This window comes from Seriola aureovittata, chromosome 4 (assembly GCF_021018895.1).
Source record: "Seriola aureovittata isolate HTS-2021-v1 ecotype China chromosome 4, ASM2101889v1, whole genome shotgun sequence".
In the NCBI taxonomy this organism is placed as follows: domain Eukaryota; kingdom Metazoa; phylum Chordata; class Actinopteri; order Carangiformes; family Carangidae; genus Seriola; species Seriola aureovittata.
Window position 1 is genome coordinate 30,236,220 of NC_079367.1, and position 144,179 is coordinate 30,380,398.

The 144,179-nt window shown below is 41.4% G+C and overlaps 5 protein-coding genes across 11 annotated transcripts in view; all 5 read right to left on the reverse strand.

The window, feature by feature from the left end:
• wdr62 (WD repeat domain 62) overlaps positions 1–14,191 on the reverse strand; it is a 32,782-nt gene extending 18,591 nt beyond the window's left edge. For 2 of the 3 annotated variants that reach the window (XM_056373557.1, XM_056373558.1), the window contains exons 1-16: positions 13,837–14,190; positions 12,963–13,054; positions 12,630–12,692; positions 11,472–11,529; positions 10,393–10,560; positions 9,642–9,779; positions 9,358–9,540; positions 8,573–8,733; positions 8,134–8,320; positions 7,436–7,567; positions 7,170–7,333; positions 6,994–7,085; positions 5,336–5,461; positions 4,996–5,066; positions 4,748–4,869; positions 4,562–4,637 (exon numbers count right to left, since the gene is read on the reverse strand). In XM_056373557.1, coding sequence (XP_056229532.1) covers positions 4,562–4,637; positions 4,748–4,869; positions 4,996–5,066; positions 5,336–5,461; positions 6,994–7,085; positions 7,170–7,333; positions 7,436–7,567; positions 8,134–8,320; positions 8,573–8,733; positions 9,358–9,540; positions 9,642–9,779; positions 10,393–10,560; positions 11,472–11,529; positions 12,630–12,692; positions 12,963–13,054; positions 13,837–13,941 — 1,938 coding nt within the window. In that variant the 5' untranslated portion in view covers positions 13,942–14,190. Of the gene's footprint in view, positions 1–4,561; positions 4,638–4,747; positions 4,870–4,995; positions 5,067–5,335; positions 5,462–6,993; positions 7,086–7,169; positions 7,334–7,435; positions 7,568–8,133; positions 8,321–8,572; positions 8,734–9,357; positions 9,541–9,641; positions 9,780–10,392; positions 10,561–11,471; positions 11,530–12,629; positions 12,693–12,962; positions 13,055–13,836 lie in introns of all 3 variants that reach the window. The other variant, XM_056373556.1, reaches the window with a different exon arrangement.
• An 8,481-nt stretch (positions 14,192–22,672) lies between these two features.
• On the reverse strand, positions 22,673–33,060 carry rffl (ring finger and FYVE-like domain containing E3 ubiquitin protein ligase). 2 transcript variants are annotated; one of them, XM_056373189.1, is made up of 8 exons: positions 32,840–33,060; positions 31,022–31,203; positions 27,265–27,462; positions 26,939–27,172; positions 26,522–26,726; positions 25,019–25,042; positions 24,227–24,433; positions 22,673–23,831 (listed from the first exon to the last, which is right to left on the reverse strand). In XM_056373189.1, the coding sequence occupies exons 2-7, from the start codon at positions 31,199–31,201 to the stop codon at positions 24,249–24,251; spliced, it is 1,026 nt and encodes a 341-aa protein (XP_056229164.1). In that variant the 5' UTR covers positions 31,202–31,203; positions 32,840–33,060; the 3' UTR covers positions 22,673–23,831; positions 24,227–24,248. The 2 variants fall into 2 exon arrangements, with proteins under 2 accessions (XP_056229164.1, XP_056229165.1); XM_056373190.1 differs by lacking the exon at positions 32,840–33,060 and adding an exon at positions 32,131–32,770.
• A 1,245-nt stretch (positions 33,061–34,305) lies between these two features.
• On the reverse strand, positions 34,306–46,793 carry eif4h (eukaryotic translation initiation factor 4h). Of its 3 annotated transcripts, XM_056374454.1 has the most exons (8): positions 46,645–46,792; positions 41,122–41,309; positions 40,916–40,980; positions 39,954–40,050; positions 38,804–38,896; positions 38,126–38,299; positions 37,274–37,389; positions 34,306–34,992 (listed from the first exon to the last, which is right to left on the reverse strand). In XM_056374454.1, the coding sequence occupies exons 1-8, from the start codon at positions 46,707–46,709 to the stop codon at positions 34,987–34,989; spliced, it is 804 nt and encodes a 267-aa protein (XP_056230429.1). In that variant the 5' UTR covers positions 46,710–46,792; the 3' UTR covers positions 34,306–34,986. The 3 variants fall into 3 exon arrangements, with proteins under 3 accessions (XP_056230429.1, XP_056230430.1, XP_056230428.1); XM_056374455.1 differs by lacking the exon at positions 38,804–38,896; XM_056374453.1 differs by lacking the exon at positions 34,306–34,992 and having other exon boundaries at positions 37,250–37,389; positions 46,645–46,793.
• Positions 46,794–47,931: 1,138 nt separating this feature from the next.
• ano7 (anoctamin 7) lies at positions 47,932–72,633 on the reverse strand. Of its 2 annotated transcripts, none has more exons than XM_056373527.1 (24): positions 70,686–72,633; positions 69,299–69,416; positions 66,366–66,423; positions 65,931–66,055; positions 64,118–64,225; positions 63,890–64,026; positions 62,470–62,527; positions 59,108–59,218; positions 58,737–58,902; positions 58,448–58,538; positions 58,258–58,354; positions 58,042–58,185; positions 57,644–57,781; positions 57,215–57,313; positions 56,298–56,400; positions 55,311–55,422; positions 54,712–54,766; positions 53,183–53,280; positions 52,901–53,085; positions 52,608–52,813; positions 52,381–52,520; positions 51,145–51,235; positions 50,775–50,894; positions 47,932–50,149 (listed from the first exon to the last, which is right to left on the reverse strand). In XM_056373527.1, exons 2-24 carry the CDS (start codon positions 69,386–69,388, stop codon positions 49,994–49,996), a joined length of 2,688 nt encoding a protein of 895 aa, XP_056229502.1. In that variant the 5' UTR covers positions 69,389–69,416; positions 70,686–72,633; the 3' UTR covers positions 47,932–49,993. The 2 variants fall into 2 exon arrangements, with proteins under 2 accessions (XP_056229502.1, XP_056229503.1); XM_056373528.1 differs by lacking the exon at positions 47,932–50,149 and adding an exon at positions 50,162–50,367.
• Positions 72,634–72,774: 141 nt separating this feature from the next.
• On the reverse strand, positions 72,775–103,077 carry ece2b (endothelin converting enzyme 2b). The gene is made up of 19 exons (XM_056373529.1): positions 102,776–103,077; positions 91,107–91,193; positions 89,996–90,131; positions 88,867–89,082; positions 88,042–88,166; positions 87,470–87,616; positions 86,647–86,712; positions 86,332–86,520; positions 81,935–82,077; positions 81,288–81,402; positions 80,101–80,211; positions 79,887–79,985; positions 79,731–79,808; positions 79,431–79,534; positions 78,688–78,798; positions 78,253–78,320; positions 77,571–77,761; positions 77,352–77,447; positions 72,775–76,304 (listed from the first exon to the last, which is right to left on the reverse strand). The coding sequence occupies exons 1-19, from the start codon at positions 102,806–102,808 to the stop codon at positions 76,128–76,130; spliced, it is 2,292 nt and encodes a 763-aa protein (XP_056229504.1). The 5' UTR covers positions 102,809–103,077; the 3' UTR covers positions 72,775–76,127.
• Between the last annotated feature and the right edge of the window lie 41,102 nt (positions 103,078–144,179).

Here is a 144,179-nt window from a genome sequence, read left to right on the forward strand (position 1 = left end):
ATAAAGACACACAGCACCAACACTACTGACATCAACAGACAGTATGGCATGATGGCCAGAGTAAGACTTCATTCATCAAGGTCAAAGTGCGAAAGTCACATACGTAGTTTGTGCAAATAAGGGATCTCTTGACAATAAAATACTATCTGCCAGCAGCGGGAACAAAGGAAACCTTGTATCTCTTGGTTCTCATAACGGGAACCTCTTAACTGACAACCAGCAAGTAAGAGTTCAAACTCTGTCCAAAGAGGGTGATCTTGGCTCTACAGAGGGGAGGCAGCTTTTCTTCCCTGCCTGTTATAGAGGTCTGTAAGCTGGACTTTACTCCTCCCTGAAATCTTTATGGCAACTTTGATGAGGCCACCAGCCTGTGTTTGTTGACCAGAGTCAGATTACCATACCAAGCAACAATGTAGAACTGATTCAATAAAACTTCCACAAAAGAGAGTCATCATCAGAGGAGACATTAAAAACATCTTCCTCAGGAAAAAAGTCTCTGTTGGACCTTTTTTTTTTGTTGCTGTGGAATAAATATGAGGTTCAAAATACAATTTGTTGTCAAGTACAAAATCCAGATATTGCACCAGCTCAATGTCAGCAGCTTTGATGCTGGCTAGTACAGGACTAGAGGGAGCCTTTGTAAAGCTGATAATCATGTCTTTAGTTTGAAACACATTTAAAAGAGAAAGGACTCATCACACCAAGATACAAGATTGTGACACATTTTACCTGCAGCTGCTGTGATTTGGATGTTGAAATTGACCGGCCGGAAAGTTCCTAGGCTCTGATGCTTTACCACAGAAAGGTACAAGTCTTTAAAACCACAATTATCCCCATTACTACTTAACACATTTAACTGGATCTTACAGAAAGGAGTCCCACCCTCTTGAAGGGAGGCAATTATCTCAGTCATTCCCAAGGAGGACAAACACAAACACAAATGTGGTAACTACCAACCTATTAGTGTTCTTAACTTAGACTACAAGTCATGTACTGTACATCCATCTTAGCTCACAGACTGGAAAAACTCTTACCTGACCTCATCCATTTAGTTCAAACTGGATTCATCCAACAAAGACAAACTTTAGATAGCATAAGAAGAACATTACATTTACTAAAACAGACAACTAAAGACAAAACTAAACAATGATAGTCGCATTAGACACGGAGAAAGCCTTTGATTCAGTTAGGTGGGTATTTTTGTATAAAGTGTTAGGGAAACGTGAATAAAGATTTAATGGGCATCTCTCTGATTCTTTTGTCCTGGAGAGGGGAACAAGACAGGGCCGTCCAATTCCCCCCTTCCTCTTTGCTTTATTTGTTGAGCCCCTCGGTCAATAAATAAGACAAAGTGAAGTTGTCAAAGGCATTACGGCGGCAGGGACCAAAATGAAGGTGGTGCTGCTCGCTCACGACGTTCTGGTCTTCCTGGAGGATCTGGAAATATCATTTATAGGATTGATGGTGCTGCTGGCTGACTTCGGGAAACTATCAGGCTATAAGATCAACATATCTAAATCACAGGTCTTGACTTTAGATTTTAATGCCCCAAGAAGCTTACAGGAAAAATATGACCTCAAATGGGAAATCAATCAAATATTTTGGAATAAATTTGAGAAAAGACATTTCAAAACTATCACAAGCATATAATGGACCATTATCTTCAAGAATAAAATCAGATATACATTATCCCCTTTCTAAACTTGAATTCAAGAATACGTGCCGTCAAGATGAATATTCTCCCTCGTTTATTATACATTTTTCTGACTCTACCAGTAGAAGTGAGTGACAAACAGTTTAGAGACCGAGACAAATTGATTTCCCAGTTCATCTGACAGGGAAAGAAACCAAGGATCAGATTTAATTTTTTACAATTAGGAAAAGAAAACAGAAGAATGGCACTTCCTTGTCTAATAAACTAATTCTTTGCTTCATAGTTAATTCCTTTACTCTACTGGTGCAATTGGGAACACAAAGCCAAATGGAAGGAATTAGAATTTGGAGTGACTCCTAATTTTCCCCTACAAGCCACAATTGCTGATAGAGGACTTGCAGCCAAATTGGAAGATATAAAAAAAACCCTGGATAAATCTCACTTTGAAAATATGGCAGAAGGTGGTTAAGTCTTGTGAAATCCAATATATGTTAAAACTTTTTAGGTGGTGTGCCTATGACACAGAATTTCTTCCCAGTAGAGGAAATAAAAGATTCAAATCCTGGATAGGTAAAGGACTTACAACCTACCTCTCATTTACACACAACGGTGCACTACAAAGTTTCCAGTCTTTGCAGGACAAACTTGGCCTAGAGCAAAAGGATTTTTTCAGATACCTCCGAATGCATGACTATTTAATCAGAAATGCAGACCTACAGACCTACAGACCAATCAACAGCAGAATCTGAGTTTTATAAAATCCTGAAACCAGCCTTCTGCTCATCTCTAAACAAAGCCATCCATAGATTGTACAATGCTCTGTTCTATGCTAAAAAAATGAAAACAGCCTCTCTACATTAAAGAAAAGTGGGAAAAAGAAGCAAGAATTAGGCTCTCTGAGGAGGTTGGAGGGAAATTTGCAGTTTTCAATGGTTTTCAATTAACTCCACGGACCGGAGAAAACACTACACAACACAACAGACTCCGCATCAGGGAAAATATAAGAATACAAATTGGGAATGTTGGGGACAATGCAGTGCAACCAAGGCAAATCACTTTCATATATTCTGGGGCTGCCCCAAACTAAACCTATATTGTAGCGGCATTCACGAAACATTAAGTACAGCGTTCAAGACTCAAATACTTCTAAACTTGGGAGAATCTGTACCTGGGCCACGTTTCGTGCATGAAACTGAGGAGGGATATAAAGCTGCTACAGGCCCTTTTGGCATCAAGTAAAAAATGTATTACTAGACAGTGGCTAAACCCAATACCTCCTACATTTGAAGATTGGCATGGAATAATTCTGGAAATATTCAAAATTGAAGAGTTGACATATTCTCTGAAAAAGACAAATTCTATCAAATTTGGAATAAATGGATCCAATGTATAACCCCAACCCGAGCAGACTTTGTATGACCCCAATGTTTCATGTCCTCTTCCTCTTCTTGATGGAAATAATATAAATGTGAGCTCCCTTGGTTTGAATATATATAGTTACTTCCTTAAGAATGCAAGACAGGTTGAAGTAGAAATTTGCACAGGTATGAAAGTTGTATACAAGTGGGTAGGTGGGAAAATATAGATGTGTTTGTGGGCAAATGTGTGGGCACTTATACTTTTACACAAAAAAATGGAAAAGGGCCTCATGTAAAATTATTTGAGCTTATTTTTTGTACATTGACAATACCTTTTTTCAAATAAATAAAAGAAAAAAAGGAGAGAGAGAAATTGACCATGTTGTGATTTCCATAATATGTCGATTTACTCAGCCCTAATAGTTGGTCCTTCAATGTGGCTCAGGACACGTTCACTCTGCTAAAAGAACGTGGACACATGTTGTCCAGATCAGATGGGATCTCAAATACGTCCTCAATGTGTTTTGTGATTTGGATCACCTAAGACTGATGTTAACAGGTCTGAACGAGTCTGAATGGGTATGAACAGGTAACTGGTCTGAACTGGTCATCGAATAGATGTCGCATGATTATTGAATATATATTCATGTGAGCACCGACCAGTGCGAGGACCCTATTGTAATTCCTTGGACAGAAATTTTTCTTTCCTAAAATAAATGGCCTTTTTGAGGGAAAATTGACATCTTTAATTCATGAGCTTTGCCCATGGGTGTGGCAAAATCACTGGATAGCGCCCCCTAGATAATTTCAGTGATGATACTCGCACTGTGTTTCACCTACATATACTAAATTCAGAAGGCAGATGGAACATGCCATGACCTACAACAAAGTCTGTCAGTACTCCAACCCTAAACAGGAAATTAGATATTTTGAATTTACTGTGCAATTCTGCCGTCGATTTTGCCATTTACAGGCATCGGAATTTAACAATCTCCTCCTGGAGAATGAATCATATCAACATCATATTTGGTCGATCTAATCATAAGATCTTTGTGATGCTAAATTGCGAAGCTTTTGAGTTTTCATTAGAGGATCCGCCCGGGGTGGCATGGTGAATTACGATGATTCATCATGGAAATTTAACACATTGTGAGAATGCTTAAGACCTTGCTGATGCTTTATAGTGAAAACAGTGACTTTTTGTTGAACAGCCTGACTATGGCGATTTACAATATTTCGCCATGACACAGGAAGTTGTCATAACTCCAGCACACCTTGTTCAAACTGCCCCACACTTTATACTGTATGTATGTTTGATAAGAATCCCAAAGGTTTGTTTCAACAGAGCTGGATCAACATGAAACTGAAACTAGCTGAAGCCTGGAACAGATTATAAAAACCTGATCAGAACTTTGTGGCACATTAAAAACTTTTCAACGAAATTTAATAATTTTGGAGGTTTTATGAGGCCAGCCTGTGGTTTACCAAGACTTTTAAATTACTGGTATCAGGGATGGATGGGATCCTGTAGATAGATTAAATTCCTCACCTTGAGCAGAGCTCCTTCATCACTGGAGGAGCCTTTCAAACACTTCTTCAGCTTCCCAGTTTCCACGTTGTAAACCCTGAACACACAGAGACACATGCACATCTGCTCCAGTTCATTCAGTGCAGAAACTATGTTTTCTACCATCAGTCTGGAGACGTCAGACGCAGGTGTTTATTGTTTCTTTACCTGACGTTTCGGTCCTGACAGGCGATGGCGACGTGCGTCCTTGAGGAGTCCAGGTCCATGTCATACAGCGTTGTCTTCTCTACCAAGTGGTGGCTCCTGGAGAATGACAGACCCTCCTCTGTCTGGACCATGACAGAGATGACCACACCGCGATCATGACCGAGGGAATCATGGGATTGTGTTTTTTTATTAGGTTCAAAGCTCAAACAGAACTGCAGATGTTTCTTTAGATATTAGTGTGTTCTGACCTTCTCAGCTGTCTGGAAGTAGATGCTCTTGTCAGCTCCACAGCTCACCATTCGAACCTCTGGACTCTCACCTGGAACACATGTAACAGGTAAAGAGTGGCAGGAAGCTTATCTATTATTTAACTATCCTCTTCCTCTGTCAACAACAGGTGGTTTACATGAAATGTTTTAATGAGGGTCGATATAATGTTTTGGATCAGGCACCCTGTAACATCTGAGAGGGTGTGGCCGATAACCTTCATATAATTTCAAACATCTTGAATGAGTGTGATCTGTTACTGAAGCATCTTCAGCAAGACCGACATGAACCCCTACTGTATTGACCTGTGAACATTGTTACCTGCGAACTTGACAGCAGTGATGGAGGCCGAGTGGTCGTTCAGAGTCTGTTCCAGACTGTAGTTCTTCTCCAGGTTGAAGATGTGGATTAGTCGATCCCTACTGGCCGACGCCAACAGCTTCACACCTGAAACAACAAGATCATCATTATTCAGATCTGCAGCTAGAGACACAATAATGCACCAAAACAAAGGAGAAAACAGCTGGAGGGAAGCTGTGAGAAAGATTTAAATAAGATCAGTACGAGCATGAACACAGGAACTAAACAGAACAGGCTTGGATCAGCTCTTCCTCAGGCTGCATCTTTTTGTGTCTTCAGTCTGACAGGAGATGGTGTCATGTAATCTCCGTCCAGACTATCACACCTGAAAGCCCCTATCACATGGCCATTCACCAAACTGGGCATGTGCATGTAAACAGGAAGCAGATTGTCTACTCTGCAGTTGGTTAGTTATAGTAAATACTCTGAACAAGGAACAGCAAAGCAGTTGTAGCATTAAAATAGAGAATGTAAGTGAACAACAGCCAATCAGGAGATACTGAAAACACAGAGTTTTCAGACTAAAACTAGTCCAGCAGAGTTTCTCAAAGCCTCCGTTTTAGGGAAGAATCTGGAGTCATGTGAACGTAGAAGAAGAGATGAGTTTTAAAGTAAAATGTAGTAGTGTGGAACGTAGCCTCAGTCTGAAGACAAATACACAACACATCACATAACTAACATCACTTTCCAGCCTCTGCCTGTGAACTTACAACCTTCTGCCCCTGTGATCCACCTCCTTATCTGACAGGGAAAAAGATGATTTACATAAATGTCAGTTTTACCTTGAAAGGTTAAATGACTGTTGCTGCTTCAGTCATATTCTGAGAATGTTAATGTTAATCAGTTTAGTCAGTCTGTTCCAAATGTAATTAATAGTTATGTGACTGCTGTCTGATTTATGAGCAACAGATATAGGTCTGAGAGCTCGGTCCTGAGACCTGCCTGAAGAAATCAGGTTTTATTCAGTTTCTAATCCACCTTCTAGAACCTCTTTTATCTCATCTGACTGGAACTGGTTTTAACCTTAATATTATGATTATGTTGTTGTTTACATTCAGCCACGAGCAGAGCCTGCAGTCGCATGTGACGTCATTCACGAGACTGTTGCGAGAGTACAGACCCAGCACCCTGATGCATTCATTGCAATGTCGGCGGATTTCAACCATGTCACTCTCACCTCTCACCTGACTGGCTTCATGTTGACTGTCCCACAAAAGAAAATAAGACACTTGATCTGTTTCATGCAAATGTCAAGGAGGCCTACACTGCTTCAGCTCGACCACCACTTGGCAGACCAGATCATAATCTGATGCCATATACCTGAAGGGGCAGAGCCGGCTCTTTTTCCTCAGGAAGCTCAGGTCCTTTTACCTCTGCAGTGAAATGCTGCACATGTTTTATCAGTCAGTGGTGGACAGTGTACCCTTTAATGCTGCAGTCTGCTGGGGCAGCAGCATGTCAGACATGAACACAAAGAGACTGGACAAGCTGGTAAAAAAGGCTGGGTCTGTGCTTGGCTGATCTATCTATCTATATATCTATCTATCTATCTATCTATCTATCTATGTATGTATGTTGAGAGGAGCTGTAACTGGATGACCTTTGACCTGAGATCTTACCTGTGGATGTGGGTGAGAACTCCAGACACAACACCTCAGAGTCATGCGCCTCTATCTTCACCAACTCATCCAGAAACTCCAGACCAAAGATCCTGAACAAGAGCGACATGTCAGCACACCTCATAACATATGTGTGTGTGTGTGTGTGAGTGTGTGTGTGTGTGTGTGTGTCACACCGCAGGTTTCCGCAGCGGTCTCCAGCTGCCAGGTGTTGTCCATCAGGGCTGATACCTAGCACTCTGATCCCAGCCTTCCCATCAGCCCCTGCTGCCTCCCCCCTCTCCCCCTCTGCCAGCAGGTGCTGTGTGTTCTCCCCAACATACAAAATCTTCAGCAGGTCCTGGAAGATAAAACAGACCTTCAGTAACCAGCTGTATGTGTATGTGTGTGTGTGTGTATGTGTGTGTGCGTGTGTGTGTGTGTGGGGGGGGGTTGGTCTCACGTTGCTGTAGAGGTTCCTGTGTATGGTGGGGGGGTCAGTGTGCCACAGTCTGATGGTGTTATCAGACGAGCAGGTGAGGAAGGAGGACGGAGGCAGACAGGCCTGAGACGCGTCTGACAGCTCTGGATACACCTGAAAAACCAGGACTGGTTCTTAGTCCAGACCAGAGACTCAGGAAATCCAGCATGAACAAAACCTGGTGAACACTGAGAATTGTTACTTCAGACTGGTCTGAGATCCAGGATCAGGATTCTACTGTGAAATCTAGTATTAAATAGTTCTGTTAGTATCTGTAATATTCCTGGTAGTACTGAGGGTTATTCTGGTATAAGAATAATAATAATAATAATAATGGAAAAAAGGTTTGCTATTACTGAAGACAGTATATCTATATTACAGTATATCTGTTACTGCTGGAAGTGTCTCCACCCATGTTGGAGGCATTTCTGGTAGTATTGGAAGTATTCCTGGTGGTGCTTGAACTACTGCTGGCAGTGTTGGAGGTATTTCTGATATTCTTCTGGGAGTACAGGAAGTTTTTCTCGTATTACTGGAGGTATTTCTGTATGATGTCTTAGAGTATATGTTGCATTTCTGGTAGCAGGTATTTATACTTATTGTGGAGGTATTCTCGCTATTACCGAAGTGTTCCTATTAGTCTTTCGAGTACTCCTGACGGTAGTATTTCTGTGACTGACCTCTGCGCTCCACACACAGCTGCTGTGGTACAGGGCCGAGTACAGTTTCCCCACGTTCCTCACGTCTTTAACATCCCACACATACAGACTGTGGTCGTTGTACACGCAGGTCAGGTGTTTGGCAGTGGGGTCAAAGGTCAGAGCCAGTGTGTCAGGGTACTGAGCACCTGGACTGGCAGGTAACAGGCTGTAAACAAACAGGGGGTCAGAGGAGTGGTCTGTGGTTCCAGTATCTGTTAGCAGTATATGTGTGCAGTATCTGTGAAGTATCTGTGTTCAGTATGTATTAGCAGTATCTGTTAGCAGTACCTGTGAGCAGTATCTGTTAGCAGTACCTGTGAGCAGTATCTGTTAGCAGTACCTGTTAGCAGTACCTGTGTTCAGTACCTGTTAGCAGTATCTGTGTTCAGTATGTATTAGCAGTATCTGTGTTCAGTACCCGTGCTGTGCACTCTGAGTGAGGTCGACGCCCAGCCGGTGAGGTCGGTGCAGGGTGGTGATGTACTGCAGGTTGGATGGACTGAACACTCTGATGAGACCGTCAGCACAACCACAGAAGATAAAGTCCTCGCTCACGGCGAGACAACTGGCCGACGACGTCTGTCAACAACAAATGCACAATTATTTGATTCGCTACTTTAACATCAAGTTACATTAAATAACCATGACCATAACCATTTCATAACACTCAATCACACTGTGATTTATATGGTTTTATTTAATCATATAGGTGCATTTGTAAATAGTACAGGTGTTTTTTTTTTTTTTTAAATGTACAGCTGCAGTTGCGTCTCATTTAGTACTTGTGGGCTTATGAATATATAAATTGGCCCCACCTCTATCTCCACCCACCCTTCAGCCACATGCCTGCAGCTCCTACTGTGTTCATCAAACATGCAAACCTCTGCTTGTTTTCTGTTTTGCTAGTTACTGTATGCTACACAGTGGCAAGAGTTAATATTGAGGCAGTCATGATCAAACCAGAAACCAACTCCTGGACTCCAGGAAGCCTATAAGTCAATGTATCACAGTCATAATGTATTTGAATCTCTGTACAACATTAAAAATGTAGCAGAAATGGAAAACACAACCACCACATTGTCAAACAGCTAATATGTTGTTTATTTTATTTATTTTTTAATTTCTTCACGTTTATTTTATTTTATTTGTCCAGGTGTTTTGTTTATATTTTATTTTTTATTGTATAGGTGTTCCCTCACTGACCTTGAGGTTGACCCAGGCCTCCAACTGTCGGCTGCTGTTGAAAAGACACAGCAGGCCAGAGCTGGTGATGCAATAGGTGCTGGACGCCATGAGGCCACGGCCACATGTCACCCCACTGAACACGCTGTTTTTATGGTCGCCTAGCAACCCTGACCGACCAATCAGAGGCACCGTACTGTTCACCTGGTTATGGGGAGAAAATAGAAATGTTAAAAGAAGGTCGTTACTTCAGACTACAGGTAAAGGCTGAGCTTTGAATGGCTGATCAGAGGTCAGGGCAGTACCCGTCGTTCTTTGGATGCGTCCAGGTACCAGAACTTGACGTGTCTGTTTCCTGCGGTGACAAAGTAGCTGTTGTCCTGAGAGAAGGAGACAGCGAAAACTCTGCTGGACACCTTGTTGGAAGCGATGATCGAACCTTTCTGCTCACACACACAAAGACAGGAAGACAAAACATCACATTAATGTTGGAACTGTTACAGCAAAGACTCTGTACCAGTATGTTTTCTAAAGTATTAAGTAATGCATTCATGATAGAAATGATCTATAATCAATCCCTGTTTTCTGACCCAGTCTCCATTATCAGGCTCAGTCATTGATATAACAGTGGTCAAAAACATGTAAAGAAAAATTGTTTAACTTATGGCTGAAAATAATTATTAGAATTATAATAATAATTATTATTATAAGATATAAATAATCTTATTTATGCAGATTCATTTTCCAGTAATCAATTAAACAATCAATCAGTTGTGTCTGCTCTAAAGCTTTACCAGATGACAAGTCCAGCGTTCTTTATTTAAACCCACTAACACTTTCTTCAGATCAAAAAGCTTTTATTGTGAAACATGTGCAGGAAGTGTTGTTCTCTTACTGTAGTAAATGAACTGTGTCACACCTGGAGACACGTGCATGTGGCTGTTTTACATGCTACCTGCCCACAGGACCAACAGCTGTTTCAACTGTCAATGACTCAGCTGTCAATGTGTGACGAAGCCTCTGGTGTGTCTGTTTTGTGTTAGTGTGTGTCCTCACCCTCCAGTCCCACACACTGACAGTCATGTCATGTTGGTATCCCACGGAGACGATGTAACAGCTGTTGGTGGAGAACGCCACACAGGAAACTCCGTATTTATGAGACTGAACCTCCGCCACCTGACCTCCACCCACCTCCCACACCCGCACAGAGGGTATGTGACCACTCTGAAACACACACACACACACACACACACACACACACACATCTGTTTGATTAGATCTTTTATTAATGTGAAAGATGATGTTTACATTACTCTGACTGATCCAGTAGGAGTTTATCTTATAGCGAGGAACAAACGCATCATTTCTGTTAGTCATTTAAAGGTTCTGTAAGCAATCGTTTCTGCCACTAGGTGTTGCACTAGACAACCAGCATCTCAGACCAAAATAAAGGCTTCATCAGCTACACATCCAGACCAGCATTGGCTCAGATGGACCATAAAAAGATTAGGTCACACAAGGAGGGGGTGTGGCTTCATTCTCTGCTGAGGATGCCATTACTCTATTTTTAGATACAGAATAGTTGTTTGCTGCTGAATTATTGTTTAAAATTTCCTTTACAGAATGTTAAAGTTCTCCATTTGGATTATATGTCTTGGTTTGTACCAGCCTCCGTGTGGTGAAAATACAGTGTGAATAACATGCTCCTCTTGTATATCAAAAGAAAGATTTATGGGTGTCGGTGTATTTATTTTAATTTAAATGATATTTAAAGGAGAAAAAACATGCAGTAAAATAGTGAAAATTTTTCTTATGAGACTTATCTATTAGCTTTATTTTATTAGCACTGGATTTAAAAACAAATACATTGCAGATATCTATATATATTTATTGTTACAGACTCATGTTCCCAGAACAGCAGTAAAACAAACTCTCAGCCTTGTTCAGCCTGAAAACTAATCTGATGAGGACCAGGTGAGTCAGTTTCCATGGTAACTGATCCTCCAGACTTACTTTAACCCCCTTTATGACAAGGAATTTGTTGAAAATAAAGCTGGTTTATTCAAACAGGCCTGGTTGCAGCCTGGATTCACATTGACACAGTAACAGACACAGGTGTGTGTTGCTGCTCTTACCTCACCAGTGACCAGGTATTTTCCATCATGGGAGAAAGCCAGAGCACTGAAGGGTTTTCTGAAACAAAAACATCAACAGGATCCATTAGATGATGTGATATGTGCAGCTGTAGTTTGTAATCATTACCGTCAGTAGAAAGCTACACAACAGGCACCATCTGATGTGACTGCACTTCTGTATGTAGTGATTACACTGGGGAGGCCGTTCTCAGTCTGAAGAGAAGCTACTGCTCTGATGAGCTCAACATAAAGGCTGATCATCTTAAGTTTTCATCCTTATAACTAAAAGTTCAAAATTCTCCTTTCTTGAAGCAGCTGCAATGTTTATTTTTCCAAAACCACTTTAAGAAACAACAGTGAACCCGCAGCTCCATCAGAGTTTTATAGAGACATAAATAATTAAGACAATAACAAATCTCACTCCATCACCCATATGTTCATACGTTCTTTTCTCTCGCTCTACCCTGGTTTAGAGGAGGGGGAGGTGACGAGACAGAGGACCAACATCATCATTGGGTAATAAGGGTAATAATAATAATAATGTTATTATTATTATCATTACTATTATTATTATTATTACTGAATACTGAAACAATAATGATGATGATTGACCATTTTAAATGTCAGTGTAGTTGATCACACACCTGGTTAATTCTGATTTCATTAGACAATGTTGTGATTATAAAATCCTGATTTTCTCAGCATCAGCAGCTTGTGGATCACTGCTGGTTTAACATGTCGGTTCAGTGTCTGACAACTAGGTTTGGTCCAATGTTTAATAATATTTCCCGCCATGTGCGATATTTTTCATAATATGGAAAAAAAACGTGGCAGCATCACTTATACCTGAAACATAAAATACAAACCCTGCAACAAAAAGAAACTGGCTTCACTGTATCAAGATATCATATTTTGGATATCACCCAAGAACAACTGTATCTTGAATTGAGCTGCGTTACAACACAGTGAGGTGACGACAGAGGAAGAGGAGACTAACCACACATGATTAAAATCTTTCCTGAGAAAGGGGAGCAGAGATTCCTGGTAAACACTCCCACTGTGATCCTCACACAACTGTGATCCTCTTGTCTGGATGACGTGCTCCTCACAGACTGCAGCTGAAAACTGAACAGGTAAAGGTGAAACAGACAGGTCTACCTGGACGAGTTGATGATGTGGCTCTGTGTGTTCCTCTTCGGGTGAAGCAGCACAATGACACACCTGAGGCACAAGATAAATCACATCAGCAGGGTTCAACTCTATGAAAAACTCTTCATGTTTGTACTAGAACTGACACAGAAATACCAATAGCACTGTCAGGTTAGAAAAAAAGTGTCTCCCACATTGACGCATGTTTCTGACCACTTTATTCTTCTATGGTTAAGAGATAAAGCCTTGGTTTAGTCAACACACCCAGCAGTGCCCCTGAACACTGTCACTCTGTTCTTTGGGGGCATCCAATACAAGTGAGTCAGAGGAGGCGGGGCTTACCCTGCAGGGTAGGCGATGAGCCCAGAGTTGGGGTCACAGGTCAAACCACTGCTGCTGCCCGTTGTGATACCCAGAACTTTCTCCAAGCTCACCTGAAATCTCACACACACACAAATTTTATTCAAAAATCTCATAATTTAACAAATGTCTCACTCTGCAGAACTAACAGAACAAAATTTGACAGGTTTATTGAAATTATTAGAAAATTCTATTCAGTTGGGTTTAAATCGAAACAGAATTTGCTCATTGACTCTTTAAACACCTTGAGTCTTCTTTGGAGATCTGGAGCCATATTAAATTCTTTCCAATTCCCTCATTTCATTCATTTGTGCCTATATGAATAAACAGTACTTTATGACTGTGTGTTTGTCCCCCTTGTCCTGCTGCAGGATGAATCTGGACAGACACCTCCTGATGATGATGATGATGAAGACACAGTTCCACAGGTGGTCACACCGTGTGACGTCACACATCTGACCAATCTGTAGTCTTTTTTTATTACCCCTACACTCTTGTCTGTTTGTCTTTTACTCTAAAACACTGTGACTTCTGATATAAAATGTGTAATTTAAGATCATTCTTATCGCAGTAGTGTTTTGTTGTTACTCCGGTGGCCTACTGCTTTTTTTGGTGTGAGTCTAAACATTAGCCTGTTGCTATAAAAACTTTTTAATCGTTGATTAAAAGTTGAAACAGTCAGAGTTGGCTGTTGGGTTTTAGTAGTGTGTTTAATCTCATCTGTTAACATATCAGCTCAGTTTGTTCTAACTCTTTAAAAGTTGCCTTCACTAAAACTCAAAGCAGCAGCGGGGCTAACGGACTGTAATGCTAAAAGTTAGCCATGTTAGTTAGCTCTGTTAGCATGGGATCATACCCGGCTGCTGGAGGTCTTCTTCTGCTGGCTCTGCCGGCTCTTCCTCCCCGCTAGTTGTTTCCTCTTCGCGGCGTTGACTGAGCCGCAGTCCGCTCCCTCTGCCATGACGCCGCCTCACTTCACCTCTAATCAAGTTCTCCACAAAGACGAACCGGCACGCTTACAAACCAAGCCCGGAACACCCGGGATGATAACCGCCTAAACACCGCGTTGAAGGTCGGTAAAAACCACCATAAGAACCAGAGGCGGCTCAGTTTATTAATACTCTCCGCTGGTTTCAATGATGGAGGACTAGCTTAGCTTAATGCTAACTGACTTGAAGAAACTTGATACCTTTCTCTGCGGCGCGACTCCGGTTCAAACTAAACCACGCCCACTTCCCCAACAACAAACAATATGCAACAAAGACCACGCCCCCAACCCCAAAACAACTAATGAACCACTGAAATCCCGCCCACTGCCTGCCAACCAACCAATCAACATAATTATTTTGGCAACCCCCAAACCGTTGGTTCTAAATAAATAGCCTAATTTAAAATGTGACTCAGAATACACAAACACAAAATTATTAATGGACACAATTTTCTATCACTGTCAGACTGTGTCATAGTACTAGATCTCTTTCTGTTGTCAGTACATTTTTTATTCATTGTAACATTTTGGCATTATACAAAAATAAAGAAAAACAAGACTTGTATTTTATTAGATACAGAAAAAAAAGAAAGATACATAAAGGAGAAATAAATAAATGTCAACAATTCATAACATTTGTTTCAACAATAATTTAGACAAAAACAAAAAACAACCAGAGCAGACTGTTGATAAAAAACAAATCAAAACATACTTTTTGTTTAGAGAATCAAGTTTTAAAATAAAGTTTGAGTTCCCTCAAAAAAACTGAAAATAAAGATTTTGTTTTGTTTTAAATTTGTGCAAACTGTGAAAACCAAAACCAAATAACACTTTGTGTAAAAACAGGCTGTAAACAGCCTGTTCTGATTTTATGTACAGGCTATAGTTCTGGCCTACTCTACAGAGATATGTTAGGAGACAGCTCCATCTACAGGCCACAGAGACACAGCACAGCTGAGTGTGCTGCTGTGGATCACTGAACTAGTGCTGAGCACGTCATCACTTCTTTAAATAATGAATATAGCACCACAGAAAACAAATGAGAAAAATACAAAGTAAAAATACAATATCAGGCAGGATGTAGGTCTGGTGGTGGACATGGAACACACTGTATAGCAAATAACAGATGAGGATTAAATGTATTGTGCTTTCTCTAATAATAGTTTTGTAACAAAAATAAAAAATAAAATCTTGTTTAATTTCTCAATAAAGACTTTAAATATAGCTGCTGTAACAAATACAGGAAATATAGTATTTATTGCCTTATTGAATCTGTAATTAATTTACTTTTTTCTTTTTAGTAGAATATTAGGTGTTTATTAAAAAAACTGAGGTGGAAGAAGTGTTTTTCAGCCCTGAGTGCTGTCTGCAGGTTTTCCCTCCATCCCACATACAGACATCTACTCAGAAGGTGGGACATTGTAGGCTCCAGTATGACGTATGTTACGGTTATCAGGATGTAAATTAAGTTCGCTTCCACCTCCCATTATTATTTATTAATTATTATTCTTTATTACATAACATACATTTAATCCAGTGGCGGCTGGTGAAAAATATTCTAGGTGGGGCTGTACGTGCCAGAAGCTTTCGGTAACTATCCCAATAAAAGAACCCAAACCAAAAGATACCATTGTTTTAGGGATAAACAATAATCATTTAATTGCCCTTTAGAAATCAACAGTTTGACAGATAATGACAATGATATGAGATGTACATTAGTGATTACTCTTAATACAAAATTAAAGTTCTTGAGAGACATTTACAGTTGGATGATGATTAAAAATAACTATATACAAAGAAAAACTGTGTCATAGGAACATAAAATGTAGCAATTGGATTAAATACATTAGTGAATACTCATAGTACAAAATTACAATATAATGGTATATTATAATGTTTACAGGTGGATGGTGATTAAAGTTAACTATACACAGAAAAAGTGTGTGTGTCTGTGTGAGTGTATGTGTGAGTGAGGGGGTGAGGGAGTGAGTGAGCGAATGAGTGAGTGAGTGAGTGAGTGAGTGAGTGAGTGAGTGAGTGCTCTTATTTGTACATGAACTTTGTCTCCTCTGTAGCACAAGCACCAGCTGACAATGAGTGGCAGTGTCTGTTGTTTCATCTGCCTGAATAGCCAGATAATCTGCCCTTTTTATATCCTCCAGAATGCAATCTGGAAGAACCGTCAGCAGACAGTCCAAAAGTTGGTTTTGAACTGTCTTTGAGGCCTTTAAACACAGTGGCGGTCTTCAGGTGCTCCTCTAATACACCGTCCAGCGAGGCCACAAGGTCGACTAATCCCCGAAAAATGCCGGGGTTGTCGGACGATGCTGTCTCATCGTGGCCTCGCAATGCCAACTCAAAAGCTCCACAGAATTTCACACACTCAATGATCCTCGATCCAGCTCTTCATTGTGTTTTCTGACCGCAATCCTGTGTCCTTCATCCAGCTGCGCAGCTATGCTAGTCCTGCCTAGCACGGCTAGCTTGACGGCGTTGTTCATGTGCACCTTCGAGCATTCATGTTTTTTAATCCGCTCTGATAAATGTTTTAGGTCTCTAACTCCTGTTACAGTCCATGTAATATCTGCCCCCGGCATTTTAAACAGTAAACACGGGAAGCAGAATACTGCATTTGCAAAACTACATCCAGTTAGCCAAGCCTTCCTGTCATACCAGTCAGAGAGAAGCTCCTCTGGTGAGTTTTACCTTTCTCCTGTGTCTGCTGTGTTAAATTCAGACCAGGCTTCTCAGGTCCAAGTTCTTTAACACAAAGTTTTTCCCTTAAAGTTTTCCTTTCGAAGTGGTTTAGCAAGAGCGATTTTACAGAACTTACGGGTAGCTGAAGCTCTGCGTGTTCTTGTTCTTGTCTACTTGACGACGCCATCTCGATTTCCCACACTTGTTTCTTGTTGCTAAGATACTCATAGGCTTGGGGCGATATTTATCGCCCCAAGCCTAAAATATCGCCCCAAGCTTAACAAATTTGATGACGCTAAATGGCTAAATTACCCGTTGCTATGTGTTTTTTTGTCTCAGCAACAGTCTCCCATTGGCTGAGCTGCTGCAGTGCTGGGGCAACTTTTCTAGCGCCCCAGGAGAGAGGGGAAATGACCGTGGACACAAATTACCCCATAAATAATGGTTTATATTATATATATGGCTCGTTCTTTATAATTCAAAACACATTTATTTGTAAAATAAGCATTAATCATTTATTTTAAACGATTATTTTGGAAAAAATAAAAATAAATAAAAACATTTAAAAATCACTTTCCATCAGGGAGGGCGGCGCCCTAGCGCCCCCTATTGGCCAGCTGCCACTGATTTAATCATTTATCAGACTCTTTTATCCAAAAAGAGACGTACAGTGAGGGACATCACTAAAGCTTCACAGCAGTAGGAGACCTTGACTAAGTACTACATCTATCTTCAACAGATTCTTGAAGATAGAAATATAATATATATATATATATATTGTCTACTGAGATGCCATGTGAGAGGGCCAGAACAAGGGTGTGGCCCTTGTTGTGTGTGGGGCCTGTTACAATCCAACTTAAGTTAAAAGGCTTTAAAATCTCCCATTATTAAAACACTGTCATTATGTGGCATTACAGTAGAGAAGAGTTCAGAGAATTGTTCTAGAAAGTCAGACACAGATTTAGGGGGTATGTCTCTATCAAGATACACAAAGTCTTAAGGTTCCCACTATAGTAAAACACAGTGACTCAAAAGAACTAAAATCACCCAAGGAGACAAGGAGCAATTAAAATTGTTGTTGTAAAGAACTGAGAGTCCACCCTCTCTACAAGATAACCTAGGGCTGTTAAAAAAAGGAGAAGTTGGGGGGGTGATGATTCTATCAGTGGCCAGGTTTAGCCAGGTTTCTGATATCATAAAAAAGTGAATTTTGTTGGTGATGATAAAATCCTGGCAAATTAAAGATTTGTTGGAGAGGGACCTTACATTAAGGAGACCAAAGTTAGTGGAAAAGCCAGAAATTGGATTTGTAATAGGCCTTGGTTGAATTTGGAGATGGTACAGTAATGATATTATTTGGGTTTCTGCGGTGCTTCTGTTTATGTTGTCTCGACATAAACTGTGGTCTCTGAGTAATGATTGGAATTATGGGCTTTCAGGGTGCCTGGACACAAGAGGGAGCCATTGAGTCTGTGCCTGGTTGAGGTGATGGCAGCGAGGTGGGGAAAGTGTCGGCTTGCCATTGGAGACCGGAAGTGACCAGTGTGGTGCACACCTGGCTGATTGGACATGTGGCTTGGGATAGTCAGACTGTAGGAGTATTAGAAACTGTGCAAAATATGTCATGTGTTAATAGGGTTGCAAAGGGGCGGACAATTTCCGGTAAATTTCCATGGGAAGTTAAGCTTGGGAATTTTGGGAATTAATGGGAATTTAGGGGAACTAACTGGGAATATATTATATATATATATATACATATATTATATATGTTTATTCCACAGGCACAAATGTGTGCCTTCAATAGTCTTTGTGCTTCAGGCTCAAAAGTGTGGTCCAGTCTTCTAGAAATCTTCTGTACATGTGATGGAGGCGTGCACGGTGCCAGTAGGGGGCGTGGTCTCGTTAGCCATGCAGTAAGCAGTGTGCTCTGTGCATGTGATTGAGGAATGGCATGGATATTCAAGTGTATTTGAATGGCATCTGTTTGTTTTAGTCAAGATTATGCTAAAATATACTTTCCTCAACTATATTTAAGTTCCCTATGAAGAGCCAACCTTCAATTTGGAAAATTCCCAGTTTATTCCCGTTTATTCCCATAAATTCCCATGGAAAGTTTCCATTTTTGCAACCCTATGTGTTAACAAATGTGTACCCAGTCTGCTTGGGCGTACACCAAGCTTTAGGTAAAAGGACGGTCGATTCCAAAAGAGGTTAAAATTGTCAATAGAAACTGCGCTCTGCACTGTACATGCAGACTGGAGCCATGTGTTAAAAGACGCAATCGGTAAGCGAGTGAAGGAGCCTGCGAAAGTTTGAGTTCATGGTGAAAGGGCAAATGAAGGTGGACAAGCAGAGGGGATGGTGGATGGTAAAATTCCGTTTGAGCAGCGAAGTGTGGGGCGGGAGGATCGCACAAGTGTGCTCGGTGGGGAGACCGGAGGTAATGGAGATCCACTGGACTCACTTGCGAACTGCGGATTCCCAGTCAGAGGAGGGAAGCCATGTAAGTCAAGTTTGTCATATCGATTCCCTAGCTGGATGTCATGGGCTGCTGGAGTACCAAAGGAGAGTCTCCCCCTCCTCCTGCAGTCACCAATCACAACCCAGGGTTGGGCGATCTTCTTGCTGAAGTGAATGCAGCTTTTGCAGCTGGGTGGTGGGGTAAATGGAGACATGGCTTCTGGAGCGAATGCAGTTTGTCTCCATTAATTTTACATCCTGACCTCCGAAGGCTAAAATCCTTGTTGAGTTAAAAGATTTGATTAAAATCGTCCAAATCTTAAAAGTGTACTGGAAAAATGTGGTGATGTGAATGGCTTAAATGAAACAGATTTCATCCAAAATTGTAACACTCATGTTTAAATTAAGAAACTGAACAGCTCTTCAGTTTTCCGCAGTGAGCTGTGTGAACATCCTGCTGCTGTGACACAGGTGAACTCGTGCTACAGTTGTTTGATAGTCACCGGCAGCTCACGTTGACTGTGAAGTCAGGCTTAGTCAGCTGAAGTCAAACTCGAAGGCACCCATCACTTTTATACAACAGTTCTACAGGCACCATATTAGTTAAATAAGGAACAACATATTATGATTTCTTTGATTATTTTATCATTTATTTGGCAATGCCAACAAAAATAGTTCCGCAACTGGACTGGTACTGGACTGTTGCTTAGCAAAAAAACATTTTCCTAGCTAGCTTGCTACTTTGTCTACACATTACCTCAGGTGTGCGCTGAAGTATCCAGGTGTCTTCTCGTCTTCTGACAATCATACATCATTTAACACCTGTGAAGCGGAGTGATACCTGTAGTTAAAAGTCCCAGTGCTGTTGTACTCTGTCAGCACTCATGGAATGCCTCTCATCCAATCAAATTAATTGGTCGAAATTGACTTTTGTATAAAAAATGGTCACACTGACCTTGACCTTTGAAGGTGTTACTTAGATATCGTGTCCACGAGAATGAGACGGACAGACAACCTGAAAACAATACTTCTCTGGCTTTGACTGTCACCAGCACAGAGGAGTACAAACCCGGTTACATTAATGTACAAGTGCTGAGGTCACAGACAAGATAAGAAAGTAGTGACATGCCAAAGAGTGCGCACACGCACGCACACACAAGATCAGTTTAATTACAAAATTATTCAGCAGACTTCACCCAGAAAAGTAAAGCTCCTTGTTTCTGAAAATATTTTATTTCTAACAGATCCCTCACAAAGTGTCTGAACTGTGGTGAAACTGAGGAGTTACAGCAGCTTTCAGCGAAACAGGGCTAGTGTTTCTGATTAAAAGGTCAGGACCCCTTTGGTGGGTCGCAAGTTGAATCTGATGGATCAAAGGAAAAAACTAAAACCCGCTGCACAAACTTGAATCTCTTTTAGTGAAACATTGGATTGTTTCACCTCTTTGATCCTCACACATTTATCCAAATGACATAATGTGAGATGTTTGGAGGTGGAAATCACAACTCAGGCATCTAAAATCTAATGTGTAAGAGCTGCAAGTAAGCTGCAAGTAAGCCTAAACACTTGGGAACACAGCTGGATGCTTGTCCGTTAGCTTCCACTTCTGTTCTCAATGGGGACAGCTAACGATGCTAACAGCTACCTGGATGGTGTGTTTCTGTCTTAGACAAGTTTGAACATATAAAACTCTCACAGTGCTGCAATTACGACGTTATTCACCCCTACTGTAAATCAAAGTGCATTGTAATTAATTAATCAATGTACCACAGCTCAGTTATCATGATCAAAAGGAAAACATTACAAATGAAATGTGTGATCCCAAAGTCAGAAAGGCTTTAAGTACCAGCCATCATTTCACACAAAAGAAAATCAAAAGTAGTCACAGCAAAAATCAAACTTATTAATCCCACAGGAACAAAATGAAACAGGGACAACACATGTCTTCTGCATCGTCTCTACACAACTTCAACCAAAACTAATCAATAAATGAAGATCATAATTTTCAGCATCAACAGATTAGTGCAATCAGTTATAATGAGACACAAAGGCTACTTCAAACCCAAGAGATTCACTGCTGAATGTTCTGTTCAGCGACATACAGAGACAAGTCTGCTGGTAAAGATGGAGGAATCCTGTTCCCTGTCTTTAATAAACACATGGGGTCCCTCAGGGAAGTATCCTGGGGCCTCTGTTGTTTCTATTAAACCTGATACACACTGAGAGTTACAGTCCAACCTTTAGCTAAGTCCTTTTGTTCTTTGTGATTCCCAGAGTCACATGAGAAGGCAGAGGTCCAGTACAGTGATAGGTCCATGTAAGTTTCAGGAATTAAGACATTTTCTTCAACTTTACAAGTTGCTCCACACACCCACATAAACTCTGTTTAAATGTCTCACAACTGTCCCAGTCCTTTTTATAACTTGTGCCTGATTACAGTCACTTCCAGGAAACTTCCAAGGAAATCTCAGATAAATGACCTATAAAAATAGCATTATTCTTTTGTATGTTTTATATTTTATATCAATCCTTTATGTAATTATTTACTTCTATTGCCCTAAAAGTCACAAATGTGACAAATGTAACTAAACCAGTGGAATCAGCCTAAAAAATACTATGTTTTAAATCACAGAATATAAAAATTACACAAGATCCCTAAAACCATCAGATCCTCAGAAGAAAATATTAAGGACAAGGCCTCAGATGAATCTACAGCCCTGTGTTTGTGGTTAGCCTAACACTGAGACTGGGAGCTCGGAGAATCACTCAATAATTTGACGTGTTGAGGCCACGTTGTTTTTATTCAAATAAAAACAGACTGACCAGAAGTAGAAAGAGTAGGAAAAGTTATTTATGTTGTTGAGTTAAAACAGTGATTTTCAGCTCAGCTCTGTCTTAGTGCAGATTAGTTTTTCAGAGGATCTGAAGGGCAACAGAACCATCAGATCTACCTAATATTAAAGGGATAGCTGGGGTTATTTGGGGGGTTGTGTTAGGTAGTCATGCAAAGTCAGTGTGTTACCTGCAGTAGATTCAGATCAGTGCGCTGCCAGTTAGGAGAGGCAGCATGAAACGGTAGCAGAGTGAGTGATGTGCTGCTGGGGGCAGGGCCAGCAGAAAAAACGTGTGTTAGACACTTTTAAAAGACACCCACCAAAACAATCCAATATCTGTTTAAATGTACACTTCATGTAAAATATTTTCAGCACTTTATCTTCACGTGAAAACAAAGTGAAGATTAGCTCTTTCTGATTCCCTCAGCTGTGGCGTAACGCAGTGAGCGCTATAGGTGCTTGTCCGTAGGAATACGGTAGTTCAGTGGTTGAGAAAAATGTAGTGCTAAAAGGAAAGTGCTGCTTTCATGTGAAGATGAAGCGCTAAAAATATTCTACATGAAGCGTTCATTTAAACGGATATTGGATTGTTTTGGTGGGCGTCTTTTAAGTGTCTAACACACGTTTTTTCTGCTGGCCCCGCCCCAAGTAGCATATCACTTTGCTAGAGTTTCCTGCTGTCTCCCCTAACTGGCAGCATGCTGATCTGAATCTACAGCAGGTAACACACTGACTTTGCATGTCTACCTCACCCCCCCCAAATAACCCCAACTATCCCGTTAACTGTGAACATGTTCACTTGTCTGCTGTAGGATGCTCACCTACACGTCAGAGGGTAAAGGTGTGATTGACCAGTCACCTGAGGCAGGGGGCGGGCCCAGTGTCAGGTCATGATCCTGCTGATAATCTGATCTGACGGCAGTTTAATCAACATGTTGTTTTTCTGCTCTGATTGGCTGCTGGAGTGACACTGCTTAGTTTGGATTTTACTACACAGAAGTCCATGAGTGAGTTAGCACAGAAAGATAAGGCTGATGTCTCAAAGTAGAAGAACTTTCGGCTTTGGTCTGGAAGCGGTCCCAGGTCTCTGTCAGTCCTGATACCAAACAGGACCAACAGTACTGTCATGAACTGTCCTCAGGATGCAGATAAATCAGGTCCTGAGGCTTCATGAAAGCGTGGAAAACCTCTTGTGAACAGTCTGCAGCTGAGTCCAGCCATGTTTATATTTATTCTTAGTCTTTCCTGTCTGTGTATCACCGCTACGAGCTGTTGATTTTATATAGTTCTATATTTGAGTGCCCAGTACCCTGCACACCTTCTGCTGTTTTACTTCACTTAGTTATGTTTTACAGTGTAAACTCACTGCAGACTGTAAACAAACTGAAGGCTGCGATAAGAACACTGTATGTGCATGTGTTCATTTAGAGGTCATGTGATCACTCGCTGACACTGTGCAGGTTTGGATGGACCCTCCTCACCTGTCCAGATAAAGCCACATTTCTCTTTGGTAGATTTCCACCTTCAGGTGTCACTGCTGGATCATGGTGTTGGTTAAGACCTTCTTCACACGGAGGAGGACTGACGGTTGTCAGGGCAGAGTGGGTGGGGGGCAGAGATGAGCTGGCGAAGGCACAGACAATTGTTGGTTTATAGATCAGATGTGATCCACCTCCTGTGGAGCTGCAGAGTCAGTCTGAGTGTTCAGCTTTGAAGATCACATAAGGTCACTTCTTATTCTTCAGCACAGTCCAACGTGGCGTCTTATTTACACTAGAAAAATAAAGCTACCAAAATAAAAGCATTCTGTTTCTGTAGAGGGTCCCTTCAGGAAGATGTGTTTGCAGTTTATTGCTCTGAAGACAGTTGGTCCTACAGAGAGGAGGAGGAAACAATCAGTCAGACGGAGCAGATTCTGGCATTAAACACTTTGAACACAAACGCAATTTAAAATCGAGCTCTGTGAGTTTGGACAAGATTATTTAGAGTTAATTTTAATCAACGAAAATTAAAACAAAATTTGAAAAAATAAAAATAAAAGATTTTTTGCAACAAATATCAAACTGAAACAACCAAAGGGCAGCCTTGCGTTCACTTTTCTACAACCAATTTTTTTTTTTTTAAACTCTTTCACAATGTTCAATAAGAAATAAAAACAGAGAAGGTTGTGACTGGGTAAACTGGGATTGGAGGCAGAGCAAAAACGCCTGTTGACAACATCTGTCCCAATGGTCAGACTGTGATCAGACTGATTGTGTGTGGTTTACCTGGGTCCAGGTCAGGGTTGGTTCAGGACCTGAAGACGTGCACGGCTCTGACGACGTACTGGCGGCAGATGGGACACTCGCTCATCCTCTTGCCGCACTTGGTGCAGGTGATCATGTGACCACACTCCAGCAGGACGCAGTCGATGGGAGAGTCCATGCAGATCTTACAGAGGTTCTCCTCCGGACCTGCAGCGCTGCAGCCGGACTCTAGAGGGAGACAGAGGGAGATGCATGCAGCGCTGTGAGGGACAATCTCATCTCCACAACTCACACATGATCACTAAAGATGCTCACAGGAATAAATGAGTAGAAATAAACATGACAGAAAGATGTACAGAGCACTGGGAGGGACAATAATATGGTCATAAAAATGTGAGTTCTCGCTTTCTTGATTAATTGATTAATCATTTGGTCAATAAAATATCAGATAATATGAAAACACATCAACTGAGCTTCTCCACGATGATGTCTTCAAACAGAAAACAAAGACTTTCTCTTTACAATGATGGAAACTTAAAAACCAGCAAATCCTCACATCTGAGAAGCTTAAGAAACAGTTTTCAATGATTAATTGATTTTGAAACCAGTTGGAGACGAATTTTCTTTCAATCAATCCACTGATTTATCGACTAATTGTTTCAGCTTTATAAAACATCATCAATATTTAAATAGACAATATAAATTAACCAATAAATTCTGAAATAAACTGATTGAAACAGAACTGACTACTCTGAACTGGTTTTTCAGTCAGTCACATGTACTACTGACTCTGGAGAGAAAACAGAAACTCACCTTCAGCGCTCACGGTGTTGGCAGCTGAAAGACACAAAACAAAGCATTTCGATTTTAGTTTTTGAACTGATAAATCTGAGTCCTCTACAGATGAACTGTAAAGTCTCTGATGATGATTTTATTTATTCTGGATCAGACACTGAAAATCAGACTTAAACCCGTCCTGTCCTCTGGAGGAGTCTGTCTCTATCTCGTCCCAGTTGTGGTTCAGATGTTTCAGCAGTCTGCTCTTAGCCCAGTTTACTGTTTAAGGTTTTGCAGAAAGATTCACAGAGAACACACAGAGCCCTGACACTCAGTCTTCAGTCGTTGCCCTTGGTGACCAGAACATGTGTTTAAAAAACCAGGGGCCAGTTGCACAAAGTATGACACTTAAGGTTTAATTGCTCCTTAGCCGAGGGAGTTACTTAAGAGTGTTGCTCAGAATCTCTTAAAAGGTTTCCTTAGTTAGGGAAAAAAAGTTCAGTAATTTACAGCTGTAAAATTCTACTGTTTCCATGGAGACTACTTGCTGGCGTTAGTGTTTCTGATACCTGTTAAAACTCTTGGGAAGCTGATAACATTAAAAGGAGTGCGTAATGTAGAATCAGTTCCCCATTGTTAATGGTCCATTGGATTCTCCCACTCTTCTTGGGATGTTTTCATTTTATTCATTTATCACATTAAACTTATACATGTTGCAGTTAAGACAGTCAGAGGTACCTTTAGTTTTTTCCTTACTAAGACTAAGGTCTTTGTGCAACAGTTTAACTGATTCTTTAAGATAAGGAGAAAACCTTAAATACTTAAATGAAGATTTTAAAGAAACTTTAAGGAGAAGACTTAAGGGTGTTTGTCCAACAGTTTTTATTTTAAGGAAACCTTAACGCAGACATTAAGGAAAATCTTAACTTAAAGTGTTTTGTGCAACCGGCCCCAGACTTTCAGATGTTTGGGGTTGATGTCCATCTTTGAACTGTCTCTGCTCTGTTCAAGGGGAGGGGCTAAGACACACAGTAAAACAGGAAGCAGAGGAGAGAAATGACGCAGTAAACGACAGCAAAACGCAGGTGAGACTGTCACACCGAGATGAAATAACAAATACATTTTTTGTTTTTTTTAATTTTTTTTACTTTTTGTTCCTTTGGGGCTGGCTGCCTGCTGGAGCAGTGGTAGGGGTAACCCTGTGGTTACAGATACTTCACTGGTTTTAATGGACCTGTGTTTTGTGAAGGAAACTGAGGCTGTTTCACAGAAATACAGGCAGAGACAGTAACAACCTCTTCATCTTCATTATCATTAAATACACGTTAAATACGTTCAGAGTCACCTGTGGCTGCTCCAACAGGAAGTAGACTCAGAGAGAAAAGACACAGATCCAACAGTCAGAAACACATCCAGAGAACAGGGGGGTTAATGACGACACATTTATTTAGTTTGATGTAAACACACACACACACACACACACACACACACACACACACACACACACACACACACACACAGTAGGACCAGTGGACTCACCCAGTAAGTTCTGCTGATCCTGGTACAGCCGGCTCACTCTCTCCATCAGCTCCCACTTCTCACAGCATCCTTTGTAGTCCACAAAGTTCCTGGAGAGGATTTCCTTCAGCTGTCGGACACTCAGCGCCTCGATGTCGTCCAGACAGCTCAGGTCCGACAGAGAGGCTCTGCGACCTGAGACCTGGGGCTCCTCGGGGTCCCAGGTCTGAACCAGAACGACAACAGACACTGAGTCAGTCACAAGACCCAGACTGAAAAACCAAGACCCAGACTCAAACCTGGGTCCTGACTGACTGAAACCTAAGACCCTGATTCAAACCCAAGACCCAGACTTTATGACTGTTCCATGACCACTTTCAAGGACTTTCCATGCTTGCAGAGGTATGATCAAAGTATCAAGTCCTTCTCAGGTTTTACCTGGTCTTCTTCCTGAACCTCGGGCTCAGCAGGGGCGGTCTCTGTGGGAGGGTTCGGGGCTTCAGGCTGTGCAGCAGGAGCGTCAGGGGTCAGGATCGGGGTGGGTGTGGGGGGATCAGGGGTCAAGGTGGAGATGGGGGGGTCAGAGCTCACAGAGGGGGGGTCAGGAGTCTCGGGGGCTGAGCCGCTGGATGGTGAAGACTGCTGCCCCAGGACCAGTTCCACCAGCTCCTCCTGTAGAACAGGAAACACTGCTTTACCAGAGGGAGTGGGGAGGGAGGGACTCACAGGTGCGTTTGTGGCTAATTGATACTGAATGGCCTCACCTTCTCTCTGCACAGGTGGGTGGAGACCTCATGCAGGTGCAGGTAGTCTCTGAGCTCCTTCACTTTGAGCTTCATAAGCTCAGCCCGCTCCAGCAGGTTCCCGTAGAAACGCTGACAGGTGTGACAGAGGCGGGGGCGGGGCTCCATCTGGGCAGAGCAACGACTGCAGTAGTTCTTCTTACAGTCCATACACACATGCTGAGAGACAGACAGGTGGAGAGACAGGTATATATATATATAGAGAGAGAGAGAGAGAGAGAGACGGTCAATGAGGTAGTGAGATGGAGAGAGAGTCAATGATTAAAGTAGATAGACATTAAGTGAGTCAGTCAGTGAGTCATAGTAGGACAGGTAGACATATATATAGAGAGAGACATAAAGAGACAGGTGGAGAGTAAGACATCTTAGAGAGACAGAGACAGCTGGAGGGTGAGACAGGCCACATGTCCCTCTACTATAAAAACAGCTAGACTGCTGTGGGTCAGAGCAGCTGGACTGAGCTGCTGCAATGTTTCGGAGGCTACTTCTTGTGTGTTTCAGTCAGATTCAGAGACAGGTGAGATGAGTCATGTAAAGATCTGGTGTGTTTGAAAACGCGCAGGAGGCTCTAACACACCTGGTTCTGAATCTCTACACCAGTTAGAGACACAACAGCTGCAGTCACGAAGAAACAAACAAGGGTGGATCATTGATCTGTGATGTCACAGTGGGACAGTCCACTGACAGTGAGAGTTCTTCAGTACACCGTTGCATCGTTACTCTGAGTATGTAGCTCATATCGATGAATCCCAGAGCGGCCTCAAAGTGACACTGCACCAGAAACAGATGTGGTCCTGAGACGTCTGTTCTCAGCACAAAGTCTGAGACACATTTTCACAGACAGCTTACTTTACCACATGTTAACTAGCAGCCCTGTACAGCCTGAACCTCTACCATTAAATAGGAGGCTGATCCTCATCTCATCAAACACATGTAAACAGACAAACATGAACATATTTCAATAAATGATAACATAATTTCTCTCTCTCTCACTCTGACGTCTATTATCTTGAGTTTAATCTCAGCCCAAGAGGAGGAGACACAACAGCAGAGCTGAGCTGTCACACTGAAATCCACATCACTATCTATTTTATCTGGTTATACAGGGTTGTTGTAATAAACTGTAGCTTTAGCCCACACCTTTTCAGCCAATACTGTCATGTTTTATTTCTATGTGTCTGTACTATGTATAAATATTAATGAGGACCAAAATAAATTGAACCATGAACTATGATAACTCAGGCAAGACTCAGGACTGTCCCACTGTAACATCAACAACTGTTATACAACCACTTTAAAACCTGTGTGACGACTTTCAGTCAGTCCGATCGTTTAGGAATTACCTGTGACTTGTGATGGTCCAGCATGAGGGCCGGAAATTCCCAATCAATGAAAACACAAATAGACAGACCAGTGTACGCTCTGATGATGTGACGTCATTTACAGTCTGTTGATCTCTGGACACTCATCTGAGCAGCAGCTTCTCTATCACTGACTGAGCTTCAACAGGATCAATCTAAAGTGATTTTCATTTAATGCACTCAGTGAAAATCTCCTCAACCTACTGTCTGTTCTGTGTGACCTGAGAAAAAAATTAAACACTATAATTACCACCTCCTCCATTCAGACAAGCTTCAGGTTACATTCCTGTTTATCCAGAGTCATATAAAATATGAACCATTTGTGTGAAATTTTGTCACAGTTGCTGTGTGAAGTCTGGAGTTATGACTCGGTGACTTTTGACCACCAAAATCTAATCAGTTTGTCCTTGAGTCCATGTGAATGTTTGTGCCAAATGTGAAGCGATTCCCTTAAGGTGTTCTGGAGATATTGCATTCACAAGTCCAAAATCATCTTTTGTAAGGTCACCGTGCCCTTGACCTTTGGCCACCAAAATCTACCAAATCTTGAGTCCAAGTGAATGTTTGTATCAAATTTGAAGACGTTCCGTCAAGCCGTTACTGCGATATCGAGTCCATGAGAATGGGACGGACAGACAGTTAACCTGAAAACAATATGTACTGTGAAAATATATAAAAATCGGAGGCTCTGTAAATATGAAATAAACAAAGTGGCTCGGACAAAGTACCACAACAATATTCAAGCCAATAAGCAACAGGGGGTGCTGCTGCGCAGGACAAGGGAAAGAAGAAGAGGGGAGGTGGAGGAGAGGGGGCAGTGGGAGACTGTAAATCTAGCACATCCTAACAGACAGCGCTAACTTAAGGGGGAGAAGGAGAAGTCTACTCTCCATCACTGTCACTGTGGAGCTCTGAATGGGGTTGACTGGACTCACATCAGAGACCAGCAGCGACATCAAGGTGACTGCATGGAGGAAATGTCTACTGACGGCAGCATGACGGCGGCACACTTCATCAGGAACATCTGCTTAATCATGCAAATATACAGTCAGCCAATCATGTAGCAGTAGTAGAGCCATGTGAGGAGCTCCAGTTCATGTTCACATCAAACACCCACTGACAGAAAGGCTTCAGTCACTCAGATAACCAGTCTTTACAACTGTGCAGAGCAGAAAAGCTTCAGAGTGAACAACACATCCAACCTACAAAAGCAGAGACCATGTCAGCTTCCACTTCCTGTCACCAAGAACAGAAACCTGAGGCTGCAGTGGACACAGACTCACTAACACTGGACAGTTGAAGACCGGGTCTGATAGATCTTGATTTGTGCTGAGGCAACAGATGGTAGGGTAAGAGTCTGAATCCACAGACCCAACCTGCCTTGTGTCAATAGTCCAGACTGGTGGGGGTGTGATGGTGTGGGGAATGTTTTCTTCTTAATATCACTCTATCATGGTGTGAATGTCTCTGTGTATCTGAGTATTGTTGCTGACCATGTTCATCCCTTCATGGCCCCAGTTCACCATCTTCTAATGGCTTCAGTGGGTCCTCACTGTTCACACCTGGTGACGATCCTCCTACCGAGAGCTCACTGACCAATCAGTATTGGTCAGTGTGTGTCATGTGACGCCCAAAGGTGTCACCAGACAAAAACAGATGTCCTTCTCTGTCCTTTCTCTTTTCTTTTTGGCTTGCTCAGGAGCAACAGCTCCTCGCCCCTCTCTGCTCTTCAAGGAGCAACAAGGCTCCAAGCCCAGGTCAGCCCTGCTACCTGAGACAACAGCTCTCTTGCCAGCCTGCTCACAGCAGACTGCATTTGTTCCGAGGACTAGGTAACATTAACTGACTGGGCCTATCCTCACGTAGCACAGCACAGCTCAACAGCAGAAGTTTAAACCTTTGTACATGTAGGTTAATGTTTTGCTGTTATGTTCGCTTAGGTTGTGGTTAGTCATACAGTTAATTGAGTACTTGTATGTTCACATACATACCTGTAGTACATCTCAGTTCAAGAACCTGCATGCAGCTAACCTCCTCCCTCTAACCTGGTACCTTTAGACTACATGAGTCAGGCTAACAAAGAAACTCACACCTTCCCTCTCCCATACACCAGGTGGTCTCAGCAGCCATTTTGAGTAGTTTCTTTGTTTATCACCATCTTGTTTAGTTTTCCTTGTTCAGGCCAAGCGGTCACAGTGACCATTTTCAACTGGACATCTTGCCTTTGTCTGTGCCTGAGAGAAATGTATTAATTCTAAACTCACAGCACGAGGACTCCAAACAATAGGATCTGAACTTTGACCCTCAGCAGACCAGTCGATGTGTTTTAGAGGTGGAGATCAGGTAGTGGGAGTTACCTTCTTGGCAGGTGTGTCAAAACGCCCCCCGCAGGCCTTACAGGTGTGCTCAGGTAGAGGAGAAGACGGCTGACTGGTGAACGCTGAGTTACTGTAGGACTGATTCCGACGCTCACCTTCACCAGTGTGTTCAACATCAGCTGAGTCCATACACAACCAGTTACAGCAGGACGCCCACATACCTGACAAACACACAGAAATACTCCAAATACTTTGTGCACAACCAGCTCTGACACTTTATGACTCACTGAATCTCTGAATAAACGACTTTCCTTAAATCAAGGATTTTCTCATTGTAGTTTTGTTACTTTCACTGACATAAAGAATTTTTCGCAACTTTCTTCTGTGAACTGATAACTGTAGAGTAAACCACATAGTAAAATCTAACATTTTTATCTTCCTTTCTCCTTGTCACATATTTATTACCTAAATCCATTGTAAAATAGACTTTTACATATTACTGAGGACTCATGCTAAATGTGGCATTATATACACATCAGTCACAAAGCAGAACTTTCATAAATAATCAGTCATTACAATGCATAAACTTGGGGATCTAAAGACAAACTTGCGCTATTTGAGAACAGCATGATCAAAACATTTTGCTAAATTCAAGTTCACATGTAATTAAAATGAATATTGTCTTGAATTAAATACAAGGTGAATGGACAGACCTGTATTTATAACTCTTGGAATATCTGAAGTCAAGTTTTGACTTGCTAAATTTAACAATATGATCATGAAGGTTCTTGTCCAATAATAGAAAACAGTTCAGCATTATATCTTCAGATATTTCACTGCATTTTATTAGTAAAACTTGTTTACTGTTGAACTTATTCATGCCAAAAATTGAATTTAATTAAATATCTTATACTATGATTGTTACTGTCACTAAAATCTGTATATGATCACTTTATTTTTGTACATCTCTAAACCTCTAATCAAACATATTTTTACACTATAACATTGTTACCACCACCAAAAAAAAAAGAAATCTACATACTTTATCCTCCAATTTTGTACACAGCTGACTGTAAACCAAACTCCACAGTACAAACTGACCTTTTTCTGTTCCTTAATTGTCGTTTTACATTCATAATATCAATTACCTGGTAAAACCGACTTTTACAAATAATCATAATCTTCTGAGAAATTCGGCGCTGTGTTTCACTTAGTAGGACTTTTGTTTAATAAATCAGCAGGTATAGAAAGGCAGAATATTGATGTTTATTATTAGAATGTTTTTTTATATGCAGTTATAGTAAGTACTATTTTGTTTTAAATAACAGTCGAGTAAACAAGTGTGTTGATGAACCGTAAATAAATATTAAGTGATGTCTTAGCAGCAGCAGCAGCACCACCACCAGGCTCCGTTTAACTTAACCCGCAAATACGTATAATCCATAACTGCGCTAATCAAGTTTAAAAGCAATTTAAATAAGCACTGTTTTGAGTTGACTGTTGAGCCAAATTAGTAAGAACGTCTACATAATACGTAAAGATTATTAAATTGTGTTTTAGGAGTAGTATTTGTTTACCGAGGAGCAAAGCGAGGTTAAATTCAACGATATGTTAACGGAGTCTGGCGTGTGGAGTCTGGAAAGTGCCCTGAGCTGCTAGCAGGCTAAACAGGCTAGGCTAACAGTAGGCTAGTTAGTGAAGTGAATCAGGCTGAAGTTTAAAAAAACTAACAAAACTAACAAACACAAACCAACAACTCGACAACCATAGCCGACGACTGACCGAGTTAACATAACCAGGTTATCAGGTTATCTAACAACTAACCAGCAGGATTATCAACATAGCGAAGCGTCTTACCTGTTAATGACAGGGGCTTCTACAGCTAGCAGTCAGCTAACTAACCACCGCGTCGCTGCTAGTTAACGAAAACTAACTAATGGTTTAAACGTAACGATGTTAGTTTATCGGCATGATGAGTTAGTAGTTTTATCTGGAACCAGAGATATAAAGTCAGAGTCAGACTGAAGCCTGAGATAACAACAGTGCTGAACCAGGAAGAGTTCAACTACACTACTCACACGCGCGCATGCACGCGCGAGACAGAGACACACACAGACAGACAGACAGACAGACAGACAGACAGACAGACACACACACACACACACACACACACACACACACACACACACACACACACACACACACACACACGGCAGCACAAGCAGAAACACACACAGTAACACAAACAAAGACACAATAAAGTTGTTTCATATGAGGTGGATATCATTTCCATTAAACTTTATTCCAGGTTCACAAAGTCACAGTCTCAAGTTTATTTACTGGAACAGACTGTAAACTGAAGCACAGAGGTTTGATTGATTATCCTTTGGGGTCTGCAAAATTGGTGCTCTGAGCAAAATTGTTACATGGCCATAGCAGCAAATAAGCATCTTTATTAGAACAAAAATGCTATTTTGGTAAAGATATACATCATCATAACATAGAGTAATGGGGCAAAAATTAGAAAAATGCAATGCTGACATAAGTGACCTCTCAAGGTCACCAAAGGTCAGATATAAATTGCCTCCACATCTGAAATAAAACTTTGGGATATGTACATTATATGCTGAAACGTTCATGCTTTAGTCATAAAATGAACAATTACTAATTGATTAAGATATTTTTTATGCTGGTTAGGTATATTTTATGTATTAAAGTTAATGTGTTCATTTTTAATTTGTAAACTAACTGCAGCTGATGTGGAAAAACCAGGACAGACTGATTTGTATTTAAATACAACACTTTCATATAATGTAAATCAATCTGTAATGTTATTAAAAAAAACAAAAAAAACAATACAGCTGCATAATTTAGTGATTAAATCATGTTCTTGACATTGTGGTTAAATCTGTCTTGTATAAGTGAAAATAAGTTTGAGACTTTTTTCTTCTCTATTAAAGTGCATTAGAAATTCACTCACACTGGACTTACATATTAAAGAAGCTATATGCAAGTTTTGCTATTGCTGCATAGCTAACGTTAGCATTAGCAGCCGTTTACTGACCAGCATCAACAGCTGTCTCCAGAGTTAGAAACAAACACCAATGTTAAACCTTTTTTTGCTTCTAGTTCTATCACCGTTTTCTTCTACTGAACCATGCTAACCAACTAGCCCTGTCTGTAACATCCAGTCTGTCCTGAAGAAGTAACTGCTCAGAGGATGTATTATAACTCTGACCCCAGACCCGCTCCCAGCAGAGAAAACTTCCATGTAGCTCCTTTAGATAATAAACTTCCTCCAAACACAGAGAGAGGGACAGAAGCAGAATAGAACGAGCTTTATTCTTTATTGTTCTTTCATTTGGAGGAAAAGATAAAAACCAAAACGAGAAATCGACGCCCCCTTACCCCCACCCTGAAATTAAACACATTCTGGTGGATGTATGTAGATGATACAGTTTTATTGCCATAAACAGTGTTGGAAAAGAAAAAGTTAAAACAGCTGTTCTTTATTCTATAGTACAGTAAGAAAAAGTTCTTCCATTTAATGTCCTGGAAAACAAAGAAAACTTTATCAGCGACACAAATGTTCTCAAAGCGACGCAGACTGAAAACACTTAAGGTTTAAATCCTGCTCAGCTGATCCACTACAGACCCAGACCTGATCCACACTGACACACAGAGACCTGAGAACATTCAGCTGGACCAGGTTTGTGGTCCACAGTGAGTTCAGTTTTCCTACAGATTAAAGATGAAGGACTACAGTTAACTACAAACCAAAATTATGACTTCATTGTACAATAATTAATAATTTTGACTTTGCAGGCTCATTCAAAACTTTTCATCAATTTTACAAAATTTTCTTGGTGGCAGTCGACTTCCACATGATCCACACTGAAGTAACAAGAGCACAAAAACCTTTAAATTTCTTCTTTTCTGTTGGTGACACGTCGTGTGAGCGCCACCGTCTGGTCAGGAGAATGTCAGGAGGTGGTTTAAATGAGTCAGTGCTGTAAACAAAGACAGATGGAGGAGAAGCCAAGAGATTGAAACAGAAAGAGGTGAAGAAAATGGGGAGCAAAAAGCAAAGGGGAAAAAAAAAAAAAATTAGGGAAGAAAAACATTTTTTTCATCCTGTCTCTTTTCCTCTTCCCCCGTTTGTTTTATTTCCCTTCTCTTGTATCCCCCTTTTTACATTCCTCTTCTTCATTCCTTCTTGCAACACTTTTTATATCAAAACGCATCTGTGCCACAAATGGATAAGAAACAAGTGTTTTAATCACAGGAGCCAGAGAAAGAGCCACAAAAAATGGGAAGAATACAGGCGAGAAGACTGAAAACAGACACAAGGAAAGACGAGAAAAAACAGAAAATTAAAGATTAAAGGGAAGACACTTTCTTTTTCTTTCACTGTATGTTTCCCATTTCATCACCTCTTTCCTGTCCTTTCATGAGCCCTGTATTTTTCTGTTGTTAAACAGAAAAATACATGAAAATATAAAAAAGGAAAAGAACGACGAGACAAAAGGTATTAAAAATGGAAGAAAGAAAATTAATTCCAAAAAACGGAAAAACAAAATAAGCTCTCCTTCTTTCCTTACAGAAAATGTTTCTTTTCTTTTGTTAAACAGTATAAGAAAGGCCTTTCGAAAGAAGACAAAAACAGGAAAAAAGAAAAACATAAATCAAGGGAAAAAGAAAACAAAAAAAGGGAAATGATGCTTCTCTCTGTCTCTTTTTCTGTTTCTTCAGTTCTCCACTGCATCCTTTCATCCCCTTTACATGTATTCCTTCCCGTTTTCAAATGAATCCACTACAGGTGAAGTTTTCAGTGTGGACCAATGGAAACTTTATGACCTGTGTTCAGTGTGGACGATGTCTCTTTCTTAAATCTGATTGAACAGGACAGGTTTGGCTCTGTAACTATGGAGACCACGCCACTGTGTCAGATCAGTTAGAGACAACCAGAGGAGCCGTAATTGTAGGCCACACCCCCCACTGCTGACTGTTTCACCCCCCCTGTGTAAAGTGTGCTGCGTTCAGGGTGTGTGGGTCAACCTCCATCATTGTAATTTATTTTTGCAGGCTTTGGCCTTCAGGAGCAGAACCAGGAGACAAACCACAAACTCCACACAGCATTATTTTTGGTAAATACCAGAAAGATTTTTTTTGTAATGAATTAATTTCCTACAGTCAGTTTTCTGTTAGCAAACCGTTTTTCCCTTTTCCCCTCAGCACCTGAACGCAGCAACATGGCCACAATTAATGGGATTCCAAACAAAAGTAAGTCCCTCAGACAATGAACGCAGCACCTGGTCTCCTGTTTCTCAGCACTCCATCTAAACATCTTACCCCAGTGCATCATGGGAACAGAACCATCAGCACTCTAAAGCTTCAGGCGTCAGCGTATTTTATTTCAAGAAAATGTTTTCGGGGGCGGGGGGGTGAGCTTGTTGAGAGCTGGCAGTCCGTCCTGACGAAGGTTAAGCCCCGCCCACCCAGGACGACAGGGTGATTAAACAACAAACACTGAGAAAAATATAAAAAATAATTTTTTGACTAAAGCTGGAAAACCTTATTGATGAGTCACCACGGCAACGAGCGACAGCAAAGAAGAAGAAAAAAAAGCTTAATCTCTGACTCAACCAATCAAGATGAGGGGCCGGGGCTGCAGTGGAACGACTACAAAATACAAAAAGAAAAAAGAAAACAAACCACCAAAAAAAATGACTTTACAGGTTTAACCTCTGGGCTTCTTACGGTTGGAGAGTAAATGGTGGGTGACCTTTGACCCAGCGAAGGAGGAGGAACGGGACTGGGCTACTGGGCATAGCGGGTATGACATCACAGTAAGCGGCAGTGAGGGGGCGGGACGAAGGGCGGGGCAGAGAAACCCAAAGTTTGGACATGCATTCACAAGCTGCTCGTGTTTGTGTTTACAGATTTTTCTGATTATTCATCAGTGTCAGAGTGTGTTTCATCTTTATTCCCACTAAGAATAAATATTCTGCTCAAACTGAACTCAAAACAGGAAGAAGAAGTAGTAGAAGAAGTAGAAGAAGAAGAGGAGGGCGGCGTCCGCTCGCTCACTGTCTGTCAGGAAGGAATGCTAACTGTGGCGTTTAAACTCATCCCGTTTCTTTCTTTCTGTTTTGTTTTTCCTTGTTAAAGTTCTCTATCTGTTTACTTGTGTGTCCCCTCCCTCTCCCTCCCCCTCCCCCTCCCTCCCCCTCCCCCTCCTCCCTCAGGCCCTCGCAGCCCTCAGTCCTATGGTTTTTCTCTGGAGATCACCTCCTCTCGCGGCTTGGCTCCGCCGAAGATAGCAGAGTTTGGGTTGGCGACCTGGTTGAGCGGCTCAGAGACGGTTCGGGGCTTCAGCTGCAGCCGAGGCCGCTGTGCACGCTCCTCTGTGAGACAACAAACAAACAAAGAAAAGATCAAAAACCCTGATCACCTGTTCACACAGCTTCACTTTCACTTCTTGTACTTTTCATGGTCTCACCTGTCAAAGTAACCAGTAACACTCGATAATGAGAAACTAAATAACTTCCTCAACAGTTAAATCACTGAAGTAAAAACTGCAAAACCGAATCAGTCATTTAACAAAGACCTGAATACAGAGAAATGTAAATTGTAAGGAAAATGTAAATGTAAGGATAACAACACTAAGGAAATTAAGAACTAAATGATTAACTACCTAAGCCCATTAAGGCTAACTAAGTAAAAATTCTCCACAACTAAATAAATTAAAAAAGCAGACTGTTAAATCAATTGATAAAAATAAAAATTTAAGATAAATGATAAAAACAATATTTTAAAATGTACACAGTGAATTAAATAAATTACAAATTACACAAAGTAACAAATCTAAGACTTTCACAAATTTCAAGAACAATCTAAGCAACTAATTCTTAAAAATGTTACAAGTGAAAAACTCATTTAAGTGACAAAGTTAAAAATCAATAATTACAAATAAGACTGAACAACAAAAATTAAGAATTGCAACTAATAAAATGAAAAACACCACACTGAATAACTACAAGACTAATCACCCAACTTAACGTTTACATGATTAAACAACTAAATAAATGTACAAATACTAAAAGTCCACAGTTGTGAGTCTTAAACAGGAAGTGGTGTCACCTTCAGACGGTTCCCTGAAGTCTGTTGTTCCTCCCCGGGGGGGTCCATCTCTGAAGCGACCCATTCCTGCTCCTCCTCCTCCTCCTCCTCCTCCTCCTGCTGCACCCCTTCTGTCGCCAGGGCGACTGCCGCCGCCTCGACTCCGCCCCCCCATGTAGTCATCATCTCTAAAACCTGCAGAGACAGTTGCACAGACCGACAGGTAAGTGAGCAGACAACCCTCCCCCCAGGTGCGCTGCAGCATCTGGATCCTGCGAGGTGATAAATAAGCATGGATGGTTCAGGTGAAAGGGCATGATGGGAAAAAAAACGGGGCATGGCATAGCAGCCTTAGGAGGTGGAGCCTTGTGGTTAAAGGTTTCACTTGTGAGTAAAATTGTTTAACCTACAAGAGAATGTGGTTTAGATAAGTGTCACCATTCATGTAACTCAGCTAAGTCTGGTCAGGCTGTGTAGTTTGTCTCAGTCCAGTTTGTTCCAGTAGATTCAGGTGTCTACGAGCACCAGTATTAATTATTTATTCTATATATTCTCTGTTTAAATTAGTTTTATTTCAAAGACGTTATCCTGCTTTCTCACTGGCCGCGGCCCAGAAGTGCTCCGATTGGCCAGCTGGGAACCGCTGCTGTCCAACCTGAGCTGCTGAACAACCTGAGCTGCTGAACTCTCTTAGCGCACCTCCTCCTGGCTGGTCGTAGAAGTCCTCACGGGAGTCACGTCCTCCTCCTCCTGCTCCTCCTCCTCTGGGAGCTCCTCGAGAACCTCCTCGTCCTGCAGGGGACAGGGGGAGTTTAACACCGAGAGGAGAGAGAGAGGAGGAGAAGAGGGAGAACACTGAGAGAGGGGGAAGGAGAGAGGTGGGGGGGTTGGAGGGAAACCACCAACAGGAGAGATGGGGGAGGAGAGGGGGGGGGGGGGTGAAGGGGAAAACTCAGAGGAGAGATGGGGCAGGAGAGAGAGGAGGAAAAGGGAGGAGGGAAAACACAGAGGAGGGGGGGAGGGGAGTAGAGGAGCAGAGAGAAAGTGGGAGGAGAGGAAGAGGTTGGGGAGAAGGGGGAGAAGAGAGAGAAAGGGGGAGGAGAGGAGAAAGAGAGAAGTGGAGGTGGGTGAGGAGGAGAGAGAGAGAGGGAGAGAAGAGGAGTGGGGGCAGGAGAAGAGGGAAAACAAGGAGGGGGAGAAGAGGAATGACAGGAAACAGAAGGATGAGAGGAGAAGAGAGGAAGAAACAAGGAGAAGAGGAAGACAAGGAGAGGAGGAAACAGAGGAGGAGGTGGCTGCGCACCCTTCTGCAAGGAGCTGGAAGAACAGCACTGAAGAGGCGGAGCTTGTTAGTTGTCCATCAGCCAATCAGAGAGGAGATGTTAGAGAGAAGAAGCAGTGACACTGTTCATGAGACTTACTGCTCACCTGCACCAGGTGACCTCGTCCTACCTGTTACCTGTGTGTGTGTGTGTGTACATGCGTGTGTATGTGTAGAGGAAAAGTAAAAGAAGGGGGAGGGCTGTGGAGGTGAGGATGAAGCGATGAAAGGATGAAGCATGAAGGAAGAAGAGTCCTTCTCCTCCTCCAAGTCAAGAGGCCAGTCAGAACTGGTCTTACTGAATCCAGATCAGACTCTGGTCTGAATACTGGTCTCTTTTAGATCTCATATTGAAAACATACTGAGCAGGTTCACCTTCAGACACACACACCGACACACACACTAACACATACCTGTTACACCCACTAGCACACACAGATACACACCTGTTACACCCACTAACACACACAGACACCTGTTAAATTCCAGGTTAGTGACCTACTTCCTGTTAGTGTGTGGTGCTCCTACCTCTAGCGTCGTCTTTCCTGAAGCCAAAGCCGCCTCCTCCTCGTTCTTGCCTTCGTCCCTCTGCGATGTCGACCCTCAGTGACCTTTCACCTAACAACTGCAGGGGTCAGAGGTCACATCAGACTCATAACAGTTCTACACCTTCACACCAGCTCATTCCCCGTGTTTCATGGTTTCAAAGGAGTTTGTGCAAATAGAAAGGTTCATTTTGTGACTTTAATGACAGGGTTACACTTATTTAGAAAACAAGGTACACAACATACTCCACTGTACAGGTATGACAATGTGATTACACGTGTTTCTAACATGCTGTTTGAATATACATGAAAAATGTTCCCATATCCAAGAAAGACATGTATGTATGTGTGCGTGTGTGTATGTATGTACGTACGTACGTATGTATTTGACATATTTGATTTATAAAATGTCTTTACGGCTTTGTGTTATTTAATCAAGGTATTTCAGATATTTCAGAAAGACGAAAAGCTTCAGGATTTAAATCAACAATAAAGTAATCAGACATGTTTTGTGTTATTAAAACATTTGTACATCTGTAAAATTGTATGAAAACTATAGTTTTTACCGTATTTACTTTTATTCAATAACATACATGATATACATGTAGATATATATTAGACCTGGCAAGAGGTGGGGCTGAGAAACACGTTTTGAAAATTCATAAGCTGCTGACTACATTGCTGTCAATCAAATAATTCATTAATCGACTATTAATCACAGCTCTGATACTTATGTAATCATATGTAATTACCATATATGGCCAAATAAAACATTTTTATGTGGTCAGAAAATCAGGCTTCATATTGTGTGTGTTGTCCCTGAGTGAAACACCTGTACCTGCGGACTGGTCACCTGTCTAACTGTGTTCTGTCAGTGTGAATGCGAACCCGGTCTGTCTCCATGTGTATCAGGCGGAAGGACAAAAACATGACTCAGATACTCACAGCACCGTCATACGTCAAAGCTTCTTTTAGAGATTCCAAGTCTTCAAACTCAACATAACAAAAACCTGAAAGACACAAAGACGGTGAGACTGACTCAGTCTGATGGACCTGAGGGTATGAACCTCTCTGCTGCCCCTGCCTGGGGAAACACCACCACCCTCCGAGCTGCAGCCTACACGCAATGACAGAAAATGAAATCCTCTGACCTTTGAACTTGTCTGTCTCTTTGTCTCTGACCAATCGGACGCTGCGGATGTTGAGCTCTTTGAAGATGATGTCGATGTCTCCCTGCACCGTGTTGAATGGCAGGTTTCCTACGTATGCCGTGAATGGAGGCTCTGACGGCAGCTCCTTCTGCTTCCTGGGGCCTCCGGGGCCACCACCACCACGGGGCCTGACGGGAAGGGACGGGGACACAGACAGGATCATTTGATGCACATGAGTGACTTCTATTTGCAGACAGTTTGACTGAATGTGAACTAATACTGGTTAAAGAAGCTCATGTTGTATCTCACATGATCAACTTTTACCAATATGATTTAGTTAGTTTCCACATCACACTTCAGTGATGGTTATGGCAGTTGTGTCTCCCTGTAGTGATTAAAAATCTTCAGGTAAGAAATAATATCATCCGTGTCCATGTCCACTCACAGTATGTTATACAATAGAAAAGTATTTCTAAATAACTATTTACAAATTAAAACTATTTTGTATGAACTAACCTGCTCTACAGTTTCATTGCAGAAGACTTAATAGGGCTGATAATGAGCCCAGTCCACTCCTAAAACAGGTGGTCTGTCCTCGTTAAATAATGCAGTAGAAATGATGGAGGCTTGAGACCACATCAGAGTCACAACGTCTTACTACTATACACATTTTGCAATAACTTGCCACAGCCGCAATGTCATGTAGTCGTACTTAAAAGACTCTGCAGAGGGCTTTTAGTTTGAAACAAGGGATACAGGAAGTGGAGATGTGGCGACACACGGCCGAGGTGAGAGACGAGAAGAGAAATAAAGAGGTAGATTTAACTAATGATATTTAATACGACTGGGGACTGACCACCGACAGTCCATTGAGTCTCAGTACATGAGAGCGTGTCCTTCACTGACAGGTGTGAGCAGGTCGGCCGACCTAAAAACATGATGATGTTGTTGCGGCAGAGACAAACTGTCCCTGAGGATCAACAACCTGAAACACAAACCAGGTAACAAGACACCCGTGGACGGGATCATCCGAACCCAGGCTGAAGATTAGGTCTATTCTTATCACTGATTAATCTGCTGACAGTGAAGACTGCCCATGACAAGATGACGTCAAAAACACCAAATTATTTCATTTATTATCATGTAAAAAGAAGAAAAGCAGCAAAATCTCACATATAAGAACTTTTTGATTTTTGATCACCTACACAACTGCATTTAACCTTAAGTATTCAATAGCAATTAAAAGTTCCATTTCTGATTCTGGTTCAATAAAGATTCAAATCATTATCACGACTGTCACTAATTGCTTCCACAAATTTATAACTAAATAATCAACCTGTTATTGCAGGATACAGTGAATTAGTTGAAACAATAGATGTTGGTTCTTGTAAAGTATTTTATAAAATGCTGAACTGTTCCTTAAAATTCAGAAACTCATCAGACTGGATCAGAATTATACACGGACATGATATTCAGAGTCAGAGCTCTGAACTAGGTATTTAAAAAGGTCATATAACTCTGGACTCATTTACTCCAGTACTGTATTAAAGGTTCCATATAGTATAAAGGTCTCTGTCCATGTGTAGTTTGATTATATTCTATATTAATACTGTGAAAGTATCAAAGCCTCAGTCCACAGAGAAATGCACACATCCTGTATTCAGAAACTGAGCCTTAAAACCAGCTGTCAGGACTTCTGGAACTTTGTGATGTCACAACAAACCAGTCACTGCTCTCAGCCATGCCCCAAGCCCTGCCCACCTGGACCCAGCATCCAACCTTTCAGGATTTGGTTTCTCTCATTGTTTTCCTGAAAACTGCTATATTTTTATTCCATCACTCAGAAAACAGTCAGCCAATCAGAAGAGAGGCTCAGAGCCTCCTCTCTTCTGATTGGCTCACCGACCTATTGTTATTAGAGCTCTAGAGAGAAGCCTGAGAGAGGAGATGTAAAACTACACTGAGATGGTTTTTGGTTCTTATAACTTTTTATGGATCAACATTTCAAATACAACACAGTGTAAAATATGGGACCTTTAAGTACAGCTTGGAGGCACTTGTACTTTACTTGAGTATGTCTATTTCATGCTGCTAAAAATACTGTAGTTTTTACTGCTGTCACTTATTTTAAAGCTCTAGTTACCGATTAAATTCCATATGAAAATTATTAATATGATCAACAAATAAGCAATGTATTGTTATAGATAGTATTAAATGGAGCTGCATGATATGCAAACAAAAAAAAATGATATTGCAATTATATTGGCAGATATTGCGATATGGGCCATGATTTCAGTTTCATTTCATTTCATTTTCACTGAAAAAAATATTTAAATGATGTGATTTTTGGTCTGTAGCAAACAAACATGTTGCTTCACGTCTGGAGAATATGATATGTAGGCTGGGGCATCTCTGTAGCACCACAACACTTATGGTGCTAACAATGCACAGCAATGTAACAAATTTTACCTTTATCAAAAAAAGCTCCTGTGATTTGGATATTGCACTTGGTCATTCTGCGATTCTGATTATATTTAGAATTGTGGAGCTCTAGCATTAAAATGAAATGCTGTAAAAAATCAATTGATTAGTCGATTGACAGAAAATAATTAGACAACTAACCCTAACCCTAATAACGAGTGAATCATTCTGAGTCATTTCCTTGCAGAGAAAATGCAGAACATTTATTGTAGCAATGTGTACAGGATGAGCTTCATCTTTGATGGTGAACTACATGTGTCTGAGCTGAGGACAGTTATTCAGATCTTTGAGGATGTCACCGTGTGACTGACACTGTTAACTACTTAATCCTGACATGTTAGCATTGGTTAGAATTATTCACTGACGAAAACAATGAGCCTCACTTTTACCAGCTGCAACGTTAAAGTGACAAACACATTAACACACCAATCATTATAATAACATAATATAATTTTTTTGAATAACAAGTATTTTTTACTTCTGGTACTTGAAGTTTATTTTGATGCTGATACTTCTGTTGTTACTGCAGTACACTGTTGAACGCAGTACTTTTACTTGTGACTGTACTTTGATCATTTCTCCAGCAGGACAGGGCGTTAACAGCCTGAAAACCTCAGTCAGACTCTTACCTGTCTACCAGGTTAACCTTAGATCCTGACTCTCAGTCATGATGAAGACATCATGTTGTCTTCTCAGTGCATGTCCATCTTTTCTGTGCTGTAAACCTCAGCTCTAACATGGAAGCTGTGTTACTGCCCCCTGTTGGACCCTCTGAGGATCAAACAAGTGTCTGGTTCTCATGAAGCTCCATCACATATTAACTGATTGGTCTGTAAAATCATTCAGTTTCTCAGAGTCTGAGGTTACGTCTCGTTTAGTCCAACCACAGTTCACTGTGGTAGAAAACAGAATCTGTCACCAGACAAACTGCAGCAGTTTATCACTGTTTCTTGATAAATTAATGAAACTAGTAACTACTGATTATCAAAAATATTTCTTGATAATGTTCCTGCTGATTGATAGGTCAATTAATTAACTACTTATTTCAGCTCTGGTGGTTTCTATCATCAAACACCCACCCTGCTGTCAGCTGGGTTCAGTGATATTAACAAACAGGCCGTCTGACTAAAACCTGATGTTTTCGGATTATTCAACTTTAATATGAACATTACATGAATCATTAAGTATCACAGTAGTTGAGTTGTTTTAGATGTGAATGATACATCGATCAATACATAAGTAATTTATAAAACAAAACCTCATCATTTTCTAAAGGCAGAATCTCAAATGTCTCAGATTTTCAATTTTCTGTCACAGTGAACTGAACCTCTGGGGTTTCAACTGTTGGTCAGACAAAACAAGACATTTAAAGACCTTAGCTTGAAATGGAGACACACTGTGAGCCCTTAAAACAAAGCTGATGCTGACTTGGCATTAGGGCTGAAAAAATCATACAGTGATTATTTTGGAAGATATCACGATATGAGTCTTGATTTCAGTTGGAAAAGTTTTTCATTTAATTTTCACTGTAAAAATAAAAGTTGCATGATGATGTGATTTTTGTTGGGTCTTGTACCAAACCATCTGATTTGCATGTTACACTTGGCCACATTGCGATTTTGACAACATATCAATTAATTGTGCAGTCCTACTTGGCATTTTTGTCACATGTTGCATGTGTTAAACCAATTCTTCATCTTTTGATTGTCCTACCTGAGTCACTGTCACAGGTACAATGGAAGTATGTTACTAGCTGACAACAAAATAAAATATGAGTAACAAATCTGAGCTGCAGCTGTGTTCATAATCTCATCAGTGACTCGTGTACAGATCAACACTAGACAACAAGTCAAAGAAACTCTCTGCAGATGACTTCATTAAAAAATTAATCATTTTTAGTTCATCAGCTTAAAGTTCTCTATCAAAACATGTTTCTGCTGCTGGGGAAATAAACTAATTCAGTCTAAAGGTTTTATGGTGTCTGAAGCAGCTGCAACGTTTTTGACCACATGATATAAATGTATTCTGTAACAATTTTCAGAACTAAACTATCACTACATCTAATCAATATCTGACTCGTTCTCTGGTGTCAGTTTCTCCAGTGTCTCAGCTTTTCTGTTTTCTATCACAGTAAATGAACCTCTCTGGCTTTGGACTGTTGGTTGGACAAAACAAGAATATGTGTCCCCCTGGACTCTGAGAGACTGAGATAAACGGTGTTTTGTGATGTTTCATAAATCAAACCATTCACTGATGAATCAATAAAGATAAACTGATGAGGTTAATAATCGTAAATAACAGCAAAGTAAACAGCTCTGGAGGACAGAGTGGATGGAGCCTGAAGGAACACAAAAACAATGTATAGCTTTTACTGCCTCATATAGCAGCTGCAAACATCCAGAACAAACCAAGAAATCTGCTTTTCACTGCTGGTTTCATTCATCAACATCATTTAACACACACATCAAATAACAGCTCAGAAAAAAAGCAGATAACCTGCTGCTTACTGTATGGACCACAACATATCAATAACCAATAGTCCTGATTGATACCCAGCCTCATGTTTGGTTACTACGTGGATGAAGCTGCAGTTGCGGACACATGATGCAGCCATGCGGGCAGTCTGCAGCTGCAGCTCGGCCACCACCTCCACATGCTGTGGCCTCCTGTTCCGCCCTGTCTCGCCTCTCACTGGGACCGGTTCACTATTCCAAACACTTAACAAATCACCGTAATTTTACTGCCCAGCTCCGGGGCGATTCTCGCCACATGAGTCCGTTTGTTTCACTGTCTGTACGCAGCTAGCCCGCTACTAAAGGTTAGCCTATTAGCTCCGGGACCACGGTGTTCCCCTGCCGCTCTACGCGGCCTTCCCTCACTCCTGCCCGGCCCACTCAGCAGGCGCCCGGCGGGTCGAGCTCCGGGGCCTGGCCGCCATGCACTGAGGCTCGGGGAGGAAATCAATGGGAAACACGGCGACGGTCCTGTCGGTGTTTGTGTTTGAGGCACACAGCAGAGCTGCCATACAGAGCAGAGACTCACCCTCTACCGCCGCCGAAGCTACCGTAGGCCCGGTCCCGCTCATCATAGCTGTCGTAGTCCGCCATTACTGCTGCTGTGTGTCGGAGGAGGAGGTCCTACACGTCACACACGGAGCGGGCTTAGGTGCCCGTAGGGCGCCTGACCGGGAACACTGAAACTCTGTCGAAGTTGCTTTGTTAACTTCATTTTAAAGGTTTTAGAAATACAAAAGTAAAGATAAAATACAACGTGACTAAATATGAATATTCATTATGAATAAACAACAATGTAGAATACTAAAGAATCTACCAGGGAGGACGGTTGATTTAAAGGTATAATGTGTAAGATCGTGCTACTTGCTCCACCTCCATAGGGGTCAGCATTTTACCTCTTCTCCCCTGTCCAGTTAATCAAATTGTTGTTTTCCCCATGTTCCTACAATTTATTATGATTATACAAATTATGAATACTTGTAGTAAAAACAGTATGCTTTTATTTACCTATAAAAATATGAAAGCAAAGGGAAACTGCATGACACATGGGTGTCTACAGGCTACAGCAGCATGAGGAAGGGATGATGACATCATCACAAAGGCAGAATCAGAAAATAAGGTTTATTGCCAGGTATTTTTTTACTTACAAGATATTTGGCTTGGTGTTTGGTGCAGTATACAATAAACATATTAACAGGAAATAACAATAAAAAGGTAAAGTACTGCAACAGTCAAAAAGATAAATGTACATAGACACACATATTAAAAAAAATAAAACCATGAAAAAAACTACGTACATAAGTATGTAGATAAAACTCCTGATGAGCAGGATGTGGAAAAGATCACAGTATAGACAGTAAAGACAGTTCTGTGCAGGGATAATACTCCAAGGTGTTACTGTAATGTGGTTGTTGATGGCTGATGAAGCCAGACGCAGAAGAAAAGGCAGGTGCTGGTCCATCACTGGGGAGGACTGGACAGAAATTCTGATCCTGATACAGACAAAGATGTGATAGGACAATTAGTTTAGATCATACAAATCCTTTATATTCAAACATGTTTGGTCTGTTGTGTGTGTATGATAGATAGTGATGATAGATATGAATATGCTTAAATAAATACAGTACTAGGCAGTGGATCCTCAACCTGCTGGTTCTGGATCAAACAGTCTCTTTGTCTTATTTGTAAAAAAAAAAAAAAAAAAAACTTGAAGTGTTTGTCAGTGCGGTTTGTCATTTGCACTAAATATACTTTTGGCTACAGACCATCATTAGGTGTGACTCACCAGTCTAAAGGAAAAGTCTCTTTACTCGCCTGGAGCTGTTGGAAGCCACATCAGGATTTACCCGTGTTGTGCTTCTTTGCTGTTGAACGTGGTTTCTTGACGGTTCTTCGGGATGGAGATAAAGATCGCTTTCTCGGCGCTCCAGCCATATCTGCGTTTCTATGATGCTCGTCTGCAGCTTTTTTTTTTCTTTTTTTGGAGCTGTAGTGTAACTTCAAGCTCAGGAGGAAGCTCTTCTTCTCCGTGGGACTGTGAGCAGACTAGACACTACACTGACTCATACAGCATCTAGTGTGTCTACAGTATTACAACACGGCCAGGGTCGGGGCTAGTTGGTTAGCATGCTCGTTTCAGTAGATATCTCTGAAATACAATAGATGGAAGTCTTGGTCATGACATCATCACTGTGGCTCCTTCAAATAGCCTACTATTGATAGTGCTAGTTAATTTTTTTGAACATTTTAAACTATAATTCTGGCCAGATCTTACACATTGCACCTTTAAACAAATTTAAAACGCTAACAATTAACTTGTTAGCCCGTATTAATTAAATACACGCATTGTTACAGAAATAAAACGTTTTGAAATCTATTTATTGATATAAGATTCATTAGTTCTGTTGCAATGTGTGAATTCCTTTATGAAAACAGAAAAGACAAGTGTGAATGCAGAAAGTTCAGCATCTACAGTGCATCAGAAACCCCTTTTTCACATTTTGTTGTTTCACCCTTATGAACAAATTGTTTAAGTTCATTTTAAATCTTCACTCCATACCCCGTAATAACAAATCAAAACCAGAATTTTAGAAACCAATGCAAACTCACTTTGACATAAGTATTCAGACACTTGCTGTGACACTGTAAATTTAGCTCAGGCTCCTCTATTTCTCTGGATCATCTCTGAGATGTTTCTACACCTCGATTGGAGTCTACCTGTGGTAAAGTCAGCTGATGATTTGGACATGATTTGGAAAAAACACACCTGTCTATATAAGATCGGATGGCAAATAACACAAGGAGGAAGGAACTACTGCAGAGCTCAGAGACAGGATTGTGTCGAGGGTCAAAAATATTTCTGCTGCATTGAAGGTTCCTGAGAAGAACAGTGGTCTCCATCATTCTGACATGAAGAAGTCTGGAACAACCAGGACTCTTCTAGAGCTGGACCTGGACTAACAGACACCAGAAAGAGGAGACCAAGAAACTGATGGTCTCTCAGAGCTCCAGAGAAACTTCCAGAAGGACAACCATCACTGCAGAACTCCACCAATCTGTGTGTCCAAATAGAAGACTCTGCTCAGTGAAACCTACATAATTCTCTGGTCTGACGAAACCAAGATTGAACTGTTTGGCTTCAATTTCAAGCATCATGTCTGTATAGATCTGAAGTGGAGCAGAATCACAGATAAATCCCCATGTGATGTGTGTGTGGAGTGTGTGAAGGATTCTCTGCTTCTCCAAAATGAACAGCTGATCTGATGAGGATACATTAACAAACACAAACACCTGACTCCTATAAGAAATGTATTCGTCATATATTCAACCTTTTCCAGACACATTCATTAATTTATCAACAAGATATGTATTTAAACTGCTGTTATGATATTTACAATCGTAAATGTATCAAAAATATATAAAACTAGTGAGGGATCTTTGTGGAATCTCTTCATGTGGATGCCTTTTAACACAGTCCAGATGACAAAATCCTGGTCTGTTTTCTCAGCAATAGGACACAGGAGTTTGTTAAATTAATGGACCTAACAAGAATCAACGCCAAAGCATTGCAAACATCCGAAAGTGTTTCTAATATTTTGTCCACCAATATTTTCATACTACCACAGAATAACAGAGACACCTTTCAAAGGTACAAAAGGCTGCAGTCCTGTTCACCTGTTGGTCTTGTAGCAAGGAACTCTTTAGGACTTCTACAGTAGGTCTTGTAGAGATCTTTAAAGATTACACACAGTTCTTGTAGAGCGTGCAGAGGTCTCACAGGGGTTTTGTGGATCTGTCAGGGAGGTTGATCAGTCATTTAGATGTGGATGTTGAGGTAGTGGGACGACATCCAGGACAGAGTCCACTTGTGCTTCATCTCAGCAGCTGCCTTTCGTGTCCGTTTCCTCTGGGATCTCCTCCAGGTTTGGTGGGGGGGAGTCCCTCTGCGGTGGCGGTGAAGGTTTAGATCCACGCTGTCGCAGGTCACTGGAAACTGTGTCCTTACCAGAGGGAAACACGGTTTTCCCCAAAGCCTGGAAGCACAGAACACAGGACTCGAAGCCAAACTCTAACTGAAAGCATAACTGTGTCACAATTCAGAGGTCTCATCCTTCAGAGGCTGCATTTGAAGATCGATTGCGTCACAGTGGCGCAACTAGATTGTCCCATTTCATACGCTCCTTCAAATGAGTCCCTCTTTTCCTAGACAACGAAGGCTCCAACAGCTGTGTTCTTCATGGTCCAACCTATCCTGAAATTCATTGTGCACCGGCGACGAAAATAATATGTCAGCAAACAACACTGACAGAAAGCCTGAGGATATGACTGTTAAATGTAATATTGGGTTTCAGCTCAGTTCAACAGCTAACGGTACAACTGTCTGGCAACTGGCGACAGGAGCCATGTTTTGTGAAGCAACGGTAAGGGCTGGTGATGCAAAGAGAAAATCCTCCATAGGCCAGACCATTTCATTTTGGTTTTGTCTTTGTGGTCTGTGACAGCCACAAAGGACCACAACTTCATAGACCGCCTCCTCTGAAGGATTCAGTCCCTGAATTGGGATACAGCTTATGTGTGCTAAGATACACTGTGATGAACTGGACTTGTGCACAATCATTACATATGAAAGTCTGTTAACCTTGATCTGTTCCACCGTACCTGGTTCTCAGCCAGTGCCTCTTTAGCCATATAGTGCTCCCTCCTCATCTTCATCTCCACCTCCTCAGGGATGTCAGGGACCATCATGTCAATCAGACGGCCGATGAAGAAGACTACATGCTGAGGAAGAAAGACAGGAAAAACCTTCATCATGTCAAGGCAGAAACTCACCAGGACCCAGACCTGCAGTTTCCTTCACGTATTAAATGATCAACACTAAGGCTGCCTCTCAATCAGCAAAAGTCCAAAGCAGCTACAATGCTATTTGCAACAGCAGTGAACCAGGAGAAACAGGTGAACCAGGAGAACCAGTTGAACCTTTATGTAAACAAACTTAATCTAATGAACCTGATGTAAAAGAGAAACTGACCTCAAAGATGATGACAAAACTAAGACGTACGGCGAGCAGGTGATAGTACTCAGGTGTGTTTTCACCATTTTCATCCCTGAAACCTCGATACCTGCAGAGAAGAAGAACAGCAACAACCAACAGTTGACATCATGATGCTGACAGTGCACTTCCCCCGCTGTGTTAGGACAATCTCTGTGCTGTGATTGGTACAACCACACCAATAACCACTTTATCACCTATAGTGTTTATGATTGTAAATATTCAAATTAAAGAGAGAGTGATATGACTGACAGAGAGAGAGTTCTATCATTGGATAGCCTGTAGACTTCATACTGCTTCATCAGCAAAATCGGACACATTAGAAACACTGTCAATATCATTGCCATATGTACCTGCAGGATGTGTGATGGTGTAGTTACAGTGATGTTGCCTACCTGAAGGATATGTGTTGGTGTTGCTATAGTTACAGTGATGTTGCCTAACTGTAGGATGTGTGTTGCTGCAGTTACAGTGATGTTGCTTACCTGCAGGATGTGTGTTGGTGTTGTTATAGTTACAGTAAAGTTGCCTACCCTAAAGATGTGTGTTGGTGTAGTTATAGTTAAAGTGATGTTGCCTACCTGTAGGACGTGTGTTGGTGTTGCTATAGTTACAGTGGTGTTGCCTAACTGTAGGATGTGTGTTGCTGCAGTTACAGTGATGTTGCCTACCTGCAGGAGGTGTGTTGGTGTTGCTATAGTTACAGTGGTGTTGCCTGACTGTAGGATGTGTGTTGCTGCAGTTACAGTGATGTTGCCTTCCTAGAGAATATGCATTGGTATAGTAACAGTGATTTTGTCTACCTGTAGGATGTGTGTTGGTGTTTCTATAATTACTATGATGTTGCCTACCTGCTGGAGGTGTGTCGGTGTTGCTATAGTAACAGTGATTTTGCCTACCTGTAGGATGTGTGTTGCTATAGTTACAGTGCTGTTGCCTACCCGCAGGGGGTGTAATGCTATAGTAAGAGTGCTGTTGCCTACCCGCAGGGGGTGTAATGCTATAGTAAGAGTGCTGTTGCCTACCCGCAGGAGTGATGGTGTTGCTGTGGTTACAGTGATGTTGCCTACCTGCAGGAGGTGTGTTGGTGTTGCTGTAGTTACAGTGATGTTGCCTACCTGCCGGAGGTGTGTTGGTGTTGCTATAGGAACAGTGATTTTAGTCTACCTGCAGGATGTGTGTTGGTGTTGCCATAGGAACAGTGGTTTTGCCTACCTGCAGGAGGTGTGATGCTGGCTGTAGTTGTGTGGTGATGTTGCCAGAGTGAAGTTGATGAAGCCGCTCAGCGAGCTGTCTCTGGTGTAGCGATAGTAGAGACGGGGCAGGAAGGATGAGGTGAAGGCGATGAGGAAAGCCTAGAAAGTTGAGACTCTGTTAAACAACTCTTTGAGGAGTAGACAAACTGTCCTCACAGAGACAGGCATGCAGGATCACAGTCTTACGTTGCTTAGGACGGCTGTGTGTGTGATGAACTGCAGAATGGGGAGCCAGATGCCGATGTCTTGAGCTCGCTCCACCACTGGACGGCGATACTCAGTCACAAACTTCTGAGCGTCCAGTCGCACCTCCACCCAGTTATTAATCAGAGCGAAGAGAGGAGCGAGAGGACATGCCGCCACGAAGATGGTGATGAAACCAAACTGAATCACTGAGGAGAAAGAGGAGGAGTCAGTGAAGAGTCGTGGACCAGATTTACAGGAACCAAATGCAGGAGTATCAGCAGGACTGGACTCACCCATCTCGAGGTACTCACTGAAGAGTCCCTCACAGACCAGCAGCTGGTAGTCTGCCACCCAGGGAGAGACTTCCTCTTCCTCCTGCTGCTGCTGCTCCTCCCACTGAACCTCCTCTCCTTCCTCCTTCTTGACCTCTCTCAGCCGTGGACTCATCCTCCTCTTCTGCCACCATGTCCTTACCTTCCTGCCAAATAATGAGCTTTCAGTTTCATTCAGAGATGTCACATGACTGTGTGTGTGTGTGTGTGTGTGTGTGTGTGTGTGTGTGTGTCTGTATTTACGGGAAGATGAACTCCTGGATGTTATTGATCAGCTGTTTTCCCACCATGATGACCAGCAGCTCCTGAGCCAGTTCAATAAGACACCCACCTGCTCCACACTGACACACAAGAGCAGGATAAACTTCTGTTGTTGTTCAAACAAATATAAATAAGAAAATTACCTATGACCCATGTCCCCGCCTTAAACATTAATAAGGCAGGAGATCACTGCACCAGCCAGATCAATATTATCATTAGTATTAACTATGGTAATTCTTTTGAAGTGAGTTATTGCATTAATAATACAGAGATATCTACCAAGTCTATATATTCATTTATCTATGTCCACTGTATCTAGATGGATAGACATTAATATATAAAATAGATAAATATCTATGTCCTTCGTATTATTGTTGATATATTATTTGGGAAGACAAGAGACATTCCACATTTGTTTTAGCCACATTTTTGTAGTTTTTTCTGCCTACCACTCTACAATAAGACTACCCTTATAAAGGATTTATGAATGGCTTAATTAAAGAATTTTAAACAAGGAATAAAACAGTTTTCATACATTGATGCAGGCTCACTATTTGGCAAGATCAAGTTAATGCTTACTATTCATTTAACTTACTAATGAATTACTACCATTTATAACAGGTAAAAGGAGTATTGTAAAGTGTAATACCCATCACCATTTATTAATCAGTTATCAATTATAAATAATAGTTACTCATTAATGAATGATGATGTGTTTTACAATTTACTATAAGGCTCCTTTTACCAATTCTAAATGTTAGCAACTGATAAATAAATGGTTGTAAAATGAGATAATGAAACATGAAGATGATGGAGGGAGAATCACAGAGATGTGAACAGTGGGACAAAGAATGGAGGAGCAGTTCACCAGGTACCAGGTTCACCTGTGTTCTAGCTGGAATGTCCCAAGTCCTAAAGAAGAGACCGACCAGCAAAAAGCATCTCCATTTTAATTTCCACTGAGCAGAACAATGTGATCAACAGCTGTGATTAGAATAAGGACGACTGTTGAGAGCATGTCAAGTTAAACAACACTGCCAAGGCCTCAGAGGATGAATCTGCTCATTTGATATGATCATGTGATCTGTCATAATTTGATCTGCCAAATGAAACATTTTGACCATTAAGATGCTGACGATGGTTAATTTCTAGTAACTGAACAAGCATGTGATTAAGCAGCAGGTACAAATGCTGATGATGGAGAAAACAAAGAAAGCTCAGTGACAAATGAGACATGAGGCTGAACAGTACAGAGAAATGTGGGCTCACTATTTGGCAAGCAACAGGTCACTGATGGCCTTTTTATCTAATGTGTTATAACATATTATATATGATTTATAAAGTGTTAACAAGTTCATGGATAAATTAGTTAAATCCTTTATATGGGGAGTCTTTCAGCAGTGGTGTAAAACGTTCTTTATCTTCTTTACTTCATTTTATTTCTGGGGGAGTCAATGCTCTGTATTCTTTTATCATCATCATCAGGCCACCAGACGGGGTGACAGACTCACGTCTTCGTTGCGAACTCCAAACAGAGTGTTGAAGTTTCCAGGGTAACCAACAAACCTGAACAGACACAAACAAACAAACAAACAAACAAACAAACAAACAAACAAACATGATCGTCATGCACCATGCTGTTAACACTGTGTGATGTTTTTTTGTCGGCATCAGTGTCTGCTTCTTCCTGTTACACAAACTCCAACAATCCAGCCTGACACATCCCATAAGAGTCTGTTCTAACTGACCATCAGAGGGTCAGTTAGAACAGACTAACTGACCATCAGAGGGTCGGTTAGAACAGACTAGTTTGAGTCAGTTAGTTTGTTTGAACTTACCCTCTGGTAACTGACAAAATGTCCTGACCTTTGGTTGTAGTTTAATCAGTTTGTTTGAACTTTCAATCAATTTTGAAAGTGAAAACTGAGAATCTGTTACATCACCCACATCATCACATAAAGAAGAAACAAAAAAAAAAAGCAGGATGAAAAAATAGAATAAGGGGGAAGGTCAGAGAGAAGAGAAAAGGGGGATTTGGGATTAGGTCAATAAAAAGGCCTCTGGTCATGAACCTGTGAGGCCTGCTCTGATTGGCTGGATCGGTTCTCACCTGCCTTTGAAGAAAGCAATGTAAACTGGAGACGAGTAGAAGTTGACAAACTGGAAGATGAAAACTTTGAGGATGAACATGTCTTCGTATTTACTCTGAGTGCGATGCATCTCTGACAGAAACACACAGAGAAATACATCAGTACCACAATAATAATACACACAATAAATCCACACTGTACATTTAGACTGACTCATTTCATCTGCCGAATCCTTCAAGACAAATACTAACTACATAACTGCAATTAAAATCGGATACAATAATGTAATCAGAATTTCCTTTAATTTTTAATATACTATTAATTAACTATATATATATATATATATATATATATATATATATATAGATATGTATTCTTTTTATTTTATTATTATTATTTGAATTTTTTTCCGACTAGGTAGCCTCTGAAATTACTGTCATTATTCCTTTATTCTCTCTTCATATTCTCTTTTAATTCTTAATGTTTTTTGTTGTTTCTCTCTTACGTATTTGTTGTATCCTCTGTTCTATGTTTGGTCCAATCTATCTCACTATTGTTACACTTGTCTTTACTTGTTTTGTAATCACTTAATAAAGGAATAAAAAACTAGATCAAAAATAGATCAAACATCCCACACACGTTTGTTCGGTGTAATACTGAAGAATACAGAATCATTTTTCAACAGAGTACAAGAAAAATATTCATTGACAGCAATTTTTCTAAAAAGAAGCAAAATCAAAATCCTCTTTATGTACAAAATGTACATCAACATTACCTGTTATTATCTGTTTAAAGGTCATGTTTCATAAACAAAGAAGTGACTAATAGAAAAATGATATTATGAAAACAGACCAATACAATACAATACAATACAATACATCAATTAAGACCTAAATGTCTAAATTTACTAAAACTCTAAATCAAATGATTTAAATGTGACAGAAATTTCTTAAAAGTCTAAGGCTAAAACTGAGGATGAGGAGGGTGAAGGTGAGGATGTGACTCACCCCAGCGGGTGAGGATGTGGGCCAGTGCGGTGTAAACCCGGGACAACATGAGGATCACCAACAGGTTCAACACTGATCCTGAAATACTGGCTATCCTCTGAGCCTGAACACACACACACACACACACACACACACACACACACACACGCACACACACACACACACACACACACACACACACACACAAACCAACTTCGTCATTTTAAAGGCAAGGCCATTTGGCCTTTGATGACACAAACATTTTTAGGGCACAAAGGCCACTGAGCGATTGAGGCCTAAATAAATAACATGACTTTCTGATAAGAAAATACAAGAAAGTTTTCGTGGGTGTGACTGTGTCCTGTTGACAGGGACTTGAACTTGTGAAGTTGTCCATCATTCAGCTTCTACTGTTCAGAGATCAGCATTGCAGCATTAAACACCAATGTGTGTAGAAACTGAACTTGCACATTAAATGTTAAGAGGCAGCAGCAGCAGCAGCAGCAGCAGCAGCAGCAGCAAATAAACGAGCAAATTACACCGGTTCATCATCTCTGTGTGAAATGTGCAGTAAGTCTGAGAAGTTTGAAACAGAAGATTGTTACAGCAGTAGAGCAGCTCCTTTCAAGAATAACTCCTATGCCGTGTGTGGCGGGCAAGAGACAAAGAGAGAGAGAGAGAGCAGTGATGCTGATGACCAGAGCAGAGAGTTAACTAGTTAGGTAGCAGTTAACAGTGCAGTATATGTGCACAACCAGCCCAAGCTGCAAGGACTGCTGCAGTGATACTTTCAAAGCTACCACGAGATGCTGACAGTAGCATGGGCACAAAGGCCATGGTGGCCTTAGGGCATACAATTTTCTTTGTGGCATCACGGTCAGAGGGAGGGGCATGGTCATCGTTGCCGCCATGAAATTCCTACCCTGAGTTGTACTCACAGAGAAGCTGAGGAAGTTGTCGTGGGAGTTGTAGATGATGATGGTGAGGATGGTACGATACAGAATGATGGCAATGAGGAACATCAACACCACGGTCAACTGCACACAGAAAACAGGAAGGTCGATTTACTGCTACTTCTGAAACATAACGTGTGTCAATATGTTGTTTCATGTCTCAGTCGGCTCTGAATGGGAATCCAGGGGCCCAATGAGACAAGAGGCCCTTTATATGACTTGTTGGGAAGTCCCCCCTTATCTGTGCCCAAGGCCCAGGTGTATGGTCCAGTCAGGTCATGGTCGGTGGACACGCTACTTTTAAAATTAGTTCACCACAGCCATTGTTTATATTGTCACCCACCCATGGCTGCAATGGAATGTCCCACTGTTAGAGCAGCCAGAGATTTAAGGGTCAGAGGACAGGAGACTCACCATGATGATGATGACCATGCAGCCAGTCAAAGTTCTGTTGAACCGTTTCTCTTCAGGAAAGTAAGGTTCCTCTGCTCCGGTCACTGGGTTCCTCACGGTCATCGGTGCCATGGCTGTGAACTCTGGGCGAGGTCGCTCCTGTAGAGGATGGTGAGGGTTAGCAGAGGGGTCACAGTTCACTCATTCACAAAACAAGAATCAATCATGACCCCTCGGGGGGGTGCAGGGGGTCTTGATCATCAGGCTAAGAAGCTCTGGTATAAATCATATATTGATGGAAGATAATAGGCTATATAAACAGAAACCCTCACGTACTGTGATCCATATTCTACACACATTGGTTCACAGTTTAGAAACCTTTATTATTTCATGGTGGGAGACAGGTTTAAGACAGGAACCTCGATCTCCTGGAAGTCAGAGCAGTCCCACCGGTGAGACAGAGCTGAACAGGTTCTCTTCCAGTACTCCAGGAAGGTGACGGCCCACAGGGATATGAAGACACTGAGAAACACTGTCCCTCCATTATCAAACAGGACACCTGCCTGAAGAGAGACAGGCAAGTGGTCAAAGTGACATACAGATGTTCAGAGAGAAGAACAGGGGGAGACAGGTACCTTGTAGCTGACACAGATGCTGGAGTAGTTCCAGTAGGAGCAGATGTTACAGATGGGACACATGATGAAGGTGTTTCCACTGTCACACACCTCCTTCCTACATCAAAGGTGATAATCACCGGAAGGTCATGATCTGACATATTAGCTTTTTAGCATTTTAGCATGTTGAATACACACAGTTTATACTTACGCTGGAACATCACTGGACATGAGCCAAAATCCAAACAGGAAGATCAGAGTCCCCATAATAGACGCCGGTAACAGCCAACCATTGTAGAAACCTACAGTCAGACACAGTTACTATAGAAACCTACTGTCAGATGCAGTTACTATAGAAACCTACAGTCAGATAGTTGCCATAGAAACCTACAGTCACACAGTTACTATGCAGACCCACAGTCAAATACAGTTATGAGAGTTAATGCTAAAACATCTGACAAATAGTAATAGTTCATTAGTAGTGTTGTTGCTATAGTTACCGAGCCAGGCAAAATAAAGTGCTATCTTCTCTCCAAAGTACTCCCTGATGTGGTCCAGAGGTTGGTAACGTCTCCAGCAAGACCACTGGGCCCAGTAACCATACAGTATCTGTCTCAGCCTCAAACACTCGGGTGGCACTGGGGGGGTCTGCAGCTGAAACCCACCCTGCAAACACACAATATAAGAACAGAATAAGATTGATGCTCAGTTTGGATACCTGAGGGGTCTTATCAAAAACCTTCATGTGCTCATTTAGTGAGAAGAGACAATTAGAGGTAGTGTGTTTATCATCCCTCTCCAGGGAAACAGGAAGTAGAGTGTCCCAGTGGGGTCAAAGTGATCTCAGACCAGATGTTCTGGAGGAACTGACCTCATGCAGAGGGTAGGCAGCAGTGAAAACCTGCTCACTCAGCAGCCGGTCGATTCCCACCTCCCCCTTCTTCAAGGAACCATACGGAGTCCTGGCCAGAATCTCATACAGCTGGAAGGACAGGACACAGTGAATGCAGGAACTAGCCTACATCCAGTCCTCATGTCACCTCTGGTCTACCTGCTTGTCCACCAGCTACTGTGACCTAATGTTAATCCTGTGATTGAAGGTTTCTTTCCATGGTGTTTATGAAAAAGTGAAATATGTGAAATATGATTCTAGCAATTTCCCCCTGCTAAGCCAGGCTGACCACGTCATGGCCCTGTTTCAGAGATTAAGGTTAGGGTTAGAAACCGGTTATCAATATTCTCACCTGATTCTGGAAAACACAGTGAACAAGAGTGTCTAGTAACTGAATGGCTGTTCCTTTAGATCTCTATCAGGTTAAATATGAGTAGAGGGGCACTGGGATGCTTCCAACTTCACATTTCTATCTTGTTAAATTTACCTGTAAGACGGACCTGGGCCCAGAGCTGCGTCTCTTTTTCGGACATTATTTTGATGTTCTCACTCACTGAGCTGAATCACAGCTTCCTCATCACTGAGGTCAACCACAGTTTCAGAGTCAAACTTGTAACAAAGGTGAAGTGTTATCACAGTTTAGAAACTTAATTTGAAATTTTATGCTAGTTTTAGTTACTAAAGACATGTTTGTTTAAATTTAATTAGTAAATAAATAGTAAGATATAGTCTCATAAATCAGTTATTCATCAGTTGTTTTTTTTTAAGTTTTAAACATAAAGACAGATAGTAATTAGTTATGTATAAAAAGGGTAGTTGGTTCCTTTATATAAATATAAAATATAATTATATAAATATAATATATAAATATTTTTCTTATAGTTTCATGGCAAAGTTCATATGTCAGAGTTTTAGGTGAGTTTTGAAATCAAGATTTATCTAAATATTGAGACTATTCCTTTAAATCTGTATAAGGTTTATTAAACAAAACAGGGGCTCTGAGACGCTGCCCTGAGGGACTCCACAAGATAATTTAAAATAAATTTTAATGTTTATCCTAATTTAATCTAATGAGTCATTTATTTTCCTAATTGTTCTTTTTTATAAAATCTTTATTGTGATCTTTAAAATGATAACAGATGAAAGTGATTAAGTTTTGTTGTAAGTTTTGTATTGAAAGGGTAATTTTTCCCCCATTGCCTTATTTCTTCTGTTTTGTTGACAATGAAATTCAGTATTTAAGGATTTAAGTACAAGTTGGCTGTCCATTTATGTTTTTGGATTTTCTAAAAATTTACATGCAGTTAATTAATTATATTGTAACATTTATAAACAGCACCAAAATATCAATTATGTATGTGTATATAATAATAATAATAATGTTAATAATAATAATAATAATAATAATAATAACAATAATAATAATAATAATAATAATAATAATAATAATAATAATAATAATAATAATAATAATAATAACAATAATAATAATAATAACAATAATAATAATAATAATAATGATGATTTCCAGGATCCTGGGAATTATTATTATTATTTACAGACCCATAAATTGTTTCTGTTTTATTCCTCAACTTGAAGACGTAGATGCCAGGAATAAAACTCTTGTGGAGAGATAATTGATACTCCACCAGTATCAATACTTTACTTTTACTTTTGTATTTTTACCTTAGTAGGAATTTGAAAGCAGGACTTTTACTTGTGATTAAGTATTTTATTGTTGTATTTCAGTTGTAATTTGGAAATTCACAAGTTTCCAAAGTTTCCAGAGTAACTGTGTTTGAGTGTTGGTAGGCAGTGTGTGTTTGTACATTATGTGTGTATTTGTAGACAGTGTGTAATTGAGGATGTGTGTTTGTTTGTAGATAGTGTTTGACGAGGAGGCGTTGCCGCCGACAGCACCCATCCGTTGACTGAAACATCCTGGAATCTGAGTTAGTGGGTTTCTATCTCTGAGCCAATCAGAGGAGCCGGTGAGGACCAACCCTCCCTCCAAATTCTGGTCAGACCAGGACCAGGACCAGGACCAGATGGTATGAATTCAGAGTTCACTGGACTGTTTCACTGTGTTGGACTATATTAAAAGATCAGAACAGATGATTTATATCTGCTCATATTATTCATCTATGACTTTTTTTATCACTGTGTAATTAACAAAGTATTGTCTGTGTAACAATTATAACTTCAATCACACATAGAAAAAACAAGTCTGATAAAATAGAAAACTGAATTCACTTTTCTTGTTTGTAAGATCAATCAGAAATGAAGATTGTGGGTCCACGTATCATCTTTTCATTTCATTATTTTACTCAGTCTAGTAAACAAATAATCAAGTCGTTATCTGTTTTTCAATTCTGTGAATTGCTCCTCGTCACATTTTACCATAATTTTCTATTTTAAATGACCTTAATACGCAGAGGACAAATGCTGTACGTGACAAAAGAACAGAAAACTGAATTATTTTGGTTGTGATTTTTCTGTGTATGAGATTATCTCATGATGGAAAACAGAAAACACAGTCATTTTCTCCTTTACAACCTGCAGAAAAACCAACAAACAACCCACAACAACCCACAACAACCCACAACAACAACAACAACAACAACAACAACAACAACAACAACACACAGCACACTGGCTTTTTTTTCAGTTTTCAGTTTCAGTTTTTTTCAACTAGTTAATTTCTTAATACAGTTTTTTACAGTTTGAAAAAATGTAAATCCACAAATATAGAATCACATTATTAAGTTTCTGTTTGTTACCTGAGAAAGGAAGAACCTGATCTCCAGCTTTACTAGGCTGGATCACCAACTGGGCAAAGTAGGCAGCAGCCCCAGGGGCCAAAGACCCCCAGGACAACCAAGTCCCCAGACACCCAACAATTGACAACATTTGCAAATGATATATCGGTTGAGTACTCCATTCTGCTTCCTTTACCTAGGTTTTAACACAAGTGTGCAGGTGTTGACATACGGAAGAGGATTAGCATCACGTGTGAAATTCTTTGCGAATTCCATGCGAATTCTGAGTTAAAACTTTTTCACAGGTGACACTAATCCTCTTCTGTATTTGAAAACTGAACGTAAACGTGGACACTCTCCTCACATGTTAAGAATAAGCTCTTTACATGAACCTGCAGTTTGACTTTTAATTTTACACATTCAGAAATAATTCCAGTTTGGGTTATTTGACATGTGGGCTGCTTCATTTTCTGGAATATTAAATGATTCAAATCAAGACCCATTATTTTATATGAGTGTTTGCCAAGTCACATGTCACACACGTCCACACAGACTCAGAAGAGTCGAGGTTTGTGAACTCACCACCTGGTGTCTCTGAGTCGTCTTGAAAAACGTCTTATGGTTGTCGCTGCCCAGAAACCTGCAGATCAGAGGAGCGGGAACACAGATTAACTGCCACATTAAATGTTGCTCTAGACAATCAGCATCTCAGACCAAAACAAATGCTTTGTCGGCCACACCTCTGGCCGTTTTGAACAATCTAAGCACAACCATTAGTCCACGGTAGCATTGTTGTGACTTGCTCCACAGCAATGCTGACAGTTAGCCGGCAATAGCAACATTTGCCAAACACATTCAAAATATGGGTAACTGGAAGTTAGCTAACATCATCACGTAGCCATCACTAATAAAAACAGACATGTAACATTATGAAGCATCAGGTTTCTGACACATGGGGGAGAAGAAAAAACAGTTCTGAGACCAGCTGGACCCTTTAGCAGCTCATTGGGTTCTCCTCTCAATAAAACAGACCAGTACTGGCCCCACAGTCAAACTGGGAGAGAAATTGAGACTTGGACTGATCCACTGGGCCGGGCCACACAAATGACACTGATTGAGCTGGTAAAAATATAAAAAACTTTCTGGATGTTTTGACAGTGAACTGGCTGACCAGGATTTGAGCCAATAGTTCTTGGTCTATTCCACCTGTGCTCAGGTCTCATCTCTTTCCTTGTCTGAGGTCTGTTTAGATGAAAACGTGGTTTCTTCTTCAGTGGAGGAAATTCTGGAAGATCACTCTCACCTGAACTCTGCATTGTGTCACCTCACCTGTGAGAGCAGCCTGTGTGTTTATAATCGTGGGGAGGACCAACGGTTTAACGGGGGACTTACATGCACTAACATTCACATGCTACTGGACCGTCTACCAAAACACAGAACAGAGAAACGGATTACAGCACACAGAGAGGGGGTGTGGCTTCAATCTCTGCTCAGGGCGCCATTACTCCACTATATCTTTATATAGAATATAGTTGTTTGCTGCTGTAGTATTGTTTAAAATCTGGTTTACAGAAACTTTAATGGTTTTAGACTGGACACTTAAATTGCCTCCCAGCTCTTGTTCTGTCACTGAGTCAAGTGATTACACCTCAACTCACACTGGAACCTGTTTCAAGACTTACACTCTAACTGACACTTCAAATCCTTTCATGTCTCAGACCTTCACCTTTGAACAGAGACAATAAAAAAACTTCAGCTCTTTATGGTAGCTGCCACTTCAACTTCTTTAAGTATTTCAACTGTAACGGTTTCAACTTTAAACACAAATGTTTGACCTACAGTTTTCATCAGGGAACAGAACATTAACGTCACTTTTCTTTCAACATCTTCTATTGATGAAAAACAGTTTTGCAGTAAATCTTGTACTCCAAGCTTGACTCTAAACACCTTTTGATAAACGGGTGAAACAAAAGAGCAGTGGTCTGTTTGTGATGTTGCTCACCTCTGCAGCTTGTTGGTCTTGAACTGACAGGTGTAGTAGTCAGGTGGGGTGTTGGGCACATCCTGGGACATGGGGTTGGGGAGGGACAGCTTGGACAGGATCTTTTCAGACCAGATAATAACTGGAGCAGTGACCACCTGAAGGAGAACAGAGGACACAGGGGGACACAGGTGAGGACTGTGGTCTGTGTCTGGACAGGAGGTCCAGGTGGAGGATGAGGTGTTTTACCTGTAGAGGGACTCTCAGACTGATCTCCTCAGCGTAGTAACAGAGGACGCTCCATGGAGCACTGAGGAGGGCAAAACAAATCCTCATCTTTGTCTGCAGGACTTCCCTCTGTGGAGAGAGACACAGATGTAACAATTACTTCATCTCTGTCCAACAGAAGTTTTTCAGGATTAGTTGGTGACTCTTCATCCTCCACTGTGGAGATCACCTGTGGAGTCCCACAAGGTTCTGCTCTGGGGCCACTCCTTTTCTCTCTGAATATGCTCTCACTGGGTCACATGATGCATAAACATTATGTTTCTTATGGAGGTTAAACAGACAACACCCAACCTCACATTGTCACCATCCTGTGGGACCACAAAAGCCTCATGCTTTTTTTTTTTTTTTTATATATTTTATTTTCAAAATTTTCAGTTTAACAAAACATACATAAACTCACAAAAACATAACTCCAAATCTCTTCTCTGACCCACCCACTTAGAAACTAAGGAAGACCCTACTCAAAAGGAGTAGGTAATTTTCCAAAAAAAAAAGAGACAATGTAGCTTGTCCTGACGACCAATGTGTATCAATTCTGGTAACCTTGTTACATCAGATATATTCGTTGGAATACAGCTATTCATTTCCAGGCACCATCTAGGAATAGGGAGATGGGAATCCGACTTACACGTCACAGCTATGCACTTCCAGGCTATTGCAAGAAACTTCTTTGGGACTTTCTTAAATGTGTACTAATGGTTGTAAAGTTCCCTAACAAGCAAATTTGCGGATCTAATGGCAAAGTAAATCCTGTAAGTTTTGTCATAATGTCACTAAAGTCATGCCAGAATGTATAAAGCTTCGTACATGACCAAGTGCAATGTAAGAACAAGCCCTCCTCTATACCACATCTAAAACATGATGGATATCTCAGATTTATAAGAGCCTCATGCTCTTAGGGAATTCTGATTCAGGTACAGTATAGAAAATGAATTAGTTGAAGTCAGAAAAAATACTTTAGAAGCCAGAAGCTCACTTATACTGCACTACATTCATCTGATGACTACAGACACTTTTCAGATTTAGATTGTAAAAATGTCGAGTGTTGAACAGTATGAGGGTCACATTGAGGAAAAATAAATTTGAAATTACGAGAATAAAGTTATAAATAATATTATGAGAAAAAGTCATAATATTATTAAGAATATTATGACTTTATTCTCTAAATCCAGATTTCTTTTTTTTCCTCAGTGTGGCCCTAATACTCAGACTATGACTGTGCTTTGTGCCTTGATATGAACCTTTAAATATTCATCCATTCCATGTCAGTTTATCCAGTTTGGACTGTTGGTTGAAGAAAACAGGGCATTTAAAACTGTCATCTTGGACTGTTGGACATTGGAATGGACATTTGAATATTTTATTGACCAATAGACAGTTAATTCATGAAGAACACAACGGTCTGTTGCAGGTCTGTCCTCTGCAGTCAGCTCCAACACAACCAGCTGCAACACCATAGTTCTGCTTCAGTGTCAATGATCCAGTAGTACAGTGATCTAATATTTAGAGGGTCCGCTCAGCTGCATAAATAAATGTGGATATTTTAAGTCCATGTTGCTGTTAGTATTTGTGTGCTTTAACTTTCAGACACAGTTTAAATGTGTGTGTGTGAATGTTTACTTAAGCATATTCAGGTCATGTGGAGGATCTGATCAGTTTACAGTTTCACTCTTCAAACATTCTCATGTTTGTCTTGACGTCTCAGTCTGACCTTAGGACTTCTCTGAGCTCTTTGAGGCTCAGATATTTTTATATGTGTGCTTGTTTTGCTCACCTGTTCCTGCAGCAGTCCAGCATGTCTCAGTCTGTTCAGAAAATCCTCCCTCCATTTCAGGTGGGTGGGGTCAACACCTGCACTCTCCTGTGAGTTACGAGGCTCCTCCCACACCAGCACAAAATCTGTCCAACACAGGCACAGTATTAGAACCAGGTCATCACTGCTGAGACTAATCCGTCTGCTATTGGCTGCTCTGTGCTGATGTCACAATACCCTCAGCGAGCACTTTATTAGGAACCCCTGTTTGTGGACAAAACCCCTTGTAGATGAGAGAGGTCAGACTCTCTGCAGCATCACACTTGTCCAGGTATGTTAAAGGTCAGAGGCTACCTGCTGACAGCTCATCAGTGTGCTCCTCCTTACTGTTTGCTCTCTGTCTTCCTGTCCTCTCAGGTAATGTTGACTCAACAGCACCATGTTTGTTTTACTCACCAATTCGAGTCGATCCATCTCTGAACACGTTCCTGTCCTGAAGCTGAACAGGTGCATTCTGGGAAATAATAACAGACTGATTGAGCACAGGTAAAATATTCCACCTGTCAGAGACTGAGGAAATACTCACATACTGCAGAACAAAGCAAGAATTTCCAGAATGAAGAGACTGATTTGACTGAATCGTGAGTTGAATCCTCTCACTTGACTGGCTGAAGATTCTCACCTGTTTTATCTCGATCAAAAATACTACTTTAAGGCTGAATCTGAAAAAGTTCCCTGCTGTGTCTTGTCATGTTACACTTGTTATTAGTGGTATAACCTCCTTACACAGGCTCCCAGTATGTTTGAGAGTGAATTTGAAGATCCTTGTTGACTTTTAAAGCTCTTCACGGCCTCTCTCCATGTTATATATCTGACCTCTGAACAACATGTGAATCAGCTCGTAGCTTCAGGACCTTGGGCAGATTCTTTAAAGCCCCTTTTCCATTGGTCAAAAAACCTGCTGAGACCCACAAACATCAGGCTTTTGTCTATAATGGAAAAGGGAACAATCGGTTTTCACACCTGGGTCAAATGACTCTGCAGTAGTTTGGTATTTATCAGCCCTGGATTGATTTCTACTTATCACCCTCTTGCTGGTGACTTTGCCTTTGGTTTATTTGCACTATAATATTAAGACACTTTTCTTGTTTTAACTCTGCTGCCTTATATGACCTGCAGGGTTTATTCTGCTGCTTTGTGAGAAGCACTTTGTAACCTGGGTGTAGAAAAGTAAAGATTATTATTATTTTAATAACTGACATACAGTATGAGCTGATGTGTTTATTTCTTCACAGATCTCACCAAAACAATCATTTTTAAAAGATTATGAATGATTGAATGAATGAATGAATGATTGAATGAATCAATGATTGAAATCGTTATTTCTGTGTCATGCATATAAACACATGTCGGTGCACAAGTCACCTTTAATTCAGTGCTGCAATTACATTTCAACAACTTTAGTCTTTCATAATCAAATCTTCAGACCTTCATTGTCTGCAATATAATTTAAAAATGATTGATATCACTCAAATCACTCATATTTTACAGCACAGGAGAATCAGAACAAATTCTGATGTAATAATCCATCCTGCTTTCTTTTCCAGGTTTTTGAAGGTTAAACTTAACTTCCCTCTCTTTTAGCTCTGTGTTTGGTCTCCATCAGCTCTTCTTTAGCTGCTAAATGTTGCACTGTGTTCAGCAGCTGCTCTCTGACTGAGTCTATCTGCTGCTTGCTGCTCAGCAGGTAGAGGACAGAGGCTGAAACAGATGTTTCTCAGAAAACAGCTGCAGCTGAAAACAATGCTAGAGTGGAGAGAAAGCATTTTAATGGGCATTTCTGATTTTGGTTCAGAGGTCAGAAGGTTGTGTTTTCCCCCCATCATCAGTTTGTGTGTTTTCAGTCCTCACATAGTTAACCAGAGCAGATTTGACTCTTCCTGCTTTTTCACGTCTCCATTGTTGTTAATGGACTGACGACAATCATGGTGATGAGAGGAAGAACAAAACAAACATCTACTGTTTAATGCTTCATCACTCAGTCGGTGTTAATCTGTGTGGAGCCGTTCTGTCTCACCTAATCAAACATACTTCCTGTTTCCTGCTGCAGCCACAGTAAAACAAACACTCACAAAGTTTCATTGAAGGATACTGAAGCTGCTGATCTCTGCTCTCACTTCAGATCCTGGACAAACCTTAGGCCATTTTTCTCTTTTGATGGAGCTAGATTAACAGTGTCCCCCTGGTTACAGTCTTTGTGCTAAGATAGGCTAAACATGAGCTGGAGGCAGGGTATGTGAGGGGGTTTAGACTCAGCTCACTACAGTCAGGACATGAAGTAGATCCTTAAACGAAAGATTCAGTCTTTGATTATTACCTGTGTGTTAGCATCTCTGGTCCCTGGTGTTATTACTGTTTGTCTTAGATATTTTTCTTTTAAAAATAAGATTGGTTTATAAGAAACCATCAATTTCTCCAGTCAATATTTAAATTTACATATGACTTGGTGTTTCTGTAATCAAAGAATAGAACAAATAAATAATGATTTTTTTTAAACAAAAAAAGGAATCATTGAATTTTCTTGTTCAAATAAATTGTATTTAATTTTTTAATCAACCAGAAGCTGAACTCACTGTGATGTTCTCTCCACAATGGTGCCTGATGATGTGCCCTATAGTTAGCCTCTACCCAGTGCCTGAATATGAAGGATTCAGGGAACATCTGTAAAATGTAGCATCTGCAAATAGTGTAGTGGGTGTAGGAACACAGTTTGTACAGACAGAGAGTTGTCAGTCATCAATCTGGAGGAATTTTTTGCTTCGTTTACTTCCACTGCTGCAGGACAGATGGAACTTTACCTATTTCTTTATCCCTGTTTCCTATCACATTTACAGGATTTTTCAGTTTTTGATGATCTAAATGTTTCTTTTTAGCCAGTTTACCGCTGACCTTTGTACTATTGAACTTGTACTTGTTTTTCACTGGACATATGCTGAAATTTCAATAGCAACTGGAAAAATTGGGAGGTTCAGTGGTGTAAATATAATGTAATTATGGGGTATGGTATACTACTATTACCATTGTAATGTTACTTTGCTTTTATGACATTAAATCATCACATTTAAAAAGGGCTCCTGTTCCCCAGTGTTTACATAAAGGCTATAGATTCAACTTTGGAGAGAATGAATCTTTTCTCTGAGACTGAACTGAATTTCTTCTCATCCATAAAAGGTTTGATGAAAACAGTAAAGGCTCGAGGACGCCTCCCTGAGGGACTCCACTCTCTGACTTCATATTTCTCCTTCTCTTCTTCTCTCCCTCTGGAGGGCTAATTGTCAGACTGATTTATCAGTTTCTTATTGATCGGGTCACATTCAGAAAGCTGTTACCATGTTAATGCTGCCATAGTTGTTCTCTGGCTTGGTTTCCATGTCAATGAGTGTGGTGCTGTCCTCCCTCAGCTCCCTTCTCGTCCTCATTGTCCCTCACCTTGTTCTCCTTCCTCCCCTTGCAGAACCGCACACACACGCACACACGCACGCACGCACGCACGCACACACGCACACACACACACACACACACACACACACACACACACACACACACATATATGTAGATAGATAGATAGATATTTTATTTATCCCCTAGGGGAAATTCATGTATCCATTAGCTGATTATTGATAATAATAATAATAATGATAATAGAAAACAGTTAATAATAAAATAAGTATTATAAGTATAATGTGGCCGTGAGCTGTAAGAACATGTTCTTTTATGGGTTTATGAATATCCACAGGAGAAGACACATAGATAACACAATAATAAACATTGAGATCGGATTTCAACTACATTATTATCAGTTAGAAACCAGAGAGATGCTCTTACAGTTGCAGCTACATTATACTCTGTTATAAAGCGACTAATAATTGTTTGATTATACAGGATAAATAGAAGGGGTTAAAGTAAAGTGTTACCTTTCTTAGAAATGAATTGATGTGTAAGTCATTTAAAAAGATTATGGTAATTACATATTGACAACAGGGCAAACTGAGACAATGTGTTCAATCAGTGCAATAAATGAATTCCATTCATTATTTTTTATGGATAACCATCAGCACACAGCAGGTTTACTAAAAACATTAATAAATATTTGTCTTTCTGTGTAAATTACAATACAATTCAGGAAATATAAGGAATTAATTTAAATTCAGTTTAAATAAATAAGCAACTGTTTGTTTTTACTTTGGTTAAATTGATTTCTGTGTTTTTTGTTTTTCTTTTCTTTTCTTTTTTTTTTTTTTTTTACAGAAAGCAAAACTCCATAAGTAACTCATGAATATGGCTGTATTTTCTGTATGATCAGTCCACAGTGACTAAGTCATTACTCATTAGACAGAAATATTATTAATAATAAACCGGACAGAGGCTTTAAAAGAGAAACAGACATGAAGTTAACTTTAGGAGACAGATTGGAACACAATAACCACCTGATAAAAACAGATATTAACAACATAAAACAGTATTTGCAGGCTAGGGTCAGAAGACCTGGGTCACTTTTTGACAAATACCCTGAGACAAATATTAACTGGCAACAGTTGTGTTTCTGTGAGATGGTACAACCCTCCTGAACATCTGTTTAGTGGAACAGCTGCTCTGATATTGATTAATCACTCAATAGGCTAATGGATCGATCGATCACTTCTCTCTGGTGTCATAACCTGGTCTCAGTTTAAATTCCTCAGTCTCTCTAACACTCCTATTATTTCAGTCACTCACCTGTGCGTGCAGACATCGACGGGCTCAGGTGAGACTCTAGCTCTGGACAGAACAGCCGTCTGTGTGTGTGTGTATGTGTGTCTGTGTGTGTGTGTGTATTAATTTTCCAGTTTAAGACGCTGTAAGCACCGCTCCTACTGTAAGCCCCGCCCCTGCCCCGGCGTCTCCTCTATCATCAAGACAAACACTCCAACACAGAAATGAAGTCAACCCCTCTTTCAACATGGTCAGCATTCTTTCTGAAATCCTGTTGTTGGGCTGTGTAGCTGTTAGTAATAAAGAAACACACAATGATCCAACAACATAACAAACAACAGCAGTTTGAACGCAACAACCTTCATAAAGGTGTATTTTCTTCACATAAATATTATGTTTTCAGTTTGTTGATTATTCTGCCACCTGCTGATTACTTAGTAATTACTTAGTACTTAAGTAAATGTACCTAGAACCATAGAGTCATCACACCTACAGGATCCTGTTAAGGACAAAAGTGACAAATGAAGAAAAACAACAGATGTGTCTGACGGAGAGTAGAATAATTGAAAACGGGGTTCAAAATATAGGTGGATAGTGGGGGGGGGCTAGATTAAGATTTGGACCCCTCCAACAGGGGTTTAAATAATATATCCTTCTTACCTGTAATTGTAAATATAACAATATATTTCCAATATTCATGAATGGAAGAATCTTTTCAGACATCCTTAAAGTGGACCATACCATTCCTTAACCTTGTGATTAGCTGCATATCTTCTCTGCCTGCTTCGCTCCCATTGATGGCTCATGCCCTCAATTCTCTGCTCCTGAGTGTCATACAAGCAAATTGAGACACTGCACGTAAATGTAAGTAGCAGTAGCTAACTCTCTAGCATGCAATTAGATTGTGTCTAAGGAGGAATGCTAATATTAACTAGTTTCTGACTTTAGCTTTAAGTTACAGTCTACCAAACTAATATTAGCTGGCTTCTAACTTTACCTTAAGTTACAGTTTAGCTAATGAATGTTAGCTAGTTTCTTTTTTTTTTTTTAAGTATATTTTTTGGGGCTTTTTTATGCCTTTATTTGATAGTACAGTAGAGAGACAGGAAACAGGGAGGCAGAGAGAGGGGGAACGACATGCAGCAAAGGCCGTCTGATGCGGGACTCAAACCGGGGCCAACTGCAGCGAGGACTGTGGCCTCTACACATGGGCGCCTGCTTAGACCACTACGCTACACGATGCCCCGATGTTCACCCCCCTGACTGTCATTGTTTAACTCGCACTCTAAATGTTAAGATCCATAGTGTCCACTCTGATTCTTACAGGGTAGATACAGATCACAATTTTACTTTTGACACTTGAATTTTTTCTGAGATTATTCTTTTACTGAAATAACATAAAACTAAATGTAGGACTTTTACTGGGAGCGGAGTATTTTTACCTTTATTTTGAAGTGACATAGACGACACACATTATAAGATTTGTGTGTGTGAATCATTATCCTTGATGTTTATTATGTTTCTGTAGATCTGCAGCTTTTGTTTCTTTCACATTCTCTGAAAATCAAATCAAACCTCCATCAGACCTCTGACAGCAGCCGTCTGCAATGCAGCTCTCTGATTGGACGAGCAGAGCAGTGATGCCCCTTCAGAATAGAGACAGTGTAAGACAAGCTGAGTTTATCAGATCTGCTGTCTTCTACTGTACACAAACACACACACACTTTTGTCTTTCTTCACTTGTGAGGACCCTAATTGTGAAGCCCATCATCCTGAGCCACCCCTCCTCACCTAGACCTAGTTTTGACCTGAACCTTAAAACCAGACCTTGACCTTTGCATTGGACAAATATCCTCACCATAGTAGTCCTCACAAAGCTAGAGAGACAACACACTCACACACACGCACACGCACACGCACATAGAGAAACAGAATCATCTTTGGCAGGGATCTGCTTCTTTCTCTACTGGACAAACGACACAGAAGCGGCATGAAATTGGACAGTGATGTCATCAGCAGTCAAAAAGTGCACGCGCGCGCGCGCGCACACACACACACACACACACACACACACACACACACACACACACACACAGATTGACAGTATACAGTGTGCAGTGTTGTCACAATACCGACTTTAATATCTGAATATTCAGTTTGTGTTTCAGTGGGAACAGGCTGAGAGCTCCACCTTCTGTCTGAGTCACGTACCCGGGCTGAACAGTAACACTAAAGGATTGTGGGTAATGAAAGCTGAGGTAACAAGTCTTTAAACTAATGTTACATTTGTACACTGTACTACTGAAACACTCTGTAACTTCTCACACTTCATATTTACTCAGTATTAATTGTTAGATACTTTATTTCTTTAATATAATTATCTGTTTTTCCATATAATATCTGTATTAATAGTCCAGCAGTTTACTGTCGAGGCTCTGATGACAGAGGGAGTCATATGGTCACAGACATATTTTGTACTTTGGTGAAAGATAAAACAAAAAAACGTTTCACTTTTAGTCACAAACCTATGAATAAAATTATAATTTTTACTCACTATGAAACACAATACAGGATAAAACCAGAAACATCCCTGAACACCCCATTCTTGTTTTAGTACTCGCATGCACCTCTCTTGTCTTAGTTCCTGAATGCCCCATCCTCATTTTAATTCCCAAATACCCCACACTGCTTAAAATCTTGACTGCCCCTCATTCATTATAGATCCCAAACACCCAACCATCATTTTAGTCCCTGAAAGCCCCACACTAGTTGTACTTCCTGAAAGCCCCCCGTGAGTTTTAGTAGACTAAAGGTCCCACGCTTGTTTTAGTTCGTGAACGCCCCATGACAATTTTAATGCTTATCATTTGTGTCCCTGAACGCACCACAACTGCCAGGTCATTATTAGCCTCATATTGTGGGGTCAGATCTCAGTCTAATGACAGATGGAGTTGTTCACCTCTGAGACTAATCTGAGGTCACACTGTAAAAATAAGACAGATTTGATTTGACTTTAACCAGGATGTTTCATGGGGCTTTGTCATCAGGTCACCTCAGGTAACCTCAAGTCACATCAGGTCACCTCAGGTCACCTCAGGCCTCAGACCTCAAAGTAGCTGATGACTTTTTTTTAAGGCTGTAATCTTAAATTTTTAAGGCAACTTTCCAAATTCATTTTTATAATAATATCTAACCTTTAAGGCCTTTTCCTGCTCCTCATTGTTGCAACCACTAATGTCAGTGACAGTAACAGTTGGTTACCATGACAACACTGGCATGGTGGTTAGTGGTTACAGTGAATTAACATGTAGAGTGGTTTGAAGTATATAAGACGACTGACTAAACAACAGCATGGTTCATTCGTACATCACTTACACTGAGAAACTAAATCTGTGAGCTGTCAACACAGAGCTCAGGTTGATGGGTATTTATGGGAACAAATAATAGATTGTGACATTAAGGTATTTTGATTGTTTGACTGTTCACATTAAAGTTGATTGAAAGTGAAAAGGCAAAATTTTTAATTAAGGTAAACCTGTTAAACTGTAGTCATCCATTAACACCCCCTCAGTAATCACATGCCATTAATTTGGCCATAAATCAACAGCAAAACTGCACATCAATGTAAACAGTACAGTACCTGTACTATAGTTTTGTACATTTTAAGGGACTTTCAGCTCTTTAAAACCCTTTAATCCATAAAGAAAACCCATAAAATTTTCTTAATACAAATACATAAACCTCAAATTTGGGGTTTATGTATTTAAAACCTGAATCCTAAAAAAATTATTTGCAGCTGAAAATATTTAAGAACCCAAATATAAACCAACCAAACCTAATGTTGTTTTTAAGAGGTTTAGTAAATTAAGGACTGATTAAGGGAATTTCAATGGATTGTTTTTCATGGTGTTGAAATGGTGGTTATGTCATCGGAGAAGGATTAGTTCTCCAATAGCATCTGTCAGTAGAAAAATGATGTATTCAGACTGAGACAGGTGTCTTCACTGAAGTCAACACACAGACTAAGAAAGGCCGAGTGTCCGTAGAGAGCCAAAGTCCTGACATCACATCTGGATTTGGGAACATGAATACAATCTGTCATTTATGAAGACATTAAGCATGTTCCTGACAGTGATTTTCCATAAGACCAATCAGCTCCACCACAGCAGAATAAAACCCCTGTGATTTTAAGTCAAACACTGAAAACTGCAGATCCCATCACAACCCTACAGCTCTCTTCTAAAATCAGTTTTTGTACTTGTGATCTGAGATGTGTGAAACCCCCTCCGTGTGTCTGCCCTGGAGTTGCCATGTGTCTAGGGTTTGTGGGAAATGGTGTTTGTTAAAGGCATGTAAAAAAACACTGAATAAACAATAATATGATAAACTACTGCCACTATCTAAACACATGAATCAAGGCACATGGTCTACTGTGGAGAAAGGCTGGATTATCTATTTTAGCAATGTTCAAATGTCAATAGGATTTTGAATTATATTTTGTGGATCAGAACCTGGTTCAGGTTTCACTTTGGCTCTGTGGATTTTACTGAAACAGACCTGTCTCAGTCTAAATCATAAATTTTGTTACTTTGAACTCACCTTTTCATCTTTAAAGTCTTTAAACAGATTTCTCTTACACAGAATAAATGTCAGGACTGTGACATGTGGTCAGAGAGTCCTGGACCAGGACTGGGTTTAACTCTGCCCTGGAGCAGGTCTACTCAGTCCTGGATCAACTTTTGTGTGAAAAATGCAGAATAATGTAAATTTTGTCAGAAAAGCCTGTCAGCCAATCAGACGACAGCTTCCTCTGATGATCGGATAATACACACGGCCATGAATAATGATGTAACAGTTCCAATTTGTATGAGGTCATCACAGTGATGTTATCGGAGAGAGAGAGACGGTTTTACAGTGGTCTTCCATACGACAGACAACACACACATGCACGCACACACACACACATGCATGTGCACACACACACACACACACGCACACACACACACAAACACACATACATATACACACACACACACACACGAACCAAAGCCCATTTATAATAATAATCAATAACAGTGATAAAGCAGAAATCAGCAACATCGTCCCACATGGCTTCATCATCATCATCATCATCATCATCATCATCATCGTCAGTCCTTCATGTGTCTGTGAAGTCCACTGAGTCCTTGCAGTATCCAGACAGGAAGTCAGTCTGACGTCTCCATGAACAGATTTATATGAACTATATGAAACTGAAGATCACACCTGAACCGCCCACAACCAACACCTACTCATAATTAACAGTCTCAACTCTTCTAATTAAGACACTAATGAGTCTGTCGATGAAGAAACTCACCTGTTAATCAACTAAATACAGACAAGTTTCCTCATGAACAGACCTGTTAATTTTCAGGCTAATTAGCACCCTCCTCCTCCTTCCCCCAGATGTAGTCCTCTTCAGTCTGTCTACCAGACCTCACAGCGCCTCCCAGTGTTCATGGGTGTCCCTGCAGGACAGTTGAAGTGGCGGCTGAAGTCCGGAGAGTTGGCAAGCGTGCCGATCACCCTGTATCTAGGGGGGCTATGGGGATCAGTCACCAGGCCCTCATGAGCACTCTCTGGTGTTCGAACTGAGCACCACACCTGAAAAATACCCAAAAGAGGACAGACGCAGTCAGATGTTGTTTAGTGACTGATGTGTCCTTGCCCAGATGGTAAAAGGCATAAATTCAAATTACATGACATTCGTTACAGAGAGCTAAAGAGAGGGTGTCCTCGTGTTCTAGGGAGCTCCTTCCCTCATTTCATCTATCTCTCAGCATTCAAATAAAGACAAGAAATGTCACAAAGAACAAAAGATAGGTCCAACAAACACATGAAAACCACAGGATGATCGAAAGATCAAAAACAAAAAAAAATACTGTAGTCCAGTGACTGTCTAGATATACTGTGGCTTCATTGAGCAATAAAAAGAGAAGCGTAAGATAAAACAATCAAACACTTTCCCCTGATGATAAAAGAAGAAAATAAAAAGAGCTTGTGATGTGGTACTGATTTCATTTCACAGAGCACTGAGTGATCTAAAGTATTTCATCTACTGTGTGTAACAATATTTGAAGAATGCAGTGCTTCGAGCTTCAAACACTGACTTACAACTAACTAAGAACTATCTTCAGAGACTAGGGGAACCAGGAGTCCTTCAACAGATGGTCTGGTCCCCACAGAGTCCTGATCTCAGCATCATAGAGTCAGTCTGGAGCACATGGGGAGACTACTGTGTAAAGGAGAACGGGAGCTGGTTTAAAGGCAAATGGGGTTCACAGCAAATACTGGATCTAGCTTTTTTCTCTTTACTGAACTTTGGATGAAGTTCAATGAGAAATAAAAACTATTCATGGCTTTATTTTTTAAAACTTCATCAATCTTCATTTTACATGTATTAACTAAAAGGTATGTGCTATATACATCTTTAAAATGAAGCAGAGACTGATAAAGTTAATAATAATAATAACTGATTAAGTTATTTGCAAAATTTTTTCTGACTCTGAGTCTGTTTACACAACAGACACATAAATCCCTACACTACATCAGAACATATAGAACAAGGGTCACTAATGGAAACAGAAGTGGTCCCAGTACAGATCCTTGGGGGATGCCAAATTTTATTGAGAAGGTAACTGCTATGTTTACCTGGGCAAATCCCACAAAGAAGAGCTGGTCATTAGTCAGGTTGACAGCAGGAAGTCTCTTTTCCTCTCCATTTCTCTTGACCCACGATCGATAGGCCTGAAGAAGACAAACATCATTATCATGTGTGCTGATATAAAACATGATGTGATGTTCTGTTACCTCAGACTGACACAGTTCAGAACAGTTCAGTTCATCTTCATGTGACAGGTTGGTACTAACATGGTATGCAGCCTTCAGTCCTCCATTGTCAGCGATGTTTTCTCCGAGTGTCTGTTTTCCATTGATGTGTTCTCCGTTGACAGTGTAGCGACTGTATTGATCCACCATACATTCTGTTCTTTGACGAAACGCCTCCACAGATGAGTTCTGCCACCATGGCCTCAAGTTACCTTCTTTATCGTACTCACGACCTGATGGACAGAGGGAGGGATAATTATTCAACCTAGCAGTTTTCTGTATGTACATTACCTCTGAACTAAATGAACTTACTCTTCTCTAAAGTAAAGTTGTTGTCACCATAACTTTCTCTCATATATGTTTGAATGCATTCAGATGCATGGGATAAAAAGTTTAAATAAAGTTTGTCCACTGGGAGAAAATCACCTTAGTAATCACTTTGAACATTCAAAAAACCACATAAAAACTTATAAACATGTACCACCACCTAGAAAGACAGCAGAAACTGTGACTGTTGCTTAATTAGCAAGCAAACGATATATTATTCTGAATATAACCTTTTTATGATTAAAATACATCCCAACAAAGAGCCTTGGTGCAGTTGAGGTTAGAAAGAAAATCCCAAAGCAGAGTTTGTTTTAGCCAGTGAAGACAGAGTGGGATCAAGGCCCCACATTAACATCCACAGTGAGAGTGCAGTGAACACATCATAATCCAGACTCACCCTGATCATCGAAGGCGTGAGTGAGCTCATGACCCATCACTACTCCGATCCCACCAAAGTTCAATGCCCTGAAAACAAACATACATTAAAGTACATGAGTTAAAGGAGTTTCTCCAAACACCTGGAAGGTCCAGAAAGGTCCAGATACTAAAGGTCTAAAGTCCTGCCAGTGTCCCCTAGAGGCTGCAGTCATTAAAATCCAAAAGGTTCATCATGTGGAGAGCAAGAAGGAGATCAGGTACTTTCATCACCATCTATTCTGTTGTTTATGAGTGTGTTTGTATAATAATAATGGAGTCAAGTTCACCCTATCAATGATATAATATCAGGACATCATATACAATCACTTGACTAATTTAATTGTGCAATAAATCATAAATCACAGACAGACAGACAGGTGCACACACAGACAGGTAGATCTACAGGTAAACAGACTTGGGGTGGTCGTGGGCGTAGAAAGGAGCTTGTAGGATTCCAGCAGGGAAGACGATGCCGTTCTTACTGGGCATGTAGTATGCATTAACTGCAGGAGGAGTCATACTCCACCTAGAGGAGGAGAGGGAACAAGGATAGGAGGAGAGGGGAGAAAACAAGGAGAGGAGGAGAGGGGGAGTAAACAAGGAGAGGAGGAGTTAATTTGTGGTCCTAGCAGTCCATCTGAAAACAGCCCAGGGGTTGTGTTCACAAAGGATCCTCCAGTCCGTCTAAATTAGTTTCCTCTTCTCACCTTTACACAGAGGTGCTGAGAGAAGTCCAACTTATAAGATTTGTTTAGATTTACAAATGTATCAGATTTCAAAAAATGAAGTCTCTCAAGCTCTGACATTATTTATCATTATGATATCTGGTCATTGTTCTCAGTCTCTCTGTGACTGAGTTTGAAAGAATGTCCAGGTCTAGAGGATCCCTGGTGGTTTCAGACTTCTTCCATGATAATGAATCAAACTAGAGTTTGAAGCACATTTGTGTGCAAACCGTGACTCAGGAGTCCTCTGGACCAGAAACCTATCTCAGACTGAAGAGGTAGTTCAACACTGAAAACATTGGGAGCAACTTTTAGCCTCAAGATGTATCGTGAATACGACCCCTGATTAGATGTGTGTAATTTTCTGTGACTATTACTGGTCTTTGTGGTGTTGGTACATGTTACTGGTGTTACTGGTCTGTGTCAGAATTACTGGTCTTTGTTGGGAGTCTTCCTCAGCTGGTCAGCCATCACCCGGGCTGAGAAGTTGTAGAAGTTCAACATGTTCTGGAAGAAGCTGTCGTCTGACACTTCATACTGAAACACAACAGAGCTGTTATGAAACGTTTCTGATGGTGTTTAACAGCAGGGGGCAGCAGAGCACCACCTGCTGAACTCAACCCAAACATAAACATTAACTTCCTTTACATAAAAATACTCTCTCCTCATTGGCCTGTCTCCCTGCCCTACCTGTCTGCAGGTGAATGTGTGAATATTGAAAGCTGTCACTCACCCCATCATAAACATCATCCAGCTCTTTGGAGTCCAGGATGAATTCTGGGAATCCGATCATATCGTAGATCGCATCTGCCTAACGAGGGACAGACAGAAACAGTTAGTCCAATCACTACCTTTAGCTCTACCTGTCTTCCTGTTCACCTGTGTGTACCTTGTCTTTTGCAGCCTGTCTGGTGTCATGGTCCATCCAGTTGAGTCTGTCCAAAGCTTCTTTAAATGCTGAGCGGATCTCGTTGATCATCTCCTCAGCCTAAGAGAGAGCGAGAGAACGCATAGCAGACCGATCAGATTCAGGAGCACTTGTGCCCACATGCTGTAGAAACGAGATCGTTATTTCTGCGGGTGTTAACCATGCAGTGACTCACAATCTCTTTGCTATGTTTGTCAAATGTTGCCTTGACAAAGAGCGCTCCCAGAGCGAATCCCAGAGTGTCATCTGTGTTCCCGATGCAGGTCTGCCAGCGTGGGGTGCAAGACTACAACAAACATAAGCAGTTAGAACATGGAAGAACTAGCCTGAACTAGTTACAACCAGTTAGAAAGAGGTTGCAACAGTTAAAGGAGAATGGATGTATTCGGTCACCAATGACAAACCAATGTCAGACAGACCAGTTCCCCATTTGCACCAGCACAGACACATCTTCCTGTGGTCCATGTCCAGTTATGATCAACTAGAACCAGTTTCACCTAATTAGAACAAGCTGCTGTTACATACAATTAAAACCAATAATAAAGAGTTACTGCCAGTTACAGGTAGTTGCAAGCCATTTACAGAGAGCTCCCCATTAACACCTGTACAGGTGGTAGCTTCCTGAGGTCCATAAGAGTAGACCAGTTAGAACCAGTTACAACTCCTTAGAGACCGCTGGAATCGAAAACCAATTTCCCTTCAGCACCAGCACGACATTTCTGAAGTCAAAACCAGTTAGAGGCAGCTACAGCAGGTTTAGTCCAATACCAGTTAGGAGCTGGCAGCAGAGTTGGTAGCGTCCAGGAGTCCAAAACCAGTAACAACCAGCTTGAACACATTAAGAACCAGTTACAGGTATTTGAAACCACCAAGTTCTCTCCAGTTAAAACCTGATACTTCCCATTATCACCAGTTAGAGCTGGATATAGCTAAGTGAAACAAGCCAGGTAGATTTAGTTGAAGGTAGCTAGAACCAGTATCCCCCGTAAGTACCTTCCTGGAGTCGAAAACTAGTAAGAGCTAGTTTGAACCACCTGAGCACAAAAGAACCAGTTACCTCCAGTTAATACCAATCAAAGCCAGGAAGTTGAAGACATATTAAAGCCAATTAGAATGAGTTACAACCAGTTAAAGCTGCACCAGTTCACAGTTCCGACAACAGGACCAGGACTCTGAGAACCTGTCAGGGAGGAGGATTACCAACCGTTGTAACTGTACCATTAGTATTTGTAGTATTTGTACCTGCTGTAGTAAGAGAAATAACTGTATGAGTAGTAGTAACGACAGTAACAGTATTTGCATTAACAGTAGTACCAGTAGTAGTAACAACAGCAGTGGCAGCATTAGCAGTAGTATCTGTACCTTCTTGGTTCCGTAGAGACTCTCCAGCAGTTTGTCCTGAGCATTCTCAAAGCGTTGATCCAGACTGGCCACACTCTTCTGGACCAATGTCCACATCATGTAGTTATTCAACAGACTTAACAGAGAGACAGATAATGTTCACCATCTTTGCTTAGCCTGTTAGCATGCTAACATTTGCTAATTAGCAGTAACCACAAGTCAATTAGTTGTAAGATGATTAATGATTAATTAGATTAATTAATTAATTAGATGATTTGTTCTGCAAGTATTTAGCCACAAAACAAAGTTACTACTATAGTTCATGAGATATTTCACTCTGGACCAAAGTGGAGGACAGACTCTACTGTCCACAGGGCCATGCTGCTACTGAGGCTGAAAACTGCCCGAGCAGACAGTCTAAAATCCTTCCTCCTCATCTCTGACACCTCACGCTGGTTGGGATGTGGTTCTGATGCGGATAAACAGCTGATGACATTCTCATTATCTATTTATCACTTAGTCTATAAAACAACATAATAACAACACTTCTAATGACAGGACAGTCCTTCTCTGAGCTGGGTGGGACCTGGTTCTGATGCAGGCTTATATCAAGTCTACTGAGACTCTGTACAGCATACCGTCTGGGCAAACAAGTGTTTGTGTCTGACCTGCGGTCGGTCTTGTTGATGAGGTCGGACACCTGCTGCAGGTACTCTCGGGCGCACAGGACGACAGGCTCAGTGTCGTTCAGCTCGAGAGGAGCCAGAGAGGATGACAGGTAGTCCAACCAGTCCACGGCCGGCGCCAAGAGCTGAAACAGCAAACAACAACACATATTAAATACATAGAAACAAGACTGGAGACCAGCTACCAGGGAGACCACAGACTGCAGGGTTCACAAAGGGTCAAAGAATATAAGGATGGCTCTAAATACTACAATAACCATAAACCTCAGCTGCTGTTGCCATTGAGAAAAAAGACAGCCAGTTCTGCAGCAGCCAAAAACCGAGACCAGAACTTGACCCAACTGACCTTGAAGGGTTTATATGAAATTTAAGATCAAATCTGATGTGAGACCTGCAGGAAAACCCAACTGTGCAGTGGTTTGGGTGATATTCAGAACTCGTCGCAATGGTTACTGAACTGATCCCAAAAGGATCACAATCAGAAAGTGAATGATCCAAGCATTTTATTAAAATGCAATATTGGCAAACTGGGGCAGAAGATTACACTTTGTAGAAATGAGAGAATTTGAAGCTTTGTGATTTGATGTTTGTTTGAGAAATGCACCTTGGGAGTTGTAGTTGACTTCTCTCTTTATGCGAACAGGCTTTGATATTAAGACAGTTGTTGATCTTTTGCTCTCATGATTCAATAAGAGAGTTAAACAGTCAGTACCACCAGTAATTACATAGGTGTCTCACTATGGACCACATGAACCAGTCTGTCCCTTAATCCATTCGTCCCTCAGTCTGTCCCTCTGTCTGTCTCTCAGCAGTAATCCTCGGTGTGGGAATAGACTGTATCACCTGCGGGGGAGATGCTGAGATGAAAAACTAATCCCTGCCATCTGCTACAGCTTCATACGGTCAAAAACTAAAAACTAAGATGCTGCAGAGACAAAACACTCCAACATCCACATGTGGGCAGCTTCACCACAGGGTCTCTTTAGTACTGTTCAGGAGCTATCAAGCATTTGAAACTGTTCATACACGGCTAATAAATGTTAAGATCAAGAGTGAACTTTGACTCTCTGCATGTTTCTTGTGTTCACGGTTTAATCCCAACAAAACGGTTCCAAACATGAACCTGACTGACTAAGTCCAAACTACGACTGAATGTCCGGTTTTCAATTCATTCCCTTTATTCTTTAGGTTTATTCATTATTCACACAGTTGCAGACATATACATCAGATACAGTTATGGAGCTATTTTGCATCAGTAGGCCTCTCTATTAAAACACAGAGGGTGAACTCTGTGTTTTAATAGATGCTGTGTTTGTCCTGCAGAGGGTGCTATATGTGGAGTACGTCATTGGTTTTAGTGAAGATCTGAGTGTGTCAGGCTGTAACTGAAGGACACATCTGTGTTGTTTTGTGACGATAGTGTCTGAGGTGTGACAGACATCAGGGGGTGAAACAGTACTTATACCACAGTAGTACAGAAGTGTTGGCATCAAAATGTTCTTAAAGTATCAAAAGTAAAAGCACTCATCATGAAGAATGGCCTGTTTCAGAATACATGGTATTATATTACTGGATTGTAATGATTGATGCATTAATGCATTCATCACTTATTTAACACTTACTTTATATTGCAGCAGGGCAGATTGAGAGTTTCCCTACAGGGATCAATATGGTCCTGTAGTAAAACATCATCATTTATTTGTTGACTATAGTTTGTATCAGTCTCAGTAACGTGAATCTGCAGAATAGCTGCAGCTGTTAGATCAATGTAGTGCAGTAGAAGAAGTACCTCGGATAAAACAGATCTGCTCCAGTAATCTGTATTCTACTGTTGAATCTGTCTGGTTCTATTTGAGCTTATTTTTTATCTTTGGTTTGACTAATTTTTAAATATATTACCTGTTGTTTTTACATCATATTTTAAAGCCTTAAATTAATCAGCATCTTCTGAAATGCTGGTTTTTGTAGTGTTGTTTATGATACAAATCTGAATATTTTCTCTTTCTTTCTTTCTTTCTTTCTTTCTTTCTTTCTTTCTTTCTTTCTATGTGTATGTATATACTGTATTTGGTTAGCCATATCTGGTTATACGTACATTCTAAGCATAAGTAAATATCAAGCATCAACTTTTGAGGCTGGAAAATGAAGCCAACACTGAAGAACAAAAAGCTGCAGTTCCTCTAATGGCCACTAGAGTCTGGCTCCAACAGTGAGTCAGTCCCCATAGACTCCCATGTTAAAATGTCCAACTTTACAGCAGAAATAAACATGTTTACAGCCTGGTACAAAAACAGTTTTGGTCTCTAGAGCTAATTTCCTCCTTCATGACGACTGTTTATGTAACTCACCTGTTTATATTTTATTAAGGCTTAAAGTTATGGAGAATTGTGTCCTCTTTGAGTGACAGGTGGGTGCCGTCACTAACCACTAACTGTCTGCTCTGTCTCACCTCAGCTCACTCAGTCACTGAACATATCCTCTTTGTTGTGTTGGAGCCTTTTGGAGGACTTTTAATGTAAATATGAGACAGATAATTTGACTTGCTTCCCAAATGACCAACAGAACATGAGGAGGTCTGCACTGCTGTTTGTTATTTATAGCCTGTTTGTATGTGTTAGCACTAATTAGCAGGTATCAGTGTCTGCGCTCATCATACCTGACTTGTTAGCCTGCAAATAAATTAGCCATTGCCACCCAGCTGTGCTAATGATGCTAATGGGAGCGTATGCCTGCCACAGTCATTAAACCGGCATCATGCACCAAAGTCTTATCTCCACACGCCCCTCCTCTTTGACCATTTTTGGATGAGCTGGGAGTTGGGGGTGGAGTCAGACACTGCCAAGATGGCGACAGTAGAGCAGCTCACTCTGAGCATGAAAACTGCTCTTCAGAAACCTGTGGGTGACGTCACATAGGCTACGTTCGTCTTTACCCAATCATGGATTTAGCCAATCATGAATAAAAGCTTCATGCTGCACAGAGAGCTGTGTAAAGGTTACTGAGAACAGTTTAACCTGTGTCTTCAGCTCCATGAACCTTCAGTCATAGTGACTGGACAAATTACTTCACACATGAAGCAGTCATGAAAGTAGAGAAGCTGCTCCACAGTCAGCTGACTGATGTCTCTACTGTCACTCTACTGTCGCTTTACTGGACTCCATGTGTTTGATATAAGAAGGTCACGATTCACCTGCACTGAGAGGTTCTGTATCTGAAGTCTCCTTCATGCTTAGCCACGTTTATATAATAACTGTTATTTAACCTCTCTCTCTCTCTCTCTCTCTCTCTCTCTCTCTCTCTCTCTCTCAGAGATGCAGGCACATAGCAACAGCTCATGGCAACAGTCACCATGGTGACCCCAGAAGCATCTGCAGCCCTGAAGGACAGAGAGCTGCAACATAGAGAGACAGCTACAGTAGAACACAGCGTCAGAGCACTGCTCCTGTCTCACAGCTCCTCTCATCATTTTAACAGCCGTTTATCATCCACAATGTTTAATACTGGATCTGTCAGCTGTAACACTGCACACACATTAGACAGTCAATCATACACAATCTGCTGCACACACTCACAGTTCATTAGTTCAAACAGTGGTACAAACAGTACAAACTGGTGCTTTCTCCTCCAGCACACTGATGGGAAATGCTGTGCCATGCGGCTATTATTATACAGCTATTGTAATGAAGAGTAGGTGCTTGTGTATTAATTTACTGTTATTTTAATCCAAAAGTCATAAAGAAATCAAGGGAAGCACATTTAATAAAGCCCTGGGGGGTGGGAGTGGATGAACAAGGTTAAAGAGTACCTGCCCGTACGCGACGCTATTAGAAGTACAGCGAACGCACCCGCAAGGAGGCGGGGATAATCTGATTGATCAACACTATACCCAGCCTTCTGTTGGTTGGGAGATTTTGGCAGGGTTATTGCACAGAAAATCCAAGAGCAGAGATGAAATCCGAGAGCAGAAGTTTTGGGAGCGCAAAGAAGCAACCTGAGCACAAGAAGAACACCTGAAGCTTGAGCATAGGAAATCCGTGCAAGCGACTATATATCTGAGTGCAAGCACACAGTTTGAGCAGGAACAGAGCAAATTTAAGCAGGAGCAGAGGCTACTTGAGTGCGAGGGCATGGTTTTGAGAGACAGTATTACAAAATCTGAATGTGAAATCAATAAATCATGTCCTCAAATTGATAAACCACGCTCTTGAATAAAGATATGAAAAAACCTCCATAGTCTTGATCACGTTCAGACCTGACTGTGACCCCTCACACAAAGTACAGGGTCAAATCCAGGCAAGTACTTTTTAACCCACATAAACACACACTCCTTGTACCCACCCAGACTGTTAGCAGACCCTCCCAGGTGTTGTTGCCCTCACCTGTAGTTCAGCGATGGTGACCTTGTGATAGATCTTCTCCTCATCACGGCGCTGGTCCTGTGGGACGGTGATGTTGGCAAGCGCTGTCTCAAACTCCAGGATCTGCTGCATCTGTAGCTGAGTGGAGCTCCTCTCCCCACCGAGCAGCATCCCCAGCTCCACCATGTAGTCCAGGTACGCCGCCAGAACCTGGGACCAGCCGGGCAGGAGTGGGGACACACAAGTAAAACCAGTTTCACACATTTGTACTGGTAGCTGCCTTCTGATATCATCTCTGTAATAACCTTAATAAACCGCGACTGGAAGAATTCTCACCTTCTCATTGGCTGTCTTGTTGAGGTAATAGTCCCTGGATGGCAGGAAGAGTCCTGATTGGTCCACCTACAGAGGAGGTCACCAGGTGAATGAAACATCACCTCAGATCATCATATAGCTAACTGCAGCCTGAGGTGATGATCACACACAGATGCTACAGCTGCATCAGCCTCAAAAACACCTGGAACCTTTGGACCAATCAGCTTGGGGCACATGGACACTGACAGCCACACCTCCAACATGTCAGCTGAGTTGTACCTCAACACAACAGTTTGCATTATGTTAGGTAATGATTACGTTCATAATCAATTTCAAGATTCAGGATTCAACTGATTACTGTTGTAAAACCCAACCAGCCAATCTCTCCTTCCTGAGTTTCAGCTTTGAATAATGATCAGAACGATATGATGTCACAGTAAAGTTGACCTTTGACCTTTTGGACATAAAACGTCATCACTTCAACATTTAATCCTTTTAGACATTTGTGTTTAATTGTGTCATAATTATTGTATTAACTGAAACTTGTGATCTAAAACTTGCGATTTCAATTTATGGACAAAAACATGTTTTGTGAGGTCACAGCAACCTTGACCTTTGACCTTGTTGTCCATGTTTGACAGAGACTCTTCTGTTTGCTGATGGTTGCTGGTTTTTTTTCACCGTCTTCTCTCAGTGAGGTTGGTTACAGATAAACTGTGATGAACTTCTCAAGCTAGTTCGATATTTAGTCATAAAGGTTTGGTTGGTTGAGTAAAAGTCAACATCTGTCTGTCACCTTCGTACTTTGTTAACCCTCTGTGATCTGGTTCTAGGCCTGGCTTACTTCGATGACGTTGCTGTTGGAGTTTTTGGGATCAGCACTGACTCCCACACTGAAGAAAGGATTAGCTCTGTACGGACCAGAAACCACCTTCAGAACCTCCATGAAGTTCTCCTTCTCCCAGGGACCCGTCATGTTCCAGCCGCCGATCTAAAGAGAGATATCAGAGAGAGTCTGATCCATGAGACCGGCACCTGAGACTACCAACGAGCAGCTGAGACCATCTTCTGTTAAACACATTTACATCTTTAAAGACAAGGACTCATAAAACTCTACTTGTTTGCTGATGACAGCCTCTTTTTCACAGTGATTTGTTTACTAATATTGACACTCTTAATCTCCTACATCACACTTTCAATTACAATAATGAGAGCTCATATTAAATGAGAAGACCCAGACAGAGAGATAGATTCATCTCAGTAGCTCCGTACATCAGGAAATCTTGCGGATCAGAAGCTTCGTGTCTTACTGTAAAAAAAACTCAATCGTCCTGATCATGTAAGTTTTTAAAAACCATGGCCTTGAACCATGTGCACCGGAGTGATGCAGTGGCGACAATGTGTACAGCTGGTTACCTTGGCGATGAGGTCTATGAGAGGCTGAGCTCCCAGCTCTTCAATCCTCTGTGTGTTGAGACAGGACAGGTAGTAGGACTGGGTCTTCCTCTCCGCCTCGCTGCTGCCATTAAAGGTCCCGTTCTCTAAAGAGTAATACAACACACAGTCAGGGACACCTGTCCTGGAAGACCTGGGGACTTTCAATGACCCGAAACAGAAAACCACAAAAGATACTAACTTCAAACTGAGCTGTAAACCTCCTCTCTTTCTACCTTATCATTGATCCCTTGTGTCAACTTTTGTCCGACAGAATTATAAGAAAAGATTCAACTGCTCTGATTCTAAAATAACCTTTACCATATCTTAACACTGAACTTAACACTTCCAGCTGTGGGGCAGGAGGAAACATTACATTCAGCTGATCCTGGGCATGTGGCATCCCAGTCTGGGTCAAACAAAACCAAACAGTGTGTGAAGGTATCCCAACACCTAACCCTAACACTAACCAGGGGTGGACAGTAACAAAGTACATTTACTTGTTTAATGTACTTGAGTATATTTTTCAGTATCTGTACTTTGAGTATTTTCTTTTTTGTAAACTTCTGACTTTTACTTCTCTACACTTAAAAGACTACATTTCCACTACATTTCTATGAAGGACTCTTACTTTGAAGCAGGTTTTAGTATATGGACCATGACTGTATGAAGCCTGAGAGGCAAAACCCAGGGCAGCAAAACTCCATTAAGAAACCACTTCTGCTCATTTAACTGAGTAAAACCAGCTTAAAGTGATGATGTTAGTGTTGGCCAGTCTCTCTCCACCTTTCCACCCAGCTGTCTTACCCAGCAGGTGTTTGAGCAGTGCCTGGTTCTGCTCCCAGATGCTGTTGAAGGTGGACCAACGCGAGCGCCCATCAGGCAGCGGATTCTTCCTCATCCAGCCTCCGCAGGCAAACTGGTAGAAGTCATGGCAGGGGTCAACGCTGCGGTCCATCGCCTCCACCATCTGACTGGCCACTGTGACGCAAGCCTCTGACAGGCACAGGCCATGCCCACTGTCTGCAGAGCATCATGGGAAAAAAAATAGAAGAATAAATAACTGAGGGTGAACCAGAGAGGACAGAAATCTGAAGCTGCAGGAGGCAAGCGAGGGTGAAAGGATAAGAAAGGAAAGGAAAGAGGAGGCAGGAAAAGAGAGGTGGAGGTAAAGGACTGAAGGAGGTAGGGAAGTTAGATACGGATGGGTGGGGGTAGGAAAGGAAGGGAAAGATAATAAAAGGAATGGGGAGGAAGGGGAGGAAGGGAAGGAAGGGATGGGCTGAGAAGGAAAGGAGGAGGCAGAGAAGAGTAGGTAGGGGAAGGAAAGGAAACGAAAGGGAGGCAGAGAAGAAATAATGATGAAAGTAATGAAGGACATGCAAGGGTAGGAAAGGAAGGGAGAGGGGAGGCTTAGAAGGAAATGTAGAAAAGGAAAGATATTAAATAAAGAGAATGAAAAAGAAGGAAATGGGAGACTGAGATGTATAAAGGTGGAGGTGGAAATGGTAAAGTGGGGGTAGAAAACGAGGGATGGAAATGAAAGGAAAGGGAAGGAAACAAAAATGCAGGAGATAGGGAAGTAGGGGAGGAGGAAAGGAGGACACAGATAAGGAAGGGGAAAGGTGGAGAGGGCTAAACAGGGGAAGGAAAGGAAGACAAGAAATGTAAGAGGAGTCGAGGAAGAGGAGATGGAAATAAGGATGTAGGGAAGGAAAGGAGGAGGTAAAAAAGGAGAGGTGTGGGTAGGAAAGGGGGAAATTGAGAGGAAAGGGATGGGAGGGAAGGAAAGGAGGAGGTAGTGAAGGGTACACAGGGTTAAGAGGAGGAGGAGGTAGAAAAGGAGAGACGAGGGTAGGAAAGAAAGGGAAAGGAAACAGGAAAGAAGGAAGTAGAGAAGGAGAGGAGGAGGCAGGTGTATGTGTGATGTATGCACCTGAACTGAGCCGCAGTCCAAGGACCAGCAGACAGGCCAGCAGGGCCAGCAGGGCAGCCAGGAGCAGGACGGAGAGCAGAACCTCCAGCTGAGTCCTCCGGCCCAGGATGTCCACTCCTCCCTTCCTGAAGCCCACCTGAGACAGAGACCCACAGAGACTCACAGCGACTCACAGAGACCCACAGGGACCCACAGAGACCCACAGAGACCCACAGGGACCCACAGGGACCCACAGAGACTCACAGCGACTCACAGAGACCCACAGAGACTCACAGTGACTCACAGAGACCCACAGAGACTCACAGAGACTCATAGAGACCCACAGAGACTCACAGAGACCCACAGAGACTCACAGCGACTCACAGAGACCCACAGGGACCCACAGGGACCCACAGGGACCCACAGAGACTCACAGAGACTCACAGCGACTCACAGAGACCCACAGGGACCCACAGAGACTCAGAGACCCACAGGGACCCACAGGGACCCACAGGGACCCACAGAGAGTCTGAATACAAACAACTGGACAAGAACTGTCCCTCTTAACTAAGACCTGATGGGATATATAATCTGAACAGTGTATTCTGGTCTATGATGTGAACCTGGTCTCTGGGTGTGAACCTGCATGACACCTAAGTCTGGACAAAAACAGAGTCCAGTCTGCATCCAGGATCCTGGTTCCAGAGGTGGTTCTGTATGAAGAGGCTTATTAGAGATCCAGAACTCTTAAATCTGTGTGTGTCTACCTGAAGCTCCTCCTCCTCCTCCACAGAGCCCCCCCCCCCTGCTCCTCTCTCTGTGGGTGGTGGACCCACATGGAGGTGGCCCCATGATGTTGTGTTTTCAGTCCAAGCCCCCCCAGGTCTGTCTCAAGCCCTGTGACTCTGAGCTGGGATTTAGATCAGTCTGAATTCAGGACTTCACCTGGGACCAGTTAGCCACGGGAGACGGAGCAGACTTCCTGAGGACACCACTCCGGTTCTAAGAGCGAACCTCATGTTCAACTCAGCTGAGTCAGACACACTGTCTCTTCTCTACAACACTGTTGTGTTGATGCAGTGCGTGTGTGTGTGTGTGTGTGTGTGTGTGTGTGTGTGTTGTGTTCACTGACCTCCACTCTGTCAGGAGACGAGGCCGACTCAGCTGGAGCATCAGACACCTCCTCCTCCTCCAATGTAGCTCGCTTATAGCTGGACATCTGCAGACAGAGAGACAGGCAGACAGACAGATAAACAGGCGTTCAGTAATGTCCACACTAACACAGAAAACTGTGGATAAATCCAATCTGGGTTGAAAACAGAAAACAGAGCTTTTCATCAGGAGTCAGTGTGACTGCTGGTTCACGTCTGTGGTCAAAAACTCTTTTTTCTCATGAAGGTTCAAACTGAGTGAAGTGAGCTGACGAATCTGAGCAGCAGCCATGATAAGAGCTGAGGAAAGGAGCTTCAATGCTTCCTATCTTATCTCCTTTAGCAGAGGAAACACTGGACCTTCCTTTACCAAAGGAAAGGAAGAATGCCTTCCCATAATTCCTTGCTGCAGCAGCATTTAAAGTGATGCACCATCGTAGTTTCACCACGACAGACCTACACACATGTAGAAACAACACAGCAGCTTTTTTATATTTGTGACACGATCCAGAACTGATGGAACTCCTTGTCTGACTGACTGACTCTCTTTAAATCCACTCAGGAGTCATGAAGAACAAGCAGATTGAATTTATATCATCATCATCATCATCATAAGAATCTATACATGAATGTACAAAAAAGTCAAACTCTTCATAGTCTTAACTTTCTCTTCTTGTATATTATAATGTAATATTATGCAGGCTCAGTGGCTCTGTGGGTAACAGTGATGGTGTGTCTGTTGGTCGCTGTAATGAGGAGCACACTCATGGTCCCCCAGTCTTCTGGCGCCACCAGCAGATTCACTTTAGCGATGCAGACTGAACTATCGGCACATTAGTCACTACAGGAGAAAGGTCAAAGTTAATTAATAACCAATCTGATCCATACAGACATGCTTGACTTTGAGTTGGATGTATGATTTGTCTGTGTCCAGGTGTCTGTCCTCCTGCAGCTGTTGCTCTCTCTGGACGGTTTGGATGAGATGTAAAGATGATGTGTGAAGCTGTGCACTTAATTCACTGTTGTGTCTATTGATTGTTGTAGTTTTGTGTATTGATTATGCATTGACTGCTGCCTGTAAGCCAGAGTGGTCCCCTGGGATATTACAGCTTTCCTCTGCTGCAGATGTCTGATATCAGCTCTCACTACAAACAAACACATTGCGAAAGAAATCAACTCTTCTTCTGGGCAGCGAGTGCTTAGATTACAACAGGAAACTGTGATGCCACTGTGGACAAAATAAGATAACTTTGTATCTCAAAACATATGTATGTACATTTAAGACGATGAACTTTAAACTGGGGCATGTTGTATATCATTTATTTGAGTAGCAAACATGTACTCTGATGTGGTGGTTTAATGTGAGACTGAAAAAATAAAAGCAGATTTGTTCAGTGACGGAAATGTTTTGTTTCCTTTCATCAGGATAAACTGTGGATGAAGCATTTCTTTTCAATATAATGTTGTATTTTTCACTTTTATATGTGTTTCATCAAAAGATGCTCATCTCCACGGTGGAACAACCTGACCTCAAGACCGCTACTTAACTTCATGTTGTTTAATCAGAATTGTTACGTAATATAATAATGAATATTATATTATTATAATGTAACATGTTAAGAATAATTATATTAATAAAACATACTATTCTGTCATAACACCATCATAATATTATACACTATTTTATATTACATTTTATAATATCATATTAGCAAATTTTGTCATAACATTTAACATTCATAACATTCATAACATTCATAACATTCATTTTTATGACACTCTCCCTACGGTTATATTGATATTACATCATTAATGTCCACTGCACTTCCCTTTACACCCTCACATAACATACACATCATATTCTTTTCATTTGTACATCTCTATGAAGGTTTATTGTTTTGTTGGCATTTACCTGTGGTGTCACATTTGTTTTTGTTCTGCAACATCACTAATAAAGAACAAAAAAAAAGGAAGAAGATGCTTTTTATATTTTTCATGCTTGGAAAATATAAGCATCATGTGGGATGGATCTACTGTATCATTACACCACTGTACATGAATTTATCTTCATATGTCTATGCCTGCATATTGTACAGATACTAGGTGTACAATGACAATAATCAGAGTGATCACATGTTTTTTCATGACAGAAACAACAGACTAACAGGCTGTAGTTTTAGGTGGATCAGAGCAGGACTGTAACGTGAAGAGAGCAGAGCACAGCTCAGCATGAGGAGATATTTAACTGTAATCAAATAAATCTCCACTTCCTCTGTTTACACTCAGCTCCTCTCTCTCTGTACTTCAGTCTCTGTGTCTCTCCACCACTCAGTCATTGTATGTGCAGAGAGAAACACATGCTGATCCTGGATCAGTCTCACAAACAGTACAAGTTTTACAAACTTAAACCCCTCACATCATTTCACCACCATTAATACCACATGCACTGTATTTGGTTACCATGGGAACCACTGCTGTGCAGAGCAGTGCAGCCAGTAATGCTGCTGCAGCTGTTAGCATGGGAGCATTGCAGCTCTACTAAAGGGAGGCTGGTCTCCACAATAAAGATTCATCCTAATGACTCTGGTGACCTCTTGACCTTTCATCTGCTTCCAACAATCTACACTATATGGCCCAAAACTATATGTAAACCCCTTTCTACATACTACACTGTACTTTTGGTCTGGTACTAGTTCTCTTACACAGCCCCTTCAAGTCCTAACAGATGTTTTTATCATGTTGTTAAAATAAAAATAATGTTTTCTCTCTCAGTTCTGATAAAGGGAAATCTTCCTGCTCCAGTATGCATTTCCCAGTATGCCACAGCGGTGGCATACTGGGAACCCCTAACCCTAACCCTTCCTGTTTTACTGTACTTACGATCACTTAAATAAAGTCTCAGATGTGTCCAAAACACTCACTAGACTGAGCAGTAGATTGAGGCAAAACCTACACAAGACTGAGAAAAGTCCAAGTCAAAACACCATGAGTCACAGACGACTTAAAACACCCACAAATTAGTCAAAATACCCGCGAGCCGGGGATAAGTCTATGTGAAAACACACACGTGTCAGGGTCAAAACACACGAGTCTGAGACAATACACAGACTATTCAGAATCAAAACACACGACAAGTCAGAAACAAAACACACACGAGTCAGATTCATAACAAAAGACGAGTCAGAGTCAGAACACATGACGAGTTTAAGATTGAAATGTGCAGGTTTTGGTTGTGAACACTGTTGGTTGGACCTGGTAATAAATCTACCATAGTTTCTGTTACTACGCTTTTCAGAAACACCTTTTCAGTTTAAGAAGCTCATTAAGATGGTTTCTACCATCATTTGAGCCTCAGGAAGCTCTTTGAAAACCAGGTCCTGGTCTGACACAGCAGTAGCAGCAGATCTGTCTCAGTGTCAGTCCTGGTCAGGAGGGTGGACTCGTCTTCCTGTCTGTGCTCTGAGTCTCTGCAGAGTCTCAGTGTCCTTCTGCTGCTGCCTGATGTCCTGCAGGAAACTAAAGGTTTCCAACTGTTTCCTTCCTTAACACCCTCACTGAAACCTGTCTGTCTGCCTCTCTCTCTCCCCCTGTCTTTGTATGTGTCTCTCGCCCAGCTCTGTTCTCTTTAATTGATGACGCACACAGAGGGGGAGAGAGGGAGGAGTGGGCAAGCGGGGTTGCTAGGAGATGGGAGTGTGTGTTATATCTCTCTGTAGAGGCTGATGTCACTGCGTATGTTTATATGTGTGTGTGTGTGTGTGTGTAATTAGATAATGTGTGTGAATCATCTCCATTCAGCTCTAATGGAGTTCACTGCAGCTTATATAACATCTGTCTGTCTGTCTGTCTGTCTGTCTGTCTCTCTGTACTGGCTGTGAAATATGCTCTTTTGTCCCCTCACAGCCTCCGTACTCTAAACACTGACCTCAGACACAAACACTGCTGAGGAAACACTCAGTCAATCATCTGTTCCTCCAGAACAACAGGACAAGATCAGATCTGCTAAGCTAGGTATCCTTAGCCTATCTTAGCGCAAAGACTGGAAGCGGGGGGAAACTGTTAGCCTAGCTCATCAAAAGACAGACAGATTTCTATTTATACAGCATACAGCAGCAGAGGTAAACAAACACTATATGAATATATTGAATGTAAACACAAAAAAACATAAAGGCACCTGAACAAGTGTAAGGAAATATCTGGGAAAAAGTATTTCAGCACCCAGAAAATTCTCCATGAACGTCTGAAAACCAGGATAAAAAATGTGTCATATTAAAGGTTTTCTTGCAAACAAAGGTTTGTGTTTACTTTCAGTGTTTTTCATCTAAACTCACTGTGTGTGTCCTTTCCCCAAAAAGATTCAATCCAACATTGTTTCTGAGCTAACAGTCTTCTTCTTCTTCACTGCCTTTGTTGGCACATTACTGCACATCTTGTTGTGTTACAGCCACCTGTAGAACAGTGGAACAGTGTGAAACCTCTGACTGCAGCTGCATGAGATAAACAAACAGAGACCCACTCATAAAAAACTCCACAGGGAACCTTTAAGTAAATAGGAAGTGAAATCAGTGAAAAAGACAAGAAAAGGTCAGATTAACAATAAGAGATGAAATGAAGAGACAGTCGTCACGGGTCAGTCTGTGCTCGCTGCATCAGTGAGCGCGTGCAGACAAACATCGTCATCTCACATCGAGCTGCAGCAGATGCTCAACATTTACCACCTCAGCCCTCACTGCTCTTTAACAGCGAACACTGAGGGACGAGGTGGGACGCTGTGCAGCGTCAGTAAATCCTGATCAGCTGGGTCAGTGTGGCACAGCAGAACCACATTACCTCACAGGAAACAGTTCATTCATCAGTGAATTACAAGTGAAGGGTGAGGACACAGTGGGAGGATGAAGATAATTTTATATTACTGACAAAAATCTGAAAAGTTTTTTTGGGTTCTCATTTTTCATTTAGTCAAGTTGTGTGAAGTTTTGAAAGTTCAGAGCGTTGTTTAAAGAGAAGAAGAAACAACTGGCGTCAGCTGGAGGGTCTCTGAGGATGAAGCTCTTCACCTCCCTGAGTTTAAACTTTATTGTTTCAAGTTTGGCAGATCTGAACCACGCTAAGTCACGCCGCATTAGCCACTAGCAGCTTTTTTCCATGTAACCGTGGAAACAGACAACAGTCACTGGATTAGTGGTGACACTCAGGAAAACATCTAAACATGATTGTTATGAAAGTATTGTTGTAGTTTCCATGGGAGTAGGTGAACATTCATCCTTGTTGACCCCATATCCATTTGAATGGGACCAATGTGTTGCTGCAGGGCCAACCCCCCCCCCCCCCCCCCCCCCCCCAAATCAAATGCGTCTGAGGCAGATGAGTGTGTAATGTGAACAAGTAAATCTACAGTTTACCTGCTGATAAATCATTAGTGTTAGTCTCTGACTCACACAAACCTCTGTGCAGGATTTGTCTTCAGACTTGAAGACCTTGTCCTGGATCAGGTTTCATCCTTCACCCTTCTCTTACACAGACCCTGTTTCAATGAGACCAGGATCACTGGACAGAGTCCTGCTGGTTCCATCAGTATATGTGTGGTTGCTAGGAGATGGTATTTGGTCAAAAAACATTAAAATGTTGACCTTAGGCCTGTACTACGAAGCAAGTTCAACATACCCAGGATAACTTTTAGTTATCCAGCTTGACTGAACCTAACATTGTCCCTCCTGGACAACCTGTACTACGAAGCTGGTTATCAACTGGCTCAGTTAACCCTGGGTTTACCTGTCCGGTTACGAGCGTGTTCCTGTGAAAGAGGCGGAGTTGTTAATCATAAGCAACATCGTCCGAACCATGAATTAAGTTCTTAATATGATATCAGAAGAAACGATGATACTTCCCGGTAAGTTCCGTTATAGCAACGTCCAAAAGTGATATTCAATAAAGTGAAATGTAAACAATATGATCACATGACTGGAATAAGAAGAAATATTTCTAATAACAGTCACTATTACAGTCAGACTACAGATGTATTGTAAATAAGTGCATGAGTTGAAGTTTGAATATTTTTGCTCTTCAGTCTGATGATGAACAAACTGTTATGAACATGTGAAGCAGATAAAACTGTTTATAAAGTTAATGTCAGATTGTTTCTGCTGCAGAGAGGAGAGAAAAAAGAGAAGAGGACTAGTTGATGTTTGATGAGTCAGACCGAAGGAAATGTTTGAAAATTATAAATCAGATTTATAATCATGGGAAATATTCAACAGGATGTGGATCATTGTTGTAATCAACAACATCAGAGGTTTAGTTTTTATTTCCAGTCGTGGTCACAGAGTCTCATATTATTCTGAGCTGCAGTGATGGAAGAAGAGTGCGAGTGTCGATACAGTCAGGAATCCTGTCAGATTAAGACATATTTGTTCAATTAAAATGAAGCTATCATAGTTATTATATATTTATTTAGTGTGATAAACTCTCCTCTGTTTTTTAGAAGCTCTGTTTTAAAACCAGTGGACACATGCAAGGTCTGGAACAGCAACACGATTCCACTGATAAATATCTACTACTCGTTTATTTATCACTTTATTGTAAACTCTTTTGTCCCTGTCAGGATCCTGTAGGAATGATGACTCCGTTTTTCCAGGCATCCTGAGGGAGACATGAACGTCAACACATCCACTGAATGAAGATGAAACAAACATTGCTTCCAAACTGATTTCCTCCTGGTTTCATCATGTGAACTGCTGACTGCTGACCAACCCTCCTCCATCAGCCGCCTCCTGACCTCACCACCTGCAGGTCTTCACCACGGCAACCTTTACATCACCGCCTCCCCTCTGTGACCTCTGACCTCTGAACATAAATACATCCTCAGCACAATACAGCACAAAGACAGGACACACACTCCCTCCCCCCACAGTCCCCTGACCCACCACCCTAATTCACCGCCCCTCCTCCCCCCTCAGAGCTCTATTCACCTACGGGCCATTCATGAAACCCCCAGAGACCAGTACTGGTCCCGACCTCTGAAACCACTGAAACCAGTCTGAGGTTAAAAGATTTCTCCAGGACTGAAGGTCACCATTAACACTATGAACGCCTTCCCGATGATGTAATAAATCATTTTGAAAGGGCAACGACCAATGGGAAAACTCCAACATGATGATGATGATGATGATGATGAAGGTCATGATGAAAATGAACCTGATAAAAATAGATATGATGAAGATGAAGGTGGTGGACACGGTAAAACTCAGCTATTAAGACAAAGAAGAAGAGAAATGTTGGGTTGCTCAGACGGAAACGATGATGATGATGATGTAGAAGTCAAAAATGATGAAGATGATGAGAGGTAATGTGATGATGATAAAGATGATGAAGGTCAAGCACAGGACCCAGGCAGCAGCAGCAGCAGCAGCAGCAGCAGCAGTGGTCATCCAGGGTGTCTTGGTTTGTTTTGTTGCTCAGATGGAAACTGGGCGTCTTAAGACAGGAAGTCACAGAGCTGCAGACAGGAAACAGTAAACCCTGCCCTGCCCAACACAGACACACACACAGACACACACACACACACACACACACACACACACACACACACACACTGCCAGCTGACGGTTTTATGGTTTTATATAATACAGACATATGATAAGTGAAATAATCGACACTATGACGGAGTGTTTCCACCTTGAACTGCAGTGAACCAATGACAGTCTCATAAACACAGATTCAGACAGCCAGGGTTTCATACATCACAAACCTAAGGAACCAATCCTGTCAACTAGTGGGGACAGGGGGCGGGGCTAAATAAACCTGAAACCTTGTCAGTACAGAGAGAGAGTTAGCATTACACAACTGCTAACACTGTGTCAGCCACTGCCAGTTACAAGCTAACAAATAACATTAACAAATAAAAGATGCTAACTGCGCTAACCGTTCTGATCCGTCTGCTAGTCTCTGGTTCTGGTCTCAGACTCCTCATCTGAGTCTGGGTCTGACTGAGGCTCAAACATGTGGCTGAGTCTCTCTGATGTTTCCTCCTCTAACCATCTTGATACTCTCTGCTCTTTCACCTGTCCACCTGGAGCAAGCAGGTGGTGGGCGGGGCTCAAGGCCTGATCCACATTTCTCAATCAGGAAGTAAGAGTAAGCGCTTCAGCCCCAGTTTTTATATGTGAAAACCAGGTTCAACTAAATATGAATCATAGGAGAGGAGTTTAAAACATGTCTGGAGGAGCTTTAATCTTCACGCAGTAAAGTGAACCTCTTGGTTTTGGACAAGACATCATGACCGAAGACTTCATGTGTTATGGACCAGATCACTGATTAAAGACTAATCAAGCATGAATCATCTCAGGCATTTTCATGGCCCATATTCCCACCTTCTCATTTCTATCAAGACCAGGTCTAAACCTAGTCCATGTCTGGGCCTATGGTCAAATCCTGATTTTATAACTTCGATGTCATCTGACAAAATCACTAAAAACATAAATGAAAGACAAAGACTGAGCTGTGATTTCAGCTGGATTTACTGTAACATGATCACTCAGAGAGAAAGGTAGAGGAGACACAAATATAACTTTCGAGCAGCCTGGAAACCAGAGTGGTTCAGTATAGCCCTAAGCCCCTGGTCCGCCCAGACCTGGGGCTATAGTCAGTCGGTCAGTCTAGTCAGTCAAAGACATTCCAGATTATAGGGGTGACCCTGATGTTGCTGTCCAGCCAGAAATCATACAACTAAAACACCTCATTCACCTGGTCTCACAGGCAGTGCTGGAGATCTCAGATGTAGTTGGGAGGACCAGAGTCTGCGCAGACTCCAAACCTTTTACAACAACAGACACTGAATCTGAAAGTTTCAAACGTGTCCAAACTGTCTGATGGAGTCTGATGATACTGGATTATTTTCATTTGCAGTGGTAGAAGTAGAATTCAGATCTTTTACTTCAATATCACAGAGTGAAAAATATAAAAGCACACAAGTATCATCAGCTGAATTAAAGGTTCAAAAGTTAAAGTACGATGTCGGTACGAGGATATTTCTCCTCCTCATGATTTCACGTCATTGTCCTGCAGAACAAGATAAAAAATAATGATTCAGGACTTCAGACTCTGCTCAGGTCAACAACTTCATCTGGTGTGAGCATGAAGGTTGAAGGACCTTTAACCTATGATAATAATAATACGTCACATTTAGTGAATTAAACTGATCATATGTTTAGTGTCTAAATAAATAATCAGTAAAACTGCAGCTGTCGGATAAATGTAGTTTAAAGTACCTCAATATTGTACTTCAGATTTCATGACTTGTTCTTCAGTATACTGAGACAAAAACATCAGTAGAGACCTGACGTCACTCTCATTCTCTGGACTCTGCTCCATGTAGGTGTTTAATAACTGAGACCAGTTGCTGCACCTTTTGTTGGGCAGCCATTTTGAAACTTCCTGGTTGGAATATTTTGTTCTTGTGTCTAACGATGTTTGATGAACAGAGGTTAATGAAGGAGAAGAGCAGGAGTCCAACCTGGACAAACACAAACTGAGTCAGTTCTCAGAAGCATCAGGATCACAATCAAACCAAACCTCCACAAAGTCTTTAAGAACGTCCCTGAACTCACCAAACCAGATGGTCTCTGAATGTTTACTGTTCATTGTTGAACACACGGCAGACAAACCGCTGAACTGTCTGTGTATCTGTGTTTCCTGGAAGAACTCATTATGATCCCTCATCACTGATTTTTGTGTTCTGGTTAGTTTCTATGATCAGCTGTTCTCCAGTGACTGCTGTTAGCTCACCTGCAGAGATACGGGAGTGTTTAGTGTTTGTATTCTGGTTAATGTTGGATAAAAGGGAGAGTCTGTCATTTTTAAGGTGGTATGGGTGCAGGTGATCTATCCACTGTCTGACTGAAAAAACAGACACAGACACAGTAACAGACAGAAAACCTGAGGTGAGCTTGTATCACTCCATCATCAACACACTTCTGACACTTATCATCTTTAATTGTTCCCTGAAGCTCTTATATTAATAAAACATATTCAGACAACAGCAAATATCCACATCAGAGAAACTAATCAGTGATCAGAACTGTTACTGGGTGATTTCCTGTCAATCAACTGCTCAGCTGCTACAGACAGTTTCTGGGTGTCAGTTATGATAATCAGTGTCTCTCATATATGATTATACAACTGTTGCTGGTCTTTAGTTTTAAGTGTGTACATTTTGATTGTGATGTGAAAACCTGCTTGGCAATAACCAAGGTTCTGGTTCTGGTTCTGACTATAACACTATGACATGGTGCTGTCTGAAAACTGCAGATGTCTCTTCACTGACTCTTCTCTCTCTCTCTCTCTCTCTCTCTCTCTCTCTCTCAGCAGCTGAAAATAAAATCACCTGGTCCATTAAATCTGCTTCACTTTAGTCACCGGCCTGCCAACACAGGGCCAACACAGGGCCAACACAGGGCCAACACAGGGCCAACACAGGGCCAACACAGGGCCAACACAGGGCCAACACAGGGCCAACACAGGGCTGAGTTTAGCCGTAAAGTCACTAGAGTGATTTAACTAAACTAACAAGTTTCACCAGTTTTCTGATCTGGAAACTGAAGCAGTGACGAAGCAGAGAGGAGAGAGAGAGCAGGACTGAAACTAATGAATCTTTTTATTCATTTATTGATTAAGTTCAAATGTTAAACCTAACCCGTCTGAGCAACAGTGAAAGACCCACACAGCTCCAGATTCAGAAACCGACTCACTGGAGAAACTGGTAACAGAATATTAGACCTTTCTGATGGATCTTTCTCATTTGCTGAAGTTCAACTAATCAATAAAGGAAATATTAGTTGTTGTCAGGTGATGACGGAGGGAGGGGATAAACCCTGTGGTTGTTTCTCACACTTTTAACTGAAGCAGTGTGAGAACTGCTGCACCTGAGCTCAGACCGGGTCGGTCTGAGCTCAGGTGCAGCAGGTCTAATGTCCTCATTTCACTGAGACAGAGGAAGAACTTGAAAGTTTTCATTTCAGCGACTGGTTGATCGGAATAATTCACTGTGTTCCTGATGTTTCCTCTGCTGCAGCTCATCATTGAAACAAGATGATTTAGATTGGAAACAGATTTAAGATGATTTTTTACAGGTTTTTAGAGACTAAAGTTTCAGGACTCTGAAAGACTGAAACAAACAGATGATGTGTTTGTCCATTAACTGATTAAAGCCTTATGATTCTGTGTTTACAGGAAGTCTCTTCTTCTTCTGTGGTTCTGAAACAAACCTCTGTGAATGTGTGTGGTTTACTGATCGATCAGTGACGTCAGCTGATGTCAGGCCTGAAAATGTTTTTGCTCACAAACCACAAACAAACCTTCTCACAACCAAACACACACACACACACGCACGCTCGTGCGCGCGCACACACACACACACGCACACACACACACACACTGAGCTGTCTATAATTACATAGAGATCAGTCACACAGTCAGTCAAACAAAGAGATTGACAGGTGATCAGCATCAGCCGCAGCTGCAGACACAGAACAGACCCGGTGTAACCGGGACGCACAGGAACTGTCACGCGTCCTGGCGCGTTCTTGTTGCGGGTATATGTGTGTGCGTGTGTGTGTGAGCGTGTGTGTGTGCGTGTGCGTGTGCGTGTACTTACGGTGTTCCGGAGGTCCTGCAGCGCTACGCTCATCCTGGAGCTCCGTCCCCGAAAACAGAGCGCTACCGACGGCCGCTCCGCCGGCCCATCCTCTCCAGCTATCCGTCCGTCTGTCCTCCGCTCTGCCTGTCTCTCTGCCGGTCTCTCTCTCTCTCTCTCTCTCTCTCTCTATCTATGTTCTCCTTCTTTTGTCCGTGCAGTAGCAGTATTGGGATCAGAGGGTTTTTCTGTTTTCTCTCTCTCTCTGTCTCTCTCGCTCTCTCTCTTTCTGTCTCCTCAGACCCCGCCCAACATCCAACCAGCCTCTTCCTCTCACAAACAAACACACCCCGAGACACAGAGGGGCTGACGTCATTCACACGGCCCTACGTCACCTCCAGCTCATCTATCTATCTATCTATCTATCTATCTATCTATCTATCTATCTATCTATCTATCTATCTATCTATCTATCTATCTATCTATCTATCTTCTGTATGTGTTAGTTTTTTTTTTTATTTGACATGATGTATATTATAAAGAATGATTCAAATATTAGTTTTAATTGTATACTTTGGTAAATTAAACTATTTTAAACCTCAACATGTTATTACTTTAAATCCAATGAGTAAACAAATAAAAGACGTCTTGTTGAGTCAGGCTCTGAGGTTTAAGGTCATGCTGGGAAATCGGAGTGGCTGAAAACATGAAATATGACAATCATAAATGAATGAAACATGATGAGACTGATTGAGTGATCTGCCAATGATGCAGAAACATGTTGAGGTCCTGCTGCAGAATAAAACACAAACACAAATAATCCACAACTTCAGTTCAGGTCTGAAAAACAGGATAAAAAAAGATATGACCGGTCTCAGACATGATGATGATGATGATGATGATGATGATGACGATGATGATGATGATGATGATGCAGGAGAAACAGAGCAGATAAAACAGAGGAGAAGAAACAAAGCAAAGTCCGGTAAAACAGCTCCATGAATGTGAATTAAAGCTACACACAGATATAAATAAGTAAAGGAGACTGAGCCATAAATCAGATGAGTAATAATCCACCACATGTTAGTGATAATAGCTGCCCATACGCTCATTTAATATATGTACATATATTGAATTTCCATATATGAAATATATGTACATATGAAGTAAAATCATATATATACATATATGTATATATAGTCTACATATGTAAAAATTACATATATGTCAAGGTAACGCAAACATGTATGTTTAGTATGTATCTTTATAGTGCAGACATAAGTTACATAAATACATTTTCACCCCAAAGCCCGTCAGTATATGTTGATGTTATATATGTATATAAAAGATAGACATGTATGTTTATGTTGCATTTTACTAGATATATAGATATATAGATATATCCCCTAGGGGAAATTCAGGTGTCCAGAAGCTGATTTGTAAAAATAATAATAATAATAATAATAATAATAGTTAATAATAAATAGTAAACAATGATAGTAAAATTAGTCCAGTTCATGAGTAACTTCCTTTGCTTGAGGTTCACACAGGATCTCCACAACCTCTCTGTTCTGTTATAGTTGTATTATATAGTTATTTTATAATACTATAGGCATTTCATATGTGTTATAAACATATATCTTCATATAACAAGAGGCTATATATATATATAATAATAATATATCACATATATCTTACAGGTGACATGAATGGGAACACCTGTCTTGATTAGAGCCATATATGTCATATAACATTTCTGTATGAGGAAGTTCTCTGATCCTTTAGTTCAGTCAAAGTAACTTCCTGGATTCAAAATCACTTAAACAAGTCTGCAAGTCTTATCAGTTCATGTGCCTAAAGTCTTAATAGTACTCTTCATCTTAGTGACAGTGTGCTTCAGATAATCTGATGGATTTTGAATGTTTAACTGAACATCTTGAGATACATGGTTTTCAGTGGAAAAAAACCCCAGTATCTCCAGATAAACGCTGCACAGTAAAAGTATGACCTTTCCCTCTGAAACATACTGAAGTATAAATACATTGATTTCCCGCAGAGTACTGTGGGATTGTTTCCTGTTACCTAGAACAGGTGGACCAGTTCATCTGCCTCCAGTTCAATGTTCTTTGCTGTCACTTTTCAAAGAACCTGCTCACTGAGAAACTGGTTCAACTGGCTCAACTGGTTCAATTAGTTGAACTGCACTCAGTCAGCACAGAGAGCAATAATTCACTGAAATAAAACTGAAGAGAGAAAGAACAGCTGACTCCAGGTCAGTTATTTAATAGTGTTTGACAGCAGGCAAGAACGACTCATCTGCTAACACTTTTCAAAATATCCTGTATGTGTGTGTGTGTGTGTGTGTGTGTGTGTGTGTGTGTAAAAGAAGTATATGTTTATGTATGAAAAATGATATATGAAAACTCATGTAGTAGTATGTTTATGTAGTCCAGTAGCTCATTATTGATAATAATAATAACAGTTAATAATAGATAAATAATATGGGAACAGAGGATCTCCTGAACCTTTGCTGCACCTGTAGCTGCTTCTCTGTCCTGCCACAATGTTGTGGAGAGGATGGTTGGTATTGTCTAAGATGGCCTCCATCTTACATTGTATGTGTCTCTCCACAACAGTCCTGAGTGAGTCCGAACTCCTGCCAAGCACAGACCCAGCCTTTCTGACCAGCTTGTCCAGTCTCTTTGTGTTCATGTTGGACATGCTGCTGCCCCAGAACACTGCAGCATAAAAGAGTTACACTGGCCACCACTGACTGATAAAACATGTGCAGCATTTCACTGCAGAGGTAAAAGGACCTGAGCTTCCTGAGGGAAAAGAGCTGGCTCTGCCCCTTCAGGTAGATGGCATCCCTGTTCAGGGACCAGTCCGGTCTACTCCGGGTACTCCGGCTTCCCCCCACAGTCCAAAGACATGCAAATGGGGACTAGGCTAATTGGATACTCTAGATTGACCATAGGTGTGGCTGTGAGTGTGAATGGTTGTCTGTCTCTCTGTGTTTGCCCTGCGATGGACTGGCGACCTGTCCAGGGCGTACCCCGCCTCTCGCCCGAAAAGATGCTGGGATAGGCTCCAGCGACCCTACTAGAGGATAAGTGGAAGAAAATGGATGGATATATCGATACCAAATACAGTTAAAACATGTTATACCATGTAAAAAGATAGATGGATATATATTGTTTAAATATATGTACATATACATATACAAATTTTACTATGGGTATTTCATTCATGTTATAAGCTTATATCTTCATATATCCAGAGTATGTATATATGAGATCATAGGAACAACCAGAGTGTCGAGTATCGTGGAAAGTAACTAAATAAATCTACTCGAGTACTTGACTCTAACTCTGAGGTCCTTGTACTTTAGTGTTTCCAGTATTTATTACTTTATCCTTTACCCGACTTTGCGTGTCTGACCACTGTAGCCACTCCTCAGTGAATAAAGTTATAGTGAATGGTCAACAAAGTTCCTCAAGGATCTTTTTGTTTTAACAGTGTACACCTGTCTGTCACCCGTCTCGTTTTTATAGATGAAGATTCAGGATCACTGATGTTCACATCAGCGGCTGCCCTGTATTAAACACTCACCTGTCACCAGGTGTTCTCATGAGCTCAGCTTGTTTTTATTCCTACAAACAGGTTTCACTCAGCTGTGGTGCTGCTCAGTGAAATGTGATGTAACACCACCCCCTGCTGACCACACACACATAGCACAGACTAACACTGACTGTGGAGCAGAGACACAACAGTGTGGTGACGATGTCAAATCTTACAAACATATAAAAGCATATTCTACTGATTTTGTCTAATTCAATGACATTTTTGGTAATTTCACTTGTTTTCAGATATTTTACTCTTTCTTTTAGGATGTTTTACAGATTTTGTCAGAAATGCTAAAATTCTTCACCATTTTCATGATTGTTTTTTACATTACAGCTACTTTTCTATATATTTTTTCCTAATATTTGACAGATATTTTACTCAGTTTTTCAAATGTATTGATTTTGGAGTATGTTTTTTAATGATGAATAGATTATACCAAATATGTTAAGAATATTAGACCAAAACAAGAGTTCTGAACTGGACCAAGCAGCAGCAGGAGTGAATGAACAGAGGAGAGGAGTGAGGGAACTGGAAGGTTGAATAACAGGCAGCAGCATTCTGGACCAAATACAGCGGTCTGCAGATGAGATGTGGAGGTCTGAGGTTTAAATGTTGAGGTCTGGGGACATATTGTGGAGGTCTGGGGACTTGATTTAGAGGTCTGGGGACTAGATGTGGAGGTCTGAGGACTAGATGTGGAGGTCTGATGACTATATACGGAGGTCTGGGGACTAGATATGGAGGTCTGGGGACTAAAAGTGGAGGTCTGGGGACAATATGTGGAGGACTGAGGACTTGATGCCGAGGTCTGGGGACTAGATGTGGAGGTCTGAAGTTTAACTGTGGAAGTCTGGGGACTAGATGTAGAAGTCTGTGGACTAGATTTGGAGGTCTGATGACTAGATGTAGAGGTTTGGGGACTAGATGTGGGGGTCTGAGGTTTAAACGTGGAGGTCTGTGGACTAGATGTGGAGGTCTGGGAACTAAAAGTGGAGGTCTGGGGATGAGATGTGGAGGTCTGCAGGCTGGACTTGGAGGTCTGGGGACTAGGGCTGTCCCAAACGATTATTCTTTAAACGATTAATCTAGCGATTATTTTTTCGATTATTCGACTAATCTAAGGATTTTTTTTTTATTAACCTAACAGTAATTTCGCTGCACCATGGTGTTTCCTCTTTATGTGCTCGTGCATGACTGTCGTGCTAGAGTGATATGCCAGATGCACTTTGCAGAGTCTGCAGACTACCGCACCGTTGGTGTCCAGATTAAAGTTCCCAAACTCTGCAGGACCGTGTACGAGCCTTTTTTGCCGCGTGTTGCTCCACACGCTCCGTCGTACTGCTGGTAGACGCCGCCGTGTTGTTCAAATAGATTACACAGCCGCAAATCATTCACGTAGTCAATCACTTCAATTACGTCACCGCATTGTCCCAGTCCGTGCGCTGCGCTTGTATCCGGGTAAACCAAAGAAGATGGATATAAACGGTCCCATTAGAAAGTTCCGGTTTTGTTCTATGAACATTTACCCTGTGTGGAGGTCTGGGGACTAGATGTGGATGTCTGAGGACTAGGTGTGGAGGTCTGAGGTTTAAATCTGGAGGTTTGGGGACCACATGAGGAGTTTTGAGGACTAGGAGTGGAGGTCTGAGGATTAGATGTGGAGTTCTGGGGACTAGATGTGGAGGTCTGAGTACTAGATGTAGAGGTCTGAGTACTAGATATGGAAGTCTGGGGACTAAATGTGGAGGCCTGAGTACTAGATATGGAGGTCTGAGTACTAGATATGGAGGTCTCGGGACTAGATGGTCTTCAATGTGGCTGGTGTGGCCGACTCCTCTTCCTGATTCCAAGTCAGTGGCCTGGCCGAATCCTGCTCCTTGTGTCATGTCGGTGGTCCAGCTGACTTCTGATTCCGGTTCCCAGTCAGTGGTCAGGCCGACACCTGCTCATAGTGTCCCATCGGCGGCCCAGCTGACCCATGATTTTGGTTTCCAGTCAGTGGTCCGGCTGAATCCTGCTCCTCGAGTCCTATTGGTGGCCCACCTGACTTCTGATTCTGGTTCCCAGTCAGTGGTCCGGCTGACTCCTGCTCCTCATGTCCTGGAGGTGTTCTGGGTGACTCCTGCTCCTCATGTCTTGTCGATGGCCATGCTGACTCCTGATTCTGGTTCCCAGTCAGTGGTCCAGCCCACTCCTGTTCCTGATTCCCATTCGGTGGCCTGGTCAACTCCTACTCCTCCTATCCTGTCGAGAGTCCAGCGGACTCCAGCTCCTGATTTCCTGTCAGCGGTCCTCCAGAGAGACCCCAACTTCGCCGCCGTCCCACACCCTGGATCCCTCCTCCGGACCCCATCCTCCCACCCGAATCTGTGTTTCTGTCCTGCTTTAGGGTTGTCTGGAATATGACCTTTCAAGGGGGGGGGGGGTCATGGTTTACCATGACGGACAATTTATCTTTGGATTTTGTTTTTTCCTGTTTTATTTTGTAGTCAGTTTCTTTGTGTGTCTCTTGATGTTTGTACTTCCTGTCTTTGTCCTGTTTCCCTGTTCAGTGATTTTCTTCCCCGCCCGAATGTGTTTCACCTGTGTTCAATCACCCTTGCCTCCCTTGTGTCTATTTAGTGTCTGTGCTCCCATTTGTCTGTGTCGGTTCATCTGTTATTCTCCCCTCTGGTATCTGTTGAAGTTCCTTGTGTTATCTGTTGTTGTCCCCTGTGGTTCCTTGTGCTTTTGCTTTTCACCAGTTTTGGTAAGTCTTCTCCTTACCACAAACTAAGACAGTGGAGGTGTGAGGACTAAATGTGGAGGTCTAGGGACTAGCTGTAGAGCTCTGGGGATTAGATGTGGAGGTCTGAGGACTAGATGTGGAGGTCTGATGACTAGACATGGAGGTCTGTCATGGTCTCAGCCTGGAGGCTCCAGGCTTTTGGTTTTTTTGGACTTTCGCACTTCCTGTTTTCTGTCACGGGTTAAAGGTAAGTAGGACCCAAATGCAGCCAACACATTGGGGACGGTGCAGACAGGTTTATTTGACACAAGATGCAGAGAACAACAGCGAGACAGCAGGGATAAACAGGCAACAAGAACAGACCCAGAGATGAACAGGACTTGCACAGCTTGGAGACGAACCCAGAAATAAACAGACGAACCAACACAGACAAAGGGGAGCACAAGGACTCTATAGACAAGGGAGGCAAGGGTGATTGAACACAGGTGAAACACATTAGGGCGGGGCAGACAATCACCACACAGACACAGGACCAAGACAGGAAGCAAAACACTGACACAAGGAAACCAATTACAAAATAAAACAGGAAGTGCAAAACGTCCAAAACAAAACTAACAAAAAGTGTCTGCCATAGCAAACCATGACAGAGGTCTGGGTACTACATGCAGAATTTTGAGCTTAATGAGCTCGAGATCTGGATCTGATGACTCTGCTGTATTTAACGATCAGCTGATATCTGTTGAACTACAGAAACAAAGTTCAATGGCGGTTGTACAGAGATGCTAAAGAGTGATGTGTCTTCACTCACAAACAATCTTTGTTAGAGTCCAGTCAGCGGCTCACAGAGCTCATGTAACATGTTACACTGTTAAAAGTAATGAGCTACAGCTGATGTAATCTACCACTGATGATGTCATCATTTTAACCTGCTGATGTCACCTGACTCAATGGAACCGACTATCTGAGCCCGAACCCAGACTGAAGGTTCTCTGGAGAACTTCATCACAGCAGGTCTGTTTCATCATGTGACTCCTCCCACACTCATCATTTACCTGCAGAATGAACCCAGGACACACTGTTCCTACCCATCATGCACCAGGCTCAATAAAGACCTGAGACAGTGTGACACACCTCCAAACCTGGAGGATGTTGATAACGTTACTGTGGCAACAGGCTTTGTGTTTCTGCTCTGTGAACTGCTTTGTGATTGGTCCAGACCTCCTGATGGCAGTTTGACCTCTGACCATTGGCTGGCTTTTCATTTTCAATGAATTGTCTTCCTCCAGTCCGACCTGGGGACCGCATGTCATCCCCTCTTTCTCTCTCCCTGACTTTCCTGTCTCTCTTACTGTAGTGATCTGAATAAAGGCAAAAATTCCTTCCATATATTCCTTTTAAAAAAGAGATGGAGACAGGACGTCTCCAGAAGCTGGGAGCTGAGCTGGCTAACATTTCCTCAGCTTGTTTCTCTGATAACTTCAGATCCAGACGTCACGACTAAAATCCTTCATCTGGTTCAAAGGTAGAATTCAAAACCACCAAGGTGTAAAAAGTGTATGTGGCTTAAAACTAAATAAAAGTCAGCGATGAGCTTCTGTCAGACAAATACATTGACACATGATCATAAAGGATATGATGTCAACCAAATAACACGGAGCATTACCATGATCAAAATCACAGATTTCTCTGGTTTGAGAATTGATGGAAACATTAAGGATAATATAAGAACACAACTCAACAACATATAGAACATAGATTTTGTCGTTTTTAGACATTTAATGTGGAAAAGTTACAGATTATAACTTTAACTCCTGATTGATTAAGCGCTCGTCGGACATGGTCCTTCTCACAACCAGGTCCTGAGTCAGACCTGAACCACACGTTGATCTGATTCAGTATGATGTCACTTCCTGAGGACATCATTATCTCTGATGTCTCCTCAGAGCTTCATTCAGAGTCCTCCTGTTTTTAAGTTTCCTTCAGTATCACAGTAATCCAGTGATAGTTGTCAGGACATCATGAGCCACTGTAAACAGGAGCTGATCACAGCTGATTCAGCTGCTTTTAATGGGACAGTTTGACTGAAACTGCTTACCTTTGATTCATTTATAAATTATGAACCAGACATTCAACAGGTTTTACCCGGTAACAGAATTATTCTTTATCTGGTTGAAATATAGAGTTGAAAATGCCCAAGGTGTCAAAAGTGTATGTGGCGTAAAACTAGGTACAAGTCAATTTTGAGCTTCTTACAGATTATAACTTTGAATAAGGAAATCAACTGATTAATTGAGTCCAGCCCACACAGACACTTTCATGCTGACATAACACACTGTCCTGTCCTCTAAATTTAAAGGTTATTTCCCTTTTCTAACAAACACATTTGATCTTACTTTGTTTTGATTTATTCTCACGCATAAAAGATTACAAATACAGTTTTTTGACCCGTCTAGTTCTTCTGTTACAACATCACACGTAAAGATTTAAATCATAATGAATCAGGGAAAAATTAATAAAAATTAGAAAACAAACAAACAAACAAAAAGATATAATATATGCAGTGGAAGGAATAAAATGATTTGAATTAATTAATAAAAGAGACACAAAAGAAAACTGGAATCACCTCCTCATGGTTGTGTGCCTCCTCCACTCAGAGTAGTTTCAGGTCACATCCCTGTTTATCCAGAGTCATAGCAAATATGAACCATTGGTGTGAAGTTTTGTCATAATTGCTGTGTGTTTTAGCTAAAAAAAATTCTTTGAGAGGTCACACTGACCTTGACTTTTGACCACAAAAATCGAATCAGTTCATCCTCGAGTCCGACTGAACGTTTGTGCCAAATGTGAAGAAGTTCTGTCAAGGCGTTATTGAGATATTGTGTCCACGAGAATGAGACGGACGGACAGACAACCTGAAAACAACATGTCTCCTGCTCTGTCACTGGTGCTAAGTAATAAAGTAGAAACAATCACAGTCAGTCCACCCTGTCTCCCATCTGAATGCTTATTATTCATTTTCTTTTAAAACATAGTGAGGGCAAGCTGCAGGTGTAGGTTGGTGGTCCAGTTGTACCAGTGGCGTGCGGCGACTTTTACAATAGGTAAGCAGAACCTGCGGAGCACAGGGGAACTTCAGTCTCGATCAGTCGTAGTATTTATGAACTGAAAAAACTGCCTAAATTGCACATACACCACATTGCTACGTTCACAGCTACACTGCTAACGGCTAACTCTCTGTTCCAGTCATTATCATCACCGCTCCCTCTCTCTTTTAATATCATAACTGATCTCAGAACAGTAGAAGCTGAGTCAAAGACAGCTTGACAAGCTCACTTTCATTATAGTTTATCACCACTAAGATCCAGGATTATCCTCAACGAGCAAACCTCTGAATTAAGCTGCTGTCCTCTCCACTTGACAAGCTCCAGCCTTTGAACAACAGCATACGGTCACACCCATGAAAATGACAGAAATGACAGATACAACAGCTGGAAGTCAGGCTAGCTTCCAGAGACAACACCTTGCTGCTACCATAAGAGGGCAGTAAATTACATGATGAATGAACCAGGCATCAGATTCTTCATGGGACAGAATGCTTTTCTGAGATCAGATGTAAGGAGAGATATCACTTCACTTTACTAACAAACACTGCTTGCCTTGCTTGTTCTGATGGCATGACACTGCTCTAGTGGTTTTACGAGCTGCGACATTGCGACATCATGTGCAGATCATAAAACCACTTGTGTGTGAAGTTTTCTCCCAGCAACTGATGTTATCACGTCCATCACACTGACAGAAACCACAGTTATCTGACAGCTATCATCCAGAGATAAACACCCAGCATCCATCCACTGTTTGATGGGGGGCAGAGTTTTACAGGTGTGGTGGAGATGCAGGCATGTATGTGTTTAATATTTCTCTTTGTTTGAGCATTATTTAAATTGATGTGGATTTAAAATACAAGTATTTCAGGATCATATCTGACGTCAGGACTCATATTGAGCACACTTGCCAGAAAGTGTGTAGAGCACCAAAGTAAAACAGAGTAAAAACAGTTTGTTTGTCTGAGTTTGAGTAACAAGACTCATTTATCAGTGACCCAACTCTCACGATGGATCAGAGAAGCAAGAGCCGATCAGAGATATAGATCGACCCTAAATCCCCCTTGTTGTACATTCTTTAAAAATCCTACAGTTTATTCAGTGGTTTGTTTTTCTGCATGGAACATGTAGAAGGGAATTAAAAGGTTGATTTTGTGTGTGAAATCTTTAAAGGTATTAATTTACATGTATTCATCTCTTTTTTATTTCCACTGTGTGAATGGATTGTAACATGATGAAACCTTCCTAGACTTTCTCAGTTGTCTTTTACAGCCTGTGGACTGAATTTTTTGTCAAGGACTCGGGACAAATTTTCTGGGAAAATCAGAAGGATGTGATGTTTATGCTCACTCCCAAGTGACTTCTCTACAGTGCCAACATTGTGCAACACTAGCTAATGTTAGCTTAAAAAAGGACATCAACAAACGAGTGGCTTCAGCACAAACTCCACATAAACACAAAAAACCAAGTAAATTGAGTAAATATGCAACAGATGAAATTGTATGTGTCTTAAGTTGAGATAATGGTCTAATAAAACAGCAAATATTTTTTTTTATGATACCATAATCCAGGAAAGCACAAGTCATGTGACGTCAGAGAGGGTGTACTGACAATATGAAGCTGACGGCATGTTAACGGAGGCGCAGAGGTCGAGTCCAGCAGTCAGAGAAGAGATGGGGACGGCGACAGGCATCTACCTGGACATGACTCACCTGCCGATGATGCTGCTGTTGCTGTGGAGCTCAGGTAGGATTCTGCTTTAATTTTGGATGTGAGAAAGGTTGAGAACCACAGAGGAAGAACACTGAAGTAAAACAGAGAGAAGAGTCTTCCATTCTTTATTTCACTTTACTGTTAGAGGCAAACCTTGTATCTACCACATTATGTTGTTTTCACATGAAAATGTTTTCTTTAATTTGATGATTATCACCTTTTTCAAATGAGATGAATTTTGATCATGAACTGTGAGTTAAGCTTCAACTCCATTTCTACTATTAATTACAGTCCTTGTCAGAATTATTAGCACCCATGAATTTCAAGTTTCAAGTCAGAATATCTTCAGAAATTAATAAAAAAAACAAAAAACAATATTAATAATATTTATATTGTTATAACGTTAAACATTTCATTATGTAATGTGACATCTTCACACTTTACATACGATTTGATGAAGTTTTCCTTCATGTTTGGGTTGGCATGGACAGATTCTGTTTTTTCTCTCTTTTAGCATTTTATTATTTTGTCTCCATTTTTCTGTATGTGTGTGAATGCGTGCGAGTGTGTGTTTGTGTGTGTGAGTGGGTGCAAGTGTGTGTGTGTGTGTGTGTGTGTGTGAGTGGGTGCGAGTGTGTGTGAGTGTGTGTGTGCAGTGCTGCATACTGCAGCTGATTAGTTGGCGTCGGTGTTTTCAATGAATTTCCTTTTTAACATGAAACACACCATCAGATGCCATTTACACATGTAAACACACACACACACACATTCAACATAATGATGTCAGCGGCAGTTAAAAAGGTCAGAGGTCAAACTGCCGTCAGGAGGTCTGGACCAATCACAGAGCAGTTCACAGAGCAGAAACACAAAGCCTGTTGCCACAGTAACGTTATCAACATCCTCCAGGTTTGGAGGTGTGTCACACTGTCTCAGATCTTTATTGAGCCTGGTGCATGATGGGTAGGAACAGTGTGTCCTGGGTTCATTCTGCAGGTAGATGATGAGTGTGGGAGGAGTCACATGATGAAACAGACCTGCTGTGATGAAGTTCTCCAGAGAACCTTCAGTCTGGGTTCGGGCTCAGATAGTCGGTTCCATTGAGTCAGGTGACATCAGCAGGTTAAAATGATGACATCATCAGTGGTAGATTACATCAGCTGTATCCGCTGACTGGACTGGACTGAAGACAAATCACTCTTTAGCATCTCTGTACAACCGCCAGGGAACTTTGTTTCTGTAGTTCAATAGATATCAGCTGATCATTAAATAGTGGGTGGGGTTGTTTTTATTGTTCTTATGCTGTAAAGCACTTTGTGTGACATTGTTTGTATTAAAAGTAATATACAAATAAAGTCTGATTGATTGACATGAATATAAACATAAACTAAATGAATGTGGTTGTTGTAGCAGAAGACAGGCTGGTGAACTTCAGTCAGGATGAGACACTGCTGGCACACAGATCACAGAAAAGATCACCTATCAGGTAAATGACTTACCAAATTAAAATTCACTAAGAAAAATAGTAGTAGTTGTAGTTATGAAAAATCACTTACAGTGTCATATCAATGAATCAGTGATCACGTGGCTAATATATCGGCTAATATATATATTAATAGCAATTATGTTTGAGCACAAGGGCTGACAAGTGACCAATAACTGCCACACAAAATCAAGAAAATCTAAATATCTTGATGTGTGAAAACAAAGACTCACCTTTATGTCGTTAATTCAGTTTTCCAACTAACTTCTGTACATTTGTATATGACGTTTGGCTCAACCTAGCAAGCATCCTTGTTCCCAAGACATAGCTCGACTGCGTGGAGAGTGCACGTACAAAGCGCTGATGTCATCTAGAAAAAAAAAACTTTTCTGGGCTTTTTGTTGGAAATTTTTTACAAGGATTAAAAGTTCATGGCTTAATAATATACGATACAAAGATTAATAATTGAAACTGTGTTTACAGCAGGAGGTGTCCTGTCAACAGTTTTACAGGCGTCTCTTTTACTATTGTTGTCTATGGGAAAAATGCTTTTTGAGCAGAGGTGCCATATCCGGTTCTTATAATACATCCATAGTTTCCACCGCAGGAACCAAGGTCTAAATTTAGTTCCAGGGTAATTGATCGACCTCCAAAAAGGTACCTGGTCGTACTTTTCAAAGGTTCAGGAACTGGTTGTGGGTGTGGTCTGCAGTGCTGAACATTTCTGACTGGTCGAGTACTTTCTGCACTTTATTTCACCAGTGATGTTTAAAAGTCCGCAGCAAGTGAGCGGTGTGAGAGGTTTTACCTGACATTACATTATTCACAGCACTTTGATGACATAACATGAATGAAAATACAAATTGCTTCCTGTATTGATTCAATTATGTATTATACAGGACGGGCAGCAACCCTAATATGAGGTAGGATTAGAAGGCTGGAAACAGAGAACTTTCCAACTTTCCAATCTTATCTTATCTCATAACTGTAATGACTTGACATTATAGTAATGTACAGTACAGTAATGTACAGTACAGTAATGTACAGTACAGTAATGGACAGTAATGTACAGTACATCTCATAACTGTACAGTTATCTCATAACTGGAAGAACACAGCCACAGCAAAACCATAGATTGACCCCATTCAGATTGATTGTTGGTTTGGTTTATGTTGTCATTAGCTGCAAAGATCTGTTCTGTCCAAACAATGTCAGTACGTCTGCTTTGTTTGCTACATAAATTACCTCAGTTTGGTAGATAGCTAGATGACTAACTAGCTGATCTAGTCACATACAGCTTTTCAAACAGGTCTGAACCCAGTATCAACAAACAGCTTACAAACATATTAACATTGTTATATTATACAATTAGCTACCATTATAAGCTATCACTACATAGCTAACATATTTACAGCTGTTCACTGACCAGTTTAGAAGAAAAGTTGTGAGTTCAGCATCAAACCTGGAGAAACCTCAGTGGACCGCTGAATCAGTGTGCTGGTGGACCGCCAAAAAATCCAATAAGTGTTTACCGGCCCTTTCCTGTCTCTTTACTGGCGTTCTCTGCCTGATTCATTCGTTGAGAGCCTGCTTGCGTCTTGTTCTTCACGAGCTGTCTCCAGTGGTGAAACTCTTGTTTCTTTACTGCCAAACATGCTTTTCTTGTAAGGAGTGGGTGGTGGTGATGATAATGGCCACAATCGTTGACAAGCGTTCCTAGGTCTCTGTGTTTGGTATTTTATTGTATCCCATAATCCTCTGTTCTTCTACATGCTCAGTGTGAAACTACAGCCAAAGTTGACATCATGCTGTTCATGGAGGACACATGGAGCATGAACAGCTTTGAAATCAACCATTCTCTCGTCATTGACACTGTCAGAGTCTTTGACATCGGCCCAGACAGAGTTCAGATTGGTAATATTTTTACTACTACCAGTATTCATACTACTCACTCAGTACTGTTACTACTGCTTCTTCAGTAGTAGTAGTATGCAAATACAAGGCGTGTACTTCAGCTGTTTTTATCTAAGTTATTTTATTTATTAATTATATTTTATTGCTTTTATGTTCTTGACTTTTGATTGTTGCTGTTCATTGTCATCAGTGTATGAAATATAGCCTATGAAACACTGAAAACAGATACTACAAAAAATTCAGTGATTTCCCTCTTATGCACTGTAGTGTCATGAAAATCACTTGGTTATACTACAACACTTACTTCACAAAAGAAGTCTGAACTAGTGTTCTGGTTTGTGGAAAGCAAATAGGACACCTTCTTATATGGTTTAAACAAATTCAAATTATGAGAGAAATCTTTAATAACCAGGTGGTTTCATTTAACAATCAGGGGTCTCCTGGTGTTTCATGTGAGTTTGGTGCCCCTACACTTTATCTTAAAAAAAAAAAAAAAATATCAGACCATTAAAAACATAGGGATATTTTCCAAAATAAAAGATCATAAGAGTTAAGTTATTGAATATTATTCCTCATAAAAAATCCCCAAAGTTATGTAAAAGCCCATTTTTCCAAATTAAGTGTTGTAGTACAACCAAGAGGAAACTATTTATGTGTGAAGTGATTTTCATGACACTACAGTGTATGAGAAGGAAGATATTGAATATGTTTTAGTATCTGTTTTCAGTGTATCATTAAAATATTCATAAGTAGGCCTTTAAAAACAGTGACTGAGATAAATTGTTGTTTTAGTGTTTTTGTAACAAGCAGTAGCAGCAGACTGGAATGACAACAGGCTAAATGATGTACACTGAAAAAGGACATACATCCAACAGTGTATATTATATATTTCACTTTCTTTCTTTGATTGATTTTCAGAGTTTCAGACAGTGGGTTTACCTGTCTGCTTCTGCTCTATACTGGTTTATATCTAGATGTTAGCTGTTTAAATATAACTGTCGTCACACACAAAGCATGTACTGTACATCTCTCTCTCTCTCTCTCTCTGTCCTTTCACTTCCTTGTCGTTTCCCTTCTGTCCCATGTTCCTTTACTTTTAACTGATCTTTGTGTTCCTCACCGGTTCATCATGTCTGTTTTATAAATCCCATTGTTTTTATTATCATGCTCATGCTTTATTGTAAAGCACTATTTAACTTTTATTTTGAAAAGTTCTATACAAATAAACCTTTACTCACTTTCTTTTTAGATAATACAGATGTACATTTACAGAGCATGAGACACGTCTGTGAAGCAACAATGATGATTACGAACAGATAATGATAATAATAATTAAATATACATATATATAAAACGCAGGGTCAGTGCATCCTCTGTGTTTTACACGTTGCTGTGTGTTTTCTGCAGGTCTGACTCGGTACAGTAACCACTTAAGGACTGAATGGCACCTGAACACCCACCAAACCCAACAATCCCTGCTGCCATAGCCAAGCTGACAGATGCAGGAGGAGCCGTCAATATGACAGGTGACTTCATCATGGTTTCCTGTCCACCCCAGGAACGGGCTGTGGAACCAGAGTCTCCAGTTGGATCTGGCCCCAAAATATAAATTAACTAAATTACAGTTTTTTTCATTTGCTAACACACTACAATGAGACATAAAGCAAAATGATTGAAACTGACACTCATAGAAAAAAACCTCAGCTCACGTCTCCAAAACTCTAAACACATTTTCACCTTTACACACAAATTGCAATTCAACATGACACTTTTTGCAATGCACTGCACACAGTTCACTATGTAAAACAAAGGAAGCTGACATAAAGTCATTTGTTTGCCATTTCAAAACACTGCTATTCAAAATGCTAAACCTATGGACCAGTTGGCCAATACACATGCTGCCTGGCCAAACACCTAACCGCTTGATTATTGACTCATCAATCAGGATGCAAGCACTGTAAAAAGACACATTTTTACAACAACAATGGAAGCAGCAGTGAGAGGAAGAAGTGTATTCCCAAGGGGTATTCCCATACCCCCTTGCTCTAACATATAGACACCCAGTCAGTACTTCACTTCCCTGCATATGTACTAAATAATTACACTGTAATTTGCAGACTGGATTCTAAAGTTTTGCCTGTTATTAATTCATTGTAATGATGGGAGCTACTCACTACAGAAGTTGATACTCTTTGATTGGATGTTTCTTACCGCATTGCATCTTGGGAGTTGTAGTTGACTTTTCTCTGGCAGTATTAATGTCCACAGATTTCTTGTATCTTTGACTTTTTTTTTTTTTTTTTAAGTATATTTTTGGGCTTTTTATGCCTTTAATGGACAGCACAGTGGAGAGTGACAGGAAACAGGGAGGCAGAGAGAGGGGGAATGACACGCAGCGAAAGGCCGTCCGATGCGGGATTCGAACCGGGGCCAACTGCAGCGAGGACTGTAGCCTCTACACATGGGGCGCCTGCTTAGACCACTACGCTACATGACGCCCCATCTTTGACTTTTTATCAAAGAACCAAATATTTTCTACCACAGTTGTTATAAACTGCAGTAACTCCCCCAACATCACAACTCTATGTTTTATGATGTCTCTCTATTGCTGTCATAGAGGAGATGCTCTGGACCACATAAACCATAAGAACTTTAAACCTCATGTGGGAATGTGTGCAGACCCCCAAAAATTGTTGTCCTGATCACAGATAGAATGTCCATAAACCTCCCTTCACAGAACCTGAAGGACATTGGGTTGAGATCTACATTATTGGTGATTGACTTTGTTTGAATAGCGGAACAGCAGAGCCTCAGAAACGTTAAAGTGAGGATGAGCTCTGAAAAGCTGTGAAACCACAACACTACCACAAAAGAACCAAAATTCATGTATGTGAATTGAACGTACTTGTCACTCTCTCCAGGAAATAGGCGACACCAAGATCTGTTGTTACTGATGGATTCATTCTTTCTCCTTCAAATGGCACCATTGTCATCATTGACGAACTAATTAGAAACTCATAGACTCTCATAGTACAACAAACTACAGAAATGTAAGTATAAACATACACGACCACACATAAAGTAAATAAACATACCTTGCTGGCTGCATACCACCAAGAAAAAATGAATGGACCAAAACAAATTCCAAAACGGCAGTGCTTCACCCTTTTCCTTTATACTTTACCTGAACACAAAACGAACATTCTTTAACTTCATGTGGTTTTCGGAAGGTAAGTGTTACAACTTAAAGTGTCCTGTGCAACACAGGCTGAAACTAAGTTCCTATGTCTTGCATATCTAATACAAATTAAAGAAAATATATCATATAATCACAAATAAATCACATAAATAATATGTGTAAACAAATATTTGAAATGACAACATAAAATATTAGATTTCTAATTCATGGGATTAAAATGTACAACAATCAGTAAAGTTTATCATGCTTTAGTTTAGGCATTGGGAAGACAGTTTTATTATCTACCAACCAAAGTTTTCTTTGTTTGGGTCTGATTGTTAAGAGACAGTATTAAGACAAAATCTTTTTCAGGTGTGAAGGATGCTGACGAGACTCAGCTGAGGTCGATGGCCTCTGATCCCAAAGAATTTCATATGTACTATATCAAGGACTTCTCATTTCTTCCAGACATTGTCAAGAACCTCACCATGAACCTCTGTAACATCACCAATAGCTTTGGTAGGTTTTGGTTTTACTCTATGATGCATCACCAGGTTGGTGAGAGGCGGCAGTCGCTGTGCAGAGTGGAGACCAGTGGAAGGGTATTTATGGAGCCTGAAGGCATCAGCTGTAGCCTGTAGAGAGCTCCACTGTGGCTCTGCTGTTTCATCAAGAAGAGAGGAGGCTTCAGCAAGGTCTGTACGGAGGATCACCTCTGACTGTGTTCAGTCTGGATTTAATTTAAGTTCCTCTTCCTCCACCCTGGAGCTCACCTGTTCGGGTAAGCTTATCAGTGATATCTCCTATGATAGTAATATATACAGTGTCTTTCTTCCACAGTGACATGTTCTTCATAACATCATCTCCTTATTTGGTAGAAGCTGTTGAGCCTCAGTGATCTGCTCAGCAACATATGTGTATAATTCTGTATCAAGCTCACTGTTGTGGACCATGAGACCAGACTTTACGAATGTTGAAACTACTTGTGAAAGTGACGTCCTCAATCAAAATGTCGGTGAGGACCGGCCGACTGTTTCATACCTGCTGTGCAGGTTGCTTAAACTACAGTGGGAATTAAATCCAGTTTGTTGCCACTCGGCACTCTTCCCCCAGTTTATCCTTGCTGAGGAGGCCCTCTCATACAGAGCCAGACCAGCCTCTAACTCCACGAAGTCCCCCCGGTCCCGGACAAAAACATTGACATCATCAGCGTAGGCCGATATGACCACAGGGGGGCAGTCAGCCAGCTCTGGCAGAGAGAGACCCCTCAGCCTGGACCTCAGTCTGTGGAGGAGAGGCTTGATGGGCATGCTGTAGAGCTGGCCTGAGATGGGGCAGCCCTGCCTGATCCCCCTCCTGACTGGTACAGGACAAGTAAGACCTCCCCCCACCTTCAGCACACAACATGCACCACCGCACAGTAACCAGACCCAGGACAGGAAGTGCTCCCCAACGTCAAAGGCCTGCAGTGTGGCAAACAAAAAAGAGTGGTCAACACGATCAAATGCCTTCTCTTGATCTATGGAAACTACACCCACATCAAGATTGTACAGATTATAACTGTATTCATTAAAAACAAATTGTCCAGCATGGACCTGTCGGGGACGCAGTATGACTGCTCCGCCCCAATCAACAGGTCAATAAAAACCTTTAGTCTGTTCAATAAAAATTTGGAGAGGATTTTGTAACCTGTACACAGAAGAGCAACCGGTCTCCAGTTCTTTAAAAGCGTTAGACCTCCCTTCTTAGGCAGTAAGGAGATCACTGCGTGCCTGCAGGAAGCCTGAAGGGTCCCTTTAGTAAAAGACTCCTTAAAAACATCCAGCATGTCAGGCCCCAGCTCACTCCAGAAGTGTTTTAAAAAATCTGCAGGTAAGCCATCCATGCCTTCAGCCTTTCCTGAGGCCATTTGGGACACTGCAATGGTCAGTTCATGTAGGGAGATGTCTGAGCTCAGGATGTGACGCTGTGGAAGATCCTGCAACAGCTCAGCAGCAGCGTCCGCATCACAACTCTCAGTTCTGAACAGGTCAGTGTAGAAGGCCACTGCATCCTAACCTCCACCTGGTCAGAAGTCAGCCTCCCATCAGGCAGGCGGAGACACACCATCTGCTTCTTCCGGGCCACCGACCTCTCCAAGCTGAAGAAGAATTAATTAATAATCAGTTACATTGGCTGATTTACCAAAAAGTATCTTCCAAGAAATGATTTATCTCCTCTAGAGAATACAGGTCAGTGTTCTGGGAGACACTGTCTGCCACAGAAACACTGTCAGAGTCACAGTCACACTCCATGTCTAAATCAGAGTTATCCAGACTAGCCTTTAACAGCTCAGCCTCTCTTTGGCTTACATCTACCTCCTTCCCTGCTCTCACCTCAATCTCAGCCGCTCTCAACAGCTACGTAGCTGTTGGAGGCAGTTGGAAGCAGTGGTACCACTGCTTCCTGCCCTGCTCTAAACTTCCAGACAGACGCCGCGGAGAGACCGACACCGGCGCCCCCTGCCATGGAGCCGCCTAAACCGGAGCCCCCCGCCGCAGAGAGGTCAACACCGGCGCCCCCGGCAACAGAGCCGGCAGTCTGTACCCACACAGGCGGAGCAGCCCCCGCTGCTTGCTGCCTGTGGGGGCAAACAATTCTTCTGTGACCCACATCTCCGCACTCAAAACACTTCATAGTCCCCGAGCTGGCATACACCATATAATACCCTTCCTCATGTTTAACACGGAAGGAAACTTCTAGTGTCTGGGTGGGGGAGTCTAGGAACATAAACACTTGTCTCCGCAGAGATTGAACGTGTTTGAGTTTGGTATCTTTACAGCCCAGACCCACCGAGCGGAATCCGCTCGCAAACTTGCCAAAACGCCTGAGCTCTTTCTCTAACGCCTCGTTAGGGACAAACGGAGGGACTCCGGACACTGTGATCCGGGTAGAGGGAACAGCCAGTGGGGACACTTGCAGAAACTGTTCATTAAGTTCCAGGCCGCTCTCTATGAGCTGAGTTATAAAAAAGCCCTGGTCTTTTAGAAATATTACCACCGCTTTATTCATACAGGAGGCATATGTGATGTTAGCATGACCCACCTGCTCTCCCACCGCCAACAGCACCTGCTCCACCGAGGAGCTGGGCTGAGGAACAATACGTACTCCGTGCCTCAAAGACAGGGACGGCGTCTTAGAGGACGCCATCCCCGCCAAGAAAACACGGAAAACACACCAAACAAACTACACTAACAGTTCACAAACACTGCACAAATATCACACAATGATCATACAATAAACACACAGTTGGAAAAAAAGAAAGAATATATAGAAAACTTCTTCACTTCTCACCACCAAACACCCGACATAGTGTTGAAGAAGAAGAAGAAGAAGTTTGTCTTTTCATCTCTCCAATTGACAGTTTGACCACTGATCTTCTGGAAAACACCTGCAGGACATCTGGACCAAAGTCCATTTAGTAACTGATTATTAGCATTCAGCCAATCATCTCTCTGTTTACAAACCTGCTGGTTCAGTCAGTCATCTCTGTGTGTCCTCCATGGACGGGTTCTCTGAGGCCCAGCAGCAGGGGTATTCTACGGAGCCCCGGATATGCTATTAGAAAAAAAAAAAATAAATTGTGGCCACGAAATATTAAGTCGTTCCCACGAAATAGTAATTTGTGGCCACGAAATAGGTATAACGTGCGCACGAAATGCACTGGACAGCTGGGTGAGCAAATCGAGCGCCAGTAGAAGCCTAGGTGTTGTGATGTCGTGATGCCCGAGGTGAGTGTCTTTTCTTGTCCTGTTCTTGTCTTCTTGATATGCCGTAAAGTTATTTAGGCTAATTAGGTTTGTGTTTAATACTTTATTACAACGGGTAACGTTAGCTACCGTCTCACCCGACTTACAAACTTCGTAGCCATACTACCGCTTAGCCTAACGTTACTACACGGCGTTCTGTTGTGCAATGTGCGGTGGTAAACACATCGGAGCTACAGCCCGCACAGACATCAGGAGGACACTTTTCAAGTAGAGCTCAGTAGCCTACTGAGCGAGGTATGCTGAGCATAAAGCCAGTGGTCTGTGTGGCACGAAGGTGTCTTGTTTAACTTGGCTAGATCCTCTCGCTAACCCATTAACGTTACTGCAGACCTGATCCGGACCCTCCTCCGGAAAGTGGTGGTGAATTACAGCAGATAAATAGTTCACTATTATGAATCAGTCTCTGCAGTGAGATGTGATACAATTCCTCAAAACTATTTTGTTTCCTGTTATGTTGGTATGGTTGGTCCTGGATAGAACACTGATTAGAAAATTGGTCAGTCTATCACAGATAGCCTACTGATAATAAAACCATTTCACTTTGATTTACCAAATATTAAAGTAATTTCATGGACAGGATCAGATGCTGTTCTTCAGTAGGATGGTGTTTAAATCTGCTGCATCAACTTCAGAGCTCAACAATGTGCAGCTGTCTTTTAAAAACAAATGAGAGGCAGTGAGTTGAGTTGTAAATTGCATTTACACTGTATCCTACTTTATTCATCCCTAGGAGGGAAATTCAAATTAGCCCAGTAGCTCACACTACAATGACACAAAAAAGAAAGAAAGATGGAGCCAGACTGCCAGTATTTGCAGCAACAGTATTCATAGATTGAGAATCTGGAAAATCTATTAGTTTTTAAGGCTGTTAAACTATTGATTTTACTTTCCTGTGTTTTACAGGTCAACTATGGATAGTCCACTGCCAGAATTCTTGAAGGAGCGCAAATTGCAAGATGTGATTCAGAAACTTGAAGATGAAAATGTAAGCCACACCAGCTGCTGTCTTTGCTTGCTCTCTCTCTCTCTCTCTCTGTATTTCTATAAGATTAATATTGACTATTGACTATGACTATTATATTTTAATGTACTCAATAGCCTACATCATTAATACATTAAAAAGCCAAGTGTGTTTACACAGCAATTTAAAATAATTTTCAGTCATCTTAAATTGGAAAAATATCATTTTTATATCATTATAAATGTTATCAAAAGTACGTCAAATGAAAAACAAACGATGTGAATACCTATATACTACTTTATAGGTTAATTTCCTTTAAATATCCATTGACATTCTATATTATGCATGTGGATGTATTAATGCATTTATGTATTGATTGGAGTGTCTTCCATTTTTTCCAGATTGATGAAACTGTCATTCCATTAATGACAGACAGTGACCTGGCAAAGTACATCCCCAAAGTTGGAGACAGAGTGTCCACTGTGGCCTTCTGCAGACAAGCAGCACTGTCACAAAAATCACCATCCAGGAAAGAATCCATACTTTCAAGGCTACGACAAAGACTGTCTGGAGGTGAGGGGATGCCTTCAAAAAAGAGATCATCTAAGTTGGAAGGAAATACAAATGCCAAACGTAAAGTGAGACGACTGGAGGTTGGTTGGATGGATTATGATGAGGACGAGGAAAGGTACAAACAGGTGAAGTCTGCAAATGGTGGAGGAACCAGGCATCTCTCTATTGAAAAAGACGAAACAGTGGCAGATATCAAAGTTATGGCTGAAAATATTTTTTTCCCAAATGGCCGTTCCAAAAAAAAAAAAAAGTCTTTCAAACTATTCAACTCACATTGAGAGCTCACAGATACATATTAATGTGTCTAATACAGTAGATGAGCTGTATAACAAAAGCAAGTTGAAAATGCTAAGACTTTATCTGTGCACCAAAATGAAAACGGGACAGCAGCCCCCAGTAGGAGTGGAGGATGATCACACAACAAGCCAGCCCTCAGAAGTAGATCTCACTGACGCGAATCAAGCTGTTGAGTATCTGTTGGTGGAGAACATAAATTCAGAATCAACACACTACCATGTTATTAATGATGGAGCTTCCACGAGTGGATGTTTGGAATTGGATGAGACATTACCATGGGATGGTCTGCTAACTCTGGGCGAAGGCGAAGATTCCCATGCAGTTATTTTTGTAGGCGAGGGCAGGCTAGATGTAACTGAAGATGAACCAAACCTTGAAACAGCTATTCCAGAAAAGGAGGATGATGCACCTGTGGCATACAGAGCCATCAGTGGGTTAATATACTTACATTATTATTGTTATTGTTTGCATGTTTGACATGGTTTCCGTTTGGTACAACTCAGGTTCAGAGTGTGTTTAAAATTGTCTGTGTTTTATGGTAAGAAAAGGTTTGTTTATTGTTTGAAAAATGTATATGAATGTAGCAGTATGTGTCTAACTCCGACCAGCAGGATGAGCGCGTTCGCTACACTGTGTGTGTTCAGGGACAAGGGAAGTCTCGCGTTAATACGTTCCGAGAACGAGAGCACACACCTGAGTCCGAAATCACTGTGTGTGTGTGTGTGTGTGTGGCGAACGGTGATAATAAAAGTATATGTTTGCTCTTTACAGGTAAGAAGGGAGAGTTAGAATTGTATAAGTGAGGGGTGAATATGTTGTGTCGTTGTTTATGGTCCCGGTTCCGTTATATGTGATATTGTTTATAAACGTTAATTGGTCAGCGAAAGTAACGTACCGAAAACGGCTGTTGGGATTGGTTGCTTAGTTACCGCAAGCGAGTGGGAGGATGGAGAGTACATAAATAACTTAAAATAGATATATGGTTGATTTGATTAATTTGACAATGATTGCTATACATGATTAGCTGACTGTGTATTCGAAAAACAAATTGATATTGAATGTACATGATGAAAATGGTCCGGATTAGCCATACAACGGACGTGATTTACCGTTTGGATGTTAGTGTAAATGTTCATCATTTGTCTGTGTTCAAATCGAATACGTTCCGAGAACGAGAGCACACACTTGAGTCCGAAATCACTGTGCGTGTGTGTGTGTGTGTGTGGCGAAGGGTGATAATAACGTATATGTTTTCTCTTTACAGGAGTAAATAAAAGACTTCAAATTAAATGTGTAGTGGAGGGCAGCTTCATTCTGCACCACGCTACACACCTTCTGAAACAGTGGATCAGTCACTGTCTGCTCCAGTGCTTGCAGGGGAGGCAGATGTTGTAGCACTGATTGTAAGAAGAGGTCACTGTCTCACTGACATGATCAATGCCTTCAAGAACCCCAAAATTGTGGCATCTGAGGTCTGCATCAAAATGCGTTTACCAAATGGAGAGCTTGAACAGGCGGCAGGAAGTGGTGTCTTGCGAGACTGCCTGACAGAATTTTGGATGGATTTCTATGATAGCTGCACACTGGGAGTTGAAGTGAAAGTCCCCTTCATCAGGCATGACTTTCAGCAGGAAGAATGGCAGGCTGTAGCCAGAGTGTTTGTAGTAGGGTGGAAACAAGCTGGTTACTTCCCAGTGAAACTTGCGGTACCATTTCTGGAAGAGGTGCTGTGTGGCTCGACGACCAGTAGTTTCAAGGATTCTCTTTTGCTGTACGTATCACATGAGGAAAGATCTATCCTCGAGAAGGCTTTGGAGGACTTTAATTCTGTGGACACAGATGAATTACTGGATGTACTTGATGCACATGAATGTAAACAAGTCCCTACCAAGGACACTCTGCTTCCTGTTTTGTCACAAATAGGACACAGAGTAATTATTCAGGCCTCAACGTATGTCATTAGGTGCTGGCGTCCTGTTATGGTTTCTGTAGCTAGTTTACTGCCACCAGAAGGACTGCATCATTTCATTGCACAAAAAAAACCAACTGCAAAAACAGTGAAGGCGCTTCTTAACCTTCCAGAGGAGATGACAGCAGCCCAATCAACAGTTTCTCGTTACCTGAAGAGGTACATTGGAGAAATTGATTGCAAGAACCTTCAGCTTTTCCTGCGGTTCTGTACAGGATCTGATGTCTTGGATAAGGCCATACTAATTGAGTTCATTGAAACCACAGATTTCCTCCGCAGACCACAGTCCCACACATGCGGATGTGTACCAAAGCTGCCCATTGGTTACTACAGCTATCCAGATTTTCGCAGTGAATTTAACAACATTCTCACAAGCTCAATGTGGGTAATGGATGTGGTGTAGGTGATTGATTACAGTTGTTTATAGCAACCCCAGAATATGAGCCCTGAGTGGTGTTCTCAAGGTGTTTGAAATGCAAGTGAGTTGTTTACACAAATTGTTAAAACTCCAAAGATGTTTACCTCATTTATCTTGTAACTATCAGCTGTTCGTATCCTGCATAATCAAATTGATTGATTTATTTTATTATTACAGTTGCAGTTGTTTATAGCAACCCCAGAATGTGATCCTTGAGTGGTGTTCTCAAGGTGTTTAAAATGTATTGAGATGTTTACCACAATTATTTTGTAACTAACAGTAGCCAGTAGTTTGAAAGCTGTTCTTATCCTATTACATACAAATTACATTTTAAAAAGATCATTAAACCATTCAAGTTTGTTATAACATGTTGATGTCTTGTCTGTTCCATTCCATACATCTTTAAGAACCTGTATGAGGATATTTGCACATATGCTGCATATATACATCATATATGCGCATATGGTAATATGCTGCATATAGTATACAGTTATACTACACATCACTTTCTTAATGTGCTATGATTTGTTAGGGAGGACATAATACTTGATCAAACATTGCATTTATTAATCTCTTCCACTGTGATTAAAACAGACACACAGGAAACATAAAGGGCATTGGTGATGCAACCATCAAAATAAGACTTAAGATAATTGCACAAATATGAAAAGTATGTGCAATATGCCATGTACTAAAGTACTGTACATGTTTTGTATGCTTTTGTCCACTCAAATTGGCCCAAATAACGGTGGACGAACCGTGTCCCTTAGCTGAATATATAAATCAACAGCATCGGACATGGTAGATGGGAACTCCAAGCTTGATTCTTCCATTATTATTGTGCACAAATCAAACAAATCCATGTCACATGGGGCTGAACTTAAAAATGTGCAACTGTGTTTACATGCAGTCAGATCTTCAGTTAGTGGAACAAGACAGTTTTCTGCACCACAAAGGTGAGGGGCCATGTACATGACATCAGGTATCCCACTTGGCACGTTGGGGTTCTTGGAGGGCCTTATACGGTGAGCATTGCAAACACCCTGGGTGTCATTTAAGAGCTCCTGTTGAAGGAACAAGAATGATTTAGACATAAATGAAACACTGTCAATTTTTAAACAGTGACCTTTGCATATAACAATGCAATAAAAGTTGATTAAATTGTGTTGTGGTGTGTCTTATTTTCAGTTTAAACAGTTTAAAGAATAAATCACACTGTATATTAAATAAACATAAACTCAGTGACTTAAATATGTATTTGGCCTAACGTTATGTAGGTAGTGTACATGTGGCACCTTGATCATTTTAATCAGTTTCAGTGTCTATCTGTTTGTGTTTTCAGACTGTTGTAAACAATGAATACAGAGTGTGTAACATAGCCTACAGTTTCTGTGTTTCTTGCTGTGATCATAATAGAGGGTATGCGTTTACGTCACGTTGCCCTTGGCAACGCCCCGTTCGTTCGGACTGAGTGGCAAAACAAACCTCCCTCAACGTGCTAGCGGTGGACTCATAAACTGGATAAAATATGTTATGTGTTATTTACCTGAATGATTGGCATGAAACAGAACTGTGACAGAGCTTTGTCAACGAAATCCCCGGAGAAGAATCCCTCATCCTTCAGTTCTCCTAAAGCCGTGATCCATGGTTCGATTCCTTCTTTTCTCATCACTCCCCACCAGCTCTCAATTCTCTGGTTTGCAGTACTTGCCCCTGTGACATAGCTTCTCTCCGCTGCTCTATCATCCACGTCATCTCTCCGTAGATACCGTTGAATGTCTCTGACAACCACGTTCTCAGTGCCCATATCAGTGCGTACGAGCCTGGGGCAGCCCCCACAGCGCTCCAGTGTCTCCACGAAGTACCCCCCGATGACTTTGGGGTCACTGTTGGTGCGAGCGGCCCGCAGCCACATGACTTTGCGTGAGAACCCGTCAATGCAGCCATTAATGCATATCCCGTATGGCTTTAGTTTGTCATATGAGTCTATGTGCCACACAAAGTTAGGTCCCTGAGCAAAATATTGCCTCCTCGAGAGACGTCTGCTCCGTCGAAGTTGTGAACCAACGGGGTCCAGCAGAGAGAGGAGGATCCTGACGTCTTCTTTTCTGATACGAATTCCGTGTTGTATACACTTTGTATACATCCACCGATAACCGTGATCCTTTCCGGAGCCTTGCAGTTGGTCAACAATGAAATCAATCCCGGCGTCCAAGTCGTACCTACGCCGGTGCAGCGACCTGGCTCTTAATAGTCTGTGAAGATGCCTCTCGCTAATAATGAATCCCTGCAATGCCAGGCTTTTCAAAATGTCTTTGTATTTCATTCCCAGCCCAAAATAAAACTCTACCATACTATCCCGGTCCATTGTGTGACAGCGACTGTTCCTGTTTGAGAGAGTGCGCTTGATTTGCTTGCCCCGCTGTCCAAGAGTAATTCGTGCGCACGTTATACCTATTTCGTGGCCACAAATTACTATTTCGTGGGAACGACTTAATATTTCGTGGGAACGAATTAATATTTCGTGGGAACGACTTAATATTTCGTGGCCACAAATTAGTATTTCGTGGGAACGAATTGCTATTTCGTGGCCACAATTTATTTATTTTTTTTTCTAATAGCATATCCGGGGCTCCGTAGTATTCAGATGCGTTCAGGGGCTCCAACTTCACCATCAGCCGCTCCATCCAGCCACAATATCCAAGAGGCTTCTTACAGCTCACCTTCACCTCCTTCGACACAACGCACAACTACACCCAGCCAGCTGTCAATCACTCCGCCCACTTCCTGTTTCCTGCTGCAGAACCTGCCCAACAAGGAAGCTACAGCTTATTAGATATACCTTTTTTCTCATAACTTCTCCTCTGAGAGCCGTCGGCTGTCCCTCACCGTCTCAAGTGAGCTTAAGCGCAGTCAAGCTCGGGTGGAAAACATGATTAAAAAGTTGTCAGACACCAGGTCCAGAACAAGGAGTTATGGGACATAGTATATAGTATAATTTAAAGTTGCAAACTATTTTCAGCTCTACAACTGTGCTGTCATGGATGGATTACCTAGTGGGCACACAGGGGACAGACCCCGGGGCCTGAAAGGCTCATGTTTCTTATTTGGAAGTAACAGAGCTCAGTAAGAAGAAACAAAGATATGCTAATGACTAATATCGGTGTGGGGGCCCCATATAGGAGGTTGGGGGCCTGTTACCTGTTCGTGTCCAGGGGCACATTGTCTCTTAATCCGGCCACGTGTGCTGTAGAGAAAAGTCCACGACAGGGAAGAAGCCAGTGACGCCTCAGAGCCACCATGATGGTAAGAAACAGGGTTTTACATGATGAGTCAGACGTCAGCAGGATTATTCAGCTTCACCAGGATCATGTTTGGTTAACTGTCTGTAAAGATGGTGATTAACACTCCCTTGTGACAATACAAGCAAACAGAGGCATGAAGGAGAAAATTATAGGGCTTCAATTCATTCTTTCAACAGCTACTCACTTCAGCTTCATCACTGGAGTTTCTGTTTAATGCAGCTGCTGTACTCATGATGTCATGTGACTTAATGTGATAAGTGAATGTGTTTCATCAGAGCCAACAGGTCCTATCATCAGACCGCTCATCCTGCCCCTGACTCTGCTGTTGGTGATTGCTGTCATCTATTTCATCTTTAAGGTACCGTACACATTTTTGTTGACCAGAGGATTGTCTGACCTGAAGCACTCAGCTTGTGAATATTGAACTGGAGAGGAGTGAAGCATTCAGTCACATCTGTGTGCTGCAGTGTCTCTGCAGGCCACAAGGGGGCAGAAGCCAGGTGACCATGGAGCTGGAATATTGTAACCAGAGCTGAAGCAAGGCCAGCAGAAGAGGAAAGAGTCCAGGTAGCAGAGTAGGACCTCCAAGGAACTCATCTCACATCCTCCAGCATCGCTTGGAGTTACAATAATGATTTACAGGTTGAGAGCCTGAAAGTAAAGCGAGGAAAGGGAGGATGCTTTCAAAGGTAATGCTATGCATCGTTTTTCTTTATCAATTAGCATTCAAAGAGCAGCAAAGAGAAAAAACATGAATGACAGTTTGGTTCATCTTCAGGACTGATGGGACTCACTGGCGCTCTGAATCTGAAGCAGAGCAGAGAGGAGATCTGATTGGACTGTTTGTCACAAACAAGTCACCTGATAATTCCCGATCATGTGTAAAGAGTTAGTTTAATGCAGTTTAAATGTTTTTGACTTCACTGCCTTTTATACACTTTAGTGTTTGAGCAGAGAACAGTGTCATACAGCTGAAATATTTTCACTTCTTTTCTTGTTCTTTGTTTTTGACATAAAGAAACTTAGTAAATGAAAAAGTCACTGAATCCAATCAGATGTTTCATCTCTGTTTTACACAGTAATAGCGGTGGAGTCAGACAATTTTCAGGTGTGGCCAGGTGGAGGCCAGTTCTCACTTTGTGCTGGCACTGAAATCAGAGCCTAGTTTTTTCTGTGTGGTATGGAGCAGTACACAGGTTAGATTATGATGGATACTCATGGTCAGAAAGTATGTGTCTAAAATAAGATGATGACAATTTGTGGATGTGCAGGTGTAGCCGGCCTGACGTCATGACACATGTTTACAGTAACCAGGTTCCTACATGCACACCTCTCCTCAGCGCAAACTGACGCCAAGTGCAACTTGTGCAATTGCATTTACCAAACACACGAGTCCGAGTCAGAACAAGCTTGAGTCAGAGTGAGAAAACACGAGTCAGAGTCAAAACACACACCAGTCAAAGTTAAAGCACACATGACGAGTCTGAGTGAAAACACACTCAGGTCTGAGTCAAAAAACAATTGTCAGAATCGAAACACACGAGTAGGAGTAAAAACACACACACCAAGAGTCAGAGTCAAAAACACTCTGACTTTATCATTCACTGATATTTTTGGTCATTTCACTCGTTTTCAGATATTTTACTGTTTCTTCTTGGATATTTTACAGGTTTTGTCAGAATGCTAAAATGTTTCAAAATTTTCATGATTGTTTTGTACATTACAGCTACTTTTGTTTGACAGATATTTTACTCAGTTTTTCAAATGTAATGATTTTGGAGTAGATTTTTTAATGTTGAATAGATTATACCAAATATGTTAAGAATATTAGACCAGAACAAGAGTTCTGAACTGGAACAAGCAGCAGCAGGAGTGAGTGAACAGAGGAGAGGAGTGAGGGAACTGGAAGGTTGAATAACAGGCAGCAGCATTCTGGACCAAATACAGCGGTCTGCAGATGAGACAAGGAGGTCTGAGGTTTAAATGTGGAGGTCTGGGGACTTGATTTAGAGGTCTGGGGACTAAAAGTGGAGGTCTGGGGACGATATGTGGAGGACTGAGGACTTGATGCCGAGGTCTGGGGACTAGATGTGGAGGTCTGGGGACTAGATGTTGAAGTCTGAGGACTAGATGTGGAGGTTTCGGGACTAGGTGTAGAGTTCTGATGACTAGATGTGGAGGTCAGGGGACTTCATACTGAGGTTTGGGGACTAGATGTGGAGGTCTGAGGGCTAGATGTGGAGGTCTGATGACTAGATGTGGAGGTCTGATGACTAGATGTGGAGGTCTGATGACTAGATGTGGAGGTCTGGGGACTAGATGTGGAGGTCTGATGACTAGATGTGGAGGTCTGGGGACTAGATGTGGAGGTCTGATGACTAGATGTGGAGGTCTGGGGACTAGATGTGGAGGTCTGGGGACTAGATGTGGAGGTCTGATGACTAGATGTGGAGGTCTGGGGACTAGATGAGGAAGTATGACTGTATTTAATGATCAGCTGATATCTGTCATGATATCAATCTATGGTTTTGCTGTGGCTGCGTTCTTCCTGCTTTGGCCTGAGTATATACTTAAGCATATCCATGACTTAAACTGTAGGCTGTATGTCACACGTGAAGAAGATTGTTAGACAGCTGTGTTGTGTTGACGACTCTCAGAGTTTCAGTTTGGTTGAACTTGCATGTTCTTGATCTGTCATTAGTTTGTTGTGTTTTTTATGACTGATGATTGTAAAGTCACTGTTTGGACTCAGTAGTGATTAAATGGGTTCTCCGTATAGCAATGACTTGACATTACAGTTATGAGATAACTGTACAGTTATGAGATGTACTGTACATTACTGTACTGTACTGTACATTACTATAATGTCAAGTCATTACAGTTATGAGATAAGATAAGATTGGAAAGTTGGAAAGTTCTCTGTTTCCAGCCTTCCAATCCTACCTCATATTAGGGTTGCTGCCCGTCCTGTATAATACAGAATTGAATCAATACAGGAAGCAATTTGTATTTTCATTCATGTTATGTCATCAAAGTGCTGTGAATAATGTAATGTCAGGTAAAACCTCTCACACCGCTCACTTGCTGCGGACTTTTAAACATCACTGGTGAAATAAAGTGCAGAAAGTACTCGACCAGTCAGAAATGTTCAGCACTGCAGACCACACCCACAACCAGTTCCTGAACCTTTGAAAAGTACGACCAGGTACCTTTTTGGAGGTCGATCAATTACCCTGGAACTAAATTTAGACCTTGGTTCCTGCGGTGGAAACTATGGATGTATTATAAGAACCGGATATGGCACCTCTGCTCTGGATTGCGGCCAATTTTCCCCAGTGGGCACTCGCAGTATTGCAGCGAAAAATCCCCTGCGGCCCAAAAAGCATTTTTCCCATAGACAACAATAGTAAAAGAGACGCCTGTAAAACTGTTGACAGGACACCTCCAGCTGTAAACACAGTTTCAATTATTAATCTTTGTATCGTATATTATTAAGCCATGAACTTTTAATCCTTGTAAAAAATTTCCAACAAAAAGCCCAGAAAAGTTTTTTTTTTCTAGATGACATCAGCGCTTTGTACGTGCACTCTCCACGCAGTCGAGCTATGTCTTGGGAACAAGGATGCTTGCTAGGTTGAGCCAAACGTCATATACAAATGTACAGAAGTTAGTTGGAAAACTGAATTAACGACATAAAGGTGAGTCTTTGTTTTCACACATCAAGATATTTAGATTTTCTTGATTTTGTGTGGCAGTTATTGGTCACTTGTCAGCCCTTGTGCTCAAACATAATTGCTTTTAATATATATATTAGCCGATATATTAGCCACGTGATCACTGATTCATTGATATGACACTGTAAGTGATTTTTCATAACTACAACTACTACTATTTTTCTTCAGTGAATTTTAATTTGGTAAGTCATTTACCTGATAGGTGATCTTTTCTGTGATCTGTGTGCCAGCAGTGTCTCATCCTGACTGAAGTTCACCAGCCTGTCTTCTGCTACAACAACCACATTCATTTAGTTTATGTTTATATTCATGTCAATCAATCAGACTTTATTTGTATATTACTTTTAATACAAACAATGTCACACAAAGTGCTTTACAGCATAAGAACAATAAAAACAACCCCACCCACTATTTAATGATCAGCTGATATCTATTGAACTACAGAAACAAAGTTCCCTGGCGGTTGTACAGAGATGCTAAAGAGTGATTTGTCTTCAGTCCAGTCCAGTCAGCGGATACAGCTGATGTAATCTACCACTGATGATGTCATGATTTTATCCTGCTGATGTCACCTGACTCGATGGAACCAACTATCTGAGCCCGAACCCAGACTGAAGGTTCTCTGGAGAACTTCATCACAGCAGGTCTGTTTCATCATGTGACTCCTCCCACACTCATCATCTACCTGCAGACTGAACCCAGGACAAACTGTTCCTACCCATCATGCACCAGGCTCAATAAAGACCTGAGACAGTGTGACACACCTCCAAACCTGGAGGATGTTGATAACGTTACTGTGGCAACAGGCTTTGTGTTTCTGCTCTGTGAACTGCTCTGTGATTGGTCCAGACCTCCTGATGGCAGTTTGACCTCTGACCTTTTTAACTGCCGCTGACGTCATTATATTGAATGTGTGTGTGTGTGTGTGTGTGTGTTTGTGTGTGTGAATGGCATCTGATGGTGTGTTTCACCTTAAAAAGGATATTCATTGAAAACAAAATGCCGACGAATCAGCTGCAGTATGCAGCACCGCACACACACACACACACACACACACACACACACACACACACAAAGACACACAGTTAAAAGGCAGTGTGTGATGTCTTCCAGTGAAGCTTTCAGCTGTAATTAAAGCTTATTATGGTTTATTGAAGCCGTTTAAATGCTGGTGTCTGATTGGCTTACGGGTTGATTGGCGGCTGAGGCTCTTTGTGCGCCTGCAGCAGCTGCTTCCTGTTTATTAAAGAAACGTCTGCTTCTTAATGACACAGAGAGGTGTGACATCATCACACTGTCGGAATTGAAGACACCTGCATACTCACCTAAAGAGCAGCCACAGCTGCTGCTGATACTGGGATCAAATGTCAAAGGTCACGTCAGGATGACTGAAGCATACAGAGCTGAAGGCATCAACTCAGAGTCATGTTTTCTGGAAGAAAACATTTACACTTGTTTGTCGTTTAAGAAAACAAACACTCAGCGTGATGAAGAAAACACGTAACTCCTGATTGCTTCAGTGTTTGTTGGAAATGGTTTTTTTCACGAACTGGTCCTGAGTCAGACCTGAACCCACAGACCTGAACCACATGTTAATCTGATTCAGAGTGACTTCCCTTCATGAGGATATAGTTTCTCTCCAGAACAAAGCTCCAGAGAAACAGAGGCCGCAGAACTTCATTTAGAATCCTCCTGTTTTTAAGTTTCCTTCAGTATCACAGTTATCCATCCAGTGTTGTGCCAGTTCACACTTTAAAAGAACTAGTTCAAAGTTCAGTTCATACAGATGAAAAGGAACTAGTTCACGTTAATAGTTCATTTATTAAAATTTTGACAGTTCACAGTTACAAAATTGAAATAGTTCATGTTCATTTGTTCTGTTTTTTTTTCACCAGCCTCTAATCATTGCCACTCCCAAACGAAATGAATTATTGTTCATTACTGAAGAATCACAGACATGAGTGAGATAATCTGTCTGGTTCTTCACTTGTTTCTTCATAAATCTGCTTCAAATGCTCAAACAAACTGGCTTCAGCAGCGGTAGATGCGTCTGTACCGTCTGTACCGTCTTTACCGCCTGTACCGTCTTTACCGTCTGTACCGTCTGTACCGTCTTTACCGTCTGTACCGTCTGTACCGTCTTTACCGTCTTTACCGTCTTTACCGTCTGTACCTTCTGTACCGTCTTTACCGTCTGTACCTTCTGTACCGTCTGTACCTTCTTTACCGTCTTTACCGTCTGTACCGTCTGTACCGTCTTTACCCTCTTTACCGTCTGTACCTTCTGTACCGTCTGTACCTTCTGTACCGTCTGTACCTTCTGTACCGTCTTTACCGTCTTTACCGTCTGTACCTTCTTTACCGTCTTTACCGTCTGTACCTTCTGTACCGTCTGTACCTTCTTTACCGTCTTTACCGTCTTTACCGTCTTTACCGTCTGTACCGTCTTTACCGTCTTTACCGTCTTTACCGTCTTTACTGTCTGTACCGTCTTTACCGTCTGTACCGCTAGCACCAGCCAAGCAGGGCCGTGTCTATGGAGACGTCATGCTTCATGCGGCGTGCTGTAAAACTGTCATAAAACATTAGCAGCACATTTACGTTCATCATTTGTAAACTGATTCCTTCAGTTCACTGAAATTATGGACGTATTCAGTGAACGCTGTTCATGCACAACACTGGATCCAGTGATAGTTGTCTGAACATCACACTCAAGTTGTATCCCACAGCGACACTTAGTGTTTCCACTGTACTGACACTATGCATGATAATAACCTTCACACTTACCACAACTGTGTTTCGATTGGCTGATGGAGCAGATCTAAAGGTCAAAGTTGAAGGAAGGTGAACTGAGAGTGAATCTGAAGGTAGCACCGAAAAAGGAAGGACTAAGAGTTTTATTTAAAGTCCGCTGTATACAGGGTGAACAGGTCATCACTGTCCCTGAGACACAGTTACCCAGCCTGACATACAGTCGTCAGGTAATCCACAATCCAGGACGTGAAGCAGGGATCCACCCCCATCCCTCCCAGCTTGTCTTTAAGAATAGGGGGTTGGATGATGTTAAATGCACTTGAGAAATCAAAGAACATAATCCTCATGTAACTACCTGGCTCATCCAAGTAAGAATGGGCCAGGTGGAGCATGTGAAGGACAGCATCATCCACTTCAACATGTTCCTTGAAGGCGAATTGTAGGGGGTCTAGTGCTTGTTCAACCTGTGGCCTCAGAAGGTGGAGAAGCAGCCGCTCCAGGGTCTTCATGATGTGTGATGTGAGGGCCACCGGTCTGTAGTCATTTATCTCAGCCAGTCGTCCTACTTTAGGGACCGGAACAAGACATGATGTTTTCCACAGGACTGAGACCCTCCCTGTTTGTAGGATGAAGTTAAAGATCCTCTGGAGAGGCTCAGCCAGCTGGGCTGCTCAGTCCTTTAACAGCCTCGGACACACACCATCTGGACCTGGTGCCTTTCCAGGACGTAGCCTCTGGAGCTCCGCCCTCACCTCCTCGGCTGTAAAGGACAGGAGGCTTGACCCCAGTGTGGAGGGAGTTGCAGCTGCAGTGTCAGGTTGTGGAGGAGATGCTGTAGGAGAAGCTGCAGCTGAAGCAGTGGGAGAGAGAACAGGTGAGGCTGTGTCACACCTGTTGTAGAACAGGTTGAACTCATTGGCCTTGTCCACATCATCTGATGTTGTGGCTGTTCTTCTCTTTATAGCCAGTGATGGTCCTCATCCCCTTCCACACCTCTCTGGTGTTGTTGTGCTGCAGCTTCCTCTCTACTTTCTTTTTGTAGTCCTCCTTCTCCTGCTTTAATCTCCTCTTCAGCTCATGTTGCACACACCTGAGCTCCTCCCTGTCTCCATCCCTGAAGGCCTCCTTTTTCTGCTTGAGGAGGGTCTTGATGTCACTGGTGATCCAGGGTTTGTTGTTTGGAAAGCAGTGTACAGTTCTTGCTGGTATCACTGTGCCAATACAGAAGTTAATGTAGTCTGTGGTACATTCAACCATTCTATCAAGGTCAGGGTCCTTGCTTTTATCATTTTCCTGTGACTCCAACAGGACATTCCAATCTGTTCACTCAAAACAGTCTTTTAGAGACTCACTGGCCTCTGGGGTCCAGTTCCTGAATGAGAGGGTAGTTGCAGCCTGCCTCAGTACACAGGACTTGTAGGAAGGCTGGAGAAAAACCAGATTATGATCTTATCTGTCAAGTGGTGGTAGAGCTGAAGCAGTGTAGGCCTCCTTGACATTTGCATACAACAGATCCAGTGTCTTATTTTCCCTTGTGGGACAGTCAACATACTGAGCGAAGCCAGTCAGGTGAGAGGTGAGAGTGACATGGTTAAAATTATAATATTTATATGATTATATGATTATTTATATATCAATGTTTATGATGATAAACAGGGATGTAACCTGAGTCTGAGTGAAGGAGGCAGACAACCAGGAGGAGGTGATTCTAGTCTTACATTAAACTGCTTAAAGCTATACAAATAGAGCTGAACCCAATAGTTGATTAATTGATTGGTCCAGCGACAGGAAATTAATTGGCAACTTTTTTTTATTTTTTTTTAATTTTATTTATGGTGGTTATACATAATTAAAAACAGGCAGACAAAACAGACTCATATAAAGTGGACAGGTAGAGCACTTACAAAAAAGACTGAATGAATAGAGAAGTTTCAAGTATGATAATAACCAAAACCCTCCCACACCCTCTACTGAAGAAAAAAATGGAATAAGTAAATAAATAAATAAAATAATGTTAAGACTTCATTCTGAGTGGTATTTCAACATCTTCACTGCTAACATTTAGAAAGGTACAAGGGCAACTACTTTCTTAATGGTTTGACAATGTAAAGATGGCTGAAACATTTCAGCTTCTCTAATGTGGGGATTTAAATGATTTTCATAAAAAATATATATACTGTATATTTTAGGTCAGGACAAAACAAGCTCTGGTCACTGTGACACAATGGACTATTTAATCATTTCTACAAATCAATCAATCGATTCATTGAGTAAATCATCAGGATATTGATCCATAATGACAACAATCATGAGTTGCAGTCACTTATAAAATGATAACATAAACTTTGACTTTATTAATTAAACTCTTAATTATTAATTAGGTAGCCTCATTATACTCACATGCTGTTACTGAAGTTGTTGTTCACTGCAGGACTTTATGTGTGATGGAATACTGAATACAACATACAGCCTGTCATGTGACCTCTGATGTGGTCATATGACCTGAGAGACTGTCAGCAGTGTGTGTGTGAGTGCGAGTGTGTGTGTGTGTGTGTGTGTGTATGTGTGTGTGTGTGTGTGTGTGTTTGTGTCTCAGCTGTCAATCATCAGCCCTCATTAAGCTCAAATTACTAAAAAGCTTTTCTTAACAAAGCATTAATGAATGAAAGGAGCTGCTAATCTGACTGCAGCAGCTGCCACACACACACACATGCTATCCTCTGAGCCTGAACACACACATACACACACACACACACACACACACACGCACACACCCACACACACACACACACACACACACACACACACACACACACACACACACACACACACACACACACACACTTCCTGCCTTTGTGTGTGAGCTGTTCTGCTGCTTCTTGAGTTAACATGAACCTGGGAGCTGAGCTGCCATATAACATCAGGACTGGTGATAATCGGTTCAGATCCCACAGAAATAAATGTATAATATAAAATGACAACATCTGAAAATTATATATAAAACCTATCATAGATATTTTCAATATATGCACATTCTAGTTTGAGAATTTCATATAGGCCTAACATGTTATAAACTTATATCTTCATACATACGTATACATGTATATGTGATAATAGTATATCCTCTTATAGGTGACATATATGGCGACATCACTCTTCATCACTTCATATAGAGACATATATGTCATTTGTTACATTTCTGTGTGGGCTGGAGGAAAAACTATATAAAAATCATTTGTATATTCAAAATATTTCCCATTGGCACAGTGACACAGTGACAGGTCAGACGCCTGTATCTTCCTGCCTCTATATGCTGTCTCACACTTCACTGGCCCAGTGGTAATATTCATAGCAACACTTTATAATCCTGTGATTTACACAGTAATTTCATTGTGTGAATCAGGTCCTTATAAATTACTGTTGTAATGTAACCTAGGTTCAGTGGAACCAGAGAGTTAGAGCTGGGTATCTGAGAGGAAAAGAGAAATAAATGATATTCTAACTATTTCTACTATTTCGACTGCAACAGCAGGGCCAGCCCTATAATCTTGAATGTTGTTGACTGACTGACTGACTGACTGATGATATTTCCACCACTGGTCAGTGGAGTGCTGAACATCTCCGGTTTCCCGGCTGCTCAGGAACTGCAGGGAAGAGGAGGAGCACTTCCAATACACTGAGCATCGCCTCCAGTACAGCAAATAAACTACTTTGATTACATGTATCATTATTACTGAAGGAGGCAGAGGAATAACTAAACATAAGACACACCGAGCAGAGAGAGGGAGGGAGAGAGAGAGAAGTCACTGGTAACGAGGCTTAGTACTAACGACTATGACCAACTCTACATATCAAACAGAGGGAGTTAGATGTAAAGACCTGCCTGTAATAAAAGTCTGTTATGTTCTGGAGCTGAAGTAAATAAAGACTAAACTATTGTGGATCCAGACAGAGGCTGTTTTCTGTGTCAGAGACTGAATTAGAAAGATGTCTCTGGCCCAGGTGGTTCACCTGGTGGAGCACCAACTTCTCTTGCTGTGGCCCGTAGCCCTTTGCTGTATGTCATCCTCTCTCTCTCTTTCTCTCTCTCTCTGTCTCTCTCTCTCTTTCTCTCGCTCTCTCACAATGACTGTCATAAAGAAAAGCCTGGAAAAATTGCTTAAAAAAGAAAGATACTGTGTCTCTCCTACCTTTCTCTCTGAGTGATCATGTTACAGTAAATCCAGCTCAAATCACAGCTCAGACTTTGTCTTTCATTTATGTGTTTGATGATTTTGTCAGACGACATCACAGTTATAAAATCAGGATTTGACCAAAGGCCCAGACATGGACTAAGTTTAGAGCTAGTCTTGTTTCTCCTCAGAAAACAATAGAAACCTTCCACAGCTGAGCATTTAACATTTCATTACTGATCTTTATTTCAAATAATACAATAAAGTAGACATAAACGTGTTTATTGATCTGTTTACACTTCCATCAGCTCAGCCGATCAGTCATTAAACATATTTCGATTGAAAAGAACACAGCCATTGTGGGAAGATGGTGGACCTGGTTCTGTGTCTGGGTTACAAGCCGGAGGACGGAGCAGTGAAGACGGGAGGAAGACCTGTAACTTCCCTGAAACTGGTCCAGGAGCTGTGAGGGTCTAAACACAGTCGCACAGTGACACTGTTTAATGAGGATACATTCAGTTGGTCACACTCATGGATGTTTTATAAGACCTTGATCCCGGATCTAAAAATGGTGCCTGTTCAATTCTATAGCAATTGCTCACCTGTCGCATACACCGAAAAAGTTTCTGGCTTGCACTGATTATGTGCAGTATCGTCATCCCATCATGCCTCTGGGCTATGAGAACGAGCAAACAGTGTTCTGGATCGGCGCTGTGTGTTCATAGACGCTATGCTAGTGGACTTCATGGAGGAGTAATACTATTTCTACAGGACTTGAAACCGTGGATTAAAACAAACGGTAACAGCAACAAACAAGAAGATAAAGTTCTGAAAAGTAAGGTGCTGTTAAACCTGCGATCATTGATGTTGTGGATAATTTGTGTTGACAGTTGACAGTTGACAGTGATGTTAAATATTTAGTTTGAACTATCTGTAGTGCATTTTTAATAAGAAATTGATGCTGCATGTGACAGATATGTGACAACTTGTCAGATAAAATGATCATGAGGGCTTTACTTTCTTACCTTTTTATATTGAAGCGTATTCATACGCCATGTCTTCTTTGTATTCTTGTACTACTTATTTAAAGCGTATCATAACTCCCCTACTGTTGTGTCACCGAGCGCAGCTCCTGTCTGTTGTGTAGTGGAACGTTTGAGCAATGAACAACCGAGTGTCTTTCAAACCGAACATTTTACTTGCTAGTAAGCTGCAGTTTACAAAGACTGAAGTAAACTACACAGGCTCGTGCACCAGATGTCTCCACTTCATAACTTCACTAAGCTAGCGACAAAACCTCGACAGGTGTGATGGAAATCTGAAAATGAACAGTTGACAAAATGATCAAGTTCCCTTTATATATTTTAATAAGAGCTTTGCAAAGGATCAGTGTACAGTCACACAGAGTGCAAATACTGACTGACTGAAAAAAAAGAAAGAAGTAAGCAGGGTCAGGATCTGTGTGTGTGTGAACAATCCTGACTGTCTAACTGCTGGAAGAAGCAGGTGTGTGTTCAAGGATAAACTACTCCCTAGATTGTAGCGGACAGAACCAGATCATACATGTGGGAACAGATTCACATTCATGGATCAAACCAGGTTATACAAAGTGCAGAATATGATTTTTCTATTACACAGGTTACTTCCTTACACTTCCTCTCAACACTGTTCATTGTAATACTAAATCATTAC

Coding starts and splice junctions, on each gene's coding strand:
- eif4h (XM_056374453.1), bottom strand. CDS start 46,709: ATGGCGGACTACGACAGCTATGATGAGCGGGACCGGGCCTACGGTAGC. Junction 41,310..46,644: donor AGCTTCGGCGGCGGTAGAGG/GTGAGTCTCTGC, acceptor CCTTCCCGTCAG/GCCCCGTGGTGGTGGTGGCC. Junction 38,300..38,803: donor CTACGACCAGCCAGGAGGAG/GTGCGCTAAGAG, acceptor CTGTCTCTGCAG/GTTTTAGAGATGATGACTAC.
- ece2b (XM_056373529.1), bottom strand. CDS start 102,808: ATGAGCGTAGCGCTGCAGGACCTCCGGAACACC. Junction 86,521..86,646: donor ACAAGACAGCCAATGAGAAG/GTGAGAATTCTT, acceptor GGCTGGTCCCAG/GTTCTGGCGGCGTACCTGGA. Junction 82,078..86,331: donor TCACCATCGCTGAACTACAG/GTGAGGGCAACA, acceptor TTGCTGTTTCAG/CTCTTGGCGCCGGCCGTGGA.
- rffl (XM_056373189.1), bottom strand. CDS start 31,201: ATGTGGGCGTCCTGCTGTAACTGGTTGTGTATGGACTCAGCTGATGTT. Junction 27,463..31,021: donor TTGACACACCTGCCAAGAAG/GTAACTCCCACT, acceptor TCTGTCTCTCAG/CATGTGTGTATGGACTGTAA. Junction 25,043..26,521: donor GGATCAGCAGAACTTACTGG/GTGAGTCCACTG, acceptor TGTGTCTTTCAG/CTGCCAACACCGTGAGCGCT.
- ano7 (XM_056373527.1), bottom strand. CDS start 69,388: ATGAGGACGAGAAGGGAGCTGAGGGAGGACAGCACCACACTCATTGAC. Junction 56,401..57,214: donor ACAACTTCCTCAGCTTCTCT/GTGAGTACAACT, acceptor GTGTGTGTTCAG/GCTCAGAGGATAGCCAGTAT. Junction 54,767..55,310: donor ATTGCTTTCTTCAAAGGCAG/GTGAGAACCGAT, acceptor GTGTCTGTTCAG/GTTTGTTGGTTACCCTGGAA.